We start from the raw sequence: 121896 nt of genomic DNA, 5'->3' as shown, positions 1-121896 counted from the left end.
TCGATTATTATATTATAAAAATTATACGTATCGCGATCAAATATTCCGCATATTATCGACTTATTTATTCGTCGCGTTTTCTCGTGAATTTTAAATCGCGATTTATCTTATAATTTAATTGTTGACTTATACATTGAAGCTTTGTTTATCTTTCCACGTCTTTGAATATTGTTTTTAATTGTTCGTTCAATAAATTGAATTTTATATAATTTATCTTTTCTGTTTTCTATCGAGAATAATATTCACGAGAAAATATCCTACACACGTATATTACACAAACTTATTTCATTAATAGCTCTCATTAATAGCATCTCATTAATATTGATATTTATAATATGTACTTGAATGTGGAAAAGAAATCGCGCAGCTAACAAAGTATATTTTAATTACGTCTATATGCGGGATGTTATTTCTGAGCTATAAATTGTGGATGTAGCACGGACATGAACCAAAACCGACTGTTTTATCGGCATCTAAAAGTGGATGTGGCCATGTAGTTCCAGGCGGCGTAAAATGGATGCACGCGCCGCTAGTGTACGACGTAGAAAAAGCGTCCCATGAAAAATGGCAGCGTGGTCCCTCTCAGGCTTCTCTCTGCTTTCAGGGATCACCTAAAAACAGGCCATGACATCTCTCAGTCTTCTCTCTGGTAGAACTGGCCAATCAACTGGCAGCATAGCAGCGGCTGATTGGGCAGTTCTACGCTCCCCTTGCCCCGCAGGACGGTTGACGCGCAGTGTACCTTCTGAGAACGTGGATTTGTCTTCGTTATTCAGAGGATCACCTAGAATCCTGTACCAAAGACTTACATGGGACTTATATAGGCCTTTATATAGGATTCTAGGATCACCTAAAAGCGGACCCTGACACCTCTCATTCTTCTCTCTACTTCGCATATTCTTTAATCGTTGTTCTATTTCGTATTCTTGCTGCTAGACCAAAGGTAGGTTTTGATGTAGTTTTCTGTAATTTAGAAAAAAGCCCAAACATGACGCTATCACGTTTATTTCTATGTAAGATGCATCGAAATTTTATCGAGATTCCTGACAATTTACTTCGTCTTATAAATGTCGATACAGCGAAAGTAACTGAGAACACATGGCCAAACGCGACAAATGTGTTTCCGATCATGTGTCGGTCTTCCCAATATATCTGTGTGCTTCAATTAAATACAGAGCATCTAATGTTCATTGCATTTGATTGTAATTTATTACTGTAACTTCGGCAAAGATAACAATCGGGTTAATATCCTTCGAGATTAACACTTCTTTTTGATGACATGTTGGATGAATAGCCTCTATTTCCCTCACATGAAATCATTCAAGTAATAACTTCTTTTTCAGAAAAAATTAATCCATTGTGAGAACAAAAAACTACATAGAAAAATGCCACAGAACGAATATATTGAGAGGCACCGTAAACTCTATGGTCGGCGTTTGGATTATGAAGAGAGAAAGAGGAAGAGAGAGGCTCGCGCACCTCACAAGCGAGCGGAGCAAGCTCGTACTTTACGCGGTATAAAGGCCAAGATCTTCAATAAAGAGAGACGGAATGAAAAGATTCAGATGAAAAAGAAAATTAAAGCACATGAGGAAAAGAAGGTCAAAGAGAAATCTGATAAACTACCAGATGGAGCGTTACCTGTATATCTGCTGGATCGTAATGTTACCAATCGTGCAAAAGTACTATCCAATATGATAAAGCAAAAACGCAAGGAAAAGGTTGGCAAATGGGACGTCCCAATCCCTAAAGTAAGAGCGCAGTCTGAATCTGAAGTGTTCAAAGTATTGCGAAGTGGAAAATCGAAACGAAAATCATGGAAAAGGATGGTAACTAAAGTGACTTTTGTTGGAGAAAACTTCACGAGAAAACCGCCTAAATTTGAGAGATTCATCAGACCAATGGCACTGAGATTCAAAACTGCGCACGTCACTCATCCGGAATTAAAGGCAACGTTTTCCCTGCCAATAATCGGTGTCAAAAAAAATCCGAGTTCTCCTCTTTACACGAGTTTAGGCGTTATCACGAAAGGAACTATTATCGAAATTAATATCTCGGAATTAGGTCTTGTAACGCAGTCAGGCAAAGTAGTGTGGGGGAAATTTGCGCAAGTTACAAATAATCCTGAAAATGATGGATGCATTAATGCTGTCCTGCTTGTATAGAGAACAGTATAATTGTTATTTATTTACTTTTTTTATTCTTAGGTGTTATGACTGTTATTTTTGAAATAAAAATCTTAATATAAAAAAATATAATATACATTGTATATTACAGAATTATTTCTTTATTTTTAGAATACTCCTTGAAACAATTACTTCTTCACACAAATATATAAGTTCTATAGTGCATATTATATACTAAATATTTTTTTATAGTGTGATAGCATTGTGTTTGGGTTTCAATATACGTATGTCACGGCTTTTTTTAAACAATATGTATAGCACATATTAATCCCATACTTCTTCAATCTATTGATATGATGCAAATAATTTTTCTCAAGAGATAAAAGAAAACAAATTAAGTCCTAAAAAATAACTATATAAACTAATTCTTTCACATATATAATTATGTAATATGTATTTTAGGAAATTAATTTTGTATTTAAAACTTTCTTATTGCAACTTTTTTATTGACATTCTATAATTTATTCTTTATTGAATTTCTATAATTACTTTTTATTGAAATTTTATATTATTTATTTTAATCCATACCTTCGGCTTGATTTACAATACATTTCTTATTTTCATTCATTCATCCACTCTCATTTTATCTCTATATTCCGGAATACAGATATATTATATTATTTTAAATAAAAAAAGGTTTTATTAAAAAACATGTTCTTTAATAAATGCGATATAAGATCCCGCTTCGTGTCTACCGCCGGGAAGTGTCCCGTTTGACCACGTTGCGATTGACCACAGCCAATTATATTGACCTGTGCCTAGGGTAACCAGCAACGATTGACCAATCAGAGATATCTATTTTGAATTGGCCAATTGGCGACGTATCAATCGGCTGACAATCTGAATGAATATTGGAACGCAGAAGGATCTCTTCCTACGTCTATGGACAACCGATATCGGTCAGATCGGTCATATGTGACGAACATGGCGGAATCCACAAATAATTCGGAGGATGATCGACTCTCGTGCAAGATCCTGATTATCGGTGCCGGTATGGCCGGGCTGTCGGCGGCGACTCACTTATTGAAGAACAGCGAGACGGATTTTCTCATCGTCGAAGCGCGCGGACGAATAGGCGGACGCATCGTTGCTGTTCCAATCGGTACGGTTGGCCTAACCTCTCCTCGACGGTGTTTGTGTGATTTGCTTTCGAATTAATTTGCTCCACGATATGATACGAATGCGATACACTCCGCAATTATAGTCGTGAAATATACTTAAACATTTAAGTTTGTCTACTTTGGAAATTTGTGATATAAATTAATAATGATGTAAAAAAATTAGACGCAGAATATATGAAACCACGCTATGCAAGAGAAGAAAAGAGTATCAGTTTTTTGGAGCAAATTAAAATTATATGTATAATGTTAATTAGTAGAATTTATAATTGTATATAGGGTAACTTTTTGTCAATTATTTTGGCAAAATTAATTTTCAAAGTAACAATGCGTATGGGACATACTCTGCAATTATAATTGTGAAATATACTTAAACATTTAAGTTTGTTTACTTTGGAAATTTGTGATATAAATTAATAATGATGTAGAAAAATTAGACACAGAATATATGAAACCACGCTATGCAAGAGAAGAAAAGAGTATCAGTTTTTTGGAGCAAATTAAAATTATATGTATAATGTTAATTAGTAGAATTTATAATTGTACATAGGGTAACTTTTTGTCAATTATTTTGGCAAAATTAATTTGCAAAGTAACAATGCATATGTTTCTTAAATAAAAAATAGAGCAAAAGAGAGATTTATACTTAATAAATTGGTATAATAAAAACATGAATAGCCTTTTTGTTAGTCTTGTAGATTCATCTTTATATCATTATACATATAATAATATAATTATAATTATATAATATAATTTAATTATCATTATACATATAATATTCTTATTTAAAATTTTAAAGCAAAAAGAGATTATAATATTAAAAGAGTTACTTTATATAAAAACAATGATATTGTAAATCCTTATTACTTAAAGAAAAATTATAGAAAATAATACAACTTTTTACTTTATCTTTTTGTCTAGGCAATGAAAACGTTGAATTAGGGGCAAATTGGATCCATGGTGTACTAGGTAATCCAATGTTTGAACTAGCAATGGCAAATGGCTTAATAGATATCGTACACGTGCCGAAACCTCATAAAGTAGTGGCTGCACTGGAGGATGGGAAACAATTACCATTTCCCGTCTTGCGGGAGATTTACGAGGCTTATGTGTGCTTTTTGAGACGATGCGAAGAGTATTTTCTAAGCACATACAGTCCTCCAGATGGTATAACTAGTGTAGGGGCGCACATTGCATTGGAAGCGGAGATATATCTTTCGTCCTTGCCACTTGAACAACGACGAGTGAGACAACTGATCTTTGATTGTCTACTCAAGAGGGAGACCTGCGTTACAGGCTGCGACAGCATGGATGAAGTGGACCTCCTGGAAATGGGCTCCTATGATGAGCTTCAAGGCGGAAATATTAGTCTTCCAAACGGGTACAGTGCTATATTGGAACCTGTTTCGAAGCACATACCAAAGAGTTGTATTCTTACCCGGCATGTTGTGACAAAGATTAGGTGAGTTTTGCAGTTATTGATCATATGGCAAATGTGTTGAATATGTACTAGTGCTATAAAATAGTCTATTTTAGGTGGCGTCCCCAGAAAGACGTCGATCCTGCGGGAAACTCTGATTCTAAATCGAATAGCCTTATAGAAGTACAATGTGAAAACGGAAAGACGATTACCGCGGAACACGTAGTATGTACATTACCGTTGGGCGTTTTGAAAAGGACAGCTTCGGACTTGTTTGAACCATCGTTGCCGGCTTATAAACTCGAGGCGATAAATAGACTGATGTTCGGTACAGTGAATAAAATCTTTCTCGAATACGAACGACCTTTCCTGAATCCCGGTGTCTCGGAGGTGATGCTCCTCTGGGATGACGAGCGATTATCTGAAGCGGACAAGCGGGACATTAGCAAGACCTGGTTCAGGAAGATATACTCGTTCATTAAAATCTCGGATACGTTGCTGCTCGGTTGGATATCCGGTCGCGCGGCGGAACACATGGAGAAACTGAGTACAACGGAAGTGGCGGAAGTGTGCACGACGATTCTGCGGCGATTCCTCAACGATCCTTTCGTACCGACTCCGAAAAGCTGCCTACGCACTACGTGGCATTCGCAACCCTTTACGCGAGGTTCCTATACCGCGATGGCTGTCGGAGCGAGTCAATTGGACATCAGAAGTTTGGCCGAGCCATTGATCCAGGAGAAAGTGGAAGATGAGACGGACGGAACGGCTAAAGTTTTGGTGGCATTCGCGGGTGAACACACTCATTCCTCGTTCTACAGCACGGTACACGGAGCATACTTGACCGGTCGAACGGCTGCTGAATTACTCTTAGGCGTCAAACAGAGCGAGAAGCACGCGTTGAATCTTAGCTGCGAGGACACTAGTGATCTCAGTTCGTGGATACAAGGCATTTCTCTGAATTAATGCACGCTTTTTCTTGAAAAAGAAACATGTATGATTAAAGATGTATTTAGCGGCTATGTATACATTACGTTTACGCGCGATTACTTTCATTTTGTAAATACTGTAATGCGAAACTATCATCTCTATACACATCATGTACATAATGGTGCTTTTTAAAGTTTTAAGACTGCAAATTACGGATTATGCGAATGAGGCGTATATATTGCATACATTGTGCCATGAACGAATAATGCGAATAAAATCGAGATAAGATAGGCAAATCCATGACATCAATGTCATTGATATTGTGAGTAATCAACATATGTATGTGAATGTTACAAATGATTTATGATTCGGCACGGACATTATTTCATTCAGACGCGAAAATATTTTAAATATAACGACACAGATATTTTTTAAGTGTTCGTGCACTTATTTTATAAAGTCGCGTGAATTAGTATAAATGTTTTTGCTAATCTTGTGTAGATAGTATATCGGATCCAGTCGAATTTATATGGATGAGCCTAATTCTATTTGCGCGAGACATAACGATATTTTTAATTATTATGTATGTGCATGTATATAATACACACACACATACACAATATATACAAAAATTAGTAGTGAGATTTATAAGAAGTTGAAAAGCGTATACTTTTTATTCTCAATTTTCTTGTACTATGAAATGTAAATTATTCGCTTGCTTGACTTCTTTGTTATCACCTATCACCTATATTTATTGTTTAGTAAACAAAGTTGTTATATATTAACTTAATCTAGTCAATTTAAAAGATATGCAAGAGCGATGTATTTGATAAATAATAGTAAGTTTTTTTTTGACCAAACTTGGTAACAAAATTATGCTAACATTGTGTACAACATGATGACATTGAAATGATTTTTTCTATGAAATAGAACAGATATTCTACTTATTTTATATTATTTTACATTACTATATGTTATGTTGTAGTAGATGTTATATGCCATCGAATTAGTATCAACTCTTGAAATACTAAATGAATGGAAAAGATAGAAAATATCTACTTGAAAAAATTGCAAGAGTTATTAATATATATGTAAATCTCCAAAAAACTTATAAGAGTAGAATTGTTTATTAACAAATGCTGCACTTCATATTAAAACGAATATTAATGTGGAATAAGTGACTTGATTATTTTACAAAGTTTTTGAAAGAAAAATATTGTAATTGTAAGAGTGTATATTCAGAATATGAAAAAAAAGAGGAATGTCTGATAGACATTTGACCGAAAAATTTCTTATTTATTTTATAAAAACATTATTTATATAGAAAATGTCAAGAAAATTAATATATATCAAAAACGAAAGTGGAAAACGCTTTGAGCTATTATATCCGTCTGAAAAGAAAGTTATTTCCCCCTTTTTGATTATATTTATAAAAAATATTTTATAAAGAATTACTATAACTGTTCTTTGAAAAAATTTAAATTATGTTAAAATATTCATTTTCATCAATTTGTTATCGTTAATAAAATTCTACAGATGTACATCTATAGAAGTAGTATAGTTCAATATAAAATTCAGAAGACAAAAAAGAGGAGATAATTTTATAAATATTCTATAACATTCTATGAAAATAACTTGGTATGTTAAGAGTTACTTAAATTCTATTCTAAATGCATTTCATATTTTAATAATGCAACGATGGAAATTTTACTATCAAATCATTTCAATTTTCTTTTTATATGTATTTTAAATTATTATGGACATTCAAAAATTTACGTTGATTTTTTATTTAAATTTTTGCAATAAATAAATTAATATTTAATATTACTTTCCTTAAGATCATGATATTTAAAATTACATTAAAATTACATTAATAAATATTATTGCATATCGGCGATTTCCAATATTTACTAAAATAATCTGATTTTTATTTTTATGTTAAGTATTCTGTAAGTAGTTGTTTGCTTGGATCACACATTTACTTTGATATTGAAAGTCATGCTCCCTTTTAATTCTTCTCGTGCCTCGTGTTCTTTCATTCTTATATGTATAACATATATATGTATATATTTATCACGTGATTGCATATGATAAAATTTGCTATGACTTGTAATAATATCGTGCAACATCACGAAGAACGTTGTGTTTCACGCTTTTTATGAGAAAGATGTTGCGTACTGCAATAAACCAAAGTGTTCGAACTTTCGGTACTAATGCATCTTCTTCGATAAAATGCAACCGATTAGAGGGAAAAGTCGCAGTCGTGACAGCATCTACAGATGGGTAATATAAGAAAATCATATTTGTAGTTAACTCGAACATTCTGCATACACAATAAAAAAATGTCACTCCATGAAAAATTTAGAATTTTTCTTATTTGTTCTTACAAAGATAGTTATATAAAACTGAATATTATGCTCAAGTTGTGCTTTGAATTTCCACAGAATAGGATTTTCCATAGCGAAACGTTTAGCACAAGAAGGTGCTAAAGTAATGATCAGCAGTCGCAAGGAATCGAATGTGAAGAAGGCTGTGAAAGAACTTCAGTCCGAGGGATTACAAGTTGAAGGTACTGTCTGCCATGTGGCAAAGGCAGAAGATAGAAAAAATTTGTTTGAAAAAGTAAGCTATAACACATGTTGATTTTATATATATGTAGCAATTTTTTTTTTCAAAAACATTTAAATTTTTCTAATATAATACATTTTTTCTCTCCAATTAATATCATAATAGATTATTTTATTATTTAAATGTAATTATATATTAGTACATATTAAAAATTCAGATATATTCTAAAAAATTGCAGACAAAAGCAAATTTTGGAGGTTTGGATATTCTGGTATCTAACGCAGCTGCTAACCCAACAGTTGACCTCGTATTAGATAGCACTGAGGAAGTATGGGACAAAATTTTTGATATCAATGTCAAATCTACATTCTTGCTTATGAAAGACTCTTTGCCACTTCTTAAATGCAGTAAATCACCTTCTATTATTATCATATCTTCAGTTGCTGGTTATAATCCTTTTAGTGTGAGTTTAAAAAAATTTGTCCTTCTATTTTTATATATTCTTTATTGATACTAAAGGAACCTTTAATAATAGGAAATCATATTTTATTAATATAGCATTTTTTTAGTTACTAGGTATATATTCAATTAGCAAGACTGCTTTACTGGGTCTAACTAAAATTACTGCAAAAGACCTTGCACCCGATGGGATTCGTGTAAATTGTATTGCACCAGGAATAATAAAGACTAAATTTTCAAAACCGGTATTTTTCCATTATCATTTTTAGATTCAATCCATTGCTTTGTTAAAAAATAACTTCTTATACATGAGTTTGTTGTGATTTTAGTTGTACGAATTGGAGGAAACTCATGATGTTGCTATATCACAAATTAGTATGAGAAGACTAGGAATGCCGGATGAGATTGGAAGTGTAGCTGCATTTTTAGCAAGTAGTGATGCTTCTTACATTACTGGGGAAACTATAGTGGCATCGGGTGGTATGGTGTCAAGACTCTAAACTTATTTTACAGTAATTTTATACATACTGGATACATTTTCTACATATAATATCTCTAGCCTTGTATAATAATACTTTTCTTTGATATAAATATAACATTAAATGATTTTTAAATAAAATTTGTTTCATATAATTATATACATATAAAGTTGTATTGCTCATATAAGATATAATAAAAAATATATATATTATATAATTGAAGAAAGAAGTGTAAAATAATAGATAAATATTATATGGAGTAAAAAAGAAAAGTCTCATATATGTATTATACAACAAATAACTTATTTCCGCTTACATGGTCCCTCTTAAGTTTCTTTCTGATATCACATATATTTTTTTACCACGTGTTGCATATGATTAAAAGTTGGAAAGATAATTTGTCATGACTTGTAGAATATTCTACCGCATCACGATGAACATTGTGTTTCACGCATATGATTAACAGAAAGTTAATTTGTCATGACCTTAGACTTATAGAAATAGACTGCGCATCCCTGTACAAAAGACTGTTTAAACATTAGAGAGAGAGAGAGCGATAGCGGTCGGATCGTTTTCTCTCTCACACCTGAAGGAGAGGGGATATCACTGCTGGAGGAGAATGAACAGAAAAGCGCATTTGTCTATGCAGAAAAGCGTATTTTGTAGCTTTTCTGTTCATTCTCCTCCAGCGGTGATATCCCCTCTCCTTCAATGGTGCGAGAGAGAAAGAGATCTGACCGCTATCCCTTTTCTAATGTTTAAGACAGTCTTTGTATAGGGATGCGCAGTCTATTTCTATAAGTCATGATTTGTAATAATATTCTATCGCATCACGAAGAACGTTGTGTTTCACGCTTTTTACGAGAAAGATGTTGCGTACTGCAATAAACCAAAGTGTCCGAACTTTCGGTACTAATGCATCTTCTTCGATAAAATGCAACCGATTAGAGGAAAAAGTCGCACTCGTGACAGCATCTACAGATGGGTAATATAAGAAAATCATATTTGTAGTTAACTCGAACATTCTGTATACACAATAAAAAAATGTCACTCCATGAAAAATTTAGAATTTTTCTTATTTGTTCTTACAAAGATAGTTATATACAACTGAATATTATGCTCAAATTGTGCTTTGTATTCCACAGAATAGGATTTTCCATAGCAAAACGTTTAGCACAAGAAGGTGCTAAAGTAATGATCAGCAGTCGCAAGGAATCGAATGTGAAGAAGGCTGTGGAAGAACTTCAGTCCGAGGGATTACAAGTTGAAGGTACTGTCTGCCATGTGGCAAAGGCAGAAGATAGAAAAAATTTGTTTGAAAAAGTAAGTTATAACAAGTGTTAATTGTATATATGTGTAGCAATTTTTTTTTTCAAAAACATTTAAATTTTTCTAATATAATACATTTTTTCTCCAATTAATATCATAATAGATTATTTTATCATTTAAATGTAATTATATGTTAGTACATATTAAAAATTCAGACAAAATTCTAAAAAATTGCAGACAAAAGTAAATTTTGGAGGTTTGGATATTCTGGTATCTAATGCAGCTGCTAACCCAACAGTTGACCCCATATTAGAGAGCACTGAGGAAGTATGGGACAAAATTTTTGATATCAATGTCAAATCTACATTCTTGCTTATAAAAGACTCTTTACTGCTTCTTAAATGCAGTAAATCACCTTCTATTATTATCATATCTTCAGTTGTTGGATATAATAATCCTTTTAGTGTGAGTTTAAAAAAATTTGTCCTATTTTTTATATCCTTTATTGATACTAAAGGAACCTTTAATAATAAGAAATCATATTTTATTAATATAGCATTTTTTTTAGTCACTAGGTGTATATTCAATTAGCAAGACTGCTTTACTGGGTCTAACTAAAATTACTGCAAAAGAGCTTGCACCTGATGGGATTCGTGTAAATTGTATTGCACCAGGAATAATAAAGACCAAGTTTTCAAAACCGGTATTTTTCCATTATCATTTTTAGGTTCAATCCATTGCTTTGTTAAAAAATAACTTCTTATACATGAATTTGTTGTGATTTTAGTTGTACGAATTGGAGGAAACTCATGATGTTGCTATATCACAAATTAGTATGAGAAGACTAGGAATGCCGGATGAAATTGGAAGTGTAGCTGCATTTTTAGCAAGTAGTGATGCTTCTTACATCACTGGTGAAACTATAGTGGTATCTGGTGGTATGAAGTCAAGACTCTAAACTTATTTTACAGTAACTTTATTCCAATATATATAATATAAGAAATATATAAAAATGGAAAATATAATACAAAATATAATATAAAGATATTTAGTAATAAAAATATTTAATATATAATATAAAAATATTTAATAATATAATTTAAAAATATTAAAGAACAAAAATTTCCTTTTATATAAATATAACAGTAAATGGTTTTTTTAATATAAAATTTGTTTCATATAATTATATACATATAAAGTTGTATCGCTCATATAAGATATGATTTTATATATATATATATATATATATATATATATATATATATATATATATATATATATATATATATATATATATATATAATATAATTGAAGAATTGTAAAATAATAGATAAGTACATAGAGTAACAAAGAAAAGGCCTCCCATATATGTATTATACAACAAATAACTGGACCGATTGTCCCTCGTAAAATGTAAATTAAACTGATTTTATTTAACTTTAAATGCAAAGAAAATACAAATCAAGAGATCTTTCGCACGCTTTTTCCTAAAGAGACATTTTCATGATCGACACGAGGATGATTACCCGCCATGAATTAATCCCGTGACGTCACAGTGCAAGAAGCTGCGCATTGATTTGATTGAATGCATCTGCTACGAATAGTGCCCGAAATGTATCTCTACCGCGAAATAATTTTTCAAAACACCTGTTCCCTCCTAAAAATGTCACAGACGTAAATACACGAAAGTTTCGACGCCGTCGTGAATGAATGATCGTTCGCTTCGATCAATCGCGAGTAAACCTTCCGATTCCGAGGAGAATCGCTCGGCGCTTGCGGCCGATCAAACGTCAACGTCACAAAGACGCGCGATGACGGCAGCGTTGACGTTTGACGGCGCGAGGCGTCCCTCGCGTGACGTTAGTCGTCGCAATCGATTCGTTCGCGATTCGAGCTCTCGAATCCCGCGCCTTCGGAAGGAGGGCGCCACGCTTGACTCTCGCTTCGCTTTTATTTACCACACGCACGATACACACGATACGCACGCAAACGGGATACGTTCGCTCGCGCAAGCTATAAACATGGCCGTCGTGCTTTGTGATGATGATCGTCGTCCGTCATGCCAGTTTTTCGTACGGCCGAGTGTCGCGTGTGATCGCAAATAATATGGATACGAGGAGCACCAGTCCCGGAGGCCCAGGTAATGATGACGCCGAGCGTTCGTTACCTCCCACCCTCCCCGCCCCGGATCTCGTTTCGTCGAGTTTCGCGAGTGCAGCGATGGCGATGTTTTGCGCGTGTATCCCGCGTTCACCAGCGTTGTCGCGTTCGCGCGTCTCGTTCGTGTCACATGCCTGCCCCGTATCTTTCTCCTTTTCCTTCCCGCGAAGGTGAGTGAACCGTTCTCCCTGTGCGCGATTCTCGTTCATCCTGTGCATCATCGTCGACTGACACGACGCGCTTTATTTGTACCGCGTTCGCCGTCTCAGCTTTGACATGTATGTCAAACGGAGAGTGTATACGTATGTGTACTCTTCTCACGCAGCATAATTAAGTTCCCGCGAACTCGCGGAGACTCTCTTCGACGATTTTTCTTCCCTCTCATTGGGTCTGGATGGCGATGGCCCTTCGGAGGATTCGCGGAAATCTGTTGCCATGCGATGCATTATCAATATGTCAATCTCCACTCCATTGCTCGATCTTAATTTAAAGACCCGTTTACGCACTCAAACGTGTTTTCGCGCAAACACGTCGGAGTGTTAATTGTTTTCACAGGCAATATATACACATTCAAATTGGTTTGAGCAATTTTTATGACATATTTGAGTGCCTGTGCTTATTTTCAATGTGATCTGATATAGGAATTTTTGCTCAAAATAAGTTGGTCTATTTAATTATTTGAATAATCTGACGCATTTGCAAAATAAAATAAAAATCTAATAATAATAATTTCACATATTTCAAAATTGATGATTAGGTATAATTTTGTAAAATTAAAAGAAAAGACAAATACAGATAGTTATATAATTAAGAATGAGACAAAAATATTATTTACTTGGTATATTATATATTATATAAATTACTTGCTTGTGCATTAAATCTTGAATCAATTTGATTATAATATATTTTTAGAATTATATTATAAAATATAGATTGAATTTTTTAATTTTGCACTAAGTATGCTCTGCTCTAGTAAACTATTATTAGATTATTATTGGATTGATTGCTATTGATTTGTTTTAGGCTATCGTCTGGGTGAGCAATGAATGTACTTCGTATTTTGACACCGTGTGTGTTGCAACGCAGACGCATAAGTAGTATAGATAGTACTGATAAAAGGGATTCCTGGTTTATGAGAAGACAGCGTGGAGATGCCTCTCACATGACACATAGAATGGGTGCTTCTGCATCATCAAGCATCACCAACGTAGGTGGAGATTCGGTCCAAGCAGCCAGACTCTCAGCGTCAAGTAGTCCAGAGCAACATGGCATTGCAGTTAGGTACATTATCAATATTTATTTAATTCACTGTTACTGTTCTTTAAATAAATGTAATTATAATGTTCATATAATTACAATGCTATCATTCTAAATAACTGAAATATTTTTTGTTTACATTTTATAATATGTCTATATAGTTATGATTTATAATTATCTTAAAAAGGATCTGAAATAAGTGTAGAGATATTGAAAAAAAACATATATATATAAAGAAAAAAATATGTAATTTATAATATTATACTTCAATTCAAATAAATGCATAAACAGAGAGAGAGAATTATTCAAAGATGAAAGTTACAAATGTGATCGCACATCAAATTTCCTATAGTTGTTTATTCATGTATAGAGAGAAAAAGAAGAAGATGACAGGATTTGCAACATTACGCAAGAAATTTATTAGGAGACGCCGCTCCTCTAAAGCGTGCGATCACGGTAGAATTATTAGAGATTTAGTGTCCACATGGAGTCATCTGGAGGCAACAGCTCTGCTTGAAGAGTATGAGGCATTAGCTGCATTGAAAGATCTTCATGTTCAAGCTGAACTAGCTAGACCGCCAGCTGCAACTTTCAAGCAAGACTTGTCAATGTTATACGATTACAAACATTGTTCGGATGTAGATCTTGTATATAGAGGAGCGTGCTTTCCCGTTCACAGAGCCGTTCTTTCTGCCAGATGCCCATACTTTAGGGATCTATTGGCGGGTTGTCCTGGTACATATCTAATAATAATATGTTGTAATTTAAAATCTTTCTGAAAATAAGATTTCTCATTTTATAGTAAATTTTTTACTGTTTGATATAAAGTGTAATATTATTTAAGACATTGTATTGCTAAGTAAATATATTTCGTTAAAAATTGCAGGATATGGTGCTAGGATATGTTTAGAGTTAAGGACTCCGCATCTCGAAGTGCAAATGTTCTCAGCGTTATTACGGTATCTTTACACTGGTGATATTTGTCCGCACGATGCAACATTGGAAGCGAATCTACTCCGGCGACTCGGCGACGAATTTGGAACTCCAAATCCATTGGAGCATGATCTCAGATATTTGCTGGATACTGGTGATTATGCAGATGCCGCTCTCGTATTCACCTCGGACAGCGATTATCAAAGACCGGATAGCGGAAGTTCGGAGTATGGATTTCGCCCCAAATTAGAGCTGCCATGTCACAAAGCGATACTCTCCGCGAGATCTCCTTTCTTTAGAAATTTAATACAAAGACGGACTAGATCGGGCGAGGATCACACAGAAAGGGCGCTTCATATACCTACTAGAATAGTGTTGGATGAAAGTGTAATACCTAAACGATATGCCAGGGTCTTGTTACACGCTGTGTATCTAGATACCGTCGACTTATCATTAATATTGCGAGGAAGTGGTTGCGGAAACAGTGCTGGTAGCTTGGGAGAGGTAAAAATTTTAATATTAGGCATGAAAATATTTTGTGCTTTATTTTTATACGTTACTAATGCTCTTGTTTAAAATTTATAGGTTCAAGCTCTAACACATACAGGTCGAATGCGACCGAGCCCCTTGGAAGAAGCGATGGAATTATATCAGATTGGTCGATTTCTCGAGCTTGATATATTATCGCAAGGTTGCGAGGATCTTATTTTGGAATATCTCACTTTGGAATCGCTACCGACTGTTCTTAAGTAGGTCTTTTTATTACTGACTGATTTTCTGCGAATATTGGAAGTTTGTTACATAGAAAAAATTGTGTTATATGTACAGGTGGGGCAGTCAACCTCACGGATCAGCATGGGTGCACAGACAAGCATTACATTACTTAAGAGAAGAATTTCAGCCGATCGCTTCGTCCTCGATTCTTCATCAATTAGATCATGCCCATTTAGCGAATGTATTACAGAGTCATTTTTTACAAGCGAGCGAACTTGAAGTACTGCAGGCAGTGCTCAAATGGGGCGAACACGAATTAGTACGTCGAATGGAGGATCGGGAGCCTAATTTACTTAGCCATACCGTGCACTCCGTGACCAGAAAGGGTATTAAGAAAAGAGATCTCAGCGACATCGAATTACGGGAGATACTAAGCGAACTTTTGCCGCTTGTCAGAATAGATCATATATTGCCGCCAAATAGCGAAGCATTAGCACAGGTATATTGTTTTTTCTTATGCAAAATAATTTAAACTGCTATAAAAATTACATGTTGATACATTACATTCGATAATCTCAGGCTATTAGGAGAGGATTAGTTTCAACTCCGCCGAGTCACATGATAGGAGATGAAAGGGACAATTTACGGGTGAATGCTTGGATAAGAGGCGGAAAAAAGAACGGATTTTTCGTGAGACCAAGGCTATTCATGCCGTATTATGAAGAGATCAAGGTAATGCTGACTACTTTTTAAACTTTTAGAAACATATTTATCGATGCTGAATTATATTTATTGGCTATTAGTCCTTGGTGGAAGAACAGATGGTCCAAGAAGCTGATTTAGTGAGATTACGAAGGCCGCGATACGTGGCGGATATACCGGATGCGCTGTACATGGTGGAGGAGAAACCACGAGCTATGGGTACCGCTGGTGTTGATGTTCTCGCTGCAGCGTTTCCAGGTATTACGACATTTAGTTATTATGCTATTACATTATTATGTTTCAAAAATCTAAAGATAACATATTATAAAAACTTGGTTATTATATCCAATCTTGATATGAAAGCTTAACTTTGTGCCGATATATAAGCCGTATAGGAAAATAAACATTTTAATGATATCTTTAATATTGAATAGAGTATATATATATAAATGAGAGAATCGATAAAAGACAAAATAATGATTTGGATTTAATTGATGATTAATAAAAAATAAAAAAATGATTGATTGTAGTGCCAGATTCTGCAACGATGGCTGCAATGCTAAAACGGGAACAGAAACTGAAGCAATCGCCGAGTTGTCAGCGGGCCATAAGCTTGCCACTTTCTTCGCGACACGAAATCAATCGGCAAGTACGACTACGCGTTGTCAGAGAATTCAATTTACCTGATACTGTGGCCGATCTTCTGGAGGTGAGTATTTACCGTTTTTACTTTACTTTTAATTTTAGGTAATTTATAATAATTTATAATAATAATAATAATCTTGCTAATAAATTGCGTAATATTTTTGAAAAAAAAAACAGTTATATATATTTTAAATTTAATTATGAATTGTAATAATTGAAGAATTGTAAATATTTGCTACTTTATTATACATATTCTATATAGTGATTTAATAATCGTGTATATAATTATTATAAAGTATTATTTCATAATTTACAATATTTACACTTGATCGAGTTCTCTACTTCTAACCTAATCTAAATTAGAGGCAAAATGCAGTAAATAATGATCATATTTTTAACATTGTAATAGATAAATTGCATTTTTCGTGCATTAATATTTATATATCATCTTAGCAAATATTGACTTAGCGAAATATTGATTGCCTCTGCCTAGCTTTGGCCCTTAATATATTCTAATATTGTCTTAAAAAATCTTCTTATCTATATTTATATACAATTTTATAAATACAATCGTATATTTCTCATTTTTTTCTATTATCATTATATTATTTGGCGATAATTATTTTATTTTCGGCAAACGTGAAGCTATTCTCTTTTCTCAAAGGACTAATTTTTGACAAGTAGTCTCTCGCTTCTAATCATTTTACAAGCCATCCCTTCCGCTCGAATATAGACAAGATGTGGAGCATTTTTTGTTTGTAATTCTCGTCATTGATGCCACCTTTGAAAACATCTTTGTCCGCCGTATCAGTCATTTCTGTAACGGAACCACGCGCCGCTTGGATTACCTGCACCATCATAATACACTGCTGGAATCTGATGGGAGCGCACTGATTTAATTGCTCCATAAATTCGTTTTTAGGAAACATGTTCGTGTTCACGTTTAACGATTCTAAACACTTGATGAAGGAATCGTAATACAAGTCAATCATGTCGTCGAAATGTTTGTCGAGCACATCTTTCTGGGCGCTCGATATGAGGAAGAATATGAGATCGTGCACGCCATAGTCGTAGATCGTCAATTGAAAGTCCACAATTTTCATATTGATCAGCTTGTTCGATTCATCGTATTTAAACATCATATTGTTCACCCAGAAATCTTGGTGTACCAGTGTCGTCCAGGGTTCTTTCGGTGTTACAGTCACGTGCGACGCGTACTCGAGCGTCTTCTCGATCCTGTCCAGATAAGATTCCGCCTCTTTCATGCTTTTGTAATCGTTGTGCGCCTTCTGTACCATACCCGTTACACCATTTTCCGCATCCTCGTTTACAGCATATTGGAGAACGGGTAGTATTGTATTTTCGAAGGAATCGAGCTTCTTGAGCTTCAGGCCGATCGTGATGGCATGCAATTTGGCTAAGTGACTGATTGCAAAATCCATGTGTACTTTGTCTAGACCGAGAATGCGATCTTGCGTCGTGTAATTTTCGTCTTTTAAATTTTCTAAGACGATCGCGGCTTGCTCGTCGAAACACTGCGAATCTCGTAAGCCTAATCTGCCGCCTAAGAATTGCGGTGTGATGACGCTTATAGCTTCTTCAGGAATCCCACTTTCGTTTTGTAGCTTCAAAAATTCCGGCGCTACGGTGCTGTAGAATTCCAGTTCCTTCTTGAAAGTTATCGGACTATCGAACAAATCTAGCAGATACTGAGATCTCGGTGGTAGTTTGACAACTATATTTAAGGTTTTTTTTTGGCTATTTTGTTCGGCGTTGACAGTAATGGCTAATATCTGACTGCCGAAGTTTTCTCCCGGATCTGTTAGGTGTTTCCACTCCACATCATGTATTTGAAAATCCAGACCATACGTTTGCATTAACAGTGCGTCCAGATTTTTAACAGGCAGCATGCTGACCGACGATTGCGGTTTCCTAAGAAAATTTCATATATCAGCGATCATTTCAGAAAAATTAAGATGTTGAGATTATTATATATGTCAAGAGATTGTATACACATATTGTATAAAATAATCGATATACACACATTATACGTGGAAACTGGAGTCTTCTTTGGCACAAATTGGTCTTTTTTTATCACTTCTCTCAATATCTCCGAGTTCTAGTGTGCAAAATTGATTTCCATTAAACAAAAATTTATTTAAAAAGATTAGTTATATAATTTTATTATTTATTTACAAATTTGATATTTCTAAAATTCTTTAATCCTAAATATATTACATTAATAAAACTTTTTAATTGGATTGTTTGAATTTAATTTAATTTAAAAACGGAAATTATTCCAAATTATATAAAATGTCAGCTATAAATATAAGAAGAATTGTATTTTAGAATTTATAGAACTCATGGAATAAAAAATATTAATAAATAACGTATATCCGAAAATTAAAATTTTTAATAATTAGTATTTTAATTATCGTATATCCGAAAATTGAAATGTTAAATATTTAATATTTTAATTACCTTTAGAGGATGATGTTTTTATTCTATCAATATGCTAACGTGTATCGGAAGAAATATGTGTTGTTATAGATCATGGATTATTATGACTTCAAGTATCATTTCAGTTTGTTTTAAATGATTGGGATTTGGACCAAAACAAGCTCTTGATACGTTAACTTTGATTTTGATTTGAATTCAACGGTAGTTTTAAATCAATATTTTTCGTAAATTTTACATTTTATATTTACTCGTAAAGTAGCTTTCTTAACTTTTCAAATAAAAATTATTGGAGAATCCTATTAAAATTTGCGTTCAAATAAACGATCGTAATTTTGAATATTTACGAAAAGCGGATTTTGATGTGTAATTATATAAAAAGGATTATTAATTTACTAAATTAAAAAGCTAAATATATTTCCCTCTAAAGCTTTTTTAATTTTCGGATATACGTTTAATAAAATTTCCTTGTTTTATTTCTTTTTTTAATAAATTTTACCAATTCCTAAAGAGATTGTACAGTTCACTTATATTCTGAATTTTAAAGCTTTAAATATTATTGCGAGCATAGATATATTTGTGATGCCAATTCATTTGAAAAAAAATCTCATCTTACCATTACGTGGCACAATTGGCTTAACACTCGTAACTCTATCTCCGATACGACATATATGTATTTTTCATTCGCTAACGTTCGCTCGCGTATCCAGTATTAACTGTCATTGTAAAGCGTCGAACTATTTTATATATCATGGAGAGAGAGAGAGAGAGAGAGAGAACGTCGGTTGAAACTGTCGTTCGACAATTCATGCAAATTCATTTTATAGATAAATATTTTTCTTATCTCCATTCAGTAGATTACGCGTTACATAAATTCTAAAGTGTAACGGCGAGTAATATGCACAAAAAGTCTCAAAGTGTAAGAATAAAAAAGCAGAACGAGTTATAATGACCTGATTTTGAGAATGAATGACGTGGCACCTCGATGTGCAGTTTCTGAAGAAGAAAAACGCGAATGTGTGTGTGTCATTATTTGCACTTACATGGATACAATCGTGCAACGATAAAAACGCAGTTGAGTCTTTCTGGCTTAATTGATCCAGTAAACGCAATTTAATAAACAATGCACAATCTATTTATATAGTGCATTTATATAATAAATTTGGACTGTTAAGAGATAAATGTTGCAAAAAATAAAATTAATCAGTCCGTTTGTGAATAATTAAATTATTTCTAAATCGCGCGAATTTTTACAATTAACGGCCTATTGCAGTTTTATTAATGTCACGGTCATTCGAATTCGTCAAGTCTGCAAGGCTGATATTTATTATATGGCTAACGTTCTTTTTTTTTTTTTTTCTAAAACATTTTCTTTTTTTCCTTAATAATCGGTAATAATACCTTTTAACTATTATCTTATACTATATATTTGTGTGTGTATATAGTGTATATAGTGTAAGATAATATAATTGTTAAACGTTAATAGTCATTGTGTAATCTATTGTTAGTCACGTGCACTCAATTAACCCTAGCGTCTTGTATAATTGCTCGAATGACTCCACAACGACATCGAGCATACGAACGTAATATTTTACTTTTAAATAAAATTTTATTGTATTTATTTTATTCAGATAATTATATTTATTATTTAGATAATAATTATTCTATTTCGAATTTATTTTATTTAGAAATAAAATGTTTTACTTTTAAATAATATAATTTCTAAATAAAATAATTATTTTTAAATAAAATAAATACAATAAAATTTTATTTTCCGAAATTATTGCGAACAGAAATGTTTAGATTGTATTGATATTTTTTTCGGTATTACATTAGTATTTTTTACTTTGTTTTTTTAACGTATTGATATTTCACCATATAAATCATTTTTGTGATAATAAAGGCAAAAATTTGTGCGAGAGATTAATTAATGGTGTGATCTATAAATGATTAATATATTTCGTTAAAGTATATAAATAATTTTAAAACTATTATTAAAATAATTATTTAACTTTTTAAATATATTTTTAAATATATTTTTTAAATATATTTTTAAACATATTTTTTAAATATGTTTTTCTATACAAGATACTTTCTCAATTCAATTAAAATAATAGGCATTTCTTCATTCAATTAAAATAATAAAGATATATTGAGAGAGAGGTTATCAGAGACATTCATAATCTGCATTTCCAATTGTAATCAATGTCAGTTCAATGCATGTTCCTAGTTAATTATCACGCCACTAAGATATTTTTCCTTGTTTTGTTATTTATAAAAAAAAACTAACTGGAAAAATACATTATTGTGATTTCCTCTTAACATTTAATCGATTTGATTTAACGATGACAACAAGTTACTCGAAGCGAAATGTAGCCTACGGGGAAATTAAATAAATCACACGTGGAAAATGTTCAGGATAATTACCTTTTTTGCATAAATCAATAATAATCAATAATAAAAAATTAATAATAAAATAATAATAATAATAGTAATTGATTAATGATCGTATAAATGTACGTCACATTTGCAATGATCATGCCTTACTAATAAGCTCAATCACACCTCTGTTCCATGTGTATGCGTATGCAAATGCAAATTCTTAAACACGGAAACTATTCTGCGTTGATTACGCGCATTTCAGGTTCTCATCCATAAAAACCACACATTAACGGACATTAGGCGTAGTGTTACTTAATCTGTACCTTGCTTCAATGCATAACTGTTACCTCACAGGACGCCCCAGATCTCGTTCTCACACTTTCTTTTACTTATGTATTCCTTAACCAATTTAAAATCGATTTATCCTTAGCGACAACAATAACAATTTTGTTTTCACAATCTCTTTTCGATATTTATTATTAAGTATTATCTCCTAAATTAAAATTCTAAAATTCTAATTACGATAAGATAACATAATATTTTCTCCAACAATAATTTTTGACGCAGAGAACTGATTTGTATACGTCTCCAGATAATTAGAGACTATTTATTAAGCAAGAAATGATAGAAGTTATCATGCATTTTTTGATGATATTAATAAATTAATGCTATCTAATCGGACTATCCTTGACATATTATCAACAACAAAACTTGATAATCGATATTTTGTGCAATAATTTTCTTCATGATTATATAATTTGATTTTGAATGATTTAATAATTCCTTTAATCGATTTCCTTATTGCATCACCATCGCACGTGCATGAATGACTATGCGATCGAAATGATACAATGGCAACCGTAACAATAAGCAGATGTCGCGAATTAATTCAAATCGTATCTGAGAAGGACTTGTGCATGCGAAACACGATCTCTGCAACCACACATATAGCAAGTTTGACATATACGAGTTGAGAACTTGCAGATGTGCGTTTAAGCGTTTGGAATGCTTAATATCTCGTTGGTACCATTGATAATATGTTAATTTCTCCTCACGGACTTTGAAATTGTACTGTAATTTCATACAGCAAAATAAATATCACTTGTGTTAGTTTATATCTAGTAGCTTCAAGAATCTTGAATTACATTTGTGAGCTTCATGAAAAATTTTCGGTATATGACATTTAAACAAATGCTTATAACAGTATTTAATCAATATTAAGCTTGCTCAAAATTGAAGCACATTCGTATTCAATGTGGATTTCGAATTCATTATGTAGATTCAAATAATGGCCGTAACACAAAGAAGCTTGTAATGATGATTAGTTTGTTTGACGTAATAAAATTAGATGAAGGTTGAATTTTTTATGTCAAATACATTCACAGATAAGAATTATATCTTAAAATAGAGAACAACTTAAACCGAAAATATTGTTAAACATTTGTTACAATAATACATTATATTTTCTAAAAACAATTTAGCAGCAAAATTATAAGCGAATTTAATTTTTTGTGTCGAGCACACTAAATATAATATTTACATTCTATAATATTCACACAAGGACGAATTCTGAAATTTCAAGTTATATTAAAATTGTATATGTTCAATCATTATACAGGGTATCCGATTCGTGAAGGACCAAACGAAAAGTGATGATAGATTGGGTCAAACTAAGAAGAAAAGTCCTCTACCATTTTGCAAAATTCGCAATAATTATTAAGTAATAAGCAAAAATGTCACATGAAGGTTACCTTTAATTTTTTAAATGGAACCCCCTATTTTTTATTATGTATTCTTATAGCTTATCTCGAGAGCTTTCCAAAACACTATAATAAAGTATTTCTTCATTGAGTACTTTTCGAGTTATGAGGCTTGAAATAATTTCTTAATTTTACATAAACCATAAAATATCTAGTAAAATATTCATTTTTCGATTATCTTACCTTAATACTTTTATATACAAAACAATGAGAGGAATCAATTGGTGTAAAGAAAAAACATAGTTGTTTTTTAAAAAAAAAATATGTAATTTGCAATTAACAATTACATATTTTTTCTTAAAAACAACTATGTTTTTTTTTTACACCAATTAATTCCTCTCATTATTTTGCATATAAAAATATTAAGGTAAGATAATCGAAAAATGAATATTTTACTAGATATTTTATGGTTTATGTAAAATTAAGAAATTATTTCAAGCCTCATAACTCGAAAAGTACTCAATGAAGAAATACTTTATAGTGTTTTGGAAAGCTCTCAAGATAAGCTATAAGAATACATAATAAAAAATAGAGGGTTCCATTTAAAAAATTAAACCTTCATGTGACATTTTTGCTTATTACTTAATAATTATTGCGAATTTTGCAAAATGGTAGAGGACTTTTCTTCTTAGTTTGACCCAATCTATCATCACTTTTCGTTTGGTCCCTCATGAATCGGACACTCTGTATATGTGCTGTTATCAGTTCTTATCATTCTAGTAGTCTCCCCAATAACTTATCCGTCCGATTTTCAAACAATTATTAGCATTCATGTTGCGTAAATGCAAGTAAATAATAAAATAAACTTAGTATAAGTGTATATTTTTAATCATTATGCGAGATAATGCAGTGATAATGAAAAAAAGAAACATTAACAAAATATTTCTATTTTTGCGCGTTATGCAACTGTCATTTAAAGCGTTTATCTTAAATAACACGTTATTAAGTATTTCGACTCGTCACGAAAGTGCTTGAGAAATGTAGACTTAAAATTTCAGTTTTTAAGCAAGATTATTGAAAATTCTTGTGCAGTTTGCAATCTATATTAATGTAGCAATTGTAATTTGCTTTAAATTCGATAAACTATATTCTAAGATATTTATCTTTTATAGCATACATATTTATATCCAATACGCTTTCAAGAAAGAGAAAGAATATTGGATATAAATGTGTACGCTGTAAAAGATAAATATCTTAGAATATAATTTACCGAATTTAAGGCAAATTATAATTACTACATTAACATAGATTGCGAACTGCACAGAAATTTTCAATAATCTTGCTTAAAAACAGAAATTTTAAATGAAAGTGTGATTGGTGTTTTTAAAAGATGTTATCGTAATTTAGTTATATAAACAGTTGTATATACAGATCACAAACAGTGCGCGAAGAGAATCTTGGTCATTGAAATTTGTTAGTGAGGTCATCTCTTTTTAGCAAGCCTTGGCATCACTCTTTAAATTTATTTTTTGTGATCAGTTGTAAACGATAGATATATTTGGAAAAGAAAAATGATGATTTACTTTTATAACTATAATTAATATTCTGTATTTTTGACAAATTTGTTTTAATAGCAGCGTTGTAATTTTTTGTTTATATTTTATTAATTCATCAATTGATTTAACAAGTTTAGATGTTTAAATTCAATTTTGAAAATGGTGAATTTTTTTTTTAATTTTGCAAATAAGTATTGGGCTTTCTTTATTTATTTATTTAGATTTTTTATTTAAAATATTTTTTGGAGTAAATTTTTTGGAATAGAATTTATGTACCATATATTAATCGAATATTATTTACTTAAAGCATTTTTGTAGCAAGAATGTAAAAAATTAAATTCTTCTCTCTTGATTATTTCTTATCGATCGTATCACGCATCAATTATCAACGCTTTTAATTGGCAGAACATTGCGTTCAATTCACTCGTGCGTCTATATTTCTTTTAATGAGAACATTTATTTTTTTTTACGTATCTTACTCTTGGTTGGGATATCGTTTACCTTAATGATATAGATTGAATCGGAAGCGCGTTTACGAAGGAAGCGGCGATCGACGTGACACGTAGGCGAAATGATTGTGCGCGTGATTCGAGACACAACGACGTCAAACTATTCTTTTTTTTTTCAACTTTTATGCACTGCGATGCATCGCGCTGGTTTTGCACAATGTAATTCGCGCGACTGACGTTGCGAGGTTCTCGTCGCTCTGTTTGACTTTGCCTCCTATTTCTCCCCCTTTTTCAGCTGCATGTCTGTTATCTGCGTCTTCTAATGCGACATCGAATTAGACACAAGAGTACGAGAGAGACGCCGGAATGTCGATAAAATAACGATATGTGAGCGCTGCGAGAGCGCACTTCATCTCATTTCAATGAGATGCAAACGAATCCTCGGAAGTATTCTTCTTGTCAGGGAAATCGCGATTTTGAATAATCGTAGTATTAAGATTTCTCAATGTCAGCACGTGCGTTCGTTTTACGACATTTTGTGACGTTTAAACTGCAAAAATATGGATTAAAATATTAGTATTAAAATAACAAATATTTAAATTTTAAAATATAAATAAAATATTATAATATAAATGATATCATAATGCAAATATAAATGAAATATTAAAATATTAGTATTTGATTAAAATATTAAAATATTAAATATTTGATTTCTTTTTATTCTTTTGTTTTGACAAAAATAAAAGTTCTTCGAAAACAGAAATTCATTATATTATAGAGGAAATTTTTGTTCATCTCTTTTAACTTACTATTAATCTCTTAATTTTTTGAGTGATTTTGGGATAGAGAAAATAAATATAGAGCTATTGTAGAGCTTTTTTTTATCACATCGTTTACGAAACGTTAAATTAAACTAATATGCTTTACGTAGTATTATAATAATAAAACAAAAAATTTTTACTTAATATATACAAGTTAACAAAATTTTCTTTGAAAAGAGAAAATAAAATATATTCAATACATATATTATTGTAGTTTTATATTTTATATATTATATATATTATATTTTTATTTTATTTTAATATCGCAACTTTTTCTCATAGAATTTCTTTACAGGCTCAATAAGAATTTATTTTACCGAAAATAATCTAGCAATATTTTATTTCACACATTCAACAAGGTTACACGATGATAATACACGTAGTATCGCATCGGGGTGACAAACGAATGAACTCATCATGTGAAACGACATTACAGTGCTGTCAATCGGATGAAATGCATGCAATCTGTTATAATACTGTATAGCATTATGCATGAATAAATGTAGATATGTATTATTAAATACATGCAGCATATTGCATCACTGCAGCTTGGGTGTATAACAAGATGCGACAAAAACAAATGTTATAAATATGGAATTGTTGAAATTATATTCTTTCATTCAAAAAATAATAAAAATTCTACAATGTAAATAAACCAGATTTAATTTTCAAACAGCAAGAGAAATGCAACAGTTATTTTTCACAAAAAGGTTATTGGAAAGATGGACTATGCTAAAATATTAATTAATATAATTTTTCTCGTATTGTATCTACAATATTTATTATTGTGTTGTAAATAATATATATTACTATGAATTACAAGAAACATTTATATATTTCTAGAATTTAATATAAAGAAATAATTTAATTATTTTTAATGTTAAATAAATTTTTAATGTTAAGTGAATTTTTTATAATCTAGAGAGAAAGTATAAAGGATTCTTTTATATATACTTGCAAATGCGAAACATATACGGTTTAAAACTGTACATGTTAACACGTGGTATTAATATACGTTACTCATACTGTCAACTTATATGTTTATGTTTTTTTTGTGTAGATAGTACATTATCGTTATTCACGTGTGATGATAATATAATTATAATGTGTGAAAATAATATTATATACATATTGCAGTTTTTTGATAATTATTTTAATAATTGCTACGTTTTTTGTGTTTTCTCATATCACTTGGGTGATGTAAAAAATAAAAAAGAATCACGTCATCCTGCAATTTGCAGTATGCGCCATATTATTTATTCTTTTTTTTTAATGACTCATATGTAAGACCGATTCATAAAGATAATTATATTGCCCATCGAATAAATTATTATTCATGATTAATCGAAATCACTTCGTTTATGTCTTCGATTCTGAATAACTCATTAAGATTGAATAAAATATATGCTAATATTAAAATATACGAATAAAATATATACTAATATTAAAATATATCGATATATAAGTATATATCATACAATATCTCTGTGCATTAAAAATTTTAATTTTTCTCTCTTTCGTAATAAAACACTTTATCGTTAAAATTATAATTTATAAATTATAATTTTTATTTATAATTTATAATTTATAAAATAATTTATAAATTATTAAACTATTATAATTTATAAAGATAAAGCAAAAATTACTAAAGACTTTTTTTCAGTTAGATATTGTACTTTCTTAAAATATTTACATTAGTTTAATTTAATGCATCGTTAATATTGTATTGAAAGTTATATCTAATCAGAGATGGACAAGAGAAAAAGCACTTCAAATAGCAAATATTTACATAAGTTCTCGCGATGGATTATAAATGATTAATATGAAAATAATTCATTTATTTACATATTAATTAAAATCTTATTTGAAATATTTAATAGATTTTATGAATCAAAAATAAATATGTTTCTCATTAAAGATTACAAGTCGTTAATTAAAATAATTATTTCTCTTATTGCAAGAGTAGTAAAATATTTTTATTTTATTACTTTATATATACATTATTTGCACTATTCTATTGACTTTTCTTTTAGGCTTGCATCTTTAGACCTATTTTATGTTTTATTAAATTATGTTAATTTTATTATGAAGAATTAAATAACTCTTTATACTTAAACTTTATATAGTAATTATTTTTGAAATAAATGCGATTGTTTCATGACATTTCTAATTTTTTAATATTTAAACTTTAATACAAGAAATAATATCTATAAAATTGTTTAATGCAAATTTAAAAATTTTAAATATTACAAAAAAATGGACTTTCGAGAATTATTCTAAAATTATTGTTTTAATAAATAATTTCAATTGTTAAAAATATGTTTCAAATAGTGTGCGATAGCTTTGCGATATTAGTGATATGTGTAATTAACCGCATTTTGAGTAGTGACAAGTTAAACTTATCTTTTTAAAAAAAAGATAAAAAAAGCGCGTCAAGTTCACGCACTGGCTGCATTCAGCAGAAAAAGCTGCTTTGCAACTGTTGTAAAATTCGTGAGCCTGATTGGTGTATGCTCTTAATTTTGACTGAATCTAAGAGCATACACCAATCAGATTCACGAATTTTATAACAGTTGCAAAGCAGCTTTTCCTGCTGAACGCAGCCACTAATTGTATCCAACTGTTGTAGTGTCTACAAAAATAGCGACATAAAGAAATTGCGCCAACTAAGAAAAATATAAAAACTTGTACAAGTTTAAATAGAAATATTTTAATTGAAAACTCTGTTATACAAAATGGTTGTTTTAATTTCCAAAAATAATAAAAAATTAAAAATTTATTAAAAAATCGAAAACTGGAAATTAATATAAAACAAAAAAAGTAAAAAAAAATTTAATTAAAAAAACGGCGCTGCAAATAAAATTGGCACGTATTCTAATTAAATATATATTTAAAAAATTGGCACATTTCTAATTATTAATTCTAATTATTTCAGTTTTCAATTTTTAAATAAATTTTAATTTTTTAATATTATTATTTTTGGAAATTAAAACAACTATTTTATATAACAGAGAGTTTTTCAATCAAAATATTTCTATTTAAATTTGTACAAGTTTTTATTCTTAGTTGGTGCAATTTTTTTATATCACTGTTTTTGTAGACATTACAATAATATTGGATATAATTAGTGCGTGAACTTGGTGTCCCGTTTTTATTTTTTTTTTTAAAAGATAAGTTTTTAGAGATTTAATGTTACTTGAACGAAGTTATTAAAATAATTATTTTCTTCTCAGAAGAAAATTTGAACTCTGCTAATTTTATTAATTGCTGGTAATTTATGAATTATATAATTTCCCATAAATTATCTGTTACTATGTTTATTATATATGCACACATATATGTATACAATACTCTCATTATTTATATAAGTTATCTAATAATCCGCCGGGGTACCTTTCTGATAAGACTGAACACACAAACATTATCTTAGATGACATCACGAAGATAAATGCAGAAAATTCCGCTGCATTTGATATCATTGCTTGCTTACATTTTGATTCACATGACATAATATAATGATTTAATATCTTCCCATTTGGAAACTTGTCATTCATAAGAACGCGACGGTTAATTGAATAAAAGAGAAGGAAGAAACAGAATAAGAATCACGTGTAATTGAACGAAAAGAGTGCTTCGTCACGAGAATTTTTACCCATACACACTAAGAAGAAATTTATATAATTTTAAGCTTAATTATAATTTTGGGATAATTAGATATGGAGAGATTTTAATGAATAAAGGGTATCTCTGAGAGAGAAAGAGAATCCCAGGCGCGTGAAATAATCACGCATGTGTGTCACATCCATGTTTGCTAATTTAGCTGCGTATAACGTATGCAAAGCATCGCTCTTCGATCACTATATATTAGATATATGTAGATATATGTTATATTCCTTCACATGCAGCACATGTGAATTAGGTCACGTTCTATTTCGGAAGGGTAGAACCCTCCCTGTCTCTCTCTCTTTCTCTCACGATGGGGATTCATTTCCATCAATTCGCTCCTACGCTAGTCCCGTGTCCTCTCGGTCAATCGACTCTAATTCTCGCGCTACGCATCGCTCATTTATGTCATTAGCCCCGTTTTATTCGACACTCGAGATCGCAGCGAGACAATCTCCGGATTCAATATCTGTACCTTGCACGTTCCACAAACCTCTCCGCTCCAATTCCTTCATCTTCTTCTCTCTCTCTCTCTCTCTCTTTCTCTCCTGCCGGTATTATTCCCGGCTTTTAATGCATCTTTCATTTAGCGGACGGCGCGCGATAAATTGCCCGCGTATCGATTTCAGAACACAGCGTCTTACAGTATAAAAGAGCAAAACGAGCAGAGGATGACAGATATAGAGGACATTGACTCGCCGGGCATGGGCATTCGTGTGAGAACTACCGCCCCGGTGTGTTACGGGAGGAACATGACATTTCCTCGGCCAACTTCGTCTTACGCACATAGACACGAACTTCCAGCTATAGTGACCGAGGGAGAGAGCTGCAGACTTCTGGCCGAGGTAAGGGACGATCTACCTAACGCTCTACACATATATGTATACATCACACTAATATTGCACCGAGAGTCTCTCGCATTTTAGGCTCGATTATGCGCTTAGGTCCCCGCAACTTTCTTAATTAGATTCCCTTTCTCTTTGTACGCCTCGTGTACCGCAGGCTGAGATTATAATTTGGCAACAGAGGAAGATTACTAATCAAGCGGCTGAACTGGCGCAACCGAGACTCTTACGAAATGCCATACTAATGTTCGAGACTCTCTTCGAGATGAACGACTGATTAATATGTATTGATCGAGAATTATCGAGGATTAGATGCTAGAGACGGGTTTGATTTTTCGTTCGCAGCAGCAAGAGGCCAACTCCTGCAGCGATGGCCAGTTGTCGGGCGTGATGCCGGACGTAGCGATGGCGACGGCCTCCTTCGGCGCTTTGCATTTAATCGAGGAGCAGGAACTGGAATTGGATCTCGGTGACGGGGCGTCGCACCTCCTGCCGCACATCTCCCCGTCGAGTGGGACCATCGAGCCGCACCGGTCGTCGCTTCCCCATCAGCATCAAAGACAGTTCTCTGGTCCGCCGCCCCCACCTTATGTGTATCATCGTGCTGGCACTGCCTTACCGAGGTTTATTTGAAATTTATATACGATATGCGGTAGGAGCGAACAACGTGGCAACTACTGATCTCCCCCTTCCTTCTTTTCTCTCTCTCTTTCTCTCTCTCTCTCTCTCTCTCTCTTCTTCCCTTTATCGTTCCTTATTATTATATAGTCGTTTATCGTAGCGCGTATCGATCAAATCTTGTTATTGCGGGTACAAATTTATTACAAGGATATAATTGTATGTACATTTTATTTAAAGCATACTTGAAAAGAGAAGGTGGGAAAATACCTGGTTTAAGAGTAACCTTGGCGGATTCCCCTGGGGGAGTCGTATATTGTGAACAGACGCGAAAAAAATATGCTTACGAGTACGGTGCCACTTCGTGAACGTATACGGTGTATACAGAGGTTTCACTGTACAATATATAAATATATATATATGTAACAATTAAGTGCAATCGTACGAGACAAAAATTGCGATTGTGATTTATACATATAAATTATGTAATCGTGATATGTGTACGTGGGTGTACTTATGCGTGTGTGTGTGTGTGTGTGTGTGTGTGTGTGTGTGTATGTGTGTATATGCGTGTGAGAATAATGTGTATTGACAATTCCGGAGACTGTCCCAAGACTGTTTAACAAGAAAGTTTCCAGGAGAAGAGTAAGAGTAATATACAATGTGTACGAAAGTGTGTATTATTGAGTAACTCGCGTCTCACGTGCTCGCAGCACCATCCTTACTCTACGTAATTATTATACGAGGGAGGAGAGAGTGAAAGTGTATAATTCTTTGTTCCTGAATCGCGGGTGAACGCGCGGCAGCGACGATGGAGCCGCGAAGCGGCTTGATGACATTTTACCGCGCATGTGAAACTTTTTAATTTCCCTTCTCTTCTAGGGCAGTTTCGATGTATGTGACGGGCTATAGTAAGACTGTAAGTATACAAGAGAGAAAATCCAATCGATAAAACATATATCGCGCGCGCTTAGAGATGACGTCCGGGGCGCCTCGGGTCGTAAAAAGCGTGCGTGACGTCCACGATATTTAATGGGTTAATTAATTATCGCTAAGTGCCCGGGTGCATGAGAATTTTCTAAGAAAAAATTTTCCATGAATTTAAATGTACGCCCCCACCGCACCGGCCTTGCCTGCTCCGTCGCGGTTCTTGATTCTACCACTACATCCGCAAATACGGGATACGTACGTGTACTACATATACGGGGTGATCCGGAAGTCGCGTACTATCTGCGATACTCCGCAAAGTTCATTAAAAAAAAAAAATGGCGCTCCAATTCCGAGATATTAATATCGTATTACGCGCGATTGAATCTTGAAAGTTCTCGGCGAATCGAGTTTGTAAGAGGGATACAAGACACAGATATCTTTTATGTAATTTCAAGTAGCGTTTAACTTAATAGAATTTCCGGTTTAGAAACAAGTAATTAGAGGCAGTAATTGCTAAAGTAATAATAATTGGAGGCTCGAAGAAATGCCAATCCAATTAAACTCCTCACACAATCAAATTCCTCTTTAATCGAAAAATCGGCTACAGCTTTACCTTCGATCAAGAATTTGCAACCGAGACAAAAGTTTGTTTCTGGGTCATTGTATGTGTATATGTCGTTCCGCAAAAGTCATAAAATGTCAGACTTTATTTCAATATTCCGTCGTGTGCGCGCCGTAACAAAACTGGAGAACATGTATTAGCCACTTTCACTCTCGTCGAAGTAACAACGATCTGGCGGAAATTAATTACTCCTATAAAAACGTACAGATGATGTAAGATTAATATGGACAGATAACGACTATCCTTTATTTAATACGCGGCTCTTCTTGTATTGCGTGACGTGTGGGATGTAATTATTATCGTTAAGATATATTCTCGATATAGAGAACTCGTGTTTTAAACACATATTCGAGGGATTCCTTTACCGTCCTTACGTTAGATGCTTGAAATTATTATTTCCTGCGTATATATATGTATGTATACAAATATTACGCGTTCGTAAATCTCTGATCGCTCGATCAATTAATTTAATTGTATTATATGCATTTCTTTTGTTATATTATACATGTCTTTAAAAGACGCATTTCGTTTCTAAGCAGGAATGAAATTCAATGATGTCGGCACTGACATAAAATGTGATATTATTCGAGAAAGTTCTTGGTTCGATGATCATTGTGGTTTATAATATAAACCTTTCTTGCAGACTTCCCTGCCCTGTGGATTAGAGAGAAAGATATATATTATTATATAAAATATATTAACTGTAACGCGATTCATAAGCTATTATAAATACCGATCGTCTGCTTTGTAAAGTGTGTCATTCGCGTTTAATATCTTGCGTATTCGTAAAATTATTGAGTCTGTCGAACGATATTAGATCGTGAGTCCACGATCGTATCAAGTAACGTAACAAGCGTCAGTAGTAGGTGGAATCCACGATCGAGAGGTTGGCGAAGTTATATATAATTTAAAAGCAACTAGACCAACTTTTAAGACCAGAATAAAAGAATAGTTATCACGTAGATAGAGATTAATACTGTATAGACTGAGGTATATCGCGAGAGTAGTATTTTGACATTCGTATAGTTTCTGCGTTGCAAAAAGAAAAGAGAAGGCAATTAAATGAATACTTCCATTCGAACACTCACGATTCTTCTTCCCTCACCTCAAAATTGTTTATTTATAAGCTGTCGAGCAACCGTTGCATTATGTTCGCCAAAAGGCAACATTTTCGAAATCAGTTTATCTTTTCCATGATTCGCACAATAGATAGCGCTCGCTGGATATATATATTTAAAAATAAAGTTTAATAAATACATATATATATATTTCAGAACGGAAAGAGAAGTCGTTATTCTTTATTCCTGTACACAAAAAGAAAATAAGTGTCAAATCAAAACTTATATACTTAAACTAACGCATTCATTGTTTCGTATATACGCAACAATTTATAATCTTCTTAGAAGAATTTAATAATTTCAAATTTCAACAATATTATAGTCTTATTTTAATAATGTAATTGTCACCTCAAGAGTATATAATTATTTAATTCTACTTTAAGAAAATTATAATCTTTGATTTAAAAATGTTATTTTCCATCTAACATTGTTTCTTTTCCATTCAAGAAAATTAAATCTTAAATCATAAGAATATATTTTTCTCGATTCAACTGTATAAAATGGCTTCATTCAACTATTCAAGCAATTATATTTTTCTTTAATTAACGCAATATAATCTCATTTCAAGATTTCCATGTTAAAACTAAATATATTTTCAAAACAAGAATGTCTTTCTTTTCCGCGTAGCGATTCACCGTTTTTCATACAAGGATTATACCATCGGGACGAGGCAGAAATCGTGAGATTTTTCCCATACTTTTTTTTGCGCGATATTAAAATAAGAAATGTATGCGAGCGCATGTTTTAACATTCCTAAGCGCTAATGTATATCGTATTGGTGCACGAGATGTGTATCGAAGCGAATGCTCAAGAAACGTCGGAACGTTCTCACGCTATTGCTCATACCGAATTTATGTAAAAGCATTGTACGTACTCGGGGAAGCGCGAGGAATATTGCAGGCAAAATCCAGCCTCGCGCCAAGAGTTCGCTTTTGACGTCACAATACCACCACGCTTACAGCGGATGGGCGGCTGCACAGCATAATTCAGCATATAAAGTCGGCGATGACTTGTGTCGTTCAAGTGAAAATTCTTGTCGCCCGCGTACATTTTTGCCGTTGCATAAAAATAGCTTGCCGCGCTTGCCGGGGCTTATCGCACAATCCGGTGTTTAATATATACTGATTTGCAAACAGATTTACCGTTAATAATAATTAGCTGGCGAAAAAAATAAATAGGAGGCGCGATTTTAATCTTTCATCTCTCTCTCTTTCTTTCTTTTGATCAATTTAAATTTTCTTAAAATATTCTCTGATTTTGCGATATTCTTAATAATAGTAATTTCCTTCAGAATAAAAGATACCATCATTTATTTTACACACGAATGGCGTTCTCGAGATTAGCGGTGTTTATTACGGATATTGAGGTGTATAATGATTAATTTATTTCGATTATTCTCTACATATTTTTACAAGATGTTATATAACATGGTGTGCTTTAATGCGCGACTTTTTAATTTTAATGAGATTTCTTCGAAGAATGAAGTTGAGCTTTCCTTGGAGAGAATAGTGACAGTTTTTGAATTACAAGCGATTGGAAAATATTAGCTTTTCATAAGCTAAGCTTAAAGACACGAAAATGAATAGCCAAATCGATTTTTTTCATTTTTAATTAACTCTCAAGTCAATTTCGATGGCTTAGTTATAAAGATGCGTAATGTCGAAAATTGGAAAATCACGATTAACGCTGATCTCCCTTTTGACATTTTTGACGAAATTGACTTCAAATCTATCATTATAATCAGGATTGCACAGGCTTGAATACATTCTATATTTAGTATCATTAATATGCGAAAGTATTGTAGTTAGTTGATATTTACAGTTGAATGACACACGCATTAAGCTTCCCCTCACGCAATCAAATTGTGTTTACGTTACGTGTCATTATAATCTACTTAAGCATTCGCCTGTCGTAAATATTTTTAACTTCGCAGAAGATAAGTAACTTTTATTCTCGGGAGACATTAACTCTTGATCTTTCTAAATGGGGCGTTCAACTTTAAAAAAAAACCAGAATAATCTTTCCCTAATGTATAAAAATGTTCAAGTTTTGTAATTGCAAATATTATTGTTGCCATTTTACATAAAGAAGTAGAAGAGAGGAGGGGAAAAAGAAACAGGAGATTGTCAGAATAACATAAGCTATTGCTTTATGCGCATCATCGATTTGTATTATGCAACTTTGAAGAATGTGAAATTTATTTAATCGATAACGAGATGATGCAAACTCAAACAATTAATTCTATATTTTTATAGCTTTTTTGGAGAATATTACGAGAGCACAAATCATGTCAGGTAAGTTGAAAATTTTGTGTTTAAAAAGCTTATAAATATATATAAGATCACGATATATAAGTTCTCTCAAAGTTTAAACAATAAAATCTTATCTTGCGATAGACTAGACTTTTTGATGCTCGATGTCGAGGTCAGATAATGACGCGAAGAGATATGGATTCTCCAAGATAATCAATAGCTTTTCCTGGAATTATATATATATATATATATGCACGAGCAATATGAGCATGTAATAAATGTACTATATTTTCTTTCTGTGAATGTAAATTATGTATGAAAATTTATTGGTAGCTGGCAAAAGAGGCAAGTTTTCCTTTCAAGTATATTCAATATTTATTTCTCTATAAAACCTCGCTGATTGTACATCGATAAATAGTACAGCAATTTATTGCATTTGCATTAATTTACGCAGGTATGCTTTACACTGTCTAAAAAAAAAAAAAAGGAAATATTGCCACAATTTAGAGATGCAATTCAAGTCTTGCATCCGAGTATTATTTTATTTTCGCTATAAAAATCTACATTATATTTCGCAGATAACGTAAATTATAATCGCTTATTATCAAGGAGACTTTTACGATATTGTAACAAAGTAACAAATACATTACATCTACTTAATTAGTTATTTAATTATAATATGCGCAGTACTGTGGCTTCTTTAACCCTTTACTCCACCCTTCGTGTGTTTCTGCAATTTAACAATACGTAAAAATTATTTATAAACAAAAATAAAAATAAAATTATATAATATAAATAAAATTAAATAAATTAAAATCTGGTCTCTATAGTTATGTATAAATAGATAAATATCAGTGTCTCTTTCGGATAAAATATATCGCAGATAGATTTATATATTGAAATAGCATATTAATCGATCTGTAATTGTAATTAATATTTTTTTATATCATATATTTGTCTCATCCAAAATACGAAAATCCTTACCGCGAGTTGTTCCTTCTCCTTGCGATTTACGATCTTACAATGAGCACGTCCGGCAAGTCCATGGTGTTGCTCGCACGTGCAATCCTTCTCGAATTCGACACTCACAAGATCCTCGACAATCCTTCTAGCAGCAACTTGGGCAAACTGTCTCTTCTGATTCGGTTTAGCATCCACGAGGTTGTTGGAAATAAACGCCGCTCCGCCAGACTGCAACAATATCATATAAGGACGATTCGTACAGCTTACATTTAAAGCTATTAATCTTTTTATTAATTCATGGCTCCTTTAAAATGTGTCATTGATCTCTTTTTTTCTTTTAATTTCCGATTACACTTACCGCGACAGCAAAGTCAGCGCACACATCGGTGGCAGGAAGGACCAGGTTGTTTTTCAGCTCGGTGTTTCCGTTCAGAGGCTTCTTCTTGCTATCGGCGAATACGTAAGCGCTATGGCTGTCGTAACCAACGATGTTCTTCTGCGGTTTACCGGAGACTTGGACGTCGCCAGGATAGTACACGTGATAGTAAGTCAGGCCCAAGTCTCGGTACAGCTTCTCTCCGACTATAAGTCTCAATTGTTGCAACTAGAAAAAAACCGAAAGCATCGCACTCAGTCGCTTAGCATCATGATAAATAAATTTATCGCATGGAAGAACGAAGGATATTATCCTACGATTCGATAATTCATAAGAAATATTTCGTAGGCTGTTTATCGACTCTTCACAGAAAAAAAAGAAGTGTCAAATCAAAACTTATATACTTAAACTAACGCGTTCATTGTTTCGTATATACGCAACAATTTATAGTCTTCTTAGAAGAATTTAATAATTTTAAATTTCAACAATATTATAGTCTTATTTTAATATTGTAATTGTCACCTTAAGAATATATAATTATTTAATTCTACTTTAAGAAAATTATAATCTTTGATTTAAAAAGGTTATTTTCTATCCAACATTGTTTCTTTTCCATTCAAGAAAATTGAATCTTAAATCATAAGAATATATTTTTCTTGATTGAATTGTATTAAATGGCTTCATTCAAGTAAGCAATTATTCAAGCAATTATATTTTTCTTTAATTAACGCAATATAATCTCATTTCAAGATTTCCATGTTAAAACTAAATATATTTTCAAAACAAGAATGTCCTTTTTTTCTGTGTTGATCGATAATTCAAGGAGGATCGATTATATAAACTGCTGTTAAAGTTAGACGAATGTGCCTCGAGCGTATCTTAGAATACTGACAGGAGATAAAAATAGGAAGATGCTCACCGAGAGAGGCAACGGACTCTTCTCGCACGGGGTAGCGATAAGTCCGACGACAGCCTTGACCGCGCCTGTTCTGAACGGGTAGTTGATACCCTCCTCGTAAGCATCGGTCAACTTGAAGGTGCCAAATTCCAGATCCAGCCTTTGCCCGATGTACTCCAGTCGCTGTTCAATATTGCCTCTCCTGGCCTCCTGCGAACACGCAAATATTTCGTGTATCGAAATGATACTATCGAGAACTGCATTCGTGTTAGTTTGACGACAGTCTTGACAAACGTTACCTCGAAAGTAACAAGCGGATCCGTCTTCTCGAATTTTATATTCTTCACATCACCCTCGATGTTAAGATTGCCATTGGAAGTGTAGTGTTGCGGCCAATTCATGTGTTCGCCATAACCGATTAAGCCGATATGGACGTCCCTATTAGAAGAATACGTGATAATAATGATAAGAATATATTACACAACGAAGATACATACGTTATGCCCTGTTGTTTGAATTCCTCTCTTAGGTCGGTTATCAACGTTGGAATCAGATCTTTGAAAAGTTTTTCGTTTTGTGCAATTTGCTCGACTATTAAGACAATGTCGGCTTGGTTCTTCGGGACCTTAACGCTGAAGCTATCACCCACAGCGATCGTATCTCCGCCGACCTTGCAATTTGCTAAAATATCACGACAAATTTGTTTTTTAGTAATCATCATTACCCATCTGTTTTAAATATTTTTTAAAATAATGTTTTATATAAACTTATAATTACGAAAAGAGAGAAATTTCATTTTGCACGTGACTCAATATTAATATATGTTCGCAGAGACATTCAAAAAATATTTGAAATAAAGATAAAAATATTGTATACAAGCTGCTTTTCTCATATTGGATTTTAAATGATTAATGTGTGATAGGAATTCATCTACATGTTAATTAAAATCCTATTCGAAATATTTATTTTAATTATGTTAAATCAAAAATAAATATTTTAAATACGAATATCTCTGTGAGAAAACTTACTAAGCATAATTAAAATAATTATAAAATATAAAATAAAAAATAAAATAGAAAATAAAATATTATTATAAAATAAAAAATAAAATTAGTATAAAATAAAATTTACAATAATAATATTAAAATATTTAAATAATTTTTAAAATATTTAAATGATATTAAAATATTTAAATGATTAATACATTTAAATTATTTTCGCTAGTTTGCATTTGAAACGAGTCCATTATCGATCGTGTTTAATGGAAAAATCGACAAATTTATTTCCAATGAGAGCTATTTTTCTTGCAATACATGTATTAATATCACATTCGATCGTACTTTGTGCGAAGTAGTATAAGTCAACAATTTAACTTACTGCAAGCGGCCGGGATGCTTATTCCGTAAACACGCTTATAATAGCAAGTGGAGTAGTAAGCGGCGGCGAACAAGCAAGGAGCTTGCGGATTTGCGTTAGCGGCAAAGTCGCAAGCGTCTCGGTAATGAGCCGGTTTAACGTAGTTGAAGCAGTTTCTAAAACATCACGGGCAAACATCGTTTTCAAGTTACCTCTAAGTTAACGTGATTACACGATGGTTATATTGTTTCTGGTATTCTATCTCAAATGTGAAATGCCATCTCTAATATATACAATACACAATGAGTGTCTCATAGTAAGATTAAGCTCATCAAGGGCTATTTTATTATCACAGCGAGATAAGTATTCCTCTTATAAAGTTTCTCATAAATTTTATATCATTTTTTTTTAAATATTAGATGTGACATTTGCATCTTTCCTCTCTTTCTCCGTATTATCTCAATATATATTTATATATATTGCTTTTGATGGATAGAGAGAGTAAATTTATAAAATTTTCCACTCTAGATTCTCGACATTTTATTTCTTACTTAACGTCACGTATAATTCAATTTAAATGACGAATGTATACTTACTTCAATACAGACTTCTCGCTGGTAAAGTACTCAGTGCAGACTGGATTATGCTGAGACTTGTGATCGATCGCGTTCACAGCCGCGCAATCGGGCTTCAGTTTGTATCCGTTGGCAAATTCAGTATCGCTCTCGGTAATCTGTTTCAATTGGAGAAAAGGCTTTTTAGAGATCACTGCAAATGCATATTTTATCGTTCGCAAAGTTTTATCGTTCCAAGATCCTTTCGTTGCAAGACGCTTCTCGTCTTTATCTTTGTTATAAAAAATGAAAGATGTGATTTTATCTTGACAGCCTTTTGAGCCTTTTGAATAAACGAAGAACTTTTATTAGATGCTATTAATATTAAAAGATACTTTATTTCTTCGCTTAAAAATACCAGACGATGTCGTCGGTTGTTCTAGTTTCAAACTACCGACTCGGATATCCATTTCGAAGGAATGCCCGTTTGGGAATTTGCGATCCCTTTGGGAAAGAATGCCATTCAACGCAAGCATTTGTCTATCGATCCAAGTGAAAAGTTTTGAATAAAGGCAAAAGCGTACAAAGAACATGATTTATAGTCCCGCGATATTATCGTAATGTTTTACGAATAAAAGCGCGCGCCAAGAAAACGGGGAACGAGCTACCGAGGGTAGAAAGCAGATTATGTTAAATATTTATAACACGGTCTTCATTTTTCATCGTGTTTCCAGCTTCCACGTTTACGCCCTATCAATTTCAGTTCCTTTTATGATAAAATTAGCTGAAAAAATGTATTAAAAATTCTGCTACTTTTATTTATTTTTATTATTTCTGTAATGTGCAGATTTTTCAGCTTGAAAAGTTTGAAATTTAATAAAAAGTTGGTTCAATCGCTTAAAAAAATCGAAAAATATAATTAATGAATTTATTTATTTATTTATTATTAAAAATATTATTAACGAGTTTATTTAGCGAAAATTTTTTTAAAAAATATTGTGCGTATCTGATGCAATTACAATCGATTTTCCGATTGTCTCTCGTTGCGTGAGAAATTATTAATTTAACAGTAGAATAGCTGCAAACTCTCTCTCTCTCACCTTTCCGGATGGCAACGTGTAGTCGTCATAGGGCTCGTTGTTGCCGTCACCGAGAAGACCGCGTAATTTTCCGTGATAAAAGCCGGACACGCTGACCGTGCAAATCACAGTTTTTAGTTTATAGGTGAGTGTGACGTACACGCCATAGTCGGACTTGATGTGTGCGGTCAAGCCGATGAGGAATGCGTGCAGATTCTTCGTGTTGGCTGGGAAATCGGCTGGCTTGTTATTCACCAGGACCTGAAAAAGAGAGAAGCGCGCAAATGCAGTCGCGAACGAGGAGAGCCAAACATTTTGCGCGAACGCAAAATTAAAAAAATGAGCGCGAAAAAAAAGAAAAATTGCAAAAAAAATAATACAAGAGAAAGAAAAAATAAAAGAGCAGGCCGAAAGTTGCGCGTTCTTAATAACGAGGTTGTCCGCGCAACGAACAGCGGCGAATTTTTATTCCTCCCTCGCTCAGTCCGTCTGTAAGAGAAGCGACGCGAGGATAATAGAGTTTGGCTTGTCAGCAAAGTTTGGAGCCCCTCGGTAAACTTACAGAGTTACAGTTCAATACGGGATTGCATTATAAGGCTCGTACTCGGAATACCGTATGAGCGCGATCTGTGGTTTCACCCTCGCCGCTGCCTCCCCCTCGTCCCTTTTTCCCTTTCTCCCTTCGCCCCATTTGCCACCCGGCGCGTTCCCGATTCACGTCACATATTCACCGTAACTTGCCGTTGCTATAGGAAATTGGTTTATAGAGATAAGAGAAATGAACTTACGTTGCCATTGTTCTTCAGCGTGATGCTCTCTTTAGGTTCGGTAACGGTCACGCTAATGAGGTTCCCTTTGTTGAAGTTGGCGACGACGGAGAAATTGCCGTCCTCTATGTCTTGGGCCAAAATGTAGGTACAGTCACCGGGTACGCCGAAGTGATTGCCGTCGAAGGTGAAGAAGTGTCCCCCGTCGACGACGATGCCGGTTTTACTGAAGGGGGGCACTATGTCGGAGAGCAGCAGCGTGGGTCTGTTCGAAGGAGAGGAGCGGAATTAACGTCGTTATTCAACGTTGAATATTCTTTCAGCTTTTAACTGATTGTAAAAAATGAATGCGGGACATTCGTTATATATATATTAAAAAAAAAGGAAGAGAATAATTAAATTTCTCTCTTTTAAAGTGCATCTAACACTTTTTTGATATAAATACATTTTCGAGAGAAATACAAGTTTTTTTAATTAACAAGTAAAGTTGAAAATTGCGTTATAAAGTAAAATTTGATATGTAGTGTAAAATAAAAATAGGAAGTTTGATGAATCAAAAGAAGTTTAATATATACCTGTAGGTGTAGTAGAGATCCGTAAGGGATGGAAATTCATTATTACGTAGCAGATTGATGAGGGAAACCTTTAGCGAGGTAATCACTGGTAATTTCGTCAACGTTTCAAACTGAACAGATAGATTAGTCTTGAGCAAACTCTCTATCAATTCGTCCCAGACATTGCTGGATTGTAGAAGCTTGATGAGAGACGCGATAGCGTCGAGCGTACGCTGATAGATCTTTTTGATCTCATTGACTTCGTCGACCTGTGCGAGACCAGAATATAATTATCTCGATGACCTTGTTATTCGAGTCGCGTTCAAAAGATGCTATCAATCGAAATGGCAGAGCGACGTAAAAAATTGATGGGAATCCTACCTTCTCGTGTTTAACATGTTTTATGATGTATTCGTAGGTAGCGCTGAAGAGCTGTCGAAGTTCTTCGGTTGGCAGCGTGGATTCTATAACGTTGCTGAGCTCTTTGAGGGATACCAGTATGTTCTCCGGTATTTGGAAGTTTTTGATATCTTTGTAGTGTTCCTTCGCGAGCTCGTAGATCGGTAATGCCTTGACTTGGTTGATCAGCAGGACCGCAAACTCATCGACGTCTTTCTTGATCTGACCGACGGCCTTGAATATAATTTTAGCGATGTCCTGAGCGAACTCGGAGGCCATGACCGCCAATTCCTTCAACTCCTTCTGATGATCATTGATCAGAGTGAGCAGCGCCTTGAAGTAAGCTATGGCGACGTTGGCGAGGCTGTCGAGAATTTTGATGTACGCCTTGGCTATCTGTTCGTAGGATTCTTTCAATTGAGGAGAGATCTTGTTCCACGCTTCTTGGAGTTTCGAGATGAACTCGTTGTATTCTTTCTGGATTTCGTTCAATCGTGCAGTTATCTGCTTCAAGGTGTCTGTCACGGCGGTGATGATAGCTCCGAAGTGCTTGTTTCTGAAAGGATGCGATCGATATTGTATGAGGTACGGTAACTCGGCGAAAGACCTACAAACTTCAATCTACAAAAACGTTTACACATCATCATTATTGATTTCTATCAATTCATGTAAGAAGCTATGTTTCACATAACAAATATGTAATTATTGTTAAGAGATTAGAGCCAATTTATGACGTCACACTACAAATTCCAATATTATTTATAAATTTATATAAATTTATATAAATATTAGGTATCATTTAATTTCTATAATATTGAATATATAATGTAATATATGAAAGAGACGTAATCATTTCCTTACAAGGTAGCCTGTATGTCTTTGATGGTCTGTTCAGCGTGAAGCTCGTCCTTCAATTTGCTCAATTCAGTCTCGTAGTAGTCCAAGAGTGGCTTGATATTCGGCTGAGCCTTCTTCAAATGTTCTAAAAGATCTTTCACCTCCCGTTCTGTCTCCTTGATTATTTCAATAGAGGCATCTTTGAGCTGTTTCAGCAACTCGACGATTCGGCTTCGATAACGTTCCTAAAATAAAATATTGTAGTAAAATAAATAAAACAATATTATATGTGCATATTACATGTCGCATGATGATGCTGTACTCACGAGGGCGTAGACAATATTGTCCTTATTGTAGCCGAAGTCAGGTTTCAGGAACTTCTCTTCATCAAGATGGACCAAAGCGTAGAACAGATTTTTCTTTACACCCTCCTTGAACGCGTCGGCGTGAATCTCCGCCAATTGTCCAAGCACAATGCGTCCGTTAGCGCTAATCTTGGTGTTGGGATTATCTGAGAAATATTAATTCGTAAACTCACGATGGAAGAAACTCTTTACGATTTTATTCGCAGGTTAAACAAAGCGATTACATATCCATGAGGGTGCAATTTAAATAAATAAAGCGTTTGATTCGACATAGCTCACCTTCCTGGTACTCCGAATACTTGAAGCTGTTCCAATCGTTCACTTCTATGCTAATTATGATGGGCTTGTTGCCGACAATCGCGATGTCGGCGCCGAGTTTCTGCAGATTTTTCTCTAATTTCAGTTTCGCGTCGACCTTAAGAAGCTCCTTGTCAGGCGCATTTACGAGAAGATACAATTCCGTGTTATCTGCGGCGAACAGGACGCCCACGCTCTTCGTCTTCTGATGCACATCCGTGTAAGTTAATAGACTACCGAAACCGATTTCGTAATTCGTCAGTGCCGCGTGCGACTTGAGATCGACCTTAAGCTGTTGACCACGACTGTTCACTTCGACCACGCTGGTGAAATTGTAGCCTTTATCGATCTTTTCTCGGTTCAGCTTCGTCGCTATGCTGATCTTCTGCGTCTTCTTCGCGAAGATGTCGATATCCACATTCGCGTCCAGCAGGTGTTGACCGCCATAGTGAAGTCTACCTTTGACTGCCATATCCTAACAACACCGAAAATACGTGACTCGAAAAGCGAATTATATTCGATCCGGCTTAAAATGGCGAAGGAGCAATAAGGATGAAAAAGTTTAATCTACGTGAAGATAAATTGACAGAAGACGCTCCATAGTCTCTTTCATAGCCAAGCTCGGCTTATGAAACTCGATGTTCCTGGTAGATTGCGAGAAAATCGAAAGTAAACTCAAGGCTTCGCTCTTTCTTTGCCTTTTTCTAATTTTTACATCAAGACTTTGATCCTATTCCACGTGAAAATTGGAAGCGAAATTGAAAATACTTCTTTAGCTAGATTTTTTCTTTCTCTCAAACTTGGGTCAATATGATTTCTGGATAGATTTAAAAAAAAAAATTCCTCGCAAACGTGCGAAAGTACATTTCTACGTCAGACGGACGTACCTTTGGCTGAGACGGATAAATAAATTTAACTTCTCCGCTGAAGGATCCACTATCCTTTCCGATATTAATGTCTCCGGCAGCGACCAGGGCAGTCTTTTCGGATGGCTTGTTCTTCCTGTCCAAATAAACGGACACATCGACCTTGAATGCGCCGGTTTGCTTCGTCTTCGGCAAGTCGAGTGTGCTGATAACGGCCAGTTCGCGATTAGGTAAGGTCAAAATAGCAGCTGCCAAGGGAAAATAACAGGCGAGTCTTAATTTTTCGTCTCTTCACCAATTAAATTTAATAACATATTAAAACACGCATACGATCGCACTTAATACGTGACTATTAATTTAATTAATAAGAGTTATTGATAAAGAAGCGAGAGAAGCTTTCCTACCGCTTTCCTTGGGATGAATGTAAACGTGATAGGAATACTGGGACTTGTCCTTGGACGAGTGCAAATACAAGTTGGCGGAGTGATCAAACTTGGATTCTTTGATTTCTGTGCTCGTCTTTAATCCAAATTCAGCCGGTACATTGAATTTCTTTAGGTCTACTTCCACTGTTATTTGATGATTCAGGTAGTTCTTTTCTGTAAAAACGAACAAAAATATAGATTACAAAAATTGTCTCATTAAAAAATAATCAAGATGATATCAAGATAATGATAAAAATAGTTCTAGTTTCCCTAGTGAAATTATTTCTCACAATCCTTTTTTCTTCTATGCTACAAAAAATTTTCCATGTACGTATATTTACTCGAGTTTTACACGCGCTTATTTTCGATTTTATCTCTTTGATTTCTGTCAAACTACAGCGATATAATAGCGATATAATAGCAAATGTAAAATTATTAAATTATTATCAAGATAAAGGCATAAATAATCGAGGCCATCAGATAAATTGGACGGTGTAATTGACATTTCCGAGAGGACAATCGATAATTATCATAAAATCATGAAAGGACGACGAGCATTCATTTGATAGCAATCATAAAAGATTCATAACTATTAATGCTGTCATTGGAAACTCGTTACGCGCCGTCCTATTTACACAGCATTCTCGAGAGCAGTTCCTCGAGTTTAATCACGAGAATTTTATTTCCGTAAACTCTCGAGGCTCGACAGGATTCCAAATCGATCCCGAGGGAAAGAGAAAAGGAGAGAAAGAAGAAAAAAAGGAAGAGCAGGAGAGGGAGAGAGAGAGAGATAAAATGTATGAAGTAAATATTATTGCGCCATACGTCATCTAGAAAGGATTAAGACGCGTATACGTCAGAGCACACGCCCTTGCGGCGCGTGACGTCATTCGCGACTTATTTTTTCCTTGTATCGTGCCTTCGCACACCTGGCCTGGTTGATCACGCCTGTCTTCCCGCATCGCGATCCCGGCGTTCGTCGACTTTCCCGTCGAAAGGGGATGAAAGAGAGAAGGAAAGGTAGCAAGGGAGAGAAAAAATGCGCACCGTCTTGAGCTAGAGCCACGCGAGCGAGTTAGGGGGTGCAAAAATCCGGGGGTCTATTAATAACCGAGGCAAGGCACGAATCGGGTGCGGATCACGCGAGAATAGAAAGCTATCGACCGGGATCCGGGCAGTTTAACGCGCGGAAGGGGAGGCCTGGCATCCTCTCTGCTGCCCGCGAAAACTCCCTGTCGCGGCCTATTGCGCATTCATGCGAAATACACACGCGAGAGATACATTGGGGAGAATGATACGGAGACGAGAGGGTCCATGGAGGGAGGCTCTCTAATTATTTAGCACGGGTGGACGTGCGTGCAACGCGGATGAGAGCATGTGCGTCGCGATAAGGATGATTTCCTGAGAGACGGAGAACGATACACACTCTCGGTATATGTGTGGTCCGCACAAACCGCGGGGGTTCGTTATACGGTTCCCGTTAACGTTATATGTTTCTTTTGCATTTTTACGAATCCGTTGTGACGAAGCGGGTCTTGATAAAGGGCCGCGACACGCAAAGCGAGCGTATCATGGAGGTGGTATATTTCCAAGTACGCTGTGTCTGACATTCTTTATTATGTGCGGAAAGTTTTTCTCTATATAACACGGTATACGGTCGATTTTATTATTTTTAAAAATAAATAAGTATGCTGAAAATTGTTTTCTCTCGTTAATTATTCATGAATTCTTTGTATCTCTTTTTCAAACTTAAACAGTCAAAGAAAATGTAACGAAAAGGAAGAAAAAGAAACGCTGCAAGGTGCAGATGTAAAAACGAGTGAAAAAGAGGACACGAAATTTCTTTGTGTTCCTTTTTCAATTTTAAACAATCAAAGAAAATGTAACAAAAAGAAGGAAAGAGAAATGCTGCAAAGTGCAGACGTAAAAACACGAAGGAACGAGGTAAAAATTTGAATTCCATTCAGTTTGGCAAAGATTGTTTTATCGAGGATCATATATATATTTCCACTTTCCTCGTAAAAGAGATGCAATTGACGTGTTGGTGAAAATTTGACTTACGATCAGTGTCGTAGCTCGATTGAAGCTTGAAGTGAGCGCAGTCCTTGCTCTGTTCGCAGTAGCTATTGAAGACGAGGACCTCCTTATTCGAGAGTTTCAGCTCGCCCACGATAGCCGCTGGATCGAACTTGCCATTAAAAACGATTACAACACCGACCTCGCCGTCCTTATCGCGAGTCAATTGCTGGCGAGTATACTTGAAGGACGAGCTCCTCGTGTTCTCGCCTATCTTGAGGCTGCCGTTGCCTTCGACGATGGTCTTGCCACCTTCGTCGCGTTTCTTGTAGTTTGTGCTGCAAATAAATCATAATCTTACGTCAGATATGGTTTTCATTCTCCTCTCTTTCTCACTTATGGAATTATTGTCTTAGGTTGTTTTTCGTTATAATATTTTTCAAACTTTCTTTGCTTATAATAGTTTTGTTCTTGGGGCTAATATTTCAGAAAAATTAGTGCGTATTCTAAACAATATCATGGAACGTTAATGTTGAGAGTAATGAGTGTTATTTTATAGATGTATGATGCGATGTTTATGATGCTTTTTACGCCATCAGTGGAACTCTAAATTTCTGAGAGGAACCATCAACTGTTAGCGTTTTGCGATTCGATCGGGGTGATCTCGATGGAGCGAATAAAAAGGGTTGCGCACAGTTGAAAGGTATTCTCGGAAACCGCTTGAATTAATTTTAGCAGGTGAATCGATGAAATTACACAGAACGAGGTGGAACGACGAACGAAGATACGTATTCTACCGTATCTCTGATCTCCTTTGAAAATGACCTCGTGCCCTTTCGTTAATTACAGGAGGACATCTTTACTCTTTGTTTTGTCGCCGCGTAGGCGATCGATCTTTTACTTCTTTTATATACGCAAGAGGTGTATCCATATCTCGCGCGTCGTTAGAGAACATCGTTTAGAATTACGTCGGAAATATCGATCCTCCACGACACAAGTGCGACGGAATGTACGAGATCGCTAATGGAAGTCGAGAATGCCGAGGAAGACGTTCGTGAACTTTTTGCATTCCGCGCGACCTGTGCAACTTTATCTTTTCGTCCTTCGTGCAAATTCCCTCTTGGTCCAAATAATCATTAATCATTATCGCAACACTCAGATATACCATGTTTACGGATGTACTTCCTTCTTATGCTTTTACCTTCCGGTAACGAGATTCTTGCCATCGCTGGTGACGGCGATGATTATTTTCCTGCCGGTCTTGGCGGTGGGACTGTTGGTGATCTCGGCGTGAATTTTACGATGTTTCAGCTTGTCGCTGTCCAGATTAATGTTGATGACGAAGTTCTCGATGCTCTGCAGGTTGACGTGCGCGTCGGCTGCGGCGAAGCCGTAGGGTGTCTCGACTTTCCATTCGCCTAAAATCAAACGCGAATTCGATAAGGATGTTTATTCAAAGAAACGAAAGTTTTGCTTTTTGCGAATAAATGCAATATAAATGTAACTAATATAAGAAAGGTAAAATAGATAACTTAAAAATATATGTATTTTATATTCATATATATTTGATTGTTTTTTGTTTTCAATTGTCTCAATATTTGCTAAAAAATTTTAATATAATTTCCTGGTTTTGCTTTGAAAGTTATTTTCTTTTTAAGTTTACATGATTTCTTATAGAAAGTGTAAAGCACTTATTTAACAAATTTGAAGAAGATCTTGCTACAAATTTTTCCTTTATACAAACGAAATAGATATTTACGCAAAACTTTATTCATTAACCTATTTGAAATTTAATTTATTTAAAAAAATGTATAGCAAAACATGAATAGATGTCTATAATAATCAAAAAAATTGTATTTGTAACAAATTTATTTTCTTTTTCTGAAAAACTTCTGTCTGAAAGTTTCCCATCATCGATTTGGAGGAAAATATTAATTATAAAATTTTTTTTTAATAAAGAAAATCACGTCACTTTGCAATATTTTAAGTCTCTGCATAATCTAAATTTATTTTATCAATATTGCAGGCAATACGTGAATATAAAGAGATGTATTTATTTGAAATTTCGGTGACCCTTTTACTTTTATATCATATGTTCTTAAAAAAAGTTTCCCTTAAATTCGACTAAAATTACCCGTGTATTCTCGGTCGCCAAGCTTCTCGAATTTCGAGAGTAATTCGGTCTTTCCCTTCGGACAAGTGAGAACTATATGGATAATCGGAGAGACGTTGCCGTCTTGAATTTCGCTCTTGGCTGTGTACTTTGTACCGTCGGCGGTGACGGCCACATCGGTTTTCCTTACGTGCCCGTCCTTTTCTCTCTTCAAAAATAAATAAAGAAAGTATTAGACGCTCGTATAATGGATATATAGTGCCACCCTCGCAGCAATCTCGTTGGTCACTGTAAACTTTACCTTGGTCTTTAAACGGCATGCTGTCGTAGTAAGGGAATAAATTATGGTAAATGACGTAATGGGATATCAAGGGCGACATTTAGCTAGAATAGTGCAAAGAATTCGCTCGACGAGTCGAAATCGGCGAAAGAAGATGTATTTTTACGGAAGAAGAAGAATGAACAGCGTTGTAAACGTTACCTCGTGCTTGAGTTCAATGTCGATGTTATGTAGATTTTCGTACGGGGTGGTAGCCTTGGCCTTTACATCGATATGCGTGAAATCGCGATCGAATGTGAGAGACTCGATCGTGGTGGTCAATTCTTTAGGACCGTACTTGACTATCGATTTGGTGCTGATTGTCACTTTGTCGCCGTTAGGCACATACTTGAAGTGATCTTGAAGAAGGAGAGGCGCCATCTTGAGAACTGTCAGATCGACCTTCAAATCGCTCTCGTAAGGTTGCTCCCCGTCATAGATGCCGGATGACTTGAGAGCACCATCGAACTTGATCGATTTATCCTTATTGTAAGTGAACTCTGATGATCCTTCCCACTCGACTTTCTCGGGCTGACTCAGCAAGCTGTTCTTGAGATCAAGATTGACTTGGTGCAATCCTTCGAATGGCAATCCCAGCTCCACGTTACCGCTGAACGTGCAAGGCTTGTCGACATGGCCAGAGAGGTAGTTTCCAGAACTCTGCGAATGATAGATTTACATCACTAGATTATAAATTATAAGCTTCTCGTAATCTCGAGATATTTATCGATATTTACTCCGCTTACCTTCACTTGGATGTCTTTGCGCAAAGAGGAAGCGACTTGGTATGTCAGTTCACCGTTTTCGCGCACGCCACCTTTGTATTGTAGGCTAAACGGCCCCGATAACTTTGCATTATCCAAATATGTTCCTGTTGCGGTCAAAACGATTTCGAGCAATTTCTTATAACCATCGACATCGGCAAGGTTCTTCAAATTGAGATCGACCTGCCCTTTGCTGCCGTTTAAGTCGGCGATCGCTTGCCAATTGACCTGGTACGTATTCCTCTTGTAATCCAAATCGATAACATCGACAAGATACGTAAATTTCCGCGAAGTCTTGCCGCCTTTAGTTTCGTAATCCTGGCACTCAACGTTCACGTGGATGTTGTACTTGTCGTCTTTTTTGGTGGACGTGCGCTTGCCTTTGTAAGTCAGATATTGACCGTTCGGGAAAGCGATGTCCGCGTCGATGATCAGCTCACCTTCGTTGAAGGTGCCATCTAACTTACCGTTCACCTTGATCTTGTGATTCGCCACCTCGATCACATTTTTCGAGTCGATGGCGTTTTTCTTTACATCATTAATAGTGGACAACTTGAGACACTTGCTCGGGTCCCTTTCCGCGTCGAATAGAATCTCGACATCAGCATTGTGTTGTGAACCGCTTATCACGAATTCGCCGCTTCCCTTGATCTTTCGGTTGATTTTCGGCAGATCGATGTTGAGCTGCGCGTTACCTTTCTCGTTCTGTGCCGTGATCTGTCCCACGACGTTCAGATAGTTCTTTACGTTTAGGGACAAATTACCCTGCGGATATATACCCTGTCGCAGCAATTTAAGCACAAAATCGATGTACTTGACGTCGTTGACGGTAAAATATGCTCGAGACTGGACATTGGTGGGACGCTCGGCGTTTAGACTACCGAAGAGCTTGACCTTCTTGCCGTTTAGATCCAGATCACCATCCACCTCGAAGTTCACGCGATTGTCGCCCTTGTCATATGTCACAAGTGCCTCGGCCTCGTACTTACCGCCCGGAGTCAGCTCGATCTTGTTCTGGTACTTGCTCTTGTGCGGATCGACAATCGTACGTTTGGATTCCAGTTTGATGCTATTTTGCAATAGCTTGGCCTCGAATTCGAACTCATACTCGCCCGGTTTAGCTGTGTTCCGCTTGGCGGATAGCTCCGTGCCGAACTTGAACTTGTCATATACAATCTCGATGTCGCCATCGATGGAATCGTGTGTGAGTTTTCCTTCGAGATCCAGTTTCAGCTTCGCAGCGGGATACGAGACTTTGTTGGATCCACTCAGGATAAAGGCTTCCCTCGGGTTTCCCCATTTTGTAATGACATGTTGTTTGAGAGTGAAACGATTGATTGTGGATTTTAGATCCGGACCATGGACGAAGACTAGATTATTCTCGAACTCTTGTGGATCCTTACGCAATTCCCAGTCGACGTCGAATGCTATATTGGGATCTCTAGACGGCACTGCTGATAAACCGAGCGAATAGTGATGTTCTCCCAGCTTTTTCCCATGTGACTTCAAGGCGATTGACTCGTCGCCGTAATTTGCTTTTATATCCAGGGCAACGGTGTTTTCACCGGATTGAACGTATCCATCGAGACCGACGAGATTATGATCGGCCGCGACCAGAGCTACGTTGTTGAACACGTATTTCTTCGTGTCATTTTCATCGATCAGCTCCACGCTACCCTGCACATTGTATTGCTGACTAGATGTCTTTGTTCCGGACTTGGTGCCCGCCAGTTTTTCGATATGTTCCGGTACCTTGTACTTCAATATGGGCTTGTACTTGTTGGCACCGACGGCCAAAAGACCGGCCTGAGCAAAGTATTCATGGTTATCGTTGTACACCGTGGCTGTAAGCGTCTGTTCCTGAGAATTGCATTTCAATATCGCCTCAATGGAAGCCTTTTTGAAGGGAGAATCGAATGACAATTTGGCGAGTTTGTTGGGCTCGAGAGCGACTTCACCAGTCAGAGATACGCGTCTGTTAATCTTGCTGTTGGGCGTATCCAACAAGATCTCGAATAATCGAGAATTGGGTGTCTTATCGTAATAAATCTTAAGATGGACGCTTGTCAGATCGTTGTTCTCATGGTAAATGTTATATTTGTACGGTCCGTTCAAGGGGAAAAAGGCTCTCCTGCTCACCGATTCGATGCCATCATACGGGAATTCTAGGTGTCCGCAAACTGTTATGCCCACAACGGTGGAGAATTGTTCGAAGCAATCCTTGTATACCTTGCTTTTGCCAAACTTGACAGGCTTATATATATCGCCTTTCGACCCGGTACTCAGCAGGATCTCGCCGGTTGCGCTTATGACCACCTCCTTTTTATGTGGCGCGCCGACTTTTATGTCAATACCCTTGCCGTCCAATAGCTTCACTGTCACATCGGTCGCCGTATCGGTATGCAATGTGCTGACGAGCTTCATACCAGACTCTACATCGAATCCTTTAACGACCAGGCTACCAGCAATCTGAATGGAGGCGCTAGGTTCGAAACCGAAGTGCGCTTCGGCGTTTTGCGGATTCTTTATGATTGCCGGGATGTCTAATTTACCGTATGTCTTCAAGTGAACTATGCTGGTGCCGATCACGCCCACAGAGAGCGCCGTGCCGAGATTTGTCGGATAGATGAGCTCCGCGTCCAGGAATTGCATGCGACTCTGCAAGTTGTAATCAAATTTCTTTATTTTGTCGAATCCTATTTCAACATTATCGAATATCTTATCGATGATGTTGTGCGGCGATAAATGCACGGGATTTCCATTGTAAGTTAAATACGCCAATTCGACACCGAACAGTTTGACTGATAGATCTATGTCAAGCTGCTCATCCACCTCGTTGTTTCTCAATTTCACACCTTTGGCGAATTTGTCGAGTTCTCCCTGTTTGACTTCACGCTTATGGCGCAACTTGCTGACTTTCTGTTTAACGTACTTTGCAATATCCTCGAACTCATCCACGCCTTTTTTCACCAAGTCTTCCGTCTCATCCTGCGTCAAACGACCTTTAGGTCCGAAGTAGTGCTCGATCAGTCTATCAAGGTTCTCGATACGCGTGTTGAGTTCTAAGAAATTAAAAGATCTGCCGAATATCTCAGTGGTTAGATTCAAGTTCACCGAACGCGGCACAAAGCTGTTTTGACTGTAAATGACGTTACTCTCCGCGGATGAGCCGACTCCGATTCCGCCCACGTTATACGATAGTTCATTGTTGAAGGAGAACTTACGGAAATCTTCCGGGAATTTGGTTCGCGGTTTAATTTGATCGAGCTGTCTCTTCGCTTCGGATTTGCTTGGATCAGCGGAGGCTCGTAGGTTACGCAAATGACTCTGAATGAAGGATCCAACTTGATTGACCGTTTCTTTATCTAACGTTTCCTTGATACTATTGGCAACATGCGGGCAAACACAGTCGACTAATGACAGATAACTTTTTATTCTGATTTCGCTATCCTCTTCACGATCAGCAAAAACCTTCAGAAGAATACTCTTCCATTTCATAGAACAGCGAACGGGTAGAGTCTCGATCGCGGCCACCCTGACGCGATTGCGAACGTTCTTATCCTCGGCGATGTTGGCTAGTTTTTGCACACTGGCGTCATCGAGATAATGAGTATTACCCAACGCCTTAAGGGCCGAGACTATGAGGTTCTCCTGTTCCCTGGTCTTCGCCTTTCCGTTGCCGACCTTCTCGCGGATCTTGTGGATAGCCTGCTTAACTTCGGCTACATTATCGCAGGCGTGCTCTTGACAGTACTTTCCGATCACTTGACCGATCCCGAGGTAACCGAGGCGCGGCAGGTTCGGCTGATCGAGAAGAGACGTGACAGCGGTTACTGACGGTAAATTCACGTGATTGATGAGAGCAAGACTCGCGTAAAAGATGAGGGTCTGAACACCAGTGAGCTCGTGGCTCTTCAACAAATCGATGACCACTTCGGCGGCTTCACCGCTTCCGGTGCGGAAGAGGGCATCCAGTAAAATCTTCTTGTCCTGAACTTTATCAAAACCAGCACCGACCTTCACTTTCTGATAGACGGCGAGAATGTCATTCTTGCTACTGAGACGGAGGACTCGAACGAGCTCGGCGAATTTCTCCGCTGCATCCTGCTGTACACTGTCACGCTCTTCGGAACTCGCCGCTTTCAGAGCTGCAGCAATAGCGTCAACCGAAGACTTGATGACGGGATGCGGCGCTTCAAAAATGAGAGATTTTGGTTGGGTGACGGGAGCATTCGGACTATCGCCTTTCTCGCCCTTAAGGGTCAGCGTGGTTTGCACGATCGTCTTGGCGTTGATATCACCGTTGCTCCATGGCTTCAGTTTGTAAGTCTCGACCGAGGTCGCTTTATTCAAGATACCGCGTTTAAAACGTTGTTCAATCTTCTGGTGGGATGATAGCAACGGAGCCGATTGAATATCGGACTTTGAATCGTAGATCGCGGACACGGGTCCTTCCCTGATGTTCTCGCGATGGGAACAGCGGCCCAGGTTTCTTTCCTTGTAAATGACTAACGACTCGCCGTCTTTGTGGAAGGTAAAGTCAGTCGGACAGCCGCCAAATACGTCGAACTGAAAGTTTGACAAACATTATATCGAGATAGTTGTTTAGAAAAATTTAAATTAGGACAGTTTGACTTGTTGACATACCTCGTGATGAGTTGTAGAGCCAGAATCTTGGATGACGGCTGACTGGAAGAGAGAGGCGATAGCTCTCTTGATGTTGAGAGACGCCTGAGAGTCACCCGCTTCGGCACAAACCTGCGTGTCGATGTGGCCATCGTGGTAGTTGAATTGCAGCGCGTGCTGTTCAACATCTGGTAACGATATTGGCTGGAAAATAAATGATATTTACATTTTCACATATTTATACTCTTAATATTTCTATAAACAAATCTATCATGTGCATTTATGGCACAGAAGATAATATTTTCCACAGAATTTAAAGTAAAAAGAAAATTAAAAATAAGAAACATTTTATCACACACATATGAAAATTAATCTATAATAAATCATTTATTCTGTGAAAATTAATCTATTAATTAATTATCTTCTCGCGTATCGAGGAATGCCTACAGATAAGAAACTTTTTTACTGCATTCCAGTTGATATAAACCATCAGTTTTAATTACACGTGCGTGCAAAAACAGTTCTAATTAAAAGTTTTTAATGTATAAATGTATATAGTTTATTTATACGAGATTGAATTAAAAGTTTTTTAATGTTTCTCAAAAAAGTCAAAATATTATATGTATATGGATTCAACTTTCATATTTCCACTGTATTTTATGTATTCCTATTTTTCCTCTCGTATATTTATCAATTTTTTTTTTATTTGGAAATGCGCGATACAGATATAAAACACTTACGGCTCCGTTGATTTGCACGCCCTTCAATCGGATCTGCCGAATGCAGTCAGGCTTCACTGACAATTCAACGGTACCTTTCAATTTTAAAGTAGCGTCACCCTGAGCATCGGGAACTGACGTTACGGACGTTCCTTCTAAGTCGTATACATATGTGTGCCCTTCCTGATATGCTTTACCTCCATGTACTGAAAGAAATAAGAAGAGAAAATGTAAAATTAAATCCATAATATAAAATCATAAGTGACATTAAATGTAACAGAATATTAATTTCTCATTTTTAATGAAAAATTCTTGAAAATAATTACGATAAAATTAGACAGACTTTTCACTGTACAATTTGTAAATATACTTACATCCATGACAGCCGACTGCACATTTATCTATAACAAAAAGAAAATCACATATCAATAACTATAAAAATATATATTTACAATAATGTATAATTATAGTTATTATTATTAATTATGTTATTAATAGCAAACAATAAAAAAGAATAGGAAATGCTATATTAATTATTTTTTCCTTCTCTTCATAAAACCCGAAACGCAGAAATTGTTGTAATAAAGCAAATCACAAGGACGGAATATATACGAAAAATATTAGAAGCAAAAGCATTCTTTAGTTTTTATGAAAAAGAAACGAGTAAAATCTTTTTTGTAACGTTACTTTAATTTTCAGATTTCATTGAAATGCGGATTTAAACGGAAAAACAGACAAGCAGTTATAATCTATTATGTTTGACGCAGATTATTTCGAGAAAAAATATATTTGTGCATCTCTCGGAGTGAACTCGATGCTAGGGTCGAGCGCTGATAACGTGCCGTTAATCGTGACTTTCTTGACCCTGGACCATGGAATTTCCATTTCTGTTCGATAGAGCGTGTCGGGCACCCGCGCGGTTTATAATGGTTTATACCACAATAGTTTCGCCCTTTAACATTTAAATTGATTCGAACGAAACCGCAGTGACTTTTCGAGCTATAAAAGGGAACGTATCTACTAATCAATTGCAGTGCTTGCAATAATTTGACATTTGACAATGCTCTTTTTAGTCCAAACTAAATTTTTTAAATTTGTATGCGTTTTAAATTGTAAAGATTATTTATTACGTTGCTCTCACACATTAGGTTGCGCTTTTATACATACATTTCATATTAAACATCCTTCAAACGTTAATTTTATAAATTTTACATGAGAAACATTCCAGTTATATTGAATTAATTACATTACATATTGCATCACGTGTAACTTTTACGTGAAATTTTCCAATTATATTATTAAATTAATTACATTCTATATCATTAATGTATATGAAATTAATTATACATTACGTGAACGAGTATTCTTAAAAAGTATTTGATATTGATATTTGTTTCTGTATGCTTGGAGCATTCTTATCTCTCATTTCATTTTATCTTGCTGACATTCAGAAAAATAGCAAAAATTAGTAGGCAAAATTCATAGGCGAGCGCAAACACGATGCACAACACGATTATAGATAAACATAATTATTGTGTGTGTGTGTGTGTGTATGTGTTTCACAAAAAAATGTTGTTTTTTTAGAAAATATCGACTTTAATTTTAAATAGGATGGTTTATATCGTACATTAAAAATCAGTTAACGCACATTTTATTAGTGATGTAATTTTTGTATTATTTTTAAATAAAACCTACTATTGGATCAGTGATATAAAGAAAATGATGAAATGTGTCACCAAGCTATAACGGAAGTTTAAAGTTCACACAAACTGCAACTGTATATCACGAAAACACAAAAATATTAGAATATTATTTTTCAATATATTTCTCTCTTTCCATTAGACAAGTCAACGAAGTCACAACTATTCAATTTTTTTTCTTGTGTGATTCTACGCATAAGCTAATTAGATGATTGGAGGAAAAATAGATTTACAGATATAAATCTCATTGCGCACAGTAAGATACGAATTGACCATAACCTAAGGGTTACTCAATATTACATCAAAACATTAATTAGAACGAAAAACAAGCAAGCGTCAAACTTTGCACTTGTGCACCAGTTACATAAATATTTACTCGATGAAGAAATAATTGATTGCATCTCAGCACACATAGTAAAGATTAACTTTTCTCGGCGAACGAAAAAAATGCAAACAATAGAAAACATGCAAAATTAAAGTGACTTATAAAGTTTACGAGATATGATAATATTTTTCGTTGAAGCAAGATTAGTAAGTGGAAACAGTTAAATCTAATCCTTCCAATTTATATGTAATGAGTATGTGTGAATATAGAGAGATTACTAGGAATCTTCCATTACTATTGTTTCCAATAAACCATTATATATATATATATGTATATATATATATATATTTTTTTTTTTTTTTTACGCAAATTAATAATAAAATGTAAAATATAATATATAAAATAATAATAATAATAAAATAAAATAATAATAAAATAATAAATTAATAATAAAATATAATAATAATAATAATAATAATAATAATAATAATAATAATAATAATAAAATAATAATAAAATAGGTAAATATGTCGATGAAGGGATGCGTGGTTGGAGAAAGAAGAATATTCAAATTTATGTTTATATTTATATTTTATTCAGCAATAATTAGGATAAATGTCTCTCATAATTCGAAAAAATGCTTCTTAATGAATATATGCTGCTTAAGGAATATTTCTACAACTTAAGTCTGTATTATTATTATGTTTACATATTTCGGACTATAAGCATACTTTGCGTGGAAATTACTTTCGAACTGTGTTTTCATACTATAATTCTATCTACACGGTGTCAATAAAATCTATATTCTCTTTCTAACTTCTTTTACTAATAACTTTTTAACGAACAGCGAGCGACGGCTAAAACCTTTTGGATGTTACTCAGGGCAGTGATCTTGACAACATATGTCAAGGTCAAGGTAATCGAGGCGGGCTCCCTTCATCGACATATTTACCATAAAATAATAAATTAATAATAAAATATAATAAAAAATATAGAATATAATATATAAAATAATAGCAATTAATTTTTTCTAGAAAAATAATATAAGTGACGGCGAACAAGTATATACAGGGTGCTTTTTGTTTACCTGATGTAAGAAAGAAAAATATGGAGGAGATGAAATAACAGAGTAACCGAATAAATGAAGAGAAAGAGAGATAGATGAGATACAAGAGAAGGAGGGTAGCGTTCCTTCAATGGAGACAAAAGGGATAACAAAGAGATAAAGAACAACGCGTGTGAAAAGAGGAGGAGGGGGAGAGTGTTGGTCTCGAGAATAGACCAAAAGAAGGGTGAATCTATTCGATAAAGGTGTACATTGTTTCTGTACAACAATACCGCGAATCCCGGCGATCAATTTTCCTCCTCTTGATCGTCCTCACTTTAATGGCAATCTACGAGTTCGTTGAAATATTCCTGCAGAGAATTTTCTCTTCGTTATTCCCAGTCACCGCAACCGGAAATTCATCTGTTTGACTTCGCAGAATGCACGACTAAGGGATTCCTTTGAATTTGTATTAGCACTTTTATTTCATTCAATTGCCTTCTATTTTCCGCTTTTCTATATAAAGACTTTTTATCTGCGAATCCTTTGAACAATCTTTAAACGAGTTTTCCTCAACGACAATAGGGATATCTATAAATAGCAATATATTTCTAGATACAGAATAACAAAATCTTATATTTTTCGCGCTTAAACTCGGATAAACTTCATTTCGGCTAAGCTCTATTGAAATTTTTCAAATTGGAGTACTTAAAAATATGTCAAAGATTAAGAAAAAAATTTAAAAAAAATGGCACATGAAAGTCAACGCGCGGTAGTTGGAGCGCAGAGAAGAAACAACACTTCTTTCTTTTTTTTTTTAATATTAGTTTATTACAAACTCATATTACAACAAGAAAAAACGCGTTGGCTCTTATGTGCCATTTTCCTTTTAATTTTTTGATTATTTGAGCAAAATTTCTAATTATTAAATTATTTAATTATTATTTAATTAAAGAAAAAAGCACTTTTTCCATTTTTATCAAGAGATATAGAATCAATTCAAATTTACAACACAGAGGACGCGATCTAATTTGTGGATGAAATACATAATTGTGATTCTCCTTAGACATTATCTCATCGACTGAATAAAGCAACGTCACCAAATGCACGCAACATGAAAAGTACAGTACGTTTAGAGAGTCTCGCCGGGATTTTGCCGTAATCTAACGCAATTGCAACTGTAATTTCTGAGCGTTGCTCGTCCCCTTGGACGAAGCTCGGCGCGATTAGGGGTGCTCCGCTCTCGTTGTATCACTTAAACGCGTGCATTATGCAAATTCGCGTAGTGCTCGCGTACGCTTTGTACGTACACTTTCATATTTCATCATATGTTCAGGGACGCCGTATCTTTCTCGCATTATTTCATGCGTCGCGTTTAAACGTCGATCTTTCTCCTCGATGATCCCGTATTCTTCTCGCTCGTATTTTTAACCCGACAATCGCGCCTCGCGTTTCTCGCATACAACTGCGCCATTGTAATTATTTATCACGGAATTTTTAATGCATTGTCAATAGCCATTGAGTGACTCTCTCGATATAACGAGAGATGTTACGCTTAAAGGGAGATATTCATATGAAAAAATCCATCCATCTCTCTCTCTCTCTTTCTCTGGATGTTGTTTCTCTATTTTCCGGCGATGTTTCTGGTGCCACGACGGTCACAGCTTTGCGAGGCAATTGGAAAAACGTGACGCCAATAGAAAACGCGACGATTGCAATCGTACTTTATTCTATTTCGCTCGCGTAAACCGCGGCGAACGACGCGAAACGATGGTTTACGCGTTCCCTTTACGTATTTTAAAATGCGCCGGTGAAAGAACGTTTGTTATATGTCGCAACGGCCAGATCGGATCTATTTTACTGGGATGTAGGGACGTCAGATCAATTTACCAAATGTCCGGTCAAACACAGGGGACCTATAATCATTTCAATGATACGGACCTCGTTCCGTCCACCGATATACGCCATACGCGAACTCTTTAAACCGCTATTTGTTACATTTACAACTGCAAGCAAACTCTGTACTTACCACGTTGAATTCTCCAATTTATCTATTTTTCTTAACAGCTCTATTATCATAAAAAAGTAATCGTATATATTTCTTTATATCTATCGCAAATGATATCGGTTAATAAATCCTATTATTTTTTAAATTTGTTAATTTTCCATTAATAATTTATTGGCATCAGAGAATGAAAGAAATGTATCCAAACGATTTCCTATTTCATAATTTCATATTATGTATAAGAAAATATAAGTTTTAATATATTCTTGCATCTAATACTTTATAAGAGCGACCAATATATATCCTAATGATTATTTATATCGCACATGTACTAGTACATGCTAATTATATATCCGATTATTCATGATTGACTTGAACAATGCGTTGACGTACAAATCAAAGACAAAAAATGTGAAGGCACGCACGATAAAGGGTTATCAAGTAAACGGTAAAGAATTCCTCGCACATTGTATTTGAAAGCAAAAACATAAAATCGACTTTCTCTATTATAATTACAGAATAAATAATTTTTTATCGCCAACTCTCTGCTGGATAATAATAGCTTTAAACACTCAATTCGATTCGTATATTATTCAAACGCGATTGGAAATACATTTGCAAATCAATGCACATGTAGGCGCGCCTACATGTTTACGATTTGATAAAAGTGCACTAGATTTTTTTACATTATTTATTTTATTTTTATACATCCGATATTGTAATTTTGCGAAAAATTTAAAAACTGAAATTTTCCTGCGTATGCCCCAATAATTTTCTACAATTACTTTATATCTCTTATCATGTATATATGTATTTTATTTGTTTGCAAACTGCTTTAATCTTTTTTTAAAGTATTCTTTCACTTTATTTTGTTAATAAAAAAAAAATGGATATCCGACATTTTCTTCCAGTATAATTTAGTCCAGTATAATTGAATTAAAAGACAATTTTCTTTAAACTCCTAGTAATAAGAAAGTATTAAATACCAACGTACGCCGATAAAAAGTTTTATACTTTATAACATAAAATAAGTAAACGGAAAGTTGCAACTTCGATTAAATCAAACTCTAAAATAACATGTAATGTAATATAAAAGAGAGAATGAGAGAGAGAAAAACATCATGCATAAAGCGGAAACGTAGATAAATTTTATATCGAAAGATGAATCATCGCTGCAGGAGCAAAGGTGACAAGAAAGATAAAGAAAGATTCGTAAAGAAAGTTCAAAACTTTTTCCTCGTTATTACGAAGAAGCTTAAGATGAATCTCTCCAAGACGGCTATATCGAAGATTATTTCTTCGTAAATCCCGGCTTAACTACAGTATTGCAAGAGAGAAAGGTTTGGATATTTTTAGTTTATTATGCTAATCATGGCAAGTGTAACAATCGCCGGATAAAATTCTGCTAATCTCTCGGGATCCTATCGCTCTCACGAAAATATTACCAATTTCAACATCCATTTGCGACGATAATCTTTATCCTTGACACAACAAATAACCTTATGATATTCAAACCTGACCGCGCTGAGCGCGTTGACCTTTTCTATCAACTCGCGTATTAATCTTTAACTTGATAGAAAAATTTAAACTCATGGAAATCCATCCGGTCTTCTCGAAAGGTCTACACGAACGTCGTTTACAACTTTATATACGAGTATCGGGGCACAACAACAATTATCGCAAACTTATTGCAACTTTTTATCAGCTCTTTTAAAAAATATCAAAAATTTAATTACAGTTACGTTATAAACTTTAGCTCAAATAATAATTATACAGATAATGTGCTCTGATGATATTCTTCAAACGCAAAAAAATTGATAATAGAATAAAATAAAAATTTGCGATGCTATTTTTCATTAATTACATATTTTTTTCAAATATTGCATTAATTATCTAATAGTATTTTAAAATTTTATTCTTAATCACGAATTAATAATTATCTTCGGAATCGGGAGATTGCTTATAAGAAGCAAATCCATTCTTTTTCTTTGGTTTGGAACGATATCGGTTATTCTGATTCCTCTTTCGTATCGATATATACAAGTATAAAGTTGCAATTCTAGAATTAAGAACTTTTTCATTAGTGGAATCTAAAAGTACTCCTGCATCAACATCTATAAATATATATATATATATATATATATATATATATATATATATATTTCTAGATATATATATATATATAAAAGGATTTTCTTTGATATATTTATCTAGCTCTTTCAATCTATTCTAGGCAAATTTTCTGATAAATGAATCGCACTGCTTTCCTATCATTTTCGCACTTTTGTAATTATCTAAGAATAGAGAAAAGAGGAAATGGTTTGCAACGGCCATCTTTTCTTTAGAGATTAAATTGAAACACAGACTGCTCTGCAGAAAGGGATGAAAGCGACGTGGTGCTTTACTCACCGCCCAAGGCGTCGACCGTCAGGAAGAGGAGGCAACCAGCGAAGACGGCCGTCCTCGCGAGCCCCATGGCTTCCTTTTGCCCGAGAACCGCAAGCTATTGCTTTTAGCACTACTTTCTCGCACAATCAGTGATGACACGATCGGCGGCCACGGGCGAACGCGACAAAAGCGTCCGCGCTTTTCTACGTCCGTGCTTTTATGCTCTCGTCGCTCCCCACCCGCTTGTGTCCACAAATCCTACCCTATGCACATCGGCCCGTTTTCATACGTATGTGTCATGTGGGCCCCGCGATACGTGGGAGATAAAAAAAGAGATTTATCCGTACACCCCCGGCCGAGAGAGAGAAAAGGAGAGATGATTGGTGAAAAGGGCTTATCGAAATTTTCCTTGGTGATAAAGAATAGTGAGCTTGTAAAACGGACATTGACCATCCCGATAAACTATCCTTCCAAAAAGCATGTTTTATCAAGAGACCGATTCTCCTTTCTCGTACCAATTATTTTCTGTGACTCTCTCTGATATTTATGAAATATTTAAGATAGCTTTTTTTCATATTTTTTGAAAACAAAATTTGAACACATATATATACGCATATATACGTATATATATGCACACATACATACATTTACATATATTCATATATTACATATATTATTACATATATTCTTTTGTCTAATAATAAGCTCTTCTTTATTTAAGAATCACGAGTTCCTCGTCCTGTCAGGAATCTCCGTTCATCAATTCAAGACTTTTACGACTCATTTACGACTCTTGGAAAAGTTTTAGTTTTCCTTGCTGCCCATATGTTGAAACATATACGTGCCATCGCTCTTGTCCCTTATAAAATACCCCGGTCCTTCGTATTCTAGTTTAACTACTAAAGAAATTTCGTCGCGCGCATCGCATCCCTTTCTTATTCTTCAGAAATTACAATAGAAGAAATTACAATAGTAGAAATTACAATAGAAAATTATGGAAGCAGTGTGATTTGTTTGTATCATCGAGATTTATTTATTTGTTGAAATCATTAGCGCGATCCATTTTCAGTTACATCCACTTGTTTCGGAGTCTTTTAAATTTTCTCTTATAATATTAAATACATATCTTCCTTAGAATATATTACTGATTTTATTCAAATTGTATATTGAAATAAAGCATCGATAATTGTGCTGTATAATTTTTATTGTTTGTAAATTTTTTATTTATTTTTTCCCCTATCAACAATTTTCCTTTATTCTGCATTATTTTTTTACACTAAAACAAAAGTAATATTTTAATGTAATTTCTAGTAAAATATAAATGCTTTTTTTTATGAAAGGAGTTATGAATGGTTTGCGTAACAGCTATAATCAAGTAGATTTGTGACATTTAATATTTTATATTTAATAAATCATATACAACTAAGATTTCGTTTTTTGTGAAAAGCACAAATAGAAACTATAAACCAAATCTTTTTAACTGATTGTATAAAGAGAATAATGTTTTTAGATATGTAAGTAATTTAAAGTCACACACACACACACTTGATTAAGTCTTTAAACATAATATAGTTTATGTCAGAATGTAACTTTAGAGCTAATTCATTATGTAATATTACATATTTTTTATAAATACTGATATAACCTACTATCGTTACTTCTCGCTCATTTCTTGAAATAAGATGCAGCACATACACTAATATTAAAAATTTACGATAATCATGTTTTAACTGTACTATATTTGTACGACAATTGTTCTCAAATGATTTTGTCCCTGACTGTACATCCAAGCAAGAATTTCAAGAGATGGAATATTTAACAATCGTTCTTGACAAATATACTACTTTTTATTTATATATTTTTAAGCAACAATAAAAAGATAGTTATTTTTTATTCATAACTTAAACATAATTTTACCTAATTCATATTTTAGCATATTAGAATATATTTTGATACATATATACATGTCATCGCATTAAATTAATTAAGATAAACAACTTATTTTTTTTAAATCTTATTTTTAAAAAACAACTTTTTGCCTTCGTTTGCGCTTTAGCTCAGTTTTAATTATTTTTATATGAAAATGCTAGATCAGCATATTGCTATCGATCAACATAACTAGTGATTGACAACATCGCTCAATAAATTTTCATTAAATAATACTGAGTTAACAGCCAACAATTTTTGTCTACAAATTTTTCATTTAATCATTTTAGTCTGTACTTGTGATATTCAAGCGTATACCTGCCATTTAGTTGTATTATAATTACATGTAATATCAGAGATCCAAATGATGAAAATATCACAACTACATTACTTGATTATTCAGTATTAAAATTATTATTTAATAAATCAATAGAGATTTAAAGGAGCTTAAATTTATTTCAAATTATTTTAAGCATAATACAATTTATTTCAAATTATTTTAAGCATAATACAAAGTAGTTTATATAAAGCGTTACAGGTTTTTTATCCATTTAATGTAAAAATGTCTTTCGGTAAAATTTTTTATATGACATATGAGATATGGCTACTGAACTCCTATATAACATCTCGTAAACTATTGATTTTTCAATAGTTAATGTTAATTTTACTTAAATATTTTTATATGCAGAGTAACTAGGATAATCGATATATATAAATTCATATGGTTTCATTTAAAAAAGAATAATTCTTCTCTATCCTTTTTCGGGAGTTCAATAGTAATATTTCATTATGTACATGTTACATATAAAAAAACTTCAATAATCTTAAAATCGAAAAATCTTAAAATATATGGAACAAAAATTTTGTCGTTATTATAAATAATTTAAATAATTTAAATAATTATTTTAAATAATTTGCAAAATTTTATATAAAGCATTTTTATACAAAGCTTGAATAAACATCGAATTATATTTTCATCAGATGCTTGGAAAAATTTAAATATCGCATGTGGGTTTTATAAAATTTTGAACGGATTCGGAAAAATTTCCAACGTTTATCTTGGATGCCAGTTAGCTTGACTTTATCATGAAACGGAAATCATTTCTAGTTGTTTCCGCAGCATTAGATTTATGACATTTGTTTTTTTCACATACATAAGATATTTTCATTTCGATTAAATCATTTGATGAAAACACCTAGTATAGAGTGCATATGACTTTTAAATATTTTTATGATTCAAAAATATTTCTTGATATTCGAAACAATTTTAAAGATTACATCTTTATTCGTTATACTTTTCGCAGATCAAAATATGTAAGTCACTCGTTCGCTTCGGTGGTGACTAAAAATAATAAATATTGATTATTGCTTAGCAGTCACAGAAAAATGTTACCATTTTTTATTATATATGATGCAAATATCTACTATGATACAAATATCTAATGGAAAAGCACTTTTAAAAAATGGTGAAATTTTTCTACGGCTACTAATGAAACAAACATCTATTTCACAGAAATGACAGAATTATATCATATAATTTGCTCACGTTATCGTAAGTGATGCTAGAAAAGCAAATAAAAATTTTACATACAGCGATAATGAAGAACGCGATGAAAATTCAAATCGCTTACGTGCTCTTTTTCTTATCGTTTGAATCTTGAATAATGTTTGAAATTTGAAAAAGTTACTTTACAATATTTCACACTGACAATTAGGATATATACTTCATAAATTTAAAAATATATAGACTTTTCAAGAATCATCTAAAATGACAAAATTCAAAATATCAATTCCACACACACATTTGGATAGCTGTTTAGTCTATAATATCACACATGAATCAAGAAAAAAAGGCAGCAATATAAGAAAGAGAGAGATACAGATTAAAATAGTAAGTAAAGCTAAGACAGTTCGAATTCTGAACAGGATGTTTTGGTTCTATGACGTATTAGCGGTTACGAAGGTTGTTTAACGTTATCTAAAAGTTTGACATTTTTAGCGCCTCGAGATATAAAACGAAACTTTGTCTTTCAACTAATTTTAATATAATTTTATCTTAAAGCGGAAATTTAATTTTTAAACTATTTATTTTTAATAACTGAAAATTTTGCGTCAAATAATATGGTCTTTGATAAAATTATTGTTAATTAAAAGTCAATATTAATTTTATTATTGTAATATTCAATTTATATAGCTTGTGCCATATTTTATAATCCTGGTACATTATATATGCGACATCAAATCAAAGTAATTAATTCATAACTTTTATATAATTCGCACACGTGAAGATATATTTTATATGAATAATTATATTTTATTAGCAATTTGAATTATATCTTTTTTTTCATCCACTTGTAAATGAAAAGCACGTGTGGTATATCATAATATTTTAACACGTGTAACTTAGAAGCTACGTATAAAATATAGAATTAAAATAATAATATATAAATAATAAAAATAATAAATACAAAAAATGATGTACATAAATTTAATGCTGAAAACGAAATATATATTTTAGTAAAGTTCTATGCTTTTCCATATGTATATCGGTTTTCGAGTCTGTAGATAAGGAAAGCTTTATCTCTCCGACAGTGAACTCTGTCAATCTCTGTTAAACTCTGTTTAATCTCGATTTCTTGAGATTAGGTCGAAAAAATTAATTATATTTAGCATATATTTTTTTCTAAAAAGAGATGGTGTTACATTCAATAACATATTTTAATAAACATCGTAATTAGTGTAATTTAAACTCCGTCATATTATGAAATTATTTATATATTTATATATTTTAAGATTACACAGAAACTAGATAGCTTTGAATCATTATTAATTTTTTTCACTTTAAAAGAGCTGAAACGTAAAAAACACAAATTTCACTGATGGAATACAAGCATTTTGATTACGTGAACTTTAAGGTATCAATGCTTTAAACTATCGGGCCAACGAGCACGATGTAATCTACCGCTTCTATCATTGTTCTCGAGCAAAGTTTATGCTCTATTGATACGCAACCATGTATGCACTTGTATGCTCGAATGCATTGCGAATACGTGATCAGGAACGAGCGAAAAGCTAACGGTAGAACTTTGATAGGAAAGTTCGACTTTGATCGTTGGTTTTTAACGAGTTTGTTCAAAAACTTTTACCAGCAGACGCAATGTTTTTTCAAACCTTCAATTTACTCGAATAAATACAAGAAATATCGAATAATAAATAATATGATCTTCTTGTTAAACAAAAATGCACATATTATTTTTTTCTGTTGCTCGATTCATTAAATATTTATCAATCAAGAATTTATACTTTGCTATTGATTTATGAGACAAGTGTATTAATAGCAATGAAAGAAAAATGTTAAAGTAACTACATCTCTCTTTTATATAAATCTTTACAAGATATTAATAATCGTTAGCTTCAGTATAAAACATTTCTGATTTATTAACAAATAATAATTAAAATTCTCCTCAACATGTCATTATCTTTTGAAATAATTATACCGCATATCTGCAGGGAATATGTTTAACGTGTTACGCATTCATTATATTAGTAATCTCTCGAGTTTAACTAGATTTCAAATTTTTCTCTCTGCAAGAACGCATTTCACATTTCACATCAGTTATTATACTAAAAGCAAAAAAAGAAATTGAACAGTAGCACCAAAGTTTGATGCACCAGCATTTGTTTGCTGTAAACATGCATCCGAAAGAACGGTGGTTAATTGTTATTCGGCGTTTTACCGCCATCTCGATAGTCGCACTCATATACGTGAAAAAAAAATATCAGACTGTTGTATTGTGCCAATGATTCTACTATTGTTGTACCTTTTTGTCTGACAAACAACGTATGTTTCGTCGTACATCAACAATTGTGCGTCCCAAAGCAATTTTTGCTTAAACTTCTCTTAAATTTAATTTCAGACGCATAACGCACGCGTATGCGTTCGCAAAAAATATTCATTTGAAACAAAAGTGTGTACATTGTGTATACAGGGTGATTCATTTTAAAGAAAAAATATGTAATTGTTAATTGCAAATTACATTTTTTTTTTCTCGAAACAACTATGTGTTTTCTTTACACCAATTAATTCCTCTCATTATTTTGTACATAAAAGTATTAAAGTAAGATAATCGAAAAATGAATATTTTACAAGATATTTTACGGTTTATGTAAAATTAAGAAACGATTTCAAGCCTCATAACTCGGAAAGTATTTAATGAAAACTAACTTAATTATTGTGTTTTGAAAAGCTCTCGAGATAAGCTACAAGAATATGTAATAAAAAATAGGCGGATTGATTTAAAAAATTGAGGGTGACCTTCACGTGACCTTCAAGTAACTATTTAAGGTCAAATTAATGACATCATCTTATGTCTCCTTTAAAACCATATAACTTTTGTCTGAAACATTTTTTCGTATCTCGCATATTTTTCAAAATATTTGCCTGTTAAGATTAAAATAAATCACCCTGTATATGTGTATCTCATTCGTGGAATATTGCGCTTATATTCGAGTTTTACTATTTGCGGCATTTGAGTCCCCGGAGAGATTCGGTAGGCGAGTGTATCTCATTAAAAGTTATCGAGAACATATCAACTTGCCTAATGCAATTAAAAGACCGTGTCGTAAAGAACCGAGTATAAGGTTCGTATCATTAGCGATGCAAACTCATTATATGCGCATGTGTAAGTAATAGTCATTTTTCTCCATCTTTGCTTCTCCAGCCTTCGTACGTTTAATCCAACTCGTATTTCGAACGGTAATAGCGCAATTTTTATATCTTTCTTGGAGACAGATAACGATTGCAGGGTGATTAGTTCGGTGCAATTTGAGGAAGGGATTATTACATTTTCAGTTGGACTTGGTCTATTTCCGATCAACGGACGTAAATCGCTATAATTACTTATTTTAACGTACGACGAACCATTCGTTAACATGCGAAATCAGTTATAAATAAATGAACTTTGAATCGATACGACGGGAATAAAGAGAGACATGTAAATACGAAGTCGACGTTGTCCGGCAGGTGCTAAAAATTTCGTTTCTGCATTTTTCATACATAGAGAGCTCCAGGGAGAACTACCGCTATCGTTTTAAATTATAAATATCTCTTGCTAAGAGTACATGTTAAGAGAGAAAGAAGAGCGGTTGTTTATACGTCGATAGTTTTTAATAGGCTAATTGAAAATTAAATGTACTTTTTTCACCTCTTTCGGCTCCTCAAGTCATTAGAAACGCGATAAAATATTATTACGCAATTTAAATTTAATTTATCTCAATATATCTCATATCTCAATTAAATATATTATCTCAATTAAATATATTATCTAATATATTTCATATCTCAATTAAAAATTTATATTTCAAGTCTCAATTAAAAATTTAGCCATCATAAGGTATATTACATTTAATTAAGTGAAATCGTACATTTGATGACGAAATTAAAATAATCGCCATGTATATGATTATAATGTATGATTTTCGAGAATTCCAAGTTTAACGAACGTATCATCGCGCAACTTGATGTCACGAACGTTGATTTACGGTAGCAAACACCTGCTGTGCGGGTGAATCCATTAGCTAACAAAGCGAGAGGGACATTAGGTGAGTAAAACTGACAACTAATTAATGAAAACGCTGAAGCGCCGGAACCGTAGTAGCCGAGAACAATTTGAACGGCGGCCAATTACACATGTGCCTTTCGGGGAATGTTGAGGCAGACTAACGTCATCCGCAAATACTCCCACGAAGTGCCGCAGCCGCATCGGGGACCCTACGACATGCGTGGCCGAATAGTGATCGAAAGAACGTGCGTCAGGTGATGGCTACGTAAAAGGAAGAGATAGAAATAGGGCGGATACGGTGGATTAGGTGCGCACGGCATCAGCCGCGGCGGGTTGAAAACGTAGGGTAGGGATGGATTTCACCAGGTTAATAATGCGAAGGTCGCGCCGGGATCCTAGACCCTAACTTCGCGATCTCCGCGCTTAGTGAGAGGGAGGCCGAGTATGGTCCGCCGAAATATCGCATCGTTGTCGAAGCGGACTCCTTCTTTATGCCATGTACGTGCTTCGCGTCTCTCTCGTCGAGCTAGGGGTAGTTTCTCGAATGGGTAAAAGTCACGTAGAACGTAACGTAACGTATCGCACGTGAATTGTCGGCTAACGACGGGATGGTGGCACTCATCGACGGTGCCACATCACCTTTGACCGTATCGCCGTGAAACGTCATGTAATGTCGCCAAGCGTGGATGATGTCCGGGATTGCTTAGGGCTCCGCAGCAGCTTTAATCCGTTCATGGGCGCGTCAGCCGGGGTGGTGGCGAGGGAACGAAAGGCGAGAAAGGGAGAGACGGATCGAGATCGAGAGAGGGAGAGGGAGAGAGAGAGAGAGAAAGAGAGAGACTACTACTCCGTCGCTACCGGAGTCCGCGGAAGAGGGGTGAGAACGAGCACCGGGGAGAGAATGCGCGTTGTATTAAAAGCGCCGGCCCTCGTCGCGCAGCGTGGGAGTTAGTTCTGGTGAGGGCGCCAGGCAGCTCACTCACCGAAGCTAACCCACCGTCCCAACCCTTCGATCCTCCACATCCCTCGACCTTCGACCAACAAAGCAACCACATCCACGGCCGCAAACCTCTCCTCACCGTCATTCGTGTCCGTCGTCGCATCCCGTCAGTCCGAAAAAGTCCCTCCCGCGTGAGAGAAGGCAACGGCTCGCGAGTATCGTGTCTCCGCGTCGACAACGACGACAACGACGACGACGACGACGACAACCACGACGACGACGACGACGACGACAACGACGACGACAGCGGCGGCGTTTGCAGCGAGGGTGCAGTAGCGAGAAGGGGTGCTGTCGCGCGACAAACCTAGGTCGGGAGAGAGTACGCATCGTGGGAGACGGAGCGAGGGAGAAGGCAAGAGAGAGAGAGAGGGAAGGTTCCTCGTCGCTCAATGGAACACCGGCGCGGCCGGTCGAGATCGGCGACGTCAGCACGGCAAGTCGGGCAACCGCGGGAAACAGCCTTTAACCTTTGAAATATCGCCGCGCGCGCGGCGATTATAGTCGGGGAACCGCAGATCTCCAACTTTGCATCGTGCAAGACTGGAGCTAGAGGCGAGAGGAGGGCGGAGGGAGAGCAGAGAGCGAGAAAGAGACCGACGGTAGCGGCGGAGGGAGCGTAAACCCCCCCAGTCGAGGAGCGGAATCGTCGCGACGACCCGGAGCAAGTGTTGTCCTCTCCGATCGACTCCAATCGCGCTTTCGACACTCGGTGTACGCATCTAGTCTCGCACGCAGAGATAGACAGAGTGAGAGAGAAGGGAACAACTGTCGACGGACACGCATACTTAACCCGCGCGCGCGCGCGCGCGCACGGCATCACACGCCCATATGAACCATACGGAAGCGGAGGGTGCGAGAGAGAGCGGCGAAAATGTCAGTGAATGAATCGCGCCCTGTCGTGTGTGAGCGGACGACGTCGTACGTGGTATGATTGCACGGGGTGTTGCTACGTCGTCGGGACAGACATAGCTCTTTTCGTGGCGCGCGTCGATCGACGAGGGAGAGGAGGACCGAGCGTGATGCACGACGAACGTCGCCGGACGTCAGCCAGAAACTCGGGTGTCCGCTAAGAGAAGGGCGGAGCGGTCGAGGAGAGAAAAAAGAGCGGAGGGCGAAGGACATCAAAGGACACATCCTTCCTTCCTTCCTTCCTTCCTTCCTGCGACGAGCCGCAGACGGTGCGCCGAAGGTGACAGATCGGCGAAGGCGGAGAGAAAGAAGAGGATAAGTGCGGAGAAAGATAGAGAGAAGGAAAGAGAGAGAGAGAGAGAGAGAGGGCGAGAGAGAGGGTGACAGGGTCGGAGGAATCATCACGGGACGGCGCGACGCGGAGGGAGGAAAGGTCGAGATCGGTGGGAAAGCTCTCACGCGGAAGGAGGAGAAAGCGCACACGGCAGGCACACGGCAGACGAGACACGCGGCGGCGACAGAAACAGACAGAAAGAGAGAGAGACAGACAGACAGAGATCAAGAAGCAAGTATTATCACAGTCAAATGCCCCGTGCATTCAAACACTGCACCTCCCATGTATCTCGATGAACCTCCCGCGCGCGCATCAAATCTCTATCTCTACTTCACGCGGGGCCATCTCGCGCCCCTGACATATCTCTACTCTCACTACTATATACATGCATATATATATATATATACATATATATACATATATACGTATATATATATACATCTCGGTGTACCTTTTTCTTCTGTGCCTTTGTTCTGAACACCTCTGTTGCGTGTAAACACCTGTTCCCGCGTCTCGCACCGACAACAAACGCGCACCGCTCTCTGCCACGGCAAGCCTTTGCTTTTTGAACGTTTTTCGGGGCACCTGTTGATACGACCGACCTACATAACACACTAGCTGCTGTCCACATTTATGCTCTGTCACCCCGTCATTGTCGTGCGGCCGATCGGTCATCGCGGGCATCGGTATCTCCGAGGTTGGTCCGGGGTGTCTTTTCCGCTCGCGCGAAAGCAAATATTTTGCACGTCGTAGTTTCCCGAATTGGATCTTGCGCGATCTGAATCGTACCGGGAGAAGGAAATTATTCCTTTGCTCGAGTGTCCATCAGTCGTTTTGCGTTCGACTAGTATTTAATCGTCGCGAAAATTTCTATAAAATTATTGAAAAATTCTAGACACGCGTTATCACATTTAAAGGAGCATCGTCGTGATTTAAAATCCTTCTCGCATTAAATAAATTCAAAATATTTCAATAAATTCAAATTTAAACTCGATTCTCGCACATATCTGGGGCGGACCTTTCCGACGTGGATGACTGATGATGTCGATATTCCGCGATTACTCGTCCGGAACTTGACGCACAGATGTAAATCCAGTTTTAACAAATAATAAAGGTTTATAAGATCGCAGAAAATTTCGAAATTCTTGGATAAACGGACACGTTCCGCTAAAATGACTTAGCCAAGTTGCGCTTTATTACGATCGCGAGGTGAAACTTGGGGTGATTATTTACAAGCGGGATGATCATCTATTGTAATTTCAATTGCAATCGCCTCGCTGGCGACGTAGCTCGGGTCCTCGTTTTGTGCAAGGGAACATACGCTCGGGCATATTCGATGTACGTGAGAGGAAAGGGAGATAGGTACGTGAGACAGAGAGAGAGAGAGGACGAGTGGAAAAGAGGGGTTGGGTGGAACGAGAAAGAGCGGATGGAGAAGGAGAGCGGCAAAGAGAGCGGCAAGGTAAGCGGATAAGGAAACAACGCGCTCCGAGGAAGAGGGTTCTCTCTCTTTCCGGAGAGACGGTGTAGCTTTATCGGCAAAACGCGAGCGTTGGGTGGCACGTTTGGTCGACGTTTGGTCTAAATGTTGTTTAACACTCTCGAGCACCTTTATATATACGCATATCTATGAGCACGCACGATGAGCACCTCCGATACCACCTCCACACGTCGCAGCACTCTCTGTTGAATATATCCTGAGAAAACAAAAACCAACAAAAAAAAAAAAGAAAAATACCACCACGAATCTTTTTGTGTTCCTGGCACCTGCGGTCGTAGAATATCGCACATTGTTCTCTATTAACGACCTGATTTCAGGACAGGTGTGCGCTTTATCACGAAGGGAAAGCCAAGGTCGCGGCTACTATCATGGACTACCGAAAGTGAAGCGTATCGATTAGAGGAGCGAGCATAACGCAATCAAATGTCAAACGTGATACATCGTACGCTCGAGTCGGCGATTTATCTCCGATAGAGAGAGACGAGAAAAAAAGAGAGAGAGAGAGAGAGAAAGAGGGGCCTGCTCTTTTTCCGAGGCCTGACAGAATCGCGGGTCCCAGAGTCTGGGACATGCTAGGAAGAGAGAGAGAGGGAGAGAGATCGCTCTCTCGATACAGTTGCACGCGTGACACCGTTGCATTTTTTATGCAATAGCCGTCGCTGTGTCAAAATACATCGCCGCTCGTGATTTTTTATCAAGTTTATCCTCGATCTTCTATTCTTCGCCCCCTCGATATCAATCGACCACTCCAAATCTCCCACCCACCTTGTACCCTCACACACACACACACACGTACACACACACATACACACACATACACACACACACACACACTTACATACGCATATATACAAGTACCCAAATACAATACACATATACACCTACGCGTTCCATCCTCAGCTTCCCAGTGTACCGCGAGTTCAAACGAAAAGTCGGCCTAACTCAGAATCGCTACAGACGTGCCTTTAGACTGGCAGTGAGTAGTAGACAGCTAAAGAGAACGAAAATATAAGAAAATAAAAAAATATAAACAAAGCATATCATTGCTGTTCACGTAGGTCAATTATAACACCACGTTCGACTGCATAATCAAGTGCGATAAAAAAGTAGTGTACAAAAAAGAGAAGGAAGAAAGGGGGAGATATATATATACGTAGATACATATATATAGAGAGATAGAGAAAGCTAGAAAAAAAAGGAGAGAGAGGGAGAGAGAGAGAGAAATAGAGGAATATAACGGGACGCTACTTGAGAACGTTGATGATTTGTAAAATGGCGGTTTGCATGTTCTGGCTTCTCACCTACGTGGGACAGGGACTGGATCTGGCGGTGGGCAATCGACCTGTCATTATACAGATGCAGGGCACACCAGGGCTCGACTATCGTCACGGAAGCGGTAGCGGTATTAGAAAGAAGAGCGAACTGAGCTCGGTAGGTGGCAACCTGTTGCATTTAAGAATATACCCTACGGACGGCAGTCCCCACATGCGGGACGATCTGTCGAACTGGCTGGTATTCAACGACGAGCCACGGATAACGTCGTGGTCGCCCGCCGGGATGCTGATCGACGACATGGTGAAGGAGCCGCGCGAGCTCCAGAACGTCTTCTTCGCCCTGTCGCCCGCCGTGCTCAACGTCCTCTATTCCGAGTACGTGACGTCGTCGCAATCGTCCCACGGGATCGCCGCGACCGAGCCCTACTTTCCCCACGACGAGGGTAGCAATCATCAGCTGGTCGGCGGCGGCCGGCAGCGGGCGAAGAAACGGCGCATAGGCTGCCGGCATCCGCGAGGTCCCCTCAGCGTCCTGCCGCCGATACTGGTGTGCGACGAGGCCGGTAGAAAGACCACCGCCGCCGCCGCCAACGTCCTCCAGGAACCCAGACAATCCAATCATGACGATCTCTACGCGGAGCAGAGATTTAACACTGCGACGAGTACGAAGACTGATCCCGCGCGCGCCGAGGCCGGCACCACCCTCAATTTACCCACAAACGGCGGCTTCGTCCCGAACAGGGCCTTCGCCTACGAGACTGGCAAATTACCCGGTAGCAAGCGGAATCAGATCACGGTCGGACGGCGTTCGATCGACGCGCAACGGGAGTCCCCGGGACACCAGGCTCAAGCGTCCTCGGTGTCCTCGGCCGGAGCGAGCATCGCCTCGCAGCTCATGCTGAGGTCCATCCGGGGAAGCATACAGTACGACGTGCCGCAAATCGGTAAGTTGTGTCGTCTCACTTGTATATTCGCGAACAGCTCTCGGAAAAAAATATGTGCAACGACGCGAAATTTAAATTTTCGAAACTAAAGAATATTTATAGAATAATTAGAATATAATTAGAATGATTATAGAATTATTTATAGCATAATTAATATAGAGAATTATATCATATATAAGGATTATTAATTTTTTATAATAATTATAAAATTATTAATTATTAATTATTCTTTTATTTTATTATTATATTATATATTATTATATATTTATTATATTATTTTAAAGTAAAAACGTATTATTTTCATTATATTATTATATAATAGAAACGTATTATTTTTTGAGTGCATTATTTTATATTATTTTATATTATTTTGTGTGTGTGTAATTTTTATTCTTTTTTTGTACTGATATAATTTATACAAATTTTTTTGTTTTTTAATGTCTATTTTTTTTCTTTCTTTCCATCGCATAATAATTTTATAGAATTTTTAAAACATTGCATTGCAATCCAATTTCGTGAACAGTCACATGAATGAAAGATTGATTGCACTATATCTGCGAAAGATCATAAATTAAACAACCTAAACGCTCATAATTCCGTTTAGGAGAATATCGGTTCATTAATCTGCTTCAAATACTATAATATTTTAAAATAATTCTTTGATAATGAGCGTGAACTTTTCTTTTTCATATTACATGAACACATTTCAACTTTGATAAAAAAAATGTTTCCCTCGTTTTTCACGCGTAAAAAATGATTAGATTAAAAGGAGCTGAAAAAGTTTGATTTATGTGAAATTGGATAATGCGATAATTTGTAAAATGGAAGGATTACTCTAAAAAAATGAATTATTTTTCTTTCACAATTTTTAACATTACAATAGCTTCTTGATTTAATTAAACGCCGAATATATAGTTGAAAAGCATTGAATAGGAAGAAATTTATTCTAACGCATTTTAATTCTAACAATAAATAAAAAAAGCTCTCTTCTTTGATTCTTAATTGTTTGTTACATATTAGAATTAAATCGAATGAATAAAACTAGAAAGAAATTCGGGATTTCGAAGAATAACGCAAATTTTTTATTCCAAATACTAGGAATTTATAAGAGATTATAAAAGAAATTTCTACTAGTTTCCTCTTTAATTCGTCCATTTTTAAATAATTTAAATAAAGAATTCACTGATTTAGGAAAAATGCAGCCATTTGTTTCCAAAAATAAATATAATTATGATATTTATTAAAGTGTCAAGAGCTTATTATTGAAATTCTATGCGAACATTTCAAATTAATCTCATAAAGTCCCCGTAAATCTGCGTTTGTGGAAAAGATACTTAATTTCGAGTGAAATATGAACTGAACAAGAGTGTATGCGTGTTATGAATACGCACGACACATGAGTTATATGGCGAAAATGGTCTATAAATCCAAATGAAAAATGTCCGCGTGCAAAAATATAGACAAAGCGCTTCTGCAAATAAAGAAAAAGTGATGAAACGCTATAGCACGACACGCCATGTCCCTCCCAAATTTATTGATCCAAGGGAAGGCCGACGGCGAATCTCGCGACAAGAAGAGGAGGGCATATCCTTTTCTATAAAACGGTCTTCGCTAGAATCTAGAGAGTCGTTGAGAAGCGTGCAATATGCAGAGAAACTTTTTTTTAAGAAACTCTCTTAGAATAACCATGGGCAGATTCGCTTTGAAAGGAGGGAAATGTTATAAAAACGTAAAATAAAGTATGTTGGAACGTTGTTTTATCTCATACCGATCTTGTTAGGTCACGATATATAAAGAGATAGGTCAGATGTATTAAATGTTAAGCGTCCATTTTGCTAAACTAATCTCAATAAGCTTACAATTAGTGTTGAAAATTACACGCGTTGACCCACATATTCTCCCTCAGATACATGCATTTGGCATTATATTTACTGCTCAAGGTATTATTGCTCGTCCTACGCTTCGAGCGAAATTTTCTTATTAAGCAAGTAACAGAGAGAGAAAATTAGGTGTAACTACATTTAACTCCGAATATGTTCCGCATACAGGCTTTTGAGATACATTATCATGTCACGGGTAAATAATACAGAGGATTCGTCAATTGGATTTAATACTAAACACACCGTGAAAATACGAGCTTGTATATGTTCAGATTAAAATGTATATATGCTTAGATAATAATGCAATAACTACATTACTGAATATTCTGCATAGTTGTCATAATTAAAGCCAATCAAATGTGCATTGATTTAATCGTCACAATTAAAAGAATTTCATATCACGATAATTCTCTCTCTCATTTTCCTACATCTTTCAATTTTCTGATCCTTTACAATATTTCAATTTTTGATCAAGAGAAGAGAGGAAAATATTGAATAACATTTATCTATATAATATTTATATATATACTTTTACTTATACTTTTTATTATATACTTATATATAATAAATATTTATATATATTTTTATTATATAATTTTTATTACACTATTTACTTACACTATTTACAATTATATTTTTTTTATATTTTTTATTTTTCTATATTCAATATAATTCTAGAACGGATTCAAGGAGAATTCTTGGCGATTTTTATTTATAGAATGTCCAGTCTCCGAAGACGGAATGGAAAGATTCGCTTGTCCGACTGCGGATAGAATGGGTAGATATCATTGCATCGACGATCACGTCCTGTGCGACGGTTTTATAGATTGTCCTACAGGCGAGGATGAAGATAGACAAGCTTGCATGTTTTACAAAACCGTGAGTACAATTGATCATTTTTATTTGCCTTACATTTCTTCTTCTAGATATATAGGAGGGAATTCTAATTATTGATTTTTAATTCTTTTTATGAAAAAAAAACTTGACCGAGATATGACTTGTACTTCTTTTTTTTTAAATTTGATAATATATCGTACACGATATATTTTATCGTCTATATTTGTGATTATGTTTAAAATATGTTTTGGAAATGTATATAAATTCTCAGATGAAAATCTAAAAAATATCGTGAGCAAGTCTATAAATGTTGATATGTATTATTGGATTACATGATACATCTTTTTCTAATATCCATTTAATATTAGATTTTATGATTCTCTCTTTCACTTATTCTTTTATAAATAAAACTCTAAGAATCTCTATCTAATTTTGTATTATTTTACATTTATAATTAATAAAACTCGATTGTCAATATAAAGTATATTTTTCCACAAACTTGATTTTCATTTTAGTTGTTCTCTTATATTCTGTCATTTGAAATAAATATACTATTTACATCTTAAGAGAAAGAAAATATAAATATAAAAAATGTGGAATTCTATTAAAAAGGCAGTAATAGAGATCATGTAAAAAGGAATATATATTAGAAAAATTATAATAAGAAAACTTTCATCAAATAAGTTAATAAAGTAGCAAAGTAATAAAAGAAATAAATAGGAAAATATTTAAGTAGATAATATAATTTAAGTTTAAATCTCTGCTATGTTTCTTCCAATAACATTCAGACAAATGTAGAGAAAGGATTCCTGTACTTTCGAAAATGCCATTTTAATTTTCACACGTGATCAAATAGATAACTATTTGTGCATTGTAGAATCTATGTAAATCTTTGCTGAACTTTTCAAGTGATTTTCCTTACAAAGTTCAAACGAAAGTGGAGACATGTATTTGCGCTAATCGTGGGTGTACTATCAAGAGCCAGTCTTCTAACTCGCCAATAGCATTTTCCGTAGCTTTGAAAACGAGATAGAACGCAATCTTTTTGATAATTTATTATCTACTCATTTGGAAATATCGATAAATTTCATATTTTCTTGTAATCCATGTCAAGGAATTGTTATCAATGATAGAGGAAGGAAGAGGGGGCAGAGATCCTAATAAATTAATATATATGCTTGACATCTTTCCAGAAATATACATACACGATACGACAAAAAATATAAAAACTTTTTATTTTTATAAATATATAATACTTGAATTTAGATTAAGAATAAATTGTAAAAATAAATAGCTAAATGGCAAAAGTATTAGTCAATTATTGATACTGTACACTAATATTGAATATTAAACTTGATAGAGTTTGATTAAAGATAAAAATTGTGGAGATATCATGTAAAAAATCTCAATTATTAATTATAAATTAATTATAGTTAAATATATAATGCTTGAATTTAATCAAGATCATTTTAAGGATAAATTGTAGAATCAAGTGACTAAATAACAAAAGTATTAGTCAATTATTGATACTGTACACTAATATTGAATTTGATAGAGTTTGATTAAAGATAAAAATTGTGGATATCGTGTAAAAAAAATCTCAATTATTAATTATAAATTAATTATAGTTAAATATATAATGCTTGAATTTAATCAAGATCATTTTAAGGATAAATTGTAGAATTAAGTGGCTAAATAACAAAAGTATTAGTCAATTATTGATACTAATATTGAATATTAAACTCGATAGAGTTTGATTGAGAACAAAAATTGTAGAGATGTTATATAAAAAAAAAAGGTCTCAATTATTAATTATAAATTAATTACAGTTGAATGTGATACAAACAACGTGTAGGAGGAAGAATGAACCATTATGGATAGTCATCCGTAGCCTTCGATTTCTTTTCCTAGCTTAACAATATGTCCTAGTAAACGATAATATAATCGTATTCCGATATGTTTCAGACGAAAGCGCATCTGGACGTATTAGCGGACGCTATACTACGATGGGCGAGGGGACGCTAATTCCTTCTTTGTTGATGATGAATCTCCAATCTCTGTACATAAAATCACAAGTCTGATACGTCTACTTCTTTATATATATTCATCGATATCTTTTTCTCCTACATTAATCTATTTTCCGGAAACTGTTTTCTCTCTATGTTTGGCGCATAGAGACGTTCATATTGAAATCAAACTCAGGGGAACGTTAAGATGAACCGTCTCTCTCTCTCTATCTATCTATTTCTCGCTCTGTACTTCTCTCTCTCTTTCTTCCTCTATCCTTTTCATCTCCATCTCTTGCTCTGTACCTCTTTCTATCCCTTTCTCTCTCTTTCCCAGAAATGAATACGGCCGCTCGATTAATCTCCGAGAGGACATGGTATGGTTCTAACTACACTAAAAAAAAAAAATCGGTTAGCAAGGTCTATCTCGTAAACCAAGATATCCTCACATAAAGTACAAATTAAGGTGTCCGAACTTTTAGGATGTTATAAATAAAGTTCGTAAGAGAGTTATGGCATTTTAACGCCGCTGTGTATGGCGCACGAGAATATCCGACTTGAAATAATTTCAGTTCTAAGCATATCTATACCAGCTAATATATACCACACAGATGATGTATTACGATTTCATATATATTGAGCGATTTCCGCGAGATCGTACTAACTCTTTAACGACTTTATTTTGGTATACAATAAAGTAATTTTGAAGACTGAGAACTATTTACTTCATTCCCAGAGTAAACACGCGGCCTCGCGCCGAACCGATAGGAACGAACGATCGTACCGTTTGGCAAGGAACGGGCACGTGTACCTAGAGATTTCCTCCTAGAGTACTTCCTAAGAGATTGTAAAAGAAATGTACTCATGTTTTTAATCAAATCACTCCGCAATCACGACGTTGACGCGTATATAAAACAAACGTAATGCATAATTAAATGAAACTCAATGTCGATCCGGTCTTCTGGTATCGCGTACCGACACGAAGAGACGTCTCCTTCGCCTTGTGTGCACGCTCCATGTTTTTTCGTCATCGAATATATCTCTAAATACTTAATTTATTTCGAATTTACGAAAAAGATGTCCGCGAATAAAGACAAGGTAAATGCTTTCATCTGAAAAGAAGAAAAAAAAAGGAAAAAAAAGAGACCCTATGATGATTAATTGCTAATTGCGCTTCACCAAACCAGCTCCGAGGAGAGTACCGAGTTAGGAAATATTTAGGAATTTATTAGAAAGCCATTTGCTGCCGTGTATACACTTTGCGTTCTGCGAGATATTTATTTACAAGCTATTATCACACGTATTCTCAGAAATTCACAAATATATGTATCGATATTGCTGTGAAATTGAACGAAAATGAATTTCTCCTATGTTAAATATTTGATGTCCAAGAATTATGACTTAACGGTAACATAATAATACATATATGTTCCAACTATTACAGGTAGTTTTGTATTTTCATTTTCCATACCACACAAATCAAATATATTAATTATTCGTTAAGAAAATATCTGATATTAGAATTAGCTCGTATGCATAGACAGATGAATAAGGGAGAATTTTTATATAAATTATATTAAGTTTCATCTCAAACACACCCTTTCTACAAGGTATTTACAAAAATATATTGCTTCTATTCAGGCTTTTCTTACGTTTTCACAAAATAGAATAACTAGTTTTATAAGCTTATAGATTTCTTGCCTTTCTAAATATAACTTTAATCTTAGTAACAAGCACTTGTACTTTGCAATCTCTTTTTCAAAAATAATCATTGCTTTGTACATATGATAAATCACATTATGATGATTGCACACTTATTCTTATTAGAATTTTGAAAAAGTTCTAAATAATAGATTGCGAATTAAAGTAAACTAAACACTATGACAGAAAAAAATGTTTACAAATGTTTAAATGTTTTACAAAAGACCGATTACTATCCTTACATGTTACAAGACTAGCAAACTGCAAATTATTCAGTTTGCGATACTATTGCTTGCATAAATGATATTTCTTGTGGAAATACAGTTCTTCTGTTTGAGCATTTGGTTTTACTAGAGTTATTACTTCTAGTGGAACATCTTCTATAATATTATTGTCACTTATATATATGGGAATTCGTTGGATATCTGAATTGTTGTTTACAGCTACATATTTTATAGGCTGAGTGATATTTTGCACAGAGTGATGCTGATCGTCGATCATTTTCGGGTACGTATATGCAGAATTTTTTTTTGGCTCTACTAACAACAATGATACATCAGTGGATAAATTAATGCAATTATCCATCCTGTTATCGCGATCTTCGTGTAAAATTCTGGGCTGCATTATCGTCTGCACAGCTCCTTTATGAAAATGATGCTCTTGCGAGACATTATGTTGACATCTGGTAGAATCCAAATAAATATACTGTTCATTACAATGATTTAAGTTAATTTGATTCTTAGCGCATTCTACATCTTTGTTAAATATTTCTTTACATGTAGATTCTTTAAATCTTTGGTCAGGTTGAATATTCTGAGAGAAACTTAAAGAGGACGGAATCGCTTTTGCGTTGAAACTGTTGAAAAGAATATTTTTGTTCCGCTTATGCAGACTTTTTTCCAAAAGTTCTTGCTTGGCATCGTTGTTTTCACATATATGTAATTTGGCTTGTTGAGATGGTAATTTCGTTGATTTTATATTGAAATTACAAGGATTTGCATGATAATTATGTGAATGAAAAAGTTGATTTTTTACCTTCGACAAAACTTGTTCTCGTCCTCGAGTTCGTTCGGTGGTATATGCATTTGTATTATATAAAGTTTCGAAAGTCTGCAAAGAGTCATCGAATCGACATAATCTGTTTCTTCCATTCAATTTATTGGAATGCATATTTATATCAAATTTTTCTATTAGTGATTCTTGTGACTCTTTTATATTCATTAGTGATTCTTGTGAATCTTCCATGTTCATTGATTCAATCCGAGGTTTAAACATCTTCGTTCCATCATGAAAAAATTGTGAATTTATTATACTAGGTGTAGGAAAATTTCTAGATGCATTTGGAAATTGTATTTCATAAGATTCTTTTGTAATATCGTTATAAGGAGTTATATTTTTTTGCATCCAATGGAATTTATTTTCCTTCTGAGATGTTTCTTTTATTAAAGGAAATGCGATTGTGTGATTTTCTCTATATTTAGGAATTTCACTATCCATTTTAAAGATTGAAGTCGATTTTGATGATACTTGTGAAACATCTGAACAAGCTTGATATTTCATAGAGAAATCAGGTAATTTCACAGTTTCCAATTCTTGTTTATTCTTTTGTTGATGAGAAGAATCAACATAAGCATGTCTCTCATTATCTCTTTTATTATTTATATTGATTCCAAATTGCTTGTATAGTTTTTCTGCATAGTTCATTTTATAGAATAAATCATCATTTTTCTGTGCAGAGTGATTATCCTTCGTAGCAGTGACATGATTATATCTATGATGAATGACAGGTCGTTTAACATTCTTTGCATTGCACTTATTTATAACTCTGTTGGAGAAATTAATTGGCGATTTTTCACAAGTATCTCTTGATAAATATTTCTCGGCGAATAACATGGAATCGTTTGAAAAAGTCGAAATTTCTGCATGTTTCCTGTTATCAATACATTGTAAATTTTCATGATCAGAAAAATCGACATAAAAATTATTTTTGTTATGTCGTTTATTTTTCGAAGAATGATTGATATAATGCTCGTGGATAGAATCTTTTTCATTCATAGAATTTACTGTTCTCGGAGATTGATAAATATCTGCTGATTGTTTTGAATATTGATTATCATTATTCTTGCGATTTCTTATAATACAGTCATTTATATCATATGTTTCCAAAGTCTGCGATAAACAGGATATAGAATCATAAGGCTCTACATTATCACTTTGCATCGAATGGATTTTATCATCTTGCTCAGGTATATCTTCCAGTAAAAAGGGTGAGATCGTGCGATTTTCGCTACATTTAGGAACATCATATTCGATGGCTGGTGACATTTGCGAAACATCTGAATACGTACAAGCTTGGTTTTCTACAGACAATGCAGATGATTTTACGGTTTCTAATTTATTTCTTTCACGTAAGTATTGTTGACGTAAAGAATTAGAATAAGTACATCTCAGTTTTTTAATTGTTGTTGTAAGAGGATCTAAAATCATTTAATGATATAAATTTTGATGATGTATAATCGAGTTTTATAATAATTATATTCTTTCTATATATGTAACATACCTGATTGATAATTTTGTAAAAAGTCTCCAAAATTTACATCAGAGATCATTTTACATAGTTCTTTATAATGATTCAATGCCTTAGATATATTTTTACCATCTCTATATGTTTGTTGTATTCTGTCCTCATTTACTCCATTTTCTTCCATAAAATCGTCATCAAATATTCTGTGAAATAAATATTTTATTTTATAAATACATTTTGTTCTTCCTTTATTGGATCTAATAATCAAATCAATAACAATATAATTTATAACTTTACTTACTGCGTCTGAGTAGTGGTAGCAGCTTTTGATTGTTCCTTATCATTTTGAAACAATTTTTGTTTACTTTTTTTTTGATCAATATATTTTGATCCATTATTAACATTCTGTTTTTTGATTTTATCAGAATCTAAGTTTTTACAAAAATTTTCTTCATTTTTCTTTTTAACAAGATGCAACTTCTGATTTTTGCTGCAATATTGATATATGCAATTTTTATAAAATATCTTTCTTACATTTATATTTGGAATAATATTGGACATATGTTAACGTTAATAAATATTACTGAATCAATAAGTGTACTTTTGTTTCCTTTTCAAAACGGCACTTTGCTTCAGGATACTGTTTGGTGTCCACAATTTTAAACTATTTTTTACAAAGTGTTTATTCGATTCCAATTGTTCAGTAGTTTCATTATGGGTTGAAGGTTCGTCTGTATATCTGTAAAAAAAATATGTTTAATTTCTATTTACAATCAATTGTTTTAGATTTCAAATTTGGTAATGCGCTTACTTGACTTCTGGAGTGTCGCCATTAAATAATTTTAATGCATCTGCTTTTAGCCGAGCTCTATCAAATGTACTTTCCGATGTTTCTATTATAGAACATTAAAATTATTAAATTTTTATTCTTTCATTATTTAATTGTCGCAACATACAAATTTTGATATAAATACCTTTATGGATGTTTTTGCCCTTTGCACCATTTCTATAGATCCCAAAAGCCTGAAAAAAAATCATAAAATTTTTATCTATCTGCAATGAATATAGTTAATGTTAGAACTATTAAAGTTACATACAGATCTCGGCAGAAGCCTGGTACAAATTTTTGCTTGCCCTTGTCTTCTTTGTCTGTCTTTATCGCCATTTTTTCCAACGTTATCCTGTAAGAAATTCATATATATGTATATATGTATTATTATGCACAAAGATATTATTTTTAAAAATAATTTTTATACATGAATTATATTTCATTTTCTTTTATACAATAATTTACATAAAGCTTTGCTATATTTTATACATTAAATCTTTTATTCTCACTTTTTCTTATTTTTTGCAAAATTATGTAGATTTACTAGTTATTAGATTTTTGTATAAATGTAGTTTTTTAGGTAAACTTCTCTAGTAATATATAATGTATATTATTACACAACATATGATAATTAGTTCTTTATCAAATATAAAGGATCATTATTTATAACAATTAATAAAAACAATATCAATAAACATTTTTTGTGCGTTTTGACATAAATTTTTCAGTACTGGTTGCCAATTAAAGCAAAGCTTTAACAATCTTTCGACACTAACCTAGTATTGTTGCGAGGAGTGTAATCGCGTATTTATATCACGATGTCGATCCGGTGCTCCTAAATTAATGACAATACGCTATTGTTGATTACACGTATCTCTGCGAATCCAATTATCTCACGAGCCATGAAGAATCGCAACAATTACACGTACTACGCCTCACGTGCCCGCATACGTGACACGTGCTAGCGCTTTTCGCGGATCTACTACGCACTACGCGTTACTACGCGAGGGAAGGGAGCGGGGGGGGGGGGGGAGAGGGAGGGACCGAGACTGACACTACGATCAATATGAATGAACGTGCACGTGTAATGAATATCTTTCAGTACCGCGAGTTTTCTCTATCGAGTATCGAGATACACACCGGATTTGTTTCCCCTCTTAAAACTTGTCATGGATCAATTATTTTCATGATGATAAATTGTCGAATAAATAATATAAAAATCGATTTCGTGGATCCTGGAGCGCGATCGCGAGGGGATAATCGCGAGGGTACTCGCGAGGACGCGAAAAAAAAAAAAAACGTACCAATTTCTTCTTGGCCTTTAAAATCTTCGAATGTATCCTGTCGAGGTCCCTCTTGCACCGTTTTCGTTTCGGCATCTCCCGATCGGTGGTCTTCGGCATGATCCTATGCCTATCTCGGTGTAAGCTCCGGGTTGAAATTTATATACGACTTACATCGCGTTACGTGTCACAGATAGTTGGAAAATTTGCGGTAACAAACGCGAACGCTGCCTCGACGACGACTGACGACCGCCTTCGTAGATATTTTCGCTTCTAGAATAGTACAAAGAGCCCAAGACGTACTAGTCGTACTATGGAATTCCAAGTTTTTCTTCTGGTTTTTCTTCGTCTATTGACGTCACGGAAAAAGTCGTGCAGAGGGAGGGATGTTATCTATTATTTCGTCGTAAAGCTTCGAAAGTTTCGTCTTTGAAAGGTGAAGCAGTGGCCAGAGATGAAAAGCGTGACGACCGGATACTTTGTTTTTTGGGGGAAAAATATTTTTATTTACGGTATAAAAAAGATGATTAATCGCACACACAGCAAATAATTCATAATGAGCATTCCCTGATATTTGTATATTAATATTTCGCGCGGAAAAAAAGATAAAAAATATATTATTTTATAATGAATGTATGTTCATTTCCTGTTTACGTCAAGTTATCTATATATATTTAAAATAAATTATTGTTTTATAATAATAATAATAGTCTCTGTTGTAACTTCTTTCATGTAAGTTGTAACTTACATGAAAACTACTGTAAAAAAAACTGTAAAAAAATTGTATATATATATATATATATATATATATATATATATTTATTTATAATTATTTATAATTATTTATATTATTTATAATTATTTTTAAATCATTTGCATTTTATAAAATTATTTTAAGTAATTTCTTCTGTTATCTATTATGAGATATAAAACTATTTCGTGCAGTTTATTAAAACGTGTGTATCGATTTATGATGAAAAAAGCATAATTTACATTTGGATAATTATATACACGATTTTTTAATATATGCGATAAATGTCGTTTTCACGTGCTCGATAATCTATCTTTTTTAACTTGAAAATTATAAGATATTTAATAGCATTCTATAATGAATTATAAAAAAGGAGAGAAGAAAGTACGTATTAATAAGTAATGTTATTGCTATAATTTATAGCATAGACATGTGAGTTAAACTTGCACATAATCAAGCAACATCGTTTTTTAAGAATATCCATGACTTCGTTTCATCTCTTCATTAAGTTGATTGATATATCTAATTATACATACTTATAGCACATATTAATTCTACACTACATGTATAATTAACTTAATTGGCCGAGTGAATTGAGGTTAAACTATTTGAACGCAGATAAGTCGCAATACTTAAGACAAAAGTGTGTAAAAACGCACAGCATAAATGAAAAAAGTATATTAATTGAATAACGTATTAATATTAATATTATTGATAATATTATTCTCTTCCGTTACTTATATCGATAAAAAAACAGCAAGGGAATATTTATGTATTTCTAAAGAAAAAATTCAAAATTAACTTCATTTAATTATAATTAATTTAATTATATTTTACACATATAACATATATATTTTTTATATCTTATTAATGAAAATAAATTGTAGAAACTGCTGCCATGTTAAAATTGTAAGTGATGTAAGAATACGGAAGTGATATAAGAATACAGATGATAGATGCAATATAAATTTAAGTGAAAAATAAAAGAATATTTCCTCCATTTTTAAGTATTACTATTATTTTATGCATCTATGACTGTTTATTTTGAGAAATTGGCTTTTCAACAAAATCAATTATAGTGAGAGAATTAATAAAGAGTTAATAAATATAGATGTATGCGCGATATTGTATACTATAACAATTATTCTGTTTCTCCGAAATTAGGATTTCAAGACAATCAATATAATATTCGTAAAAATATTGTATCGATATTGAAAATTTTCAAAAATTTTAATTTTGTCTTAGTCTTGAGCGAATCTTTGTAGCAAAAATCTTGTCTTATATTGTCTTATTTTGATTTTATTAATTTTTCTCTTACATTGAATGATTATTTAAAATAATATTTAATATAATTTTTATAATATAATTTAAGGTGAGAGAGAGATTATTATATATTGTTTATGTCATTCGCGTTTATTTTTTTAAACAATATAACATATATATGTGTGTGTGTTTTCGTTGCTTTACGAAAATATATATGTATAAGCAGTTGCATATAATGATGCTAAACTGTAGACGTGGCTCACATGCACACAATTAGAAAATTGCATACATATGCTGTACGTAAAATTTTGTGTAGTTTAATAATTGTGTAATATTTTATATTGTTTATTATACTTATTGGATTAATTACTTCTAAATTTATTAATATAAATATTTTTATTTATTAAATAAAGTTTAAATTTGTTTTTTAAATTTATATATAATATGATGTGTGCGATTTTTTTATTCATTTAATTTACAAATATACATATTTTAGCTTTTCTTTAAAAGTCAATGATCTTGACAAGACCAATAATTTTGACAATTTTACAATTGATTTTGATAATTAATTAAAAATCTTGCCTTGATTTCACTTTTAATTTCAAGACAAGATAATATAAAGACTAGTCTTGATATCTCGTACAATCCTATCAGAAACATAAAACCAAAAATTTTAAATGTTTAAAATCATCTTTTCAATTAATGTACACAGCTTTCTGGTAATATATTTAAGAATCCATTGAATTAGACAAGATTTTAACAATGATTTTATATGTATATATAATCATAACTATTTCTTTGTGTGAATTACATACTATACTAACATCTTATTTGACTTGCCTGGAGTGGGTCTTTAAATTAAGGAAATCAGCACAAGTGTCATACATGATTCAAATCCTCCACTCGATCAACGAAAGTTTGAGTTACTTATTGGTAATTCGTTTGTCACGTGCACGGCGAATGCTGTAAAAATGCCACGTGAGCAGTCACTTTCAGTGCGAACGTAGATACATTCTATTATTAGATACATTTGATTTGATACGGACGATGCAGGCGCTTACGTATCTTCGGTGAGCGAGAATAACATTAATCAAGCCGATTAATCAGTCCGATGCAACGACAGCATGATTGTATTACGTGTATGTGCGTGGTTTATTGATTCAACTTTCACAATGAGAATCAGAAGAGAAGAGTTGGTGGAGAAAAAATGTCATTTTGCATCGACTAAATCATGTTTCTCAAATTTCGTTCCGTCATCACAATTGTCACGAAACATGTTAACATCTGATTCTTCTGTTTACATTATATGATTAAGTCGAAAGAAATTTCCTGTAAAGTTTTTAGAAGGTGAATGTCTTCTATGCATAATTCTTGTGTACGTGTCTTACATGCTTTATATACGTTATAGAGCGTCGTACATTAGACTTTGGATTTATTAAAAAAGAAAGAGAAAGAGAAAGATTATGTTTAGAAAATACATTTAATTTAGAATAGAGAATTTGTCAGACTCTTGTGTATCTAAATATTCAATTAATTATATATGTTAATTCTATTATTCATTTTATTTTAGATGTTATAATTTCGCTTTATTTCCTTCTTATTTTAATTTATGTTAATGATAAACTAACTTTTAGTTGACAATAAAGTTAAATATGTTTTTAGTATATCTATTATAGTATTATTATTAACTGATGTCAGCTTTCTACAGCCAAATGTAACAAACATATGTTAGCATTAATATGTTTACAACACAATTTTATCTAATGAAATAACTTTCTAGAGTTAGTAAATTAATTACTGACAAAAATCATAATTATATATTTATATAAATATAATTAAATATAATTATATAAATATAATTTACATAATTTATAAAATTATATCGAAACATAAGAATGATTTTTTTATGAATTTATATGAATATATTGATTGAGACTTTTATTTATGTAGTATTCATGTGTTACATAAATTAAATTCAAATGTTAAATATATTTTACCATTTTACCATTGTTCCACGCTCAAAAATTGACGAGATTATATCGACTTTCAATGACTACCATCAACATGACAAGTTTGACATTTACACATGAAACTGAGTATGATTCGCGTATTAGTTTTTTGGACACGACTGTTATTCGCTCGGATGATCGGCTTTTGACGGATTGGTACAGAAAACCTACTTGTTCTAATAGATACACTAATTTTTATTCCAAACATTCGTTTAAATATAAAATTAACACCATTTATAGCCTTGTTGACCGCGCAATTTTATTATCCGACGTTCGATTTCATTTTAAGAACATCGATATTATTAAACAGATTCTTTCCAACAATTGTTTTCCAACGCAAATTACTAACCGTTACGTTAAAAAAAGACTAGAATTTTTAAAACACCGCGACAATGTAAATATGAATATGGAATGTGATAATGCGACTACATCATTTTACATTTCGTTACCGTTTGTAGAGGGCTTGAGTGATGAGATTAGTCGCCTTTTCAAAAATGTTGGTCTTAAGGTTGTCTATAATGTACCTAATAAACTGAATGCATTAATTAAACGTGGAAAAGATAGATTGCCTATTAATAACAGGACTGAAGTTGTTTACAAGTTAAACTGTAAAAATTGTAATATGTCATATATTGGCCAAACAAAAAGACATTTAGGCACTCGTATCAAAGAACATTGCAACAACATTAAATTGCACGAAAGCAATCTTTCTGTGGTTAGCAAACATAAATTGGAACTTAATCATGACTTCGATTGGTCAACACCGGTTATTCTGCATAATGAGAGACATGTGAGAAAGAGAGAAATTGCTGAAATGTTTTTCATCAAAAAGTCTGACAACACTGTTAACTTACAAAAGGACACTGAAAGTTTAAACGATATTTATGATAGACTAATAAAGGCGGTTAATCTTTCTCTTTGTGTTGGATCGAAAGGTTGACTTGACACAGTGATTTCTTTATTTCTCACCACGTATTAGTTACCTAAGATAATGTATGTATATGATTTTTTCTTTTTTCTCCATTTTTTTTTGGTCACATTTTATTGTAATTCATTTATTGTTTATATTATATGTAATAATTTTAATTCACTTGATAAGGACCAAAACCCATGGTCGAAACGTTGTGATACATTTTCCATCAATAAATTGCCGGTGTGGTCGATTAAATTACTTTCATTTAAATATATTTCCTTAAAATAATATGCATATGTGCATATAAGAGTACTTTGTCGATTTCTAAATTTAACGAGAATGTAACTTTATGCGACGATACGATGCAGAACAGAGTATTTCTATATAAAAATATCGAAGAAGGCACATATACATTGTGCACCAGAACATAAACAAATGAATATATTATTAGACTGACCGATTATGCATTAATTTTATTATATCGACATTATATTTTTTTAAATGTAAGATTATTTTTTGATGTAATTTTATAAAATTAAAAATAGCAAATGCCATATTTAACTGTATGTGAAAAACTATTAGTGTCTGCTCATATTACATTAATGTTGCACTATTGCAATATAAAAAGACGATAAGATAATTATAATTTGAAATTCGCTCCGTTGTGTATACAAAGCCATCGATATTACTTAATTATCAATAATCAAAAGTGCATATGGTATAAACTCAATAGATATGTAAATATCAACGTTATAAATGTATTAATAAAATATAAATTAATATTCAAATGTGAAACGGCAAATACGTTCGAAAGTTGCTAAGTCGTGTATCGTTAAGATAATATCTAGGTTAGTACTTACGTATGTATGCAAATCGCTATACAACATATGTATACAAATCGATATATTACGCAATCTGACATTGTTGTATGAAACTTTATTTGACAAAATTTCTTCACTAAATTGGGAACGATGCTTTCTCTAAAATATTGAGACATTAATTTTTTTGAATTACAATAAATCATCCACGAATTAAGCATACAAAAATAGAGAGAAAACAGATAAAATTTATTTTTTAAGTCAAAAAATTTACTAAATTTGCAATATATTTTTTTATAAAGAATTCTTTAAAAATATGTAACTTTGAAAATTTAAAATTTAACGATGACTTTTTTCTTAAAAATCCTGTTGAAAAAGAAAAACATTTTATTTTTATCATAAAATTTGATATAATTATTGAATTAAATTATTTAATGCACACAACTTTTTAACCATAATCTAGTATATTTGGTGTTTTCACATGGATTTAACTTCCACATTTTGCTTCGCCTTTTTATTACTCACATATATTTTTCTCGTAATTCATTGCTACGGTAATGGCGATTAAAATTCAATAACTATCAGGTAATCGTAAAGAAAATATTGATTCTAACACGTACAACGGGGATTATTACTTTGAAATTTCATTTTCTTATTGCCATTGTACGTGTGTAATCACACATTTCAATGTTTATATATATGACAATAAGTCACAGATAATATTTTTGCATAAATTCTATTATTCTTTCGTGACACGAGGTGGAAAAGCAATTTAAATTTATGCAAAAACATACTTTAAATCAAAACATATGACTTATGTACGTAAAATTGAGAAAATTTTTACTTCAGAATTATTTTAAAATTTTTATTTTAAGATTTTTCTTCCGTTGTACACGTAGAACAAAAAAAATACGATAAAATAAAAATGGAATAAATTATAATAAATTAATAATGGAAGATAAAGTGAATCGAAAGTACTGAATGCTTTGTTCGCGTCTAAATACTAATTACCCAATTAATTATTAGATAACTTGTAAAAAGATCATTTCTGGAAAAAAGAAATTTCAAAAAAGTTAGAAACTCGAGAGAAACAAAAGAAGGCAATAAGCTCTTCAATTGAGGTTGCTTCTCGAAATTTATTGCTAGTATTATTATTGTCATTATATCGTTATTTATCGAATGTTAGACATGTAACAAGATAACGACATGCGGTATTACTAATGAATTTCACCATGAATGCAGTCTATCAGTTAAAAAATAAAAATTAGTCGAAAAATAAGACATGCGACGAATAATTATTAAAAAATAAATGCTCAGGAAGTCGTTCATGAATCTTTTCCTTCAGTATGAATTCGTAAAAAATGAAAAATTTTATTAACAAATATTGAATTCGTCGAGGAAACTTTTCATTTTTCACGAATTCATGCTAGAGGAAAAGATTTATGATCGACTACTTGGACATTGGACTCGGAAGACGAAGAAGACAAAAAAGTAATAACTTTACTCAGATTAGTAAATAAAATATAAATAATAAAATACAATATTATATAGAAATCGATATATATATATATCTATTTTGCTCAGTTGTTGTTGATTCTACTTTGTTTTAATTTTATCATGATAAATGATGTTTTTTTTTTATATATTCATTGCTTTATTCACACTAATCCCCATTTTGCAGAATTTGCGATTAATTTTCGTCATGTAATCGCATTTTAATCACAATAATCGAGTAATTAATTAATATGATATTAATCGACAATTAAATTTTAGCTAGTAAAATTACTTCTACTTAATTATATTATTTTAAAGAAAGGAAGTAGAATAAGGTAGCTTAATTATGAAAGTATGTAGCGTGAAAAAAAGTCTTTTTAATGTTTAATGTTCATGAATCATCATTATGCACTTATATTTCTCTCGCGTGGCCTTTTTTAATTTTATCTCCTTTTTATGTATGTTTATAAACGTGCGCCGTAATATTTTTGCAGCCGCGGCGACATTTTCGCAAACGTGCAATACGAGACGAGTCCCTCAGTAAAAGAGTCTTGTTGTTCGTCACTGGTAATCGACGCACAGTTTTCAGATACATAGTCGATCGCTTTTATCGTCAATATCACACTCGCGACTTTGCACTGTTATTCAAACAAAAATCTGTAAATATTAGGAAATAGATTTTCACAAGTGTGTATATGTATATGTGTATAGCTATAATAAAACTCACAAACATTACTATTTCGTGTCGTCGACAGTGTTTTACATATGTATAAGTGACTAATTCGTTGTATACAAATTTCGATTATTCAAAATGTTTTTGCATAAAAAGAAAGATTTAAATGTATAATACAAAGACATAGATGCGAATATGTCAGAAATAACACAGATGAAAAATCACGCTTATAAATAATGATTCGATTTCGGCATACAATCGGAATTTGCTGGCGATAGCGATTTAATTTTAAATAACGTACTCCAAAAATATGCCGCTATAAAAAATAATATTATATATACAATATAATAAATAATATTACATATAAAGTTAATGAGTATAATAATTAATGAAAAGTTATAATTCTTTTAGAAAAATAATTTTTACAATCTTAAATAAATTAAGAATTGTTTACTATTAATTAAATAGTAGTCATTTTTGTAACGTCACTGATAAATGTGTGATAAGTGAAAAGTGTATGTATATGTATGTACCTTACATCTATTTCTTATATTTGCGTAGGAAAATTTATCGAATTTTGTGTGCTTCTGTGTCATTGTTATATTTTAAAATTCAAATAAAATATATTTATATACATTTTGCATACATATTTTTTGTATATATATATATAATATAAATAATTTATAATACATAATATAAGTAAAATATGTATATATATATTCAGAAAAAAATTCTACACATGTATATAAATTCGCTTCTTCAATCTTTTGCTTATATAATCAAAGATTTTTTTTCTCATAAAACAATAAATAATTAGAAATATTTTATGTAAATTTATTTTTATGTTTGGCTGAATTTCTCTTGCATAGTTTAATTTATAACTTTCTTTTTCCAGTTTAATTTACCTCAATGTTAACAGATTAGATATATAGATATCTATTTACTGATTTTTTGCTTACATGATAATAAAGACAGTAATTTGAGAAGAAAAAATGATTTTCTATAGAACGGGTAAAAATAAAAAGATATTTGCGATTAATTAATATCACTAAAAATTGTCTCTCTTATCATTTTTATAAAATCTATACAAATCTGTCTGACATATTAAATTCTCAACTGGACTTTATTACAGAAAGCGCCGTTATCGAATGTATATTGTCATAAAATAACATTATCTAAATAGGATTACATATATACAGATCATGCATACCATTAACACGTAAATGTACCGTTCATTTTAGCTTCAATATACTTTTATCGTTTTATATAAATTAATTCACTTCGATTCAACATAGAATGTGGAAATTTACATTAATTTTACATGTGCATACAGCATACATCATCTGATCGTTAAAATAATGTCGCTGAAAGATATGAAGATAGACGTTCGGGAATTAAATTGCGACAAGCTCATGTAAATTGGTCGTAGATTATACTTGCTGATGGATTTTGATTTTTTTTAAATTCACTATTAGATGATATCTTTGTGTAATAGTGACAATATTATGTTCGTGCGACGCAGAAAAGTGACGCGAGCCGGAACCGACTGGTTGAAACCAATTGCGATATTACGATATTTCTTCAGGTTTTTCGATATACTGAATGCGCGGAAATTTTAATATTGATATACGCGCAATTTTAATATCAATACGCGTTTCTACTCTCTCTCTAAGCTAATATCAAATTATGCGCGGGAGTTGGACACGATTATGGAATCAAAGAGCGTGTGTCAAAGCTTCTCTATCCAAATTGACTGCGGCACGAATTATGTATCAAATGCGAGAATATATATCACATATACGTGAACATTTGTATTTCATGTAGAATTACACATATATTGAACTGTCAGTCAACGCGATATATGTTGATATATGGGCAAGCAAATTGCCGATCAAACGTGGGATAAAATCATAGTCATAATAAACGACCATAGTATTTATGAAATGCATATTGATAATGAACTGTTAATTTACATCGCACTTACACGTGAAAATATACTCTCCACAAGAGAAAGAGATTATTATGGCGAATCAAATTGGAGCATAAAATGATTTTTATTATTATGTATATCTGTTAATATAGAATATTTTTCGACTTAAACATCATAATTTAAAATGTCTTATAAAAATTTGCTATTTAGAAAGTCTCTTCATATTTTTCGAATGATGAGTATCTTGATATTTAATCGATACACGGTACAACGTCTGGTTCGATGAGGTTTCACTTGCTGCAAGATTGCTGTATAATTGCGCATTTCAAAAATATATGTATACTTTCCGGTTGTCATTCAAAAATGCATTCATTAACGAGGCTGAATTTTAATGTTCGTTTTTTTAAAACGATGAATCATTAGCCTCCCTTCCTTTCTTTCGTTTTGCCTCCCTCCACTCATTCAAATAGTAGCCACTACCATGAATACGTTTACTTTTAAAGACAGTACTTGCTGTCTTTCCGAGGCAGAAGCAAGCAGGTGTGCGTAATGTTTGGCGGAGGCGATTTATTAATTCGCTTATCGACGATCGTCCACTTGAAAGAACGTCCGTACACTCGTCCGATAGGCATCTCGGATACGTGTTAAGATAATAGAATATGTAGATTTGTGCGCGACGAAAGGAGATAACGCGCCCACGCGGAAAACGTTTTCGTTCAAATGCGACAAAAGTGAGACATCGTAAAATGTCACCTCTGTAAACGCGCTGTATTTTCTGAAACGCGAGTGCACACGATTCGCGGGAAAAGACGTTTTACGCTATAATCGCCGCAAAATATCAAAGTACGTATTTCTCATATGTAAACATACGTCGGAGGATGTTGGGGGATGTTACGACAGATGCGTAGTGTCTCGAAACTTGTATACAGATAGCAAAATGACGGAGCATGATAAGTTTATAATTAAATTATTATCTCTTGATAATTATATAAATTATCAACAAATTAATTTCTTATAAAAGTTATCAGTAATCATGATAAGCAAATAATTTCTGAGATAAAATAATTTTAATCATTTAATTAAGCATTAAGTTAACAAATAGAGACGTAATCGATTGATAGTCTATGTGTTTCTTTTACTGATGAAGTATTGTTTAAAGACTTACAATCACAGTTTCCATTATAAATCATTAGTGATTAATCTCTGAAAAATCGATGGCTATCGGAAAATTTTCAGTAACGTTATTTAATTATCGGAATGACTGAAAAAGATGTAATATTTCTGTTTAAATCTGCAGAGAGAACTCTGTCTTCTCTCTACAATTCGAGTTATCAAGAATATCCGCTTTTTTCATATTTATAATTCACTTCGTGCAAGCGCTCGAATTCCGCGAGAAATCTTTTTAATTAAAAAAAAAAGTATCAAGAGAAAAAACCGCGTAAAATTAATAATCCATTCTGTTATCTCATCTATGCCTTTCTAAAGTTAAAGAAATCTTTGTAAACCTCGAATATCCTTAAGATCAACGTGGATCATTTGGTTCGTGGAAATTTTCTCGAATCTTATCTTAAGTCAAAATAATTTTAAATCAAATAAATATATCAAGATACGCTCGATTATTATTAACATTGCCTGGTTGATAAATCGCGAAAACGGATAAACTTGACGACTTTGCGAAACGTTCGGAGTTCGCGTGCATTAATGCGATATCAAAATGGTATCGTAAATTGAATACAAGCGAAAATACTTGTCCTATTTTACGATGCTTGTCCTATTTACAGTTTACTATTCGACATGGTCAAAATAATATCTTGTGACGCAATGGGATAAATTGCGCAATTGAGCAACGATTTGGCACAATTGGAAGATTACTTCATTTGGTTCAGCGTCCCGAGATTCTTTTCGGTCTCTCTTTCGTAGCTTTTTCCCGCATCCCGTTGGGAAATCAATAACAGGTAGCATGTAGAAGTTGACCCTGTGCTTGAGAGAGGTCAGCACGCAGCCATCGAGAGATGCAGAATTTTTCTCTCGCCATATACAATATTCTACAAACATTTCATAATTACCTGTTTATTTATTTTAACAATAGAGGGATTGCGTCTCTCGTGGAAAAGTGCGGTTTTGTGCAAAGGGGAAAAAGGGAAAAAGGAAAAGCTAAAAAGAAACAAGAGAATCGCTTTAGAAAAATTCCCATTCCCTCATTAAAATATGTATTCAAATTACCTAACAGTAGAGAAGATGTTTTGCGAAAGGGATCCTTTGCATATTCAACATTCGTACAGAAGCGATCTACGCAAATCCACAGCGTAACTCTTACACGCATATATTTTTTTTTCAAACGGAAGTCAAGGATAAATTGCTAAATTCTAACTGATTGCAAGCCGTTTATTTCATCCGTGTATCTCGATTAATCGCGCGCGTTAAATTCTCTTAGAATCCTGCGCGCAATCTTACATCATATTCTTTTTTTTCGGATCTCCGAATAATTATTCACGCTCTCTGATCGCTCTATTTCTCTAGAGCACTATACTTTTCCACCTATTATTCGCCATCCAAACACGCCCGGCATCTCGTTACATGCATACGTTGTTTATGCACCGCCGGGATAACCGGCTGCTCTCGGTGAAGCCGTTTCCGAGGATAGTTCCTCTCTCCTCTGCGGCACTTTTTATGGGAAAAAGCTTTCTGTAGCCGCCTTGCCGGGGAACTGATCCCGTTTCTTTATGTAACACCCGCGCCCAAGTCCGACGCGCGACTGGCATCATTTTTCATTCGCGATGTTCCTTAAGAAACTTGAAACATAAAGCGCCAGGTTGAACTTTCGATCGGCCAGACTGGCGCGGCGGCGATTCACGACGAGCGCTATAAACTTCGCATATGATTGCAGTTTACGGGATATAAAGGACGACAGACCATGAGGCTGTGCTGCTCGGAGAGAGACGAGGCTCGCTCGTTGCAACCAGGACGCGAAAATGGTACGGATGATATTCACATCGATGTAAATTGTAAACTGGAAGTGCATGAAAAATAACTCTTCCGCGCCGAAAAAATATGTATATATTCGGAGAGAAAAATTCTATACAGTAGGGAAATACAACGAAGAAATACGGGATTGTAATAAATTTTATTTGTATATTAATAAATTATGGAAAATATAAAGAGCGTTAAAAAGATCTACTTTGCATTTCCAATTTATAATTGTCGAGGAAATATTAAAACAAAATGGAAGTCTATTTTGTGCCCATCTTAATGTAATTTAATTCAATTTGTGTACGTTTTTTTAGTTATATTTTTTCCGAAACTATACTAGATTTAAAGTTGTAAGAAAATATTTTGCTTATAGATTTGTTCTGTAGATTTTGTTTAGATTTTTTATTATATTGTATAACACAGGACCTTATTTCTAACAGTTCCAAAGTTGCGCTGTTTTTGAAGCAGAATTTTAAAATTGTTTCTTTTCACATGATATTCCGTCGAATCATCTTAATGCGAAAAAAATACGTTAATTCCTATTATTCATATTCGGAAGAGTGTTTGCACAAACTTGTGATAAATGTTGCCTAGTTGTACGTTGTATAACAGAGGCAAATTGTACAAAGTCTTATGTGCATAGTCAACCGTTTGAAGAGAAGGATCAAGGTGGGCTTATACTTCCAGCCGGATTATTCTTCCAGTTAGAGAGCGTTGTTTAAGTATCACTGCTTAACGTAGTATTAAATCACTAAGTATACATGTACGATGAACACGAGCTTGTTAAGTAGATCCTAGACATCGTGCTGTGCAATTGTGCGTTGACTGTATTTGATTATTCAATATTACATAACTCGCGCGGCTATTTTTCAACTTGAATACGTGCATCGTATAATAAATGATTATTGTTTATAAATATATACGTAATAAGAAATATTATAAATTGATAGTAATATTATCCTTCCATTATGAATTTAATGTAAACTATATGTAAACTATATATGTAAGATAATATAAATTTATTTTATCTGATTTAATGCTTTTAAATAATAATTTAATATACACCGTGAGATAAGTATATTTTTTCTTTTTATTATAATTTTTTTAATTAAAAAATACAAGATTATATAATATTGAATTGGTGTTGTATCTTCTCTCTTTGCGAATAAAATTATGCATTGTAATTAATAAAAATTTATGCGTAAAACGTTTTATAATTCTAATTAATTTAACAAATCTTTTTAATACAAATCGATACAGCAATAGTTTTTTTTATTAGAATGTTTTCTGAGTGTTTTTTTATTTGTGTATCATTTTATTTATTTTCTTTTCTAGGAGTTATGAAAGATTCTATTCGAAGCGATATAGAAAAGTTCGGACTTTATCAGATGGTCATGTTGGTATTTATATGTATACCATTAATTTTACCGGGAATGTTCACGCTTTCTTACATATTTACTGCAAGCGAAATTAAATACAGGTACGAATACGAAAATGTATCAATTATTTAGATTTGTATTCACATATGTTGTCTAAATATCACAAGATTGAACCCTTCAAAGATTAGAAGATAATCAATTGTCCAAAATACACAGATGTTTAGTGCCGGAATGCGAGCATCCGGAAAACGCGACGTTCGAGCCACCGTGGATCAACGTTTCCGCGCCGAAAATCAACGAAAAGATCTCCGATTGTACACGTTACGTGGTGCGGGACAATCACTCGGGCACATGTTCGAAGACATCGTTCACCAACGTGACTCGTGAATGCGATTCTTGGGTTTACGATCCGTACGAGCATACGATACTTGATGAGGTAATTTGTTGGATTGTTGAGAATCGACACGCATTTTCTATAACTCGTTCTTTCCCTTATCCTCACGCAGTGGGATTTTACCTGTGATGATAATCGATGGAAACTCACGCTAGTGGGCACGATACAGAGCGTCGGGCAGTTCATCGGTTTGATATTCGCTGGATACATATCTGACAGGTGAGATGCAATATTTCTCTCGTATAGACATTAATTAATTAATTCCGAATAAAATATTCACACGTCATCGCGTTTTAATCTCACGTTTTATTTCTACATTATGACTAAAAGAAAAAATGTAATTCTAAATTTCAGAATACACGTGATAATTGAATAATAATTATTTTTAATATAATAATATCTTTAATAATAATTAATTTAATAATTGATTTAATAAATTTAATTATTTTTTTATTTAATTAATAAATTGATTTAATAATTTTCGATTCATTGGATATTTTTCTGTAAATCAATGTGACTTGTAGAGAAAACGTCTTGCATTTACGTATTCAAGTTAATTCTTATCGACTCTATTCGAAGGTCAGAAAATTCATTACTTTACGTCTTTTTTTATAAATCGTTGGATATGCTTGGCTAGGCAGCGGAATATTTTTCTGTTACGTTTTTTTAAATCTAATCAGCGATAAATCGCACAGTTACGAGATTCCTATATATTTTTACGTAATACGCAACACCGGAACAAAGTTTCCGTAGCTCCGTCAATTTCACGCATTCTCGATAAGAAAGCCAGGTAGCATCGCCAAGAATTTCGCATTGCGGAGCTTTATACAGAAGAGGAGAGGACATACAACACGTAAAGGAAACGTATCGTTTATACGCTTTCCCGTCGTCTATTTCCAGGTATGGGAGGCGAACCTTTTTGACGCTGACAACGTCTCTGGCCGGAGTCAGCGGGCTGATACATTCCTTCTCCGTGAATTATTGGATGTTTCTCGCATTCGAGTTCCTCGACGCCATCATGGCGTCCGGAATTTACAGCGCGGGATTTATTCTAGGTACGCTAATAACTCGGGGACAATAGTTCGGGGGGGGGGGGGGGGGGGGGAATATGCGACACCTGTGAAGCGTTATGTTTGCTCCACGTCCCATTTACGTGTGCACGGAGTAAATTCTAAATACGATGCATACGATGCTCTTTACCCATCTTTAAAAAGCAAATACGCGACACACGTATAACATTATTTTCAAGTTATTTCTTGGCGGAGCTTTATATCACCGGCTTATTTTATTATTTACTAAAATTGTAGCTTTACGCATTAAGATATATATTAAGATATACAACGAAATTTTTTCGTAATGCAAAAATTTTCTCGGGAAATGTAAAAATTGTATCAAGATAATAAAATTTTGTTAGAGATTTTGAGATTACTTTTGTAAAAAACGAAAAGAAAAAAGATTTTGTGTAATATCAAAAAAATGTTTAATGTGGAATAATTTAAAAATTTCGAGAAACATGTCTATTTTAAATCAGTGTTCTCTAAAAGTGAAAGTAGTATATACATATACTATTTTCACTAGACTGAATCAGTGTATTATCACTGAAAAACAGTAAATACTTACTGATTACAAACAGTTATAAGTACAGCACTGATTACAGTGATAATACACTGATTCACTTTTAGAGAGTAGTTGATTCTTATCATTGACATGTATTTTTCTTATTAAATATCTCGATATTAGATTTATCGATTGTAAATAATCTCAAGAGATTCGCTGTATTTTATAATATAAAGCAATCTTATCGCAAAAAATCTTTGAAATCACGAATGCACTTTGTATCGATCGCCTTAATGCGTATATATTCTTTCACATTCCTTTCATCAATGTAATCATCATCAATTTACATAAGACCGAGCAAAATTATAAAATGTATCTATTAAATTAATCATATGTTTCGCACGGTTAGACACAGCAATATTTATGCGTGTAACTTCGTTCGCAGGAGTAGAGATGATAGGAGTAAAGAACAGAGTTTTCGCGAGCAGCATCATGTGCTGCATGTTCACCATAGGCGAGATACTGTTGGGATCGATCGCGAGCTGGCTAAGATCCTGGCGGGTACTTCTTAGGGTGGTGTACGCGCCGGGACTATTGACCATTTTCTTGCCCCTGCTCATTCCAGAATCGGTCAGGTAATCCCTCTTAATCTTAACGAACACGCGAGAATGTATCGTCATCTTCGATCGCAAGATTTCGGCAAGAGATTCTATTTTAATCGGCAAGAGATTCTATTTTACAATTTGTATATTCGATCGATTTTTCCTTTAGATGTTTCTCCATAATTGAAAGCTACGATTAAAAGATTAGAAATTAATTAGGATCGTTTATATACGATTTAAAGCAACTTTTTATTGAAACTCACTCAAATGAATTTACATTTACGCGTAAAATATTTTATATTTTTTTAATAAAGTGAAATTTTATGAAACAATTTAACGCACGCGATGCTATGTTCAAGATGGCTATTGTCGAAGGGTAAAACTGACGAAGTGGAGAAAATATATCACAAAATGGCGCGAATGAATAACCTGCCAGTAACGGAAGAGGCTATCAATATATTCAGGGAATTAAATGTTGCTGCAAACGAAACGGTATGTTTATTTCTTATTTTCTCTCGCTCTTTCACTATTGTTAAGGATAACAATAAAATAAAACACTATATAAGATAAATCACACTTGCCAACTTTCGTCTTTCCAGTTTATAAACGCTAACTTAAGATGATAATTTGCGATTCGCGACTACGATATTGATGATATAATCTTTCAGAAAAGCGAGCTATCGATGCTGGACAAAAGGAAACCGATCGTGCAGGTTTTCCATAGCCCGGTGATACTCATTCGTTTGTTGATCTGGTCATTCTGCTGGATCACAAACACCTTCGTTTTTTATGGATTGTCGTTGAATTCCGTGGCATTCGCCGGAGATAAGTACATCAATTTCATACTCGTCGTCGCGGTCGAGATACCGGCTTTCGGTCTCGCCTGGCTGCTGACCGATCGCATTGGCCGTAAACCAACCCTCTCTAGCACGTTCCTGCTGAGCGGACTGTTCTGCCTCGCAATCCAGTTCATACCGAAAGGTAAAAAAAATTAAGACAAAAACACCGTTTCTCACAGTCGGAGATGAATCTCTTTCTGCCCGTATCGTCGCGAGTCGCTTATGAATAATAGCTGAATTTGCGATTAAGAAGCTTATCTCGCCGAGAAATTTTTGAATCATTACTCTCTGTTTCTTTTTTTACGTTTTATATTTTTTCCAGATCATGAGCTCTTTACTCTGTTAATTTTTTTATCTGATCTTTCTAAGAAAATTAATTGCACACAATTAAAGGAAATTAAAGATTGAAAATATTCTTATTTATTTCTTTTTCTCTTCGATTTTACCAAGAAATTTTTGAATCATTACTCTCTGTTTCTTTTCCGTTTTATATTTTTTCCAGATCATGAGCGCTTTATTCTGTTAATTTTTTTATCTGATCTTTCTAAGAAAATCGAATTGCACACAATTAAAGGAACTAAAGATTGAAAATATTCTTACTTATTTCTTTCTCTCCTCGATTTTACCAAGAAATTTTTGAATAATTACTCTCTGTTTTTTTATGTCTTACATTCTTTTTATATTGTTGAGCCATACTTTTTTTCGCTGTTTATTCTTAATTTTTTCAAATATCTAATCCGTTTCTAAGAAAATCGAAGAAATGGCACATAATTAGAAGACACAAGAGAAATACTTTTCAAGATAATGCTCAGATCCTCTTATTTTTTTTATCATTATAAAAATACTATTATAAATGCTCTTCTCATTTTACAAAGCTTTTGTTGCAAATACTTCTACTTATTTCTTTGTCTCTTTGATTCTAAAAAAATCTAAGCATCATGTACGATAATGACGGCTATTAAGTTATTAAGAAACGTAATGATACCTGTTATTAAGGAATTATAAAAATTTCCTGTTTTTTTCCCTCGTTACTATCCGCGTACTTTTATTAGAATCGCGAAATTTAATCGAGTGTGGGAGTAAACGAGGCATAATCGCGCGGAGATACGATAAGCTGTAACATGTATAACGCCGTCGCGTAATATTGTACAATATATTACCGCATAATCCGAGTCCGAATGCAAAGAACGTGTTGAAATAACGTACCGGCATCTCGTTCGGATTAGCGTTCGCAACCGCGCGTGTAATTATGTCCCGGTGAGCTGCACGAGGGGGATCGCGATCCCGGATGATTTATCGCCAAGCTGTGTTTCAGGTACCTGGAGTTACGCGCCTTTACTTTTGTACATGGTCGGGAAATTGTGCATCACCATAGCATTCGCCACCACCTACATCTACACCGCCGAGTTGTTCCCGACGACGCTCAGACATTCCTTGCTAGGGTTTTGCAGCATGGTCGGTCGCATTGGCTCAATCCTGTCGCCGCAGACGCCTCTTCTGGTGAGTCAACAGACGCGGGTTAAACCAACTTCTCCTGCGATATGTATGAGAAAAGAAGAAACATTCTTAAGTGGACGTCTTTAATTTATATTGATTAGATTGAGATTAGATTGATAAGATTGATTAGATTGAATGGAAAAAAATAGAAGTAGAACTAATAGTTTCGATGAGTATTACTCTTAAAGGATTAGTATAAGAGTCTTTCAAAAAATGGGGTTCTTTCTAAAATTATCTAACAAGTTTATTTTATGAGATGCTCGGAAATTCTCTCTGATTGCATCATGTCTCGTTTACATTCAGGTGCAAATCATGCCCTCGCTGCCACTCATCCTATTCGGGTCCATGAGCATGATCGCGGGCATGCTGTCTCTAATCTTCCCGGAAACTTTGGGGACGAAACTTCCGGACACCGTATGGGAGGCGGAAAACATCGGTGGACTCAAGTTAAACGAGACCCGCGAAAATCCGGATCTTAAGAAGGACACAAAGACTCGTCAAGTCTGAGAGAGAGCAATGAGAGAGATGGCAATCATTTTTAAAACTTTACCGGCAGCACGTTCCTTTCGGACACTCCAGATAGCGATAAAGGATGATCTTTACAAGGTCTACGATGTCTAAAAAATATGTAAAGGATATAATTTTATTACAGGCACCGAGATTTGGCACCGAGAGAGTCTGCCACGCTGCAGATTTTATCTGTCGGCGATTTGAATAAGCGCGATGTATTTTTCTAGGCCACGTGACTGTTTACTTTCCGCGAAACCACCCACCATCCCGTCATTCGTCTTAGTTTCTGCGCACGGAGGAAGGATTATAATATCTTCCGACGTAAAATCTTCACGTGCGTGCAATTCACAAGGCGTGTGCTAGTGGAAATAGATCGCGCGGATCTCGTATTTGTACGATATTCGTACATCACGTTCTCGTCTCTTCGTTGCGCGCATTCTTGGAGCAATTTTATACTACCCTTCATTACTTGGAGCATTTTTACACTACCTTCATTAATTCGTTCCTAGGCTTCTCCACGTTGTAAGGAAAACGATATAATTATAGCCACATCAGCGACAATTGATGCTGATGGACCTAATTATCGATTGTCCTACATTGAGAAAAAAAATCTGGTTGCATTAATTAAAAATCTGACAGATTCAACCAGTATGTCTGTTGGAAAATGGACGAATCAGAATTTCTTTAGGAATTACCAGATGAGTATGATTAATTTTTTTCTGTTAAAATTACCAGATTTTCTTGGTAATGATACTAAACTTACAACAAAAATGGCATCACTGTCCATGTTCAGTTAATATAACAAGAAGTTTTATAGATCCAATTAGAAAATACTATAACCAAATCCTTGTGGTAAAGTCTATTAAACGTTCTAGTTACAAGAAATCGAGTCTTATCGTGACAACTAGAAATTCTGCTTGGTTTAATCAAAATGCCTTCTATCAGATACGTCTTGTTGATACAATCAAACGATTTTTCTCAGTGTAGGAAGGCCTAGGAACGAATTAATGAAGTGTACATCCGTGTTAATACTACTTTTAAAAGTAAATACGTATTGCGTTTCGCACTAGCCTATTATTTCGCGGAGACGTGATACCTAAGATGAATGCAGTAAGAATGAGAGAGATGTTGCATATTTGTTTCCTCAGATTCGTCTACGCAGCAATAATTTGCTCGTGCATTGGAATGGAATTGTCAAGCAACTATGCACCTGTCAACGTGAAAAAGAATATTTGCGTTGTACCGGTATCATGTAATGTTGTCACGCGATTGTTCAGTGTACGACACAAGCGTTTATTTATTACCTTCAATCCTTAATTTATCTTGTAATTCAACAGCGTAATTTATTTTTATTATTGTAACTTAATTATTCTGAAAGACATTAATATATAAATTATGTGCAAATTGCGATTGTGCATATTGCATATTCGCGATGAATTCAAGAAACTAAAGTATTTCAAGTATTATTAATTAGAGGTAGCACGATAGTTGGAGTTTTCAGTTTCTTTTCTCATTACAGTACTTTTTATTTAACGCAAACTTGTACGAAATGATAGATCGTTATTGTATAAAATTAAAAATAGTGTGAGTTAGAGAACAATAAATTTTATGAAATAAATTACTCAAACAAATAATGTACTCAAGCATCACATAAAGAAATACAGAAATATTCTTCCTGTTACACGAAAAAACATGTTTTTTTATTTTCATACTTTAATCGTCAAATAAAGATGCACATCTCGACTGTTTCGCTCTAAAAGGATGCGCAGCTTCAGATTATCGCGCCCGGACAAGTCTCCCTGGTGCAAAGCAAGTAAATGAAAATACAATTTGCATGTTTTTCGTTTGTCTGCGTTATACCGTTGCCCGTAAAATGGGAACTTTTGTAGCTCACGTCGCAGACCCGCGTGCGACGCGCGCATAACTTTCTTCCGGAGAGATATTATCGCTGAGCGAAGACTGTGCGCGCCGTTCCTCTTCAATTTTTAACGAAACGGAATACGAACGGGCGGAATATTTCGACGGAACGAATTTTCGTCGCGCGCAGTCGGACCGACTGAAATTGAGGCTCGCGATGTAACAGGGCATCGCACGCGATATACGCGCTGTTATTTTATGTATACGGATAACATCCGCGCGTACCGTAATAAATTTCGTCCTGAGGGCCACAAATCTTAGAGGAATACACTCCTGTTTCGCCTCCTGGCCCGCCTAGAGTTCCCGTTGCTGGCCTTTTTTACCATATCAACGAGAGAACACGAGCCAAGTAGCGTTCGCATCCTCTCTATTAAAGGCGTATATTAAGAGATGACTTTTCGCGATTGATCTGATCTATTAAAGCAACGGGATATTAGCGGATCTACCTTTGCTTGCCGTCGCGCTTACTCCGAGATCCGATCAGTTCGCTTTGCATTCCGCCGACTTGAGAAATCGGCTGTTCGGTCTTCGATCCAGTACTTGATTCAACTCCCGGTGCTCTATAAATCCAGGGATACGTCTGTGTATCAGACGGATCTTTAGCGCGCCGCGTATCACGCATGTGCGCTTATGTGCACAAGCTTTATCCTGGATTAACTACACCGTTGCATGGCTCGGTCACGATCCTTTGGGTATGTGCACCTTGTCGAGGCTACGGTATTTCCTACCCGTGAAAGAGAGGTCCGTCATGCACCATCAGGGTCTAAGTAGTAAAACCGATGATGATGCACTGAGAAAAAAATCTGGTTGCATTAAATAGAAATCTGGCAGATTCGACCAGTATGTCTGTTGGAAAATGGACGAATCAGAATTCCTTTAGGAATTACCAGATGAGTATGATTAATTTCTTCCTGTTAAATTTACCGGATTTTCTTGGTAACGATATTAAACTTACAACAAAAATGGCATCACTGTGTCCATGTTTAGTTAATACAACAAGAAGTTTTATAGGTCCAATCAGAAAATACGAACCAAATCCTTGTAGTAAAGTCTATTAAACGTTCTAGTTACAAGAAATCTAGTCTTATCGTGATAACTAGAAATTCTGCTGGTTTAACCAAAATGTCTTCTATCAGATACGTCTTGTTGATACAATCAAACGATTTTTTTCAGTGTGTCGTTCTTGAGAGAGGAAAAAAATGCACTGAGAAAAAAATCTGGTTGCATTAATTAGAAATCTGGTAGATTCAAGCAGTATATCTGTTGGAAAATGAACGAATCAGAATTCCTTTAGGAATTACCAGATGAGTATGATTAATTTCTTCCTGTTAAATTTACCGGATTTTCTTGGTAACGATATTAAACAAAAATGGCATCGCTGTGTCCATGTTTAGTTAATACAACAAGAAGTTTTATAGGTCCAACCAGAAAATAAAATACGAACCAAATCCTTGTAGTAAAGTCTATTAAACGTTCTAGTTACAAGAAATCGAGTCTTATCGTGATAACTAGAAATTCTGCTTGGTTTAACCAAAATACCTTCTATCAGATACGTCTTGTTGATACAATCAAACGATTCTTCTCAGTGTGTCGTTTTTGAGAAAGGCAAAAAATGTCGATATCTAATTGAAATCCTCACGTCGCAGTCAGCGATTATATCTCACGTTTAAACATGGCAAATTCCCATCAGTTGATGACGTTATTAGCGAACTCCGTCACTTTGCATCCTCATGCATTTTCATCGTTAGCATTTGCATTGCGACCGAGATAATCAGGTCGCTCTTAATTTATGAATGAAACGCGTGTAAGTGTAATCAATGCCTTTGTTTTAGGGGCAGCAAAAGGGGAATCTAGCGGCCCTCGAAAACCTACGCGAGAGATTTTGCGACACCGCTGCGGTAAATCGGTTCTCGTTATCTCTCGCACTTCTCTCGCTCGGTTAGATTACGTGGATAATTCGCGCGTAACTCGTAAAGAGCAAAAGCGTAAGCGAGCGCGTTAACACGCGCAACACGAAATGAAAACAATTTTGCAGCTCGCATCGCTTGCGCTGCCAGTTTTTTTTTTTTTTTTTTTTTTCGAGAAACGAGCGAGGAGGGGAAAGGGAATTCACGAGAGCGCATTGTTACGTTGTTAATATCAGGCGACCAGCTGGCGGAAAAGCGCAATTTTTGTTCGGCGGGTAGCCGCCGTTTAATGAAAACGGCGCCGAATTTTTTTCCGCCGAACCTTTAACGACAAACAATTGCACCGTCACCTGTCAAACACACGCCACGCACTGCGAGTGCGAACAATTGAATCGATATTACGTAAAAGACGATATATGACGGTATTAACGAAAAGAAATTACCGCAATTGCCCCATTAAAGTTTCGGCTACGTGGAATACAAAGCACGAATGCGTTAAAAATTCGTTCGCTTCCCCTATACTTTCTATTTGAATTTTTGAATTAGATTATGACATAATTAATTTAATAACTATTAATACTAATAATAATTAATAACTATTTCATTCGATATGTATGCATAATTAAATTAGCATTCAATTTATTAAGCGTGATAATTTGACTCTAATTAAAAGTCGACATACGATTGTGCAAAATTATAATTTTCGATTCTTATTTTAAAATATTTATAGAACTTTTTAGAAAAGTTTACAGAAACTGACTAATAAGTGATAAATAAAAATAAGGAATAAAGAAAAGAATATTTAATCATGAGCGATAGCCGCGTATCGCGAAAGAAGTATTGTGCAAACAATACTGCAATTTGTCTTTTGCACTTGACTAACAATGCATGTAGATGACAGCGCGCATCGTCCGAAGGATACCTGATAAAAATGAACCGATGCCTCATTTAGAATAGATTGCGAAATGCAAATTGGACCGTAGAAGAATTCCGAATGCATCTACCTTTATTTACCGATCGAATCACGGGAGTGAATTAAAACTGTCGGGTCGTAATCGAAGCTGTCATTGCACGCGTATCGTATAAAGCTATCATTGGAGATGCATTTTTATTTAAAATCAACTATAATAACGATAATTCACATTATTGTATACATGATTATCGTTCCTCGGAAATGGCGCAAGCAAAGTGATCAATCTCTTTTCCTATTACGCAATCAAAGATGTAGAAAAAAAGTCTAATACATCAGTAATCTCGCATTTGCCGTTATATAACACCGTTAACACGCTCGACTGGAGCTACAAGTCGTGAATAAATATTTCCAAATGAAAAAGGAAGGAAGATTAATCGGTTTTCCGGACCAAGATGCGGACTTGCAGAAGGTGCCGAAAAGAAGATCAATTCAAATGCTTTTTCAGATCAAAGATTTCAACAAAATCTATGCCACTAAATAATAAAAGGTACGCATTGACGTCTCGTTGCTCTTTAGACAATTTGTAAGGTGGCATTACTTGACATAAGACACGTCACGAACAATTTCTCTAGCACGTGTCCAGATAATTATTCAGCTTCGCAGCGATAATGTTAGACCTCACGCCTACCTCTAGAGAGGAAGAATTCCGTTGGAGCGCGTGCACTAAGGGACAACGCGGTGCTCGACGTTGCTCTCTGGGGTATGCCCGGAGTAAATCAGGTACTGTCAGAACGGGATGTGGATGGATATGACGGCGCCGGGCGCACGGAGCGAAATGATTGGCGTACCGGGCCGCGGGGGACCAATCGTAACCGCGGTAATGGATCATCGATTTTTCCGTGACCTCCGGGGTAAACGGTCTCGACGGGGGTGGCTCGCCGCTGGTGCGAATCGTGTCTGAAATTACGGCTTTCCAGGCGAGAGAGAGCGAGAACGACTTGGCGTCTTGATCGAGCGAGCGCGAATCAACGAACGGGCCAACAAATAAATTAGGCAGAGCTGGGATTTAAGGCATCCTCGGTTTCCATTAGACAAGTCTCGCCCCGTCGTGTCGCTTCCCCTTGAACGGAGAGCCCATATTAGGACGCCTGTCCGACTTTTGCGGCGCGGCCATTTGTCTGGGAGGGAAGCCAGCCGAAAGAAGCTAATTCCGAACTTTGTGAGTTTCGCGGAAAACATGGATCTTCCCGCGCTACTTGTCTTGTCAAATATCCATCACGTTGGGCAATATTTTTATTTGCCATTGTAAATGTTATCTTTCAGTCAGTGACAAGAATATTCCAAAAATTTACGTAAAAATTATGACAAATTTTATTCAAATAATATTGTTTAAATAATTTCGTTTAAATTAAATATTATTTAAAAAATTATTTTTTCCACGAGAACGCAATAAGTACAAATATGTAGAAAATATTTATTTATTAGCGTTGACATTAACAATAACATGTAAAGAAATATGTACTGATCAATCAAATCAGTTGAAGGAATCGAAATATTTTTATATATAAATGTTATATTTACGTTTGTCAAACAATTGATAATTCTAAATAATAATAAAATCATAAATCTATGCAAGAGTGCAGTTGATCTGGAAATAATAGCATACTATATCTAACATAAAATGAGTTCGATAGTCAACGTATGATTATAAATGTAACGTGCAAACGTGTTAATAATTCATAAATGAACCATATTCTTATTTCTCGCGTATTAGAGCACATTGTTATCCCCTTTGTTAATCGATCTTTTGCCTTCGGGCGAATCTGAATCTGGCGTAATATTCGCTAGAAAAATGCATGGAAAGAAAAAGGAAAAAGACAGATCTATTATATATCTGCGTAAAATCACGATTATCTTATTCAATACATATGTGTATATATATTACTTCATTAACACATTATGGTTATATTATGGTTTTATTCTCTATTATTTTAGCTGATGGAATATATCAAAATTTTTCTGCAGGAAGATAATTTATAGCATAATTATAGGTGATAAAAATTTATGTAATTACACATAACAAAGCTGTAATTAACGAATATTATCTCGATAAGAAGCAAGAAAATTGCGTCAATTTTCTAGTATTGGCTCGTAAATAACAATAATAAGAGTATTAGAAAAAAAACTCAGCATATTATATAAGTGAATGTCTGCCATTAGATTTAATAAATTATTTTTTCATTTGATTTGTAAATAGTTAATCGTACTAGTAGTCGACAAGGTCGTGCGATTACGTTGGACTTTTCGCGTTTAATCAGTATCTATTTCCGTTTCATGTACTCTCTTTTCTCGGACGCTATTAGATGCACGCGCGCGCGCGCACCCAGTGTTCTCTCCGTTGCAGCACGTGCGAGCTAAATAATTTAGTGGCCTGTTCTGCTGCAATTAGTAGACATTGGCACGGGCTATACTGCATCTCAACGGATCGATAAATTGGATAAGGCAACGGCGCGGCGACGCTTAATTACGTAACTTCCGCTGCCGCGGCGATAGAAAAACACGTTGTAATTTTTCATTACGCAATATGCATTGCTTTCAGCAGCTTATCGTACTCTATTTCATTTGTAATAAATGATAAAGCATCGGAATTGTGACGAAAATGAATTTCGGGATTTCGATTTTGTGCGCTTTGACGTCTTTCAAATTCGCTTTAATTCAATTAACAATTAAATGTGCGCCGCGATGGAAATTTTAGCGAAATCACGATTCAAAAACTAATCAGGACTTTAACGCGAAATATCATGTTAAATTATTTTAAGCAAATTTACATTCCGATTAAATATTAAGATTGATCTTTTTCAGACTTCTCTTTATTTTAAAGCAAGGAATTTTGTTCTCTCATCACGAATTATGTCAATAGTATTTTCAATTATTTATGCATATATATCACATCTGGTTGAAAGTTTAATCTTGATTGAAATATAACTAAAGCCTTATAAAGATTTATTACATTCTATCGACACTGCAATTCTTTTTGTTTGCACAGTCTCTAAAGTTTTCTTACTCAAGAGTGGGTGTTTTATTTAAGTCTCTAAAGTTTTGTTACTCAAAAATTCTAATTTTTTTTCAAATAAAAATAATAATCGTGCGAAATGATAGATGGAAAAGATTTGTGAAACAAATCTAGGAATCAATATATTTAGTAGTTTTAGTCTTTCTTAGACTAAAATTCGATGACGTAACCGAATCTCCATAATTATGCAAAAGATATGCAGTGCGACAGCAAAATTGGATGATTCTGTTAATAACATGATTATCCGTCTATTACGTTATAATAAGTGTTCATTTACATGCTCCGTATTTCAGAATCATGTCTAAGGTCGTCTAATTCAGCCGTCGCTTCATTTTTCCTCTCTTCCACTTTTCTGTGAGATTCTCGCACGAATATTACGCCGTATTATGTATTCATGGGCAAACAAGGCAGGCTCCCAACACGATAATCGAGTTAACAAGATATATGACATGTTTCAGAATCAAGACGGTTAATAGTAAATTGTTTAAGAGGAAAAAATATTTATACACACACATACACATATTAATGAAAAAATCGTTCAACTGTATTTTTTTTTTCGCGACTGCTTATTCTGCCAAAACGCGTGGAAAATCGATTTCGATGGGAAATCCCTTTTTTGTTTTACACGGTTACGCTATTAACTTTATTAAGTGAGGTAGAGAAGCAATATTTGCTATCATAACATGAGAGAGAAACGTTTTCATGTAATATCTCATGTTCTCCGTGACGTAATACGTATTTAAGTGATGAAATCATTATGCGGAGGCTACCTCAAATATTGAAAAAGTTATAATATTTAAAAATCGAGAAATAAACGCTGAGATAGCGCAGCGTATCGCGTAATGCGACGTTATATTTCCCTTACCGCAGTAATTTGTTTTAATTGCGGAACGATAACACAGTACGATGCTGATAGTTTGCGCAGTAGTACCGCTGAAACTATGTTAATATTAAGAAAACTACCCGACGGCGGTGCACGAAACCTAATAACGCGGGTAGTCTCGGGGTGTCGTTTATCAAGCTTAGCGGTTAGCTGAGCGTTCAAGGGGCGTTCGAACCAACGCAATAAAAAAAAAGCCCGGGTGCGTAAGCCTGTTTACAAAGTCCGGCTGCGGTGGTGCAGTTGGTGCGTCCGGAGAACATTTATCGTCACCGCCGACCGCCCACATTAGACGTAGCACATAAATTCTCCCGAAAGTAATCCAGGCCGATGCTCGCGTGGAGGCTCGCGCGCTCGCTTTCGTATCGCGGGGCGATACGTCGATTCGAATTTGATTATAGAAGCCACAAAGAGGGAGGGAGAAAGAGAGAGTCAAAAAGGGTGCGCGAGATCGGTCGGTGGATACGCGGGACTGCGAGCATGCACACGCACGCATAAAGAGGGGTGTTTTATTTAAAACCAACATCGGTCGCGGCAACTCCACTAAAGTCTCATATATATATATATATATGTATATAGAGCGGTATAGTGAACGTGCGTCGCCATTATGGCGGGGAAAATATCGCCTCATGCATTATTCAACGTGATATCGATATTACTAATTCAATTGCAATTCCACCTTCGCGGACGCGCGGAATTCCCGGCGATACTTGCTGCCTAATTAATTTGGCGACGTTGAAAATTATCCCGGCTGAAACGCCCAAGTTAGTATGTCAGTATCGAGATACCGTTATTTAAAGTGCACGATTGTCGAACGATATAATAATCTGAATTATTCGCGATATTTTGTTAGAGAATTTTGATTTTTTTAAATATTAATTATGTACGATAAAAAAATATGGATTTAATAATGCAGATAATCGAGTTATATACAAGACTAGTTAGCTAAAAAATAATCAACTTCTTATGTAAGAGTCATATTATAAATAATAAAATTCAGAACATGCTCCAATACTTCGATGTGCTCGAACATAAAATTAATAATTATGGATTAATTAGTTTTTTTAATATTTCATAAACTTGAAAAAAATAATTTTAATCCTTATTTCATGAACGGTATAATGATTTGAATTGTTCACGATATTTTATTAACGTTGGAGAATTTTTTAATATTAATTATGTACAATAGAAAAAAATATGGATTTAATAATGTAGATAATCGCGTTATATAAAGAAGACTAGTTAAAACATTAAGACTAGCTAAAAAATAATCAACTTCTTATATAAGAGCCGTATTATAAATAATAAAATTCAGAACATGCTCCAATACTTCGATGTGCTCGAACATAAAATTAATAATTATGGATTAATTAGTTTTTTTAATATTTCATAAACTTGAAAACAATAATTTTAATCTTTATTTTATGAACGGTATAATGATCTGAATTATTCGCGATATTTTGTTATCGTTGGAGAATTTTAATTTTTTTTAATATTAATTATGTACGATAGAAAAAAATATGGATTTAATAATGTAGATAATCGCGTTATATACAAGACTAGTTAGCTAAAAAATAATCAACTTCTTATATAAGAGCCGTATTATAAATAATAAAATTCAGAACATGCTCCAATACTTCGATGTGCTCGAACATAAAATTAATAATTATGGATTAATTAGTTTTTTTAATATTTCATAAACTTGAAAACAATAATTTTAATCCTTATTTTATATAAATAAAAGAGAGTAAAGAAAGAAAATATTTTAAAGTAAATTTGCTTGATATTCATAAAAAAAAGTATTATTTTTTCATTTAAATTAAAGATCTCTGAATATTTATAAAATAAATTTCTAATATTTTAAATAATATATAATTATACAATAAGATAAAGATAATATTTGTATATAAAGTTTATTTTTTTTTGTTCTGCATATATAAAAATCTTTAGAGATTCTTTGCAAAATTGCACCCAGTTGTATCGATTCGTCATAATAAAAACTTTACAATAGTTATTCTTGAGATTTCAATGTGTTTTTTTAAATTGCCATAAAGACATCTCTCGAATATTTCTTCTTTCACGCCTAAATAGGCGATCCTGATAGATGCATTTACCGTGGTATCACGGTACTTTGGTACTTTGATAACGATAGAAATTGTGTCATCGACGGCCTGACTAATAATTAGCGAAGAACACGTCGTCTTCCCGAGTATGTACTGTCGGAAGTCGAGCGCTCTCGTTACGTCCTCCGCCTCGACATACACTACACTATGTGTACCTGTTTTAATTCGATTATTTCGTTAATAGATATTTCAGGTATCAAAGCATTAGAAGAGCTCAAGTAATTATCCTGTACCGGAGTAGAGAGACTGGCTCTCTCTCTCTCTCTCTTTCTATCGCGCATGTCCTCCTTAACACGTTGAAAGACGACGGGAACAAAGTTTTCGAGTTTCCGCTCGGAGCTTTCACGTGGTTCACGTCCTTCGCTGTTACACTTTACAGTAATTGGGTCATCGTCGACGGGACGGTATCGTCGGATCATCCTTGCATTTTACGTTAAAATCGCAAGTCTCGCATTAAGTAGACATCAATCCGGATTTCCGTCGCAAACCGATGTGTTTTGTAGTTTTTATAGTTTGAATGTGATTCTGACCGATCCGTAATAAAATTAGAATTTTAAGAGTATACAAAATATAAAAATATTTTTATCTGACATCTCGTATAAATATAAACAATCTAATAAATTTATGATTTTCCTAATATGAGTGCAGAATAAAATTATAGTAATTTTTCTTTCATATCTCCTATGCTCTTAGATATATATTTAATCGTAGCAATCTTTCAAATTGGCCCGAACGATTAATCGAAATATTTTATAATACCTAATATTATATTTTATAAATATACTTAATTTGAATTTTTGTAAAGAAGAATAAATAGCGAGATGTGAATCTATGAAAAGAGAAAGAGGGGAGGAATTTTTTCATCCACTTCTCATACATATTTGGTGGTATATTAAATAAATGTTGATATAAATTGTCGTCTACACATGTGTTATTGCGTTTTTCCCCCTATTGTATTATTATCTGTCGCATCGGCTATATGATAATTTCACTAATCGAGTAATGAGCAGTTTGCATAAATGAACAGCGGTATCTCTGATTTTCTACCGTCAAATAATCTGCATGGCGGAGCTCATTTGATCGTGCGAGATCCGATACAAATACAAATTTGCGTGTGCATTCATCGCGAGAGCGAAACATATTTTGTAAAGTGCTGTAAATCGAAAACATTAATACATGATTTCGTTTACATTTAATAGTTACGGGTATAATTCCCGGAGAAAATTTGCACTTATATATTGTGGTATCGATTTAAAGCATTTTAAAACATTTTTCATTTATACAACGTTAAATAAAGAAAAATAGATTGTTATGAATCAAATGTGTACAAAGCGGATTAGGTGATTGAAATTTTTTTTTCTTCTTCAATCAAGTAGATTTTGTTGCAATTTATTTATTAATTAATTACTAAATTTTATGTGTATAAGATTATAATTTAAAAAAAAGGATTCAAAATTAAAATTTGAATGAAATTTTGATGGAAAAAATTTGTTTATTCTAATCTTTCAACACATACACAATGGACTTTTTCAGAATCCATTTTCGAGCGTCTTGCGTTGCTATAACGAGATTATGTTTCGCCAAAGGTTACGTAAAGACTGAAAAAAACCTACTTAAAAAAAAAGATCGATTTGTATTTAAAAGAGCTTTGGCGATTTATTCGCCTGGTCGAATCGTACGTCGAGGGTCGCGGGGGTAAAGCGCTCCTGAATCAGTCGTAAATTCCTCGTCGCGTCGGGTTTTGCAAACCTAACCGTGAAAAGGAATCCTCGCGAGGAAGCCGTCGATCGTGCGGGTCGAGGGAGAGGGAAGAGGGAGAGAGGATATCCCGCTGGTTTTCGAAGGAGCGATTCGACGATTTCGAAGGTCGAGGCGCATCAAATCGGCAGAATCGTCCGGCGGGATGGAACGACGAGCTTCCTTCTCTCCCTCAACCCCCGACGTGGAGCGGGATGGGGGTCGCGATCCCCTCGCACGCGCGACACAAGAGCGTATTACACGTGGCGGGAAAGAACTCTCTCTCTTTCCCTCTCCCCCTTCCCTTGTACGGGAAAGGAAAACGGCTCGAGTGTGTGTTTGCGCGCATATATGAGGCACACGAATACGCTCGGGGAGCTCGCGGGATGTGTAATTTGTCCGCGTTACGTTGCGTGGAAGATGGAGATGGAGCTGTCTCCTTCTTTCTCTCTCCGCCGGGTCCTTAGCCATCCCTCGTGACCCTCCAACTAATAAAAAAAATGCAATCTTTCTGCTCCCCGGACATTACGTCACGCCCGGCGCGCTCGTCCCGCTTCCTCGCTCTCTCGTGACGCCGCTATGAGAGATTCGTATTCCTAACGCGACACGGTGGATTATGGGATTTATCGCGGCTTCCTGTGTATCATCCCGCTCTCGGTAACGGACCTTCAAATGGAATGAATCTCCGTCGGTGCGGCGCGCCTCGCGCAAGCCTCTGCAGGACTCCTCTCCTGGCGAATAGAGCGTAAATATGCGCTGCGTATAGCGGCTTTTTACTATACGACTCTCTGTTTCGTTTGTGGATGCTGACGCGTGTACCTGCTCGCTGTCAGGGATAATTAAATGGTAGTCTTAACGTCGCGCTTTTTACGTTTCTACGCTTTGCTCGGCTGTTATTAATTTTGTCGTCGGAATAGCCGACGCGGTGAAAAAAAAGATTGTTGCTTTATCGTGGATTTCCGCGCTTACGTTTTATATTTTGAGAGGAAAAATATTTAGTCTTTTCGCTTACTCATTCTGACTCTGATCGTTAGACGGAAATGATCCACTTTTGACTTCTAGTATCACTTTTTGATGCGATTTATAGTATAATCTTACTTATTATTAAATCGTATTGCGTAAATAATATTGCATAATCATCTTATATTCAAATAATCATAATCGTTGCATTGTTATACATTAATTATGACATATATTAATTGGATTTGTATAATTTATGAAAGATCTAT

General features: G+C 34.3%; 10 protein-coding genes across 25 annotated transcripts; 7 read left to right on the top strand and 3 right to left on the bottom strand.

Moving 5' to 3' along the window:
- Window positions 1–702: 702 nt before the first annotated feature.
- LOC145960956 (ribosome biogenesis protein NSA2 homolog) lies at window positions 703–2269 on the top strand. Of its 2 annotated transcripts, none has more exons than XM_083080706.1 (2): window positions 703–943; window positions 1344–2269. In XM_083080706.1, the coding sequence occupies exon 2, from the start codon at window positions 1386–1388 to the stop codon at window positions 2163–2165; it is 780 nt and encodes a 259-aa protein (XP_082936832.1). In that variant the 5' UTR covers window positions 703–943; window positions 1344–1385; the 3' UTR covers window positions 2166–2269. The 2 variants fall into 2 exon arrangements, with proteins under 2 accessions (XP_082936832.1, XP_082936833.1); XM_083080707.1 differs by lacking the exon at window positions 703–943 and adding an exon at window positions 1088–1241.
- A 702-nt stretch (window positions 2270–2971) lies between these two features.
- LOC145960952 (spermine oxidase) lies at window positions 2972–7038 on the top strand. Its single transcript, XM_083080702.1, has 3 exons — window positions 2972–3288; window positions 4226–4766; window positions 4841–7038. Exons 1-3 carry the CDS (start codon window positions 3069–3071, stop codon window positions 5688–5690), a joined length of 1611 nt encoding a protein of 536 aa, XP_082936828.1. The 5' UTR covers window positions 2972–3068; the 3' UTR covers window positions 5691–7038.
- Window positions 7039–7718: 680 nt separating this feature from the next.
- LOC145960953 (dehydrogenase/reductase SDR family member 4-like) lies at window positions 7719–9377 on the top strand. The gene is made up of 5 exons (XM_083080703.1): window positions 7719–7937; window positions 8099–8276; window positions 8461–8685; window positions 8792–8926; window positions 9011–9377. The coding sequence occupies exons 1-5, from the start codon at window positions 7813–7815 to the stop codon at window positions 9179–9181; spliced, it is 834 nt and encodes a 277-aa protein (XP_082936829.1). The 5' UTR covers window positions 7719–7812; the 3' UTR covers window positions 9182–9377.
- Window positions 9378–9529: 152 nt separating this feature from the next.
- LOC145960954 (dehydrogenase/reductase SDR family member 4-like) lies at window positions 9530–11512 on the top strand. Of its 2 annotated transcripts, none has more exons than XM_083080704.1 (5): window positions 9530–10145; window positions 10306–10483; window positions 10667–10894; window positions 10998–11132; window positions 11217–11512. In XM_083080704.1, exons 1-5 carry the CDS (start codon window positions 10030–10032, stop codon window positions 11385–11387), a joined length of 828 nt encoding a protein of 275 aa, XP_082936830.1. In that variant the 5' UTR covers window positions 9530–10029; the 3' UTR covers window positions 11388–11512. The 2 variants fall into 2 exon arrangements, with proteins under 2 accessions (XP_082936830.1, XP_082936831.1); XM_083080705.1 differs by having other exon boundaries at window positions 10026–10145; window positions 10311–10483.
- Window positions 11513–12361: 849 nt separating this feature from the next.
- On the top strand, window positions 12362–64890 carry LOC145960697 (BTB/POZ domain-containing protein 7). Of its 7 annotated transcripts, none has more exons than XM_083080335.1 (12): window positions 12362–12569; window positions 13613–13870; window positions 14199–14581; window positions 14733–15283; window positions 15365–15528; window positions 15608–15992; window positions 16073–16225; window positions 16315–16453; window positions 16726–16904; window positions 30498–30713; window positions 31059–31336; window positions 64731–64890. In XM_083080335.1, exons 2-12 carry the CDS (start codon window positions 13632–13634, stop codon window positions 64873–64875), a joined length of 2832 nt encoding a protein of 943 aa, XP_082936461.1. In that variant the 5' UTR covers window positions 12362–12569; window positions 13613–13631; the 3' UTR covers window positions 64876–64890. The 7 variants fall into 7 exon arrangements, with proteins under 7 accessions (XP_082936461.1, XP_082936459.1, XP_082936460.1 ...); XM_083080333.1 differs by having other exon boundaries at window positions 16297–16453; window positions 31062–31336; XM_083080334.1 differs by having other exon boundaries at window positions 12363–12569; window positions 14217–14581; window positions 16297–16453.
- Window positions 17063–25578, bottom strand: LOC145960698 (uncharacterized). Of its 3 annotated transcripts, none has more exons than XM_083080337.1 (3): window positions 25437–25578; window positions 18885–18959; window positions 17063–18772 (listed from the first exon to the last, which is right to left on the bottom strand). In XM_083080337.1, coding segments are annotated over exons 2-3 (1236 nt in total). In that variant the 5' UTR covers window positions 18887–18959; window positions 25437–25578; the 3' UTR covers window positions 17063–17538. The 3 variants fall into 3 exon arrangements, with proteins under 3 accessions (XP_082936463.1, XP_082936464.1, XP_082936465.1); XM_083080338.1 differs by lacking the exon at window positions 25437–25578 and adding an exon at window positions 19914–20931; XM_083080339.1 differs by lacking the exon at window positions 18885–18959 and having other exon boundaries at window positions 25437–25550.
- Apolpp (retinoid- and fatty-acid binding glycoprotein apolipophorin) lies at window positions 36745–64203 on the bottom strand. Its single transcript, XM_083080328.1, has 26 exons — window positions 64031–64203; window positions 56921–56947; window positions 56568–56752; window positions 55849–56031; window positions 51184–55770; window positions 50600–51097; window positions 50140–50326; window positions 49207–49423; window positions 48051–48343; window positions 45969–46163; window positions 45586–45812; window positions 44681–45173; window positions 44363–44547; window positions 44061–44281; window positions 43182–43755; window positions 42822–43069; window positions 42268–42511; window positions 41501–41740; window positions 40443–40579; window positions 39868–40022; window positions 38988–39171; window positions 38790–38928; window positions 38512–38700; window positions 37575–37820; window positions 37238–37444; window positions 36745–36983 (listed from the first exon to the last, which is right to left on the bottom strand). Exons 1-26 carry the CDS (start codon window positions 64095–64097, stop codon window positions 36954–36956), a joined length of 10158 nt encoding a protein of 3385 aa, XP_082936454.1. The 5' UTR covers window positions 64098–64203; the 3' UTR covers window positions 36745–36953.
- A 7407-nt stretch (window positions 64891–72297) lies between the features above and the next one.
- On the top strand, window positions 72298–83619 carry Jeb (low-density lipoprotein receptor domain-containing jelly belly protein). Of its 5 annotated transcripts, none has more exons than XM_083079639.1 (4): window positions 72298–73970; window positions 75563–77458; window positions 80057–80217; window positions 82141–83619. In XM_083079639.1, the coding sequence occupies exons 2-4, from the start codon at window positions 76501–76503 to the stop codon at window positions 82198–82200; spliced, it is 1179 nt and encodes a 392-aa protein (XP_082935765.1). In that variant the 5' UTR covers window positions 72298–73970; window positions 75563–76500; the 3' UTR covers window positions 82201–83619. The 5 variants fall into 5 exon arrangements, with proteins under 5 accessions (XP_082935765.1, XP_082935762.1, XP_082935764.1 ...); XM_083079636.1 differs by having other exon boundaries at window positions 75558–77458; XM_083079638.1 differs by having other exon boundaries at window positions 72298–75201.
- Window positions 83435–88963, bottom strand: LOC145960282 (uncharacterized). The gene is made up of 8 exons (XM_083079634.1): window positions 88540–88963; window positions 87504–87587; window positions 87381–87429; window positions 87218–87299; window positions 87008–87145; window positions 86708–86896; window positions 86443–86609; window positions 83435–86359 (listed from the first exon to the last, which is right to left on the bottom strand). The coding sequence occupies exons 1-8, from the start codon at window positions 88636–88638 to the stop codon at window positions 84168–84170; spliced, it is 3000 nt and encodes a 999-aa protein (XP_082935760.1). The 5' UTR covers window positions 88639–88963; the 3' UTR covers window positions 83435–84167.
- Window positions 88964–93434: 4471 nt separating this feature from the next.
- On the top strand, window positions 93435–109755 carry LOC145960405 (organic cation transporter protein). Of its 2 annotated transcripts, none has more exons than XM_083079843.1 (11): window positions 93435–93534; window positions 101257–101344; window positions 102675–102819; window positions 102935–103154; window positions 103225–103331; window positions 104013–104167; window positions 105115–105304; window positions 105631–105763; window positions 105940–106252; window positions 107426–107610; window positions 107911–109755. In XM_083079843.1, the coding sequence occupies exons 2-11, from the start codon at window positions 101284–101286 to the stop codon at window positions 108112–108114; spliced, it is 1713 nt and encodes a 570-aa protein (XP_082935969.1). In that variant the 5' UTR covers window positions 93435–93534; window positions 101257–101283; the 3' UTR covers window positions 108115–109755. The 2 variants fall into 2 exon arrangements, with proteins under 2 accessions (XP_082935969.1, XP_082935968.1); XM_083079842.1 differs by lacking the exon at window positions 93435–93534 and adding an exon at window positions 98871–99212.
- Window positions 109756–121896: the final 12141 nt, after the last annotated feature.

The sequence above is a fragment of the Camponotus vicinus genome, unplaced genomic scaffold, assembly GCF_025532165.1.
Source record: "Camponotus vicinus isolate PSW18456_S1 unplaced genomic scaffold, iyCamVici1.0 SCAF_10, whole genome shotgun sequence".
Taxonomy (NCBI): domain Eukaryota; kingdom Metazoa; phylum Arthropoda; class Insecta; order Hymenoptera; family Formicidae; genus Camponotus; species Camponotus vicinus.
The sequence above is the reverse complement of the archived record's forward strand: the minus strand, read 5'-3'. Positions and strand labels throughout refer to the sequence as shown.

What these genes read in the sequence shown, in the direction of transcription:
- LOC145960956 (XM_083080706.1), top strand. Translation starts at nt 1,386, where the DNA reads ATGCCACAGAACGAATATATTGAGAGGCACCGTAAACTCTATGGTCGG.
- LOC145960952 (XM_083080702.1), top strand. Translation starts at nt 3,069, where the DNA reads ATGGACAACCGATATCGGTCAGATCGGTCATATGTGACGAACATGGCG. An exon ending in CATCGTTGCTGTTCCAATCG is followed by an intron (nt 3,289 to 4,225) that starts GTACGGTTGGCC and finishes CTTTTTGTCTAG; the next exon opens with GCAATGAAAACGTTGAATTA. An exon ending in CATGTTGTGACAAAGATTAG is followed by an intron (nt 4,767 to 4,840) that starts GTGAGTTTTGCA and finishes AGTCTATTTTAG; the next exon opens with GTGGCGTCCCCAGAAAGACG.
- LOC145960953 (XM_083080703.1), top strand. Translation starts at nt 7,813, where the DNA reads ATGAGAAAGATGTTGCGTACTGCAATAAACCAAAGTGTTCGAACTTTC. An exon ending in GTGACAGCATCTACAGATGG is followed by an intron (nt 7,938 to 8,098) that starts GTAATATAAGAA and finishes GAATTTCCACAG; the next exon opens with AATAGGATTTTCCATAGCGA. An exon ending in AGACTAAATTTTCAAAACCG is followed by an intron (nt 8,927 to 9,010) that starts GTATTTTTCCAT and finishes TTGTGATTTTAG; the next exon opens with TTGTACGAATTGGAGGAAAC.
- LOC145960954 (XM_083080704.1), top strand. Translation starts at nt 10,030, where the DNA reads ATGTTGCGTACTGCAATAAACCAAAGTGTCCGAACTTTCGGTACTAAT. An exon ending in GTGACAGCATCTACAGATGG is followed by an intron (nt 10,146 to 10,305) that starts GTAATATAAGAA and finishes TGTATTCCACAG; the next exon opens with AATAGGATTTTCCATAGCAA. An exon ending in GAAAAAATTTGTTTGAAAAA is followed by an intron (nt 10,484 to 10,666) that starts GTAAGTTATAAC and finishes AAAAAATTGCAG; the next exon opens with ACAAAAGTAAATTTTGGAGG.
- LOC145960697 (XM_083080329.1), top strand. Translation starts at nt 13,632, where the DNA reads ATGAATGTACTTCGTATTTTGACACCGTGTGTGTTGCAACGCAGACGC. An exon ending in TCGCTACCGACTGTTCTTAA is followed by an intron (nt 15,529 to 15,607) that starts GTAGGTCTTTTT and finishes TTATATGTACAG; the next exon opens with GTGGGGCAGTCAACCTCACG. An exon ending in GCTGGCACTGCCTTACCGAG is followed by an intron (nt 31,337 to 64,730) that starts GTTTATTTGAAA and finishes TCTTTATTTAAG; the next exon opens with AATCACGAGTTCCTCGTCCT.
- Apolpp (XM_083080328.1), bottom strand. Translation starts at nt 64,097, where the DNA reads ATGGGGCTCGCGAGGACGGCCGTCTTCGCTGGTTGCCTCCTCTTCCTG. An exon ending in ACACGTTGCCATCCGGAAAG is followed by an intron (nt 40,580 to 41,500) that starts GTGAGAGAGAGA and finishes CAATTGAAACAG; the next exon opens with ATTACCGAGAGCGATACTGA. An exon ending in GCGCTGACTTTGCTGTCGCG is followed by an intron (nt 37,445 to 37,574) that starts GTAAGTGTAATC and finishes ATATTGTTGCAG; the next exon opens with TCTGGCGGAGCGGCGTTTAT.
- Jeb (XM_083079639.1), top strand. Translation starts at nt 76,501, where the DNA reads ATGATTTGTAAAATGGCGGTTTGCATGTTCTGGCTTCTCACCTACGTG. An exon ending in GTACGACGTGCCGCAAATCG is followed by an intron (nt 77,459 to 80,056) that starts GTAAGTTGTGTC and finishes TTTTATTTATAG; the next exon opens with AATGTCCAGTCTCCGAAGAC. An exon ending in CTTGCATGTTTTACAAAACC is followed by an intron (nt 80,218 to 82,140) that starts GTGAGTACAATT and finishes GATATGTTTCAG; the next exon opens with ACGAAAGCGCATCTGGACGT.
- LOC145960282 (XM_083079634.1), bottom strand. Translation starts at nt 88,638, where the DNA reads ATGCCGAAGACCACCGATCGGGAGATGCCGAAACGAAAACGGTGCAAG. An exon ending in GTTTTGAAAAGGAAACAAAA is followed by an intron (nt 86,897 to 87,007) that starts GTACACTTATTG and finishes TCAATATTGCAG; the next exon opens with CAAAAATCAGAAGTTGCATC. An exon ending in GCTACCACTACTCAGACGCA is followed by an intron (nt 86,610 to 86,707) that starts GTAAGTAAAGTT and finishes TTTATTTCACAG; the next exon opens with AATATTTGATGACGATTTTA.
- LOC145960405 (XM_083079843.1), top strand. Translation starts at nt 101,284, where the DNA reads ATGAGGCTGTGCTGCTCGGAGAGAGACGAGGCTCGCTCGTTGCAACCA. An exon ending in AGCATACGATACTTGATGAG is followed by an intron (nt 103,155 to 103,224) that starts GTAATTTGTTGG and finishes ATCCTCACGCAG; the next exon opens with TGGGATTTTACCTGTGATGA. An exon ending in CTCATTCCAGAATCGGTCAG is followed by an intron (nt 105,305 to 105,630) that starts GTAATCCCTCTT and finishes GCTATGTTCAAG; the next exon opens with ATGGCTATTGTCGAAGGGTA.